Here is a 144,179-nt window from a genome sequence, read left to right as displayed (position 1 = left end):
TTTACATGTCAAACAATTCATGTGGAATTTAGAATTTTGATAAACTAATCTGTAAACAGTCAAGTTTAGCAAGATATTTGTTAATATATTGTAACTGTAGATTTGTACACTCGCAGTTCATATTCACGAAACGTTGCAAATGACAGCTCAATCGGAAAGCTCCTTTAAATATCAAGCAAGCTGTAACAAAAATCTAACGCGGATATGATTGAATCCCGGCCTTACAATCACATATGTGACATGGTGGGAGAAAGTAAGCAAATGCTTGATGTTAATCTAAGTGTCTATGTATTGTAACACAATGGCTTAAGTCATTCCTTATTGTTGCTTTCTGTTACAGTGATAGGCATTGACCATCAACCAAGGTATATCAAACCTACCAAATGAAAATGAAATACTACTACTTGATTTATCAATGTCCACATTGTTGAGACAGGAAATACAAATATTTGTATTCTTCCCTTAGTGAGACTCAGGATACGGATCAAACATACAGTCTAATCTCAGTTGTACCAGGTACAATATATTAGTTCATATTTTGACATTGCAAATTTTGCATCACATAATGTTCATTTTCTTAAGTTATTTAAGTACTAAGTTATACTGCATGTTTTCTGTCTTTGATTTTCATATGCTGGATGTTCTAGTCGCAGCTGGTGTAATGTAAGTTTCTCTTCGTTTGCAATCCCGCTCGTACATTTCCTTCAGTATCAGGGACATGGATGAGGATTATTGTTGATATTTCTCTAATTACATATTTACAGTTAGGAGTATGAAGTTCATTTTCTGTTTCTGTAGCTCTCCAACTGATCCTACAGGAAATGAGGCACTGCACAGTGAAATAACTAGAGGTGGGAACTAAAAAAGAAACAAGTAGAATAGAATACGTAACATGTACTGTCTGATGGGTTACAAAGGTAGGTTCACGTCATACCTATTTTCATCTGTTGTCTGTTATACTGACGTAGAGGCAGCCCTGAGCATCCCACGTAACCAGATACTACACAGGTTGATGAATGTTTAGCCACATACACACAGAGACCAACAGGCCTGCAGACAGAGGAAGGCAATGCGAGCAAAGACTCATAACACAACTCAAAGTCCCACAAAACTCAAACTACAGTGCACTGAGTTAGCTATATTTATATAAAGATACATTTGACTGTAGCGATTTGGTTTCCCACAGACACTTCATTCTCAGAACACTCAGTTAACTTTCTCTACATTCAGTATCCAGCATGATTGACTAAATCTAGCAACCTCTCCCCTCAGTGAAAAGACCAGAACAGCAGGGTGAAACTGCCATCTATGCCAAAGTGACCAAAACAAAGAGGGAGAAAGAAAAACAGGACCCCGTGTACAGTCTGCTGAACAGAGAGGACACCATGATACTGTAGTAGTGCTATACTGTTGTGCTATATAGTAGTGCTATACAGTAGGGTTATTGTCACGCCCTGACCTTGGATATCTCTGTTTTCTTGATATTTTGGTTAGATCAGGGTGTGACTAGGGTGGGTACAGTAGTTTTTGTATTGTCTAGGGTTTTTTGTATGTCTAGGGTTGTTGTAGGTCTAGGGGTTTTTGTATCTCTAAGTTGGCCTGATATGGTTCTCAAACAGAGACAGCTGTTTATCGTTGTCTCTGATTGGGGATCAGCCATTTCCCCTTTGTGTTTTGTGGGATCTTGTCTATGTGTAGTTGCCTGTCAGCACTCGTTTGTATAGCTTCACATTTCGTTGTTATTTTGTTATTTTGTTAGTTTGTTCAGTGTTCATTCTTTAAATAAATAAGAATGTACACATACCACGCTGCGCCTTGGTCTGATCCTTATAATGAATGTGACAGCTATATAGTAGTGCTATACAGTAGGTCTATACAGTAGGGCTATACAGTAAATCAAATCAAATCAAATGCTTGTGTTTCTAGTTCCGACAATGCAGTAATAACCAACGAGTAATCTAGCTAACAAATCCAAAACTACTACCTTATAAACACAAGTGTAAAGGGATAGAGAATATGTACATAAAAATATATGAATGAGTGATGGTACAGAGCGGCATAGGCAAGATGCAGTAGATGGTATGGAGTACAGTATATACATATGAGATGAGTATGTAGACAAAGTTGCATAGTTCAAAGTGGCTAGTGGTACATGTATTACATAAAGATGCAGTAGATGATATAGAGTACAGTATATACGTATACATATGAGATAAATAATGTAGGGTATGTAAACATTATATTAAGTAGCATTGTTTAAATTGGCTAGTGATATATTTTACATCAGTTCCCATGATTAAAGTGGCTGGAGTTGAGTCAGTGTGTTGGCAGCAGCCACTCAATGTTAGTGGTGGCTGTTTAACAGTCTGATGGCCTTGAGATAGTAGCTGTTTTACAGTCTCTCGGTCCCAGCTTTGATGCACCTGTACTGACCTCGCCTTCTAGATGATAGCGGGGTGAACAGGCAGTGGTTCGGGTGGTTGTTGTCCTTGATGATCTTTATGGCCTTCCTGTGACATCGGTTGGTGTAGGTGTCCTGGAGGGCAGGTAGTTTGCCCCTGGTGATGCGTTGTGCAGACCTCACTACCCTCTGGAGAGCCTTACGGTTGTGGGCGGAGCAGTTGCCGTACCAGGCGGTGATACAGCCCGACAGGATGCTCTCGATTGTGCATCTGTAGAAGTTTGTGAGTGCTTTTGGTGACAAGCCGAATTTCTTCAGCCTCCTGAGGTTGAAGAGGCGCTGCTGCGCCTTCTTCACGATGCTGTCTGTGTGGGTGGACCAATTCAGTTTGTCTGTGATGTGTACGCCGAGGAACTTAAAACTTACTACCCTCTCCACTACTGTTCCATCGATGTGGATAGGGAGGTGTTCCCTCTGCTGTTTCCTGAAGTCCACAATCATCTCCTTAGTTTTGTTGACGTTGAGTGTGAGGTTATTTTCCTGACACCACACTCCGAGGGCCCTCACCTCCTCCCTGTAGGCCGTCTCGTCGTTGTTGGTACAAGCATACCACTGTTGTGTCGTCTCCAAACTTGATGATTGAGTTGGAGGCGTGCGTGGCCACGCAGTCGTGGGTGAACAGGGAGTACAGGAGAGGGCTCAGAACGCACCCTTGTGGGGGCCCAGTGTTGAGGATCAGCGGGGTGGAGATGTTGTTACCTACCCTCACCACCTGTGGGCGGCCCGTCAGGAAGTCCAGTACCCAGTTGCACAGGGCTGGGTCGAGACCCAGGGTCTCGAGCTTGATGACGAGTTTGGAGGGTACCATGGTGTTAATTGCTGAGCTGTAGTCGATGATCAGCATTCTCACATAGGTATTCCTCTTGTCCAGATGGGTTAGGGCAGTGTGCAGTGTGGTTGAGATTGCATCGTCTGTGGACCTATTTGGGCGGTAAGCAAATTGGGGTGGGTCTAGGGTGTCAGGTAGGGTGGAGGTGATATGGTCCTTGACTAGTTTCTCAAAGCACTTCATGATGACGGAGGTGAGTGCTACGGGGCGGTAGTCGTTCAGTTACCTTAGCTTTCTTGGGAACAGGAACAATGGTGGCCTTCTTGAAGCATGTGGGAACAGCAGACTGGGATAGGGATCGATTGAATATGTCCGTAAACATACCAGCCAGCTGGTCTGTGCATGCTCTGAGGGCGCAGCTGGGGATGCCGTCTGGGCCTGCAGCCTTGCGAGGGTTAACACATTTAAATGTTTTACTCACCTCGGCTGCAGTGAAGGAGAGTCCGCATGTTTTGGTTGCGGGCCGTGTCAGTGGCACTGTATTGTCCTCAAAGCGGGCAATAGTAGTGCTATACAGTAGGGCTATATAGTAGGGCTATATAGTAGTGCCTTACAGTAGTTCCTTATAGTAGTGCCTTATAGTTGTGCTATATAGTAGTGCTATACAGTAGTGCTATACAGTAATGCTGTACAGTAGTGCTATACAGTAGTGCTATACTGTAGTGGTATACTGTAGTGCCTTATAGTTGTGCTATACAGTAGTGCTATACTGTAATGCTATACTGTAGTATATGACATGTGAATAGAGTCTGAGGATATTAATACTGTACACCTAGGCATATGCCAATATGTGTTTTTTAAATACTGATTTGGTTTTGAACTTCATTTGATGCAGTCTGCAGTCTGGGTGCTATATCTTTGAGGCTAGCAAAGATGTAGATGACATTATTCGACCTTTTATTCAATAAAAACAAACCAAGCTTGAATAAGCTATATTAAAGCTATATTAATTCAAACAAAGTGTTAGCCAATTATTTCCACTGGTTTGTTATGCCAACATGAAAATATGAACTAAGACAAGAGAAAGAGAGCAAAGAAGGAGAATATGTGGCAGGCTAATGTGGTTACAGTGTTTCTAAAAAACACTTTAGAAAGCTCAGTCTAATGGAAGATGGAGACAGAGCTTAGTAATAGACAAGCCGCCATCATCATGTCTCCCAGCAGAGGGGGAGAGGGGAGGAGGAGGGGAGAGGAGGGAAAGAGTGGTAGGCTGGCTGCACCATACAGTATTAACACTTCTCCACACACACCATGACCCATGGGCTAGGCAGAAGAGGTTTTTTCCTTCCAGCATTTTCCATTTGCTGTCACTCTCACAAGGCGTAATCATCATAGACCCGTGTTTCACACTAGATGGCGTCACTCCTACACAATGCTCGTCCCTCAACCCATCAGTGCAGACGGCTGTCAAATATATGATGTGAGACAATACATTATAGACATGATGGAGTTATGTGACTCACAGACATGCATACACACACACACACACACACACACACACACACACACACACACACACACACACACACACACACACACACACACACACACACACACACACACACACACACACACACACACACACACACACACACACACACACACACACACACACACACACACACACACACAAAATAACATCTCAAAATCTGAATATTCTCTTCCCACAGGTACTCCAGCTACTGTAGTATCAGGGGTATGGATGCTGTTTATTAGAGAAGCTGTCAACACACACATACAGATACACACATGCTCCTCCATCCCTATTAACCCTGCCATTAAACCTGAAGCAACAGCCTTAAGTTACCTTAGTTAGACGTATGGCGGAGGCAGACTCGCTGCTAGCCACTGTCTGTGTGGAGAGAAAAAGAGAGAACAACATCAGTGTGCTGGATCTATATAGGTAGAGCTGCTAGGGCAGGGCTTGCAGTGTAGACACTTGGCTGTGGATAGGCTACAGGCTGCAGGCAGTGTGCTGCTGGGGAAGATACCTGATAGTGATTAGTGATCAGACTCTTCTGGGAGAGAGAGGGGGGCTGGCTTTCTGGAGGAGGTTGAGGAGGAGGAGGAGGCGAAGGAGGAGAGAGAGGAGAGAAAGGGGGGCTGGTTTTCTGGAGGAGGTTGAGGAGGAGGAAAAGGAGGAGAGAGAGCGTGCTACCGTTCATTTAGAGGCAGCAGCAAGAGACTGAAGCATCGTCTGTCTGAGCTGAGGCAGTGCTGCATGGAATGGAGGAAAACTAGAGAGCAGCGCTGCTTGTCTGTCTGCCGACACACTGTCTGGACTCTCACGCTGCATCCCGGATAGATTGTGTGTTGAGTGGATGATAGGAATAGAGGATGCAGGTCTGATATGCACAGTATGTCTGTTTGTGATCATATGTGAATGGGTTTGTGTGTGTTCACTACATCCAAGCAGGTGAGTGTAATGGGTTCGCATGTACACTGTTGTGCATGTGTGTATTTGTGAAATGTGTAAGATGAAATGTGTGTGTTTGCAAATGTGCAAATTAGTTTCCATGTGTATGCAGTGCGTACCTGTATCCATGTTTGTGTGTACATGTAAGGTATCTAAACGGATGCATACATATCCCATAACTTCCTCTGTTTGTGCACTGTGTTGTGCTGTGTTTTCCTAGACTCTAGTTGTGTTGTAGTCATGGCTACCTGAGGGACTGCTCCCTGGCTGTGTGGATCTGGAGCCCCCTCTGATATCATGCTGAGAGTTGGGCCAGCGGCCACCACTCTACTCCTGCTGCTGTCATACTGCTGCTGCCACCTGTGTCACTCTCTGGGTAAGTTCTCCTCACAGTACCACGGTGGAGGACATGGAAGACACTCTCAGAGTGATGGGCCATCAGAGATGTTATCAGACTGAGAGATACCTACTCTGCACAACTAGGATCATCTACTGGGAACAGGATGATAAGGAGATGAGTGGCAGGGCAGGTGGAAAGTCTGGGGTTGGGAGATAGTGAAGAGGCAACGCCAGCTGAGACTAATACTAAATTAAAAGAGGAACTGATGAGGGATGGTCATTAACAGATGGGCTGAGTAATGTCAGTATGAGCACTCAATATATTCAAACCTAATTTCCCTTTTAAGTAGATTTCTAATCAAAGTGTATGGTCTCAGAGACTTTGCCAACCTTTGTTATGAAAGTGAGTGATTTGGTTTCCTGTTCTCAGTTAATTCAGTATATATGATACGCAGCCCTGTCTGGTTTAGTGCAGTCATTTCCTGTGGTTGGTGACCTTCTGTTCAGCTGGGAGAGGTGATGAGCTGAATAAGGGACGAAATATCTCTATTAACGACTTGGGGAAAGAACCTCAGAGTTCTAATAACTCTGTCCAGTCAATATCAGAAATATAAGCTGGCCAGCCCAGATAGATGGCAAGCCCAGATAGCTCCACACGGCTGCCTCCTCCATGCCAACCTGTGCAGAAACAGGATTGATTCTCGTTTGACGCTCACTGTAATTTGTTTTGAATAAGAGCGTGAGCGTCTGCTAAATAACTCAAATGGAAACATGTAATGGAGCTCCTCTTATGAAATTCTGTCCTTCGTTAGCGGACTGGGTTAAATAACATGGTCTGTGTAGACAGCAGAAGAGGGTTAGGAGATGTGTAAGGTCACAGATTTTATTCTGTCATCACTTGGGGTGTTTTTGTAAACCCAACATTTTCGAGGTGACTCATAAAATATTCATATCTTTCATCAGTACAGTACACAGCCAGGGATCCTCTGGAGAGATAGACTGGCCTAATGCCTCACTGGCCACAAAATCAGGTTACACTAATTGTAGATACTACCGTTCAAACGGTCTCTAACCAAAATAGAAAGAGGAGTGGGAGGCCCCGGTGCAAAACTGAGCAAGAGGACAAGTATATTAGAGTGTCTAGTTTGAAAAACAGACGACTCATAAGTCCTCAACTGGCAGCTTCATTAAATAGTACCCGCAAAACACCAGTCTCAAAGTCAACAGTGAAGAGGTGACTCTGGGATGCTGACCTTCCAGGCAGAGTTCCTCTGTCCAGTGTCTGTGTTCTTTTGCCCATCTTAATCTTTTCTTTTTATTGGCCAGTCTGAAATGTGGCTTTTTCTTTGCAACTCTGCCTAGAAGGCCAGCAGAAGAAAGGTCTTTGTTTCTGGCCATTCTGAGCCGGTAACCGAACCCACAAATTCTGATGCTCCAGATACTCAACTAGACTAAAGAAGGACAGTTTTATTGCTTCTTTAATCAGAACATCAGTTTTCAGCTGTGCTAACATAATTGCAAAATGGTTTTCTAATGATCAATTAGAACGCCTATGTAGATATCCCATTAAACATTTGTATTTATTTTATTTCACCTTTATTTAACCAGGTAGGCTAGTTGAGAACAAGTTCTCATTTACAACTGCGACCTGGCCAAGATAAAGCAAAGCAGTTCGACACAAACAACAACACAGTTAAACATGAATTGAACAAACATACAGTCAATAATACAGTAGAAAAGTATATATACAGTGTGTGCATATGAGGTAAGATAAGGGAGGTAAGGCAATAAATGGGCCATTGTGGCGAAGTAATTACAATATAGCAATTAAACACTGGAATGGTAGATGTGCAGAAGATGAATGTGCAAGTAGAGATAATGGGGTGCAAAGGAGCAAGATAAATAAATAAATACAGTATGGGGATGAGGTAGTTGGATGGGCTATTTACAGATGGGCTATGTACAGGTGCAGTGATCTGTGAGCTGCTCTGACAGCTGGTGCTTAAAGCTAGTGAGGGAGATATGGGTCTCCAGCTTCAGTGATTTTTGCAGTTTGTTCCAGTCATTGGCAGCAGAGAACTGTAAGGAAAGGCAGCCAAAGAGGAATTGGCTTTGGGGGTGACCAGATATACCTGCTGGAGTGCGTGCTACGAGTGGGTGCTGCTATGGTGACTAAAATCTTCCATTTCCAGCTACAATATTCATTTACAACATTAACAATGTCAACACTGTATTTCTGATCAATTTGATGTTATTTTAATGGAAAAAAATGTGCTTTTCTTTCAAAAACAAGGAAATGTCTAAGTGACCCCAAACTTTTGAACAGTAGTGTAAGACTGAGCATTTATAACACAATCTATACACTGGATTAGATATATTGTAAAGGGTTGGGAAGTGGTCTTTAGATTGTGTTTATCATTCTATCATGACAATGCATGCCGAATTGTTGCTCCACTACAGAAATCAAAGGAAGCAACTATAATGTAGTCCATGTATGTAATGCCCTTGCTCTGTGAGGATTTCCCAGTTGTGCAGACTCTTCCCCTCTGATTTGATATAGATGTCTTTGCTCAGTTTAAATTAATAGTGTCCCGTGGTTCTCAGCATACTTGCTTAGTCTAGTGAAGGACAACAGAGTCAGCTGCAGAAGAGATTGAGCACAAGTTGTCTTTACCCACTTAAATGATTTGTATTTCATATAAATCTTATATAAAAAGTATTACTTAGCTCATTACTAAGTTATTACTTGTAATGACATACAATAGATGATGGTTGTACTGTAGGTGTTATATGAAACATTGTTGGATCATATTTATATTGTTTTTCACAAAGGGTAGTGTTCAGAATCTTCCAAAGAAGCCAGACATGAAGCAGGATTTTCTGCAGGAAGCTGTGCTGAGAGACAGAACGTGTAAAGATGATGAATCTGCTCATCCCAGTGATATTGACTGAGGAGGTCTAAGAATGCTGCTATTGATCCTGAGCCTGAGGATGACACAGGGGTGTTAACTGTAGTCGGCCCCGCATTGGGCCTGTCATCCTCAGGTAAATTTACAGCCATATTGAACGCACATAAAATAAGCCCATAAGCACGTGGGGAATGATTTAAGAGCATTGTGTCCCCCAAGAATTGAATCAATACTTCTTCATTTTCTCTGAGCTGGAGAGCTGTTTCCAGTGATAATACAGCAACGTTACATCCTTCGTTTGAACTAAAGTGCTGAATATAATAATTGAATCCTGAGATTTGCTTGTGCTTAATTCTGCATTTACAGAGGCTAACTCTAGATTTCCCTCCCAGTTGTATGTGGACTAGAGTGACGGCTGATGTCTTTAATATGAAAGGTGCACCTTCGGTCTCTCTCTGTCTAAAAACCCAGCTAGTCCTTAGGGGGCACAAAGACCTCACTGTGTCCTTCACACATAAAACGCTTCCTCTATCTAAAGCTCCACCCTCTAGCCTTTCTCTCCATCATCAACCCCCCTAGGGCCTACACCACCAGGCTGTCATGGATACCAGCATGCCACAGAGGCCAGCTGATGCACTGATACAATGAGGTATCCATCAACCACAGTCACAACATCAGATCCATCTGTAATGAAGTTATGGAGAGTGAAACTCATTGGGGCTTCCTTCCTCATGATCCAGATAGAAAACACACGGAGACAAATTAAATTAGACCAGAGCGGGGGATGACTGACTGAGGATTTACAGAGAGAGACACTAAATAGAACAGAGCTGATAGGAAGAAACACATTAGTGTTGGATGATGGTAGGAGGCTGACTAGGCAGCCCACACTATTGAAACCTTCCCACCTGACACTAGTGGTGGCATCACACACATGGAACAATGGAGTCATGTTTAATCTCTCCATGTATATGCAGCCAGGGAACAGTGAGTCATCAATTACGGAGGAAATTGGTGCACAAATGCAACTATCTTTAGTTTATACTGTGCCAAACCTTCATTAGTGTTTAAAGGTTTGGACAGCCTTTTATTGCCTGAACCCCAGCCAAGTGACTCTTACCTTTAATCACTGTTAGATTATTTATAGGCCTACTTCCACGGTGAAGAACTGGGGATGAAGCACCACTCTGTATTGGTAGCAGAGGAGTCTTGTCCAGGGAGGAAGAGGATGATTAATTTGATGGAAAAAACAATAAAACATATTATTCAAAAATCCTCCCTGTAAATAACATTACACCTCTGTTATACACAACAACACATCTGATCAAACATACTAGTTTGCAGAGAATTCTAACAGGAAGGACACATTTGACCTTTGTCTCCTTCCATGAGGAGTGGAAAACACCAAATCATGAATAAAAGGTATTGACGAAGTTGCCATGACAAAGTGACAGTTAGATTTCTTCCTCTCTAGATAGCGAATGTTTGGTCCTGGTCTGAGGGTAAACAGGGACCAGAGATGTGATTGCCATGATGCTGAGAGCCCTGGGGTGATTTCCTGCACGTTATTGACAAAGTGTCAGGTGCCAGGGACTATGAATCATTGTCAATGTGCTTTAGCTGGGCTGAACAATAGCCATGAGCTGTTACCAGGATAATTCCCCCTGTTAACACGTCGCTGACATGATGCAGGCTAATGTGGTGTTTCCCTGCCTCTATAGGAATCCCTAAACTGTCCTCCTATGCCAAGACAGAGGACAAACTGTTCAAGAACCTCTTCAGAAACTACCAGAAATGGGTGAGGCCTGTGGAATACCTCAACGGCACAGTACGGGTCAGATTTGGACTGGCCATCTCCCAGCTAGTGGATGTGGTGAGAAAAATAGGATTATTATGGGATATTGTGGTTTGTGTATTCCTGATGATTATTTTTGATGTTTATCAATCCAAGCTGAACTTTCAAGGCAAAGAATCAGTGGAGGAAAAAATACTCAATTGTCATACTTGATTACAAGTAAAAATACCTTAATAGAAAATGACTCAAGTAAAAGTGAAAGTCACCCAGTAAAATACTACTTGAGTAAAAGTCTGAAAGTATTTGGATTTAAAATATACTTAAGTATCAAAAGTATAAACCATTTAAAATTCTTTAAATTAAGCAAACCAGACGGCACCATTTTCTTGTTTTATTTATTTATTTATCAGTAGCACACTCCAACACTCAGACATTCCTTACAAATGAAGAATGTGTGTTTAGTGAGGCCGCCAGATCAATGGCAGTAGGGATGACCAGCGATGTTGTCATGTTCATCATAACAAGGAGACGAAGGCGTGATAAGAATACGTTCTTCTTTTAACAAAATTACCGTGACGCTACACTAACAAGTGCTGACAGGCAACTACACATAGACAATAACCCACCAAACCAAAATTGCAAATGGCAACCTAAATAGGATCCCCAATCAGAGACAACAATAAATAATATAATAATAATAATAATAATATATGCCATTTAGCAGACGCTTTTATCCAAAGCGACTTACAGTCATGTGTGCATAAATTCTACGTATGGGTGGTCCCGGGGATCGAACCCACTACCCTGGCGTTACAAGCGCCATGCTCTACCAACTGAGCTACCAACTGAGCTACAGAAGGACAAACAGCTGTCTATGATTGGGAACCAATTCAGGCCACCATAGACCTATAATAAACCTAGACTGACAAACACCCCTAGAAAAACAAAAAACCTTAGACAGGACAAACAAGCATACCACTCCTCGTCACACCCTGACCTGACCAAAATAATACATAAAACATAGAAAAGGTCAGGGCGTGACAGATGTTTTCATCTAAGTGTGTGCATTGGACCATTTTCCTGTCCTGCTAAGCATTCAAAATGTAATGAGTACTTTTGGGTGTCAGGGAAAATGTATTTTGTAAAAAGTACATTATTGTCTTCAGGAATGTAGTGAAGTAAAAGTAAACGTTATCAAAAATATAAACAGCAAACTACTTGAGTAGTTTAAAGTATGTTTTACTTAAGTACATTACATCACTGCAAAGAATATATCACTATAAATACATTTAGACTCATTTACATTCTGTTTTTTAACACATTTACAAACATACTGACTGTATAACAACACAAAGGTACAGATAAAACCTTTACAGTATGCCCTCTCCATTACAGGACGAGAAGAACCAGTTGATGACAACCAATGTGTGGATGAAACAGGCAAGATCTTAAACATATTTGGGGGGGGCATAGTATAATTAAGTGATATTTCCTGAGAAGCCGGTGTTTGGAGGATAAATAAGCACGGGGATTGTTAGGCCCGAGACGAAGTCGAGTGCTGGCAAAACATGCCAATATGTCCTCCAATCACCGTCTTTGAGGGCATTGTCACCTTTATACAATGGGTTACCAACATATTTAAATTATGATTAGCATATTTTAATTAAAAAGTTATTTTGAGGAATTTATTCATACTATTTCATCGTTCCACAAGATATAGTCCTGACACAAATCTAGGTGTTTCTACCCAAGCCTTCATTCTATTGTTCATTCTATCGGTTTGGTTCTCAGAGACGTGACCCAATTGTTAAGTATTTTTGTTCTGTATCTATGGACGCGACCCAGTCGTTCGTTTAAGCTGTTTTCTAGTGACATTCATTTGGATACATCCATAACAATGATGATGCGCGATTTCACCTGCCATAGAAACTGTGCTCGCTCGTCAGAACACTGTTGTTCAGAGGAGTTAGCCAACAACAAAGCTAACACAATCACCTCAAACTGAAGCTGGAAAGACTGTTGTTCAGAGGAGCTAGCCAACAACAAAGCTAACACAATCACCTCAAACTGAAGCTGGAAAGACTGTTGTTCAGAGGAGCTAGCCAACAACAAAGCTAACACAATCACCTCAAACTGAAGCTGGAAAGACTGTTGTTCAGAGGAGTTAGCCAACAACAAAGCTAACACAATCACCTCAAACTGAAGCTGGAAAGACTGTTGTTCAGAGGAGCTAGCCAACAACAAAGCTAACACAATCACTTCAAACTGAAGCTGGAAAGACTGTTGTTCAGAGGAGCTAGCCAACAACAAAGCTAACACAATCACTTCAAACTGAAGCTGGAAAGACTGTTGTTCAGAGGAGTTAGCCAACAACAAAGCTAACACAATCACTTCAAACTGAAGCTGGAAAGACTGTTGTTCAGAGGAGCTAGCCAACAACAAAGCTAACACAATCACTTCAAACTGAAGCTGGAAAGACTGTTGTTCAGAGGAGCTAGCCAACAACAAAGCTAACACAATCACCTCAAACTGAAGCTGGAAAGACTGTTGTTCAGAGGAGTTAGCCAACAACAAAGCTAACACAATCACCTCAAACTGAAGCTGGAAAGACTGTTGTTCAGAGGAGCTAGCCAACAACAAAGCTAACACAATCACTTCAAACTGAAGCTGGAAAGACTGTTGTTCAGAGGAGTTAGCCAACAACAAAGCTAACACAATCACTTCAAACTGAAGCTGGAAAGACTGTTGTTCCGAGGAGCTAGCCAACAACAAAGCTAACACAATCACTTCAAACTGAAGCTGGAAAGACTGTTGTTCAGAGGAGTTAGCCAACAACAAAGCTAACACAATCACTTCAAACTGAAGCTGGAAAGACCGCAAACTAGCTGCACTTCATTTATTTTACCTGTTTCTAATGACATTTCTTTGTATATATCCCCCCAAAAATTGACTGGCTGAGAAAAGCTGCCTGCTTGTCTGTCTTGTCCCTACTTCCGGCCCCTACAAGTTCATTACTATGGGACAGCTGGAGATCAAATTTCAAAATTAAACAATGGTACAAATGTCAGAGAGACAGACAGCAAGGTTTATACAAATATCCACTATTGAAAACCAAATGCTAGTCTAAAAGAAATGGGAGACAATGTCGAGGTGCTTTTTACATTGGAGGTCATGTTTATAAATTGTCTGGCTGGGCTGATGAGACAGTGGATTGCACAGTGAGATTGAACAGTGCAAATAGGCATTTCTACGTCACAGCTTTAGCCAGTGGTAACTTGTGGAATAGACACCGACTGGAATGCGGTTTTAACCAATCAGCGTCCAGGATTAGACCCACCCATTGTATAATTCACAACACTCTACAGCAGTGGTTCCCAACCAGGGGTACTAGGACCCCCGGGGGTACTTGGCCTATCCTGAGGGGGTAATTGAAAAGACTCATAAGTCCACAGGGTTACATGCACATAAGCGGGTACTTCAGGGGTACTCCAGGCAAAGCAAAATTCAGTTGGGAGTACAATAACCAAAAAAGGTTGGGAACCACTGCTCTATAGCAGCGTCAACTAGACATACAAAGGCGACATGGCATTTAGAGTAACAATCAACCTCCCTTCCCCCTGCATGTCCCCTTGTTCTGGTGGCATTTCACGAAAAGCTCACATCTTCATTTCTCCCCACCCTCCTCCACCTTCCCTTGTGCCCACACGAGCCACCCACTTTGCAACTCCCGCCCCCCGGCATCCTGCCTTGCCACCCAGCCCTCTTGGCAGCTTAATTGATATCCTCTGACTGCACCGGCTCTCTGCAGCCAGGGAATCATCACTCCAGACCAGGGTCTGCAGGTCAGCCTCTCCCAAGTCTGCCACAATGACAAACAACTCCATGCAAATCAGAGGACAGAGGGCAATAGCTAACATGGCCACAGTGGTGGAAAAAGTACTAAATACTCATACTTGAGTAAAAGTAAAGATACCTTAATAGAAAAAGACTCAAGTAAAAGTGAGTCACCCAATAAAATTCTACTTCAGTAAAAGTCTAAAAGTATTTGGTTTTAAATATTCTTAAGTTTCAAAAGTAAATGTAATTGCTAAAATATACTTGTGTCGAAAGTAAAAGTATGAATAATTTAAAATTCCTTCTATTAAGCAAACCAGATGGCACAGTTTATTTTACAGATAGCCAGGGTCACACTCCAACACTCAGACATTGTTTACAAAAAAGCATTTGTGTTTAGTGAGTCCGCCAGATCAGAGGCAGTAGGGATGACCAGGGATGTTCTCTTGATAATTGTGCGAATTGGACCATTTTCTGCCCTGCTAAGCATATAACGTGTACTTTTGGGTGTCAGGGAAAATGTATGGAGTAAAAAGTACATCATTTTCTTTAGGAATGTAGTGAAGTAAAAGTAAAAGTTCAGATACACCCCAAAAATACTTAAGTAGTACTTTAAAGTATTTTTTACTTAAGTACTTTACAACACTGCATGGCCACATCTATTTGTCAGCGGTGAATGAGGACATAAGGTTGAAGATATTGCTCTGTCCACGTCAGTGCTTCTCTCCTAACTACTTGATTTGTTTCTTTAACCTGTCTCCTCCCCTTCATCTACACTGATTGAAGTGGATTTAACAAGTGACATCAACAAGGGATCATAGTTTTCACCTGGATTCACCTGGTCAGTCTATGTCTTGGAAAGAGCAGGTGTTCTTAATGTTTTGTACACTCAGTATATAGTGTAGTGCAATCAAATGTCTCTCATGAGGAGAAAAGTCATTCATGGCGAGCTCCAGCAAAAGTCTTGTCAAATGGATCCGCTTGTAAAAAGAGATGACTCATCCCTCTCTCTCTCTCTCTCCTGTTTAGGAATGGTTGGACATGAAGCTACGCTGGGACCCTAATGACTACCTGGGCATCACTAACATCAGAGTCCCCTCAGACTCCATCTGGATCCCAGACATTGTGCTCTATGACAAGTAAGTACTATGCCCGACAGACTGCCAACAGTAGAACAAAAGATGGCACTGATATTGAACTAACACTTTCGGTTCAATATAATCTCCACATTAGGGTTGCAAAGGGAGGGTATATTACCAGTGCCTGACTTGGGCCGTAGCTGTCCGGAACGCCGTACTAACACAACGTACAGCTCCTCTTTAAAAACAAAGTTGCCTTTCGCTGGCCCAGATTCACACACCGAGACAATTTTTAAAAATAAAATCTGAATGAAGTTTCAGCTTTGTTCAAGTTTATTTGTCGCTAGTCTCTGAATCTGTGAGTGCCAATATATGCTGTTCGAGATAGCGCAGATTGGAAAAGTGCTCGGCTGAATGGCATGAATCCTGCTCCAAACTGTCAAATTAGGGTTTGTAAGGTAATGGAAATTAGTTGAATAATTGTTTCGAATGTAATTCAAAAAAGCACACTTAAATATGGTCAATCAATAAAAATAACTACATATCAGCCATTATCGGAATGACCCTTTAGTGCATGTCTGTGGTGTTGCGTGTGTGTCAGTGTGGTGTTGCGTGTGTACCAGTGTGGGGTTGCGTGTGTGTCAGTGTGGGGTTGCGTGTGTGTCAGTGTGGTGTTGCGTGTGTACCAGTGTGGGGTTGCGTGTGTGTCAGTGTGGGGTTGCGTGTGTGTCAGTGTGGTGTTGCGTGTGTACCAGTGTGGTGTTGCGTGTGTACCAGTGTGGGGTTGCGTGTGTGTCAGTGTGGGGTTGCGTGTGTGTCAGTGTGGGGTTGCGTGTGTACCAGTGTGGGGTTGCGTGTGTACCAGTGTGGGGTTGCGTGTGTGTCAGTGTGGGGTTGCGTGTGTGTCAGTGTGGGGTTGCGTGTGTGTCAGTGTGGGGTTGCGTGTGTGTCAGTGTGGGGTTGCGTGTGTGTCAGTGTGGGGTTGCGTGTGTCAGTGTCAGTGGTGTTGCGTGTGTGTCAGTGTGGTGTTGCGTGTGTGTCATTGTGGTGTTGCGTGTGTGTCAGTGTGGTGTTGCGTGTGTGTCAGTGTGGTGTTGCGTGTGTGTCAGTGTGGTGTTGCGTGTGTGTCAGTGTGGTGTTGCGTGTGTGTCAGTGTGGTGTTGCGTGTGTGTCAGTGTGGTGTTGCGTGTGTGTCAGTGTGGTGTTGCGTGTGTGTCAGTGTGGTGTTGCGTGTGTGTCAGTGTGGTGTTGCGTGTGTGGTGTTGCGTGTGTGTCAGTGTGGTGTTGCGTGTGTGTCAGTGTGGGGTTGCGTGTGTGTCAGTGTGGGGTTGCGTGTGTGCCAGTGTGGGGTTGCGTGTGTGCCAGTGTGGGGTTGCGTGTGTGCCAGTGTGGGGTTGCGTGTGTGCCAGTGTGGGGTTGCGTGTGTGCCAGTGTGGGGTTGCGTGTGTGCCAGTGTGGTGTTGCGTGTGTGCCAGTGTGGTGTTGCGTGTGTGCCAGTGTGGTGTTGCGTGTGTGCCAGTGTGGTGTTGAGTGTGTGTCAGTGTGGTGTTGCGTGTGTGCCAGTGTGGTGTTGCGTGTGTGCCAGTGTGGTGTTGCGTGTGTGCCAGTGTGGTGTTGCGTGTATGCCAGTGTGGTGTTGCGTGTGTGCCAGTGTGGTGTTGCGTGTGTGCCAGTGTGGTGTTGCGTGTGTGTCAGTGTGGTGTTGCGTGTGTGTCAGTGTGGTGTTGCGTGTATGCCAGTGTGGTGTTGCGTGTGTGCCAGTGTGGTGTTGCGTGCATGCCAGTGTGGTGTTGCGTGTATGCCAGTGTGGTGTTGCGTGTGTGCCAGTGTGGTGTTGCGTGTGTGCCAGTGTGGTGTTGCGTGTGTGCCAGTGTGGTGTTGTGTGTGTGCCAGTGTGGTGTTGCGTGTGTGCCAGTGTGGTGTTGCGTGTATGCCAGTGTGGTGTTGCGTGTATGCCAGTGTGGTGTTGCGTGTATGCCAGTGTGGTGTTGCGTGTATGCCAGTGTGGGGTTGCGTGTGTGTCAGTGTGGGGTTGCGTGTATGCCAGTGTGGGGTTGCGTGTATGCCAGTGTGGGGTTGCGTGTGTGCCAGTGTGGGGTTGCGTGTGTGCCAGTGTGGGGTTGCGTGTGTGCCAGTGTGGGGTTGCCAGAGGAGAGAGCGCGACATTCCAGCAGCAGGTATTCCATAATGACAGACAGTTATCTCGCTAGTTAAATAACGTATAGCTAACTAAGCATTCATTTTGTTGTTGCCTTTCCACCGGCACTGTAGAGCCTATCTGCAATGTTAAACAACTGGGATTCCCCCCTATTAAACAGTAGACATGTAATTGGGACAACGTAAAAATATTCTAAGAAATTGACAAATACATTTTTTGTGCATAGATCTCCCTCAAAACATAAATATTTCTGCCTTATATATAAACAGGTCTAGTTAATACCTTGCTTTGAAAAAGCCTACCTTTTCCATTTGTCGAATGAGAGAATCATTTTTATGGAGACAAAAGTATTTGGTTGTAATGTTGAAAAAGCCAAGCCTGCACACCCTGCTCTCCAGATAGAGGTGACAAACAGTCCATCTCTATCTGGGGGGCTAAGTGCCTTGATCAAGGGCACAACAGCAGGAGAAAGACGTGGTAGGTCTACATGGAATCAGACACGTCATCTTTCCAGTGTCAATAATTACTTACTATAATTACATTACTTTTTCATGTAGGCTCTAATAATAGTCATGAATTCTTTTTAGTTAAAGGTCATATAGAAGTAATGGAAAATGAGTTTAATCCACTAACAGTGAATAATCAGAGGTCTCTAAAACATCATCTCTAATGTACCGACTTGGAATAATACAGCTCCTACACTACTTCCATCCCAAGTCAAGCACTGCATAATACTGGAAACTTTCTAAGTTTACCAGTAAACTACCAGAATTTTGGTACGTTTCATGGATTTTATGTAATCTATTACAAGACATCTAGTGTCCCTTTTGGGTACTTCAGATTATCACAGGTGTCTGTAACAATCTCTGGCCCTCTGTGGCTGTTTTTGATCTGATTGTTCAAAAGACCAATTCATTAAAACAATTTGAATTGTGTAAATGCAGTCTTCGTGGCCTCATCACAGAAAATATCTGAAATAATTGAATAAGATGATTAAAAAAATTCATAAAATAGAATGAAAAAGCTGTAAAACATTAACCTAAATATAAACCATCAACTTAGTGAATACCATTGGTGTTTAATATGAGGGTTTCAACATTTTTTACTATGTCAGTATGTGTTTGTTGTCAGTGTTTTGGCGTCAAACTGGTGGCAGTTGTGTTGCAGAGTTAATTGAAAAGAATGCTTTTGTTGATTAAATGCTTTTTAAATTAATGAGGTTATTTTCTCTTGAACCGTATGGTCTATCTATTAGAAACTCCTGGACAATATGGACACAGATATAATACATTAATACTATATATTCATTATTTTTAAATACGTTTTTCAAGTATAAATTATGAAAGTTACGATAGATTGCCATAGATGGTCTGTTAAATACCAAAATTGAAGATTCCAGAAACTTTGGGAAATTACCGGTAGCTTTGCAACCCTACACAGCATGGACTATATTTTGAACAGCACAAATTCAATTAATCCAACACGTAAAGAAAAGCCCGATTCAACCCCGTAGAAGATAAACAGATGTTAACCCTTTCCTCTAACAGTGCCGATGGACGTTTTGAAGGCTCTGTCACCAAGGCGGTTGTCAAGTATGATGGCACCATCATCTGGACACAGCCCGCTAACTACAAGTCAGCCTGCATCATCGATGTCACCTTCTTCCCCTTTGACCTGCAGAACTGCTCCATGAAGTTTGGCTCCTGGACCTATGATGGCTCACAGGTTGTAGCCTACACAGCGTTGTGAAACAGTCTACAGTATAGTAATGACCATACAGTCTTTAATTGATGTCAGAAGAAATGTGTTAATCTCTTGTTTATACTTTGGGGAGTTGAAGGGAAGATACGTCTGTTGATGTTTCATCTTTTCTAACCTTGTATTCATTCAATAGGTTGACATCCTCCTGGAGGACTTCCATGTAGATAAGAGGGACTACTTTGACAATGGTGAATGGGAGATAGTGAAAGCGACAGGCAGCCGTGGTCTGAGGATGGACGGTCTCTGCCACTTCCCCTTCATCACCTACTCCTTCATCATCCGTAGACTGCCGCTCTTCTACACCCTCTTCCTCATTATCCCCTGTATCGGCCTTTCCTTCCTCACCATCCTGGTCTTCTACCTGCCCTCCAACGGCGGGGAGAAGATCTCCCTGTGCACCTCTGTGCTGGTGTCCCTCACAGTCTTCCTCCTCGTGATCGAGGAGATAATTCCGTCCTCCTCCAAGGTCATCCCTCTTATCGGGGAGTACCTGGTGTTCACCATGATCTTTGTCACGCTCTCAATTGTCATCACCGTCTTCGCTATCAACATCCACCACCGCTCCTCATCCACGCACCAAGGCATGGCGCCCTGGGTGCGTCGTATCTTCCTGCACAGGCTGCCTAAGCTGCTGTGTATGCGCAGCCACGTGGACCGCTATGCTACCCCAGGCGGGGCCAGGGAAGGACTGACAGGGAGAGAGTGGGCAGGACTGGCAAGAAGAGAAGGGGTAGTAGGGGCCATTATGAAGGGTTCTTCACCAGAGTCCACCTCTCATCTCTCCTCTAGGAATAACCTGCAGGCTGCTTTGGACTCTATCCGCTACATCACCATGCATGTGGTCAAGGAGAACGAGGTCAGAGAGGTAAGATCCCATTGAGTTACAGAGAATCAGTCTGCCCCTCAGTATCAATGACAAAGTTGGCATGAGAGAATATTGTGTTTGTTTGTTATGACTTGAACACCATTCAAAATCAATTCTATAGTACTGAATTTAGGTTTTTGAAGTCTTACTGTAATTCTCTCTATATATTCATCATCTCCATACTGTATATTTGTCTCTATCCTCTGATTGTCACATGCAACTGCACCACTGAGTGCAAAGCCCTCCCAGCCTGTGTCAACGAGGTCATGTGTTGGTGTCTGAAGGGCGTTTTGGTCTCTCTCTCCAGGTGGTGCAGGACTGGAAGTTTGTGGCTCAAGTTCTGGATCGTGTGTTCCTGTGGACCTTTCTCCTGGTCTCGGTACTGGGCTCTGCTCTGCTCTTCATCCCTGTCATCTACAAATGGGCAAACATCATCGTCCCCAAGCACGCAGGCAGCAGCGGATAAGACTAAACTGAGACTAAGTGCGCTGAGCACAATAATTTCAGAGACACTACAGTCAGTGCAGATAAAGAGACTTACTCACGTGGGTGTGGGAGACCAGTTATAATTGCAATGGATTCTAGTTCCATCAAGATTTTTGATTTGTGTAAATGAATGAGGGATTATTGTCTCTATGTTGCTGTATCTGTTTATAGATTAAATTAACAATCAATTGTTTTATATTCTGAAAGGAGGATACCTCCCTATAGGCATATCTCACAAAGTAAAGTATAACAATGAATACAATTCTCCAGGTTACTGTCTTTCTTGCCTCTGAAAAACAGGCTTCTCACAGTTAAGGAGACATGATTATGGAAGGCTGGCCACATGAGACTAGCTAATAGTTAACAGGTGTTAATTCATAACTTTTAATCCACCCCTTTGTTAATAAGTGTACAATATCCTTTACCATTAACATTTATATATATGACCCATTAATGACCTTTTATGTTTAAGTCAACATTAACCTTGTAACGGCTTTCCTCCTCTTCGTCTGAGGAGGAGTAGCAAGGATCGGACCAATACTGTCATGCAGGTGAAAGAGGACCCAAAAGCGACTTAACAGAAACAGAGTTTATTCAAGTCCAAACAGAAAACGACAAATCCTGAATCCTTAACAGGAAATGTCCAAACAGGGAATAACAGAAATCCTCTAGTCTGTAGAGGGGAATAACAGGAGAAGCGGCCACAGACTGCAGGTCGCTTCGGGTAGGCGCAGGCCGTAGCTGACAGAGACACCTGCTCACACGCAGCATCTGATGAAGGCAAAAACACGACAGGACAGGGCGATACACAATCACAGCACGGTGAATTCTAAACAAGGAACCGACAGGACAGGAACGGAACACAAAGGAAGAAATAGGGACTCTAATCAGGGGAAAGGATCGGGAACAGGTGTGGGAAGACTAAATGATGATTAGGGGAATAGGAACAGCTGGGAGCAGGAACGGAACGATAGAGAGAAGAGAGAGCGAGAGAGTGAGAGAGGGAGGGGAGAGAGAGGGATAGAAAGAGGGAACGAACCTAATAAGACCAGCAGAGGGAAACGAATAGAATGGGGAGCACAGGGACAAGACATGATAATAAATGACAAACATGACAGTACCCCCCACTCACCGAGCGCCTCCTGGCGCACTCGAGGAGGAATCCTGGCGGCAACGGAGGAAATCATCGATGAGTGAACGGTCCAGCACGTCCCGAGACGGAACCCAACTCCTCTCCTCAGGACCGTAACCCTCCCAATCCACTAAGTATTGGTGACCCCGTCCCCGAGAACGCATGTCCATGATCTTATGTACCTTGTAAATAGGTGCGCTCTCGACAAGGACGGGAGGGGGGAGGGAAGACGAACGGGGGTGCGAAGAAAGGGCTTAACACAGGAGACATGGAAGACAGGATGGACGCGACGAAGATGTCGCGGAAGAAGCAGTCGCACAGCGACAGGATTGACGACCTGGGAGACACGGAACGGACCAATGAACCGCGGAGTCAACTTACGAGAAGCTGTCGTAAGAGGAAGGTTGCGAGTGGAAAGCCACACTCTCTGGCCGCAACAATACCTTGGACTCTTAATCCTGCGTTTATTGGCGGCTCTCACCGTCTGTGCCCTGTAACGGCAAAGTGCAGACCTCACCCTCCTCCAGGTGCGCTCACAACGTTGGACAAACGCTTGAGCGGAGGGAACGCTGGACTCGGCAAGCTGGGATGAGAACAGAGGAGGCTGGTAACCCAGACTACTCTGAAACGGAGATAACCCGGTAGCAGACGAAGGAAGCGAATTGTGAGCGTATTCTGCCCAGGGGAGCTGTTCTGCCCAAGACGCAGGGTTTCTGAAAGAAAGGCTGCGTAGTATGCGACCAATCGTCTGATTGGCCCTCTCTGCTTGACCGTTAGACTGGGGATGAAACCCGGAAGAGAGACTGACGGACGCACCAATCAAACGACAGAACTCCCTCCAAAACTGTGACGTGAATTGCGGACCTCTGTCTGAAACGGCGTCTAACGGGAGGCCATGAATTCTGAATACATTCTCAATAATGATTTGTGCCGTCTCCTTAGCGGAAGGAAGTTTAGCGAGGGAATGAAATGTGCCGCCTTAGAGAACCTATCGACAACCGTAAGAATCACAGTCTTCCCCGCAGACAAAGGCAGACCGGTAATGAAGTCTAAGGCGATGTGAGACCATGGTCGAGAAGGAATGGGGAGCGGTCTGAGACGACCGGCAGGAGGAGAGTTACCCGACTTAGTCTGCGCGCAGTCCGAACAAGCAGCCACGAAACGGCGCGTGTCACGCTCCTGAGTCGGCCACCAAAAGCGCTGGCGAATAGACGCAAGAGTGCCTCGAACACCGGGATGACCAGCTAACTTGGCAGAGTGAGCCCACTGAAGAACAGCCAGACGTGTGGAAACAGGAACGAAAAGGAGGTTACTAGGACAAGCGCGCGGCGACGCAGTGTGCGTGAGTGCTTGCTTAACCTGTCTTTCAATTCCCCAGACTGTTAACCCGACAACACGCCCATAAGGAAGAATCCCCTCGGGATCAGTAGAAGCCACAGAAGAACTAAACAGACGGGATAAGGCATCAGGCTTGGTGTTCTTGCTACCCGGACGGTAAGAAATCACAAACTCGAAACGAGCGAAAAACAACGCCCAACGAGCTTGACGGGCATTAAGTCGTTTGGCAGAACGGATGTACTCAAGGTTCTTATGGTCTGTCCAAACGACAAAAGGAACGGTCGCCCCCTCCAACCACTGTCGCCATTCGCCTAGGGCTAAGCGGATGGCGAGCAGTTCACGGTTACCCACATCATAGTTGCGCTCAGATGGCGACAGGCGATGAGAAAAATAAGTGCAAGGATGAACCTTATCGTCAGACTGGAAGCGCTGGGATAGAATGGCTCCCATGCCTACCTCTGAAGCGTCAACCTCGACAATGAATTGTCTAGTGACGTCAGGAGTAACGAGGATAGGAGCGGACGTAAAACGTTCTTTTAGAAGATCAAAAGCTCCCTGGGCGGAACCGGACCACTTAAAACACGTCTTGACAGAAGTAAGAGCTGTGAGAGGGGCAGCAACTTGACCGAAATTACGAATGAAACGCCGATAGAAATTAGCGAAACCTAAAAGCGCTGCAACTCGACACGTGACCTTGGAACGGGCCAATCACTGACAGCTTGGACCTTAGCGGAATCCATCTGAATGCCTTCAGCGGAAATAACGGAACCGAGAAAAGTAACGGAGGAGACATGAAAAGAGCACTTCTCAGCCTTTACGTAGAGACAATTCTCTAAAAGGCGCTGTAGAACACGTCGAACGTGCTGAACATGAATCTCGAGTGACGGAGAAAAAATCAGGATATCGTCAAGATAGACAAAAACAAAGATGTTCAGCATGTCTCTCAGAACATCATTAACTAATGCCTGAAAAACAGCTGGCGCATTGGCGAGACCGAACGGCAGAACCCGGTACTCAAAATGCCCTAACGGAGTGTTAAACGCCGTTTTCCACTCGTCCCCCTCTCTGATGCGCACGAGATGGTAAGCGTTACGAAGGTCCAACTTAGTAAAGCACCTGGCTCCCTGCAGAATCTCGAAGGCTGATGACATAAGGGGAAGCGGATAACGATTCTTAACCGTTATGTCATTCAGCCCTCGATAATCCACGCAGGGGCGCAGAGTACCGTCCTTCTTCTTAACAAAAAAGAACCCCGCCCCGGCCGGAGAGGAAGAAGGCACTATGGTACCGGCGTCAAGAGACACAGACAAATAATCCTCGAGAGCCTTACGTTCGGGAGCCGACAGAGAGTATAGTCTACCTCGAGGAGGAGTGGTCCCCGGAAGGAGATCAATACTACAATCATACGACCGGTGAGGAGGAAGGGAGTTGGCTCGGGACCGACTGAAGATCGTGCGCAGATCATGATATTCCTCCGGCACTCCTGTCAAATCGCCAGGTTCCTCCTGAGAAGTAGGGACAGAAGAAACGGGAGGGATGGCAGACATTAAACACTTCACATGACAAGAAACGTTCCAGGATAGGATAGAATTACTAGACCAATTAATAGAAGGATTATGACATACTAGCCAGGGATGACCCAAAACAACAGGTGTAAACGGTGAACGGAAAATCAAAAAAGAAATAGTCTCACTGTGGTTACCAGATACTGTGAGGGTTAAAGGTAGTGTCTCAAATCTGATACTGGGAAGATGACTACCATCTAAGGCGAACATGGGCGTAGGCTTCTCTAACTCTCTGAAAGGAATGTCATGTTTCCGAACCCATGCTTCGTCCATGAAACAACCCTCAGCCCCAGAGTCTATCAAGGCACTACATGTAGCACCCGAACCGGTCCAGCGTAGATGGACCGACAAAGTAGTACAGGATTTTGATGGAGAGACTTGAGTAGTTGCGCTCACCTGTAGCCCTCCGCTTACAGATGAGCTCTGGCTTTTACTGGACATGAATTAACAAAATGTCCAGCAACTCCGCAATAGAGGCACAGGCGGTTGGTGATCCTCCGTTCCCTCTCCTTAGTCGAGATGCGAATCCCTCCCAGCTGCATGGGCTCAGTCTCAAAGCCAGAGGAGGGAGATGGTTGCGATGCGGAGCAGGGAAACACCGTTGATGCGAGCTCTCTTCCACGAGCCCGGTGACGAAGATCTACCCGTCGTTCTATGCGGATGGCGAGAGCAATCAAAGAGTCCACATCTGAAGGAACCTCCCGGGAGAGAATCTCATCCTTAACCACTGCGTGGAGTCCCTCCAGAAAACGAGCGAGCAGCGCCGGCTCGTTCCACTCACTAGAGGCAGCAAGAGTGCGAAACTCAATAGAATAATCCGTTATGGACCGTTCACCTTGGCATAAGGAAGCCAGGGCCCTAGAAGCCTCCCCACCAAAAACTGAACGGTCAAAAACCCGAATCATCTCCTCTTTAAAGTTCTGGAACTTGTTAGAGCAATCAGCCCTTGCCTCCCAGATAGCTGTGCCCCATTCTCGAGCCCGGCCAGTAAGGAGTGAAATGACGTAAGCAACCCGAGCTCTCTCTCTAGAGTATGTGTTGGGTTGGAGAGAGAACACAATCTCACACTGCGTGAGAAAGGAGCGGCACTCAGTGGGCTGCCCGGAGTAGCAAGGTGGGTTATTAACCCTAGGTTCTGGAGGCTCGGCAGGCCAGGAAGTAACAGGTGGCACGAGACGTAGACTCTGGAACTGTCCAGAGAGGTCGGAAACCTGAGCGGCCAGGTTCTCCACGGCATGGCGAGCAGCAGACAATTCCTGCTCGTGTCTGCCGAGCATGGCTCCTTGGATCTCGACGGCAGTGTAACGAGCGTCTGAAGTCGCTGGGTCCATTCCTTGGTCGGTTCCTTCTGTCATGCAGGTGAAAGAGGACCCAAAAGCGACTTAACAGAAACAGAGTTTATTCAAGTCCAAACAGAAAACGACAAATCCTGAATCCTTAACAGGAAATGTCCAAACAGGGAATAACAGAAATCCTCTAGTCTGTAGAGGGGAATAACAGGAGAAGCGGCCACAGACTGCAGGTCGCTTCGGGTAGGCGCAGGCCGTAGCTGACAGAGACACCTGCTCACACGCAGCATCTGATGAAGGCAAAAACACGACAGGACAGGGCGATACACAATCACAGCACGGTGAATTCTAAACAAGGAACCGACAGGACAGGAACGGAACACAAAGGAAGAAATAGGGACTCTAATCAGGGGAAAGGATCGGGAACAGGTGTGGGAAGACTAAATGATGATTAGGGGAATAGGAACAGCTGGGAGCAGGAACGGAACGATAGAGAGAAGAGAGAGCGAGAGAGTGAGAGAGGGAGGGGGAGAGAGAGGGATAGAAAGAGGGAAAGAACCTAATAAGACCAGCAGAGGGAAACGAATAGAATGGGGAGCACAGGGACAAGACATGATAATAAATGACAAACATGACAAATACGTAGCGTGGTAAGTGTCCATGCCTTTTTAATATTCACTGAACACGACAAAATACAAAAATAACAAAGTGAATGAAAACGGAAACAACAAAACAGGAAACAATCACCCACGAAACACAGGTGGGAAAAGGCTGCCTAAGTATGGTTCTCAATAAGAGACAACCAACGACACCTGCCTCTGATTGTGAACCATACCAGGCCAAACACAAAAACACAACATAGAAAAACAAACATAGACAACCCACCCAACTCATGCCCTGACCATACTAAAACAAAGACATAACAAAAGAACTAAGGTCAGAACGTGACAAACCTTGTATACCCTTTTATATACACTACCCTTACATTACACTTTTCTATTTTATTAACTCTAGGTTGGTAAAATACAAAATAAACATTTTTAACAGTGGCTACATTCTCAGAAAAGCAGTGTTACACAACAAGATCAAGAAAGAGTTGAATTATAATCCACTTGAACAAGCTTCGCTGAAGAATTCAGCTGTGAGTGCTCTTGTATGAGCAAAAACTACTGTTTTAATGTAACTACCATCTCTTTGCATTACAGAGGTGTCTTGAGATGAGATTTGAAGTCTGTGAGTCTGTTAGAAACTGGGGGACATAGTTGGGGACTTAAGTCAGTCAGAGTCCACCTGATACAACAACAAGACTTGTGTTGTTTTGCATCCTGTTCATCCCGCCTTCTGATTTCACCTCTCTTTCAGATGAAAGATGGCAAGCCATAATGGAAGCATAAACTCATACCTTCTCATATCTTTACTGGTTGTTTCTTGGAGAACCTACGATGGTGGGAAAATTCTACTATTTCCCTAAGAAGGTAGCCACTGGTTGAACATGAACAATCCGATCGAGGCTCTTCACTCTCAGGGACACACCGTCACAGTGGTACGGACAGCTACAGTTGGTATATTAAAGAAGGGTCTCTACATTACAGTTTTATTACAGTACCTGTCACTGATGAGGTGGAATATGAGGAATTTGTAAAGCCAATCGTGAAGAAAGTAATTGATATAGAGAGAGGAAAGACCTCTGTATTAAACTTTATACATTTTCAAATCGAGATGTTCTCTGCAATGTCTAAGGTTCATGGACTGGAATGTGACACGGCAACTGCTGTATTGAAGGACAAGGATTTAATGAAGACCCTAAAGGAGAGCCAGTATGACCTGGTGTTTACTGACCCAGCATGGGGGACTGGTATTTTGGTGGCTTACTATCTTCAGGAACCTCTAGTCTACAATGTGCGGTGGGTAAACAGTGGAGAGGGACGTTAAGGGCCATTGCACCATCCCCCATGTCTTCTATTCCAATGACTGGATCAGGGCTCTCACACAAAATTATCTTCACAGAGAGAGTAAAGAATGTGCTTTTCCATTTGCTCTGGGAAGCTCACGACAGATTTTTTATTCAGCCACATTACCAGGCTGTTTGTAATGGGTTCTTCCAACCAGGTGTGGACTTCTATGAGTTATTACAGGGAGCTGGTCATTGGCTCATGAGAGTTGACTTTGTGTTCGAGTTCCCTCGTCCCGTCATGCCTAATTTTATCTATAGAGGGTTCCAATTTATGGGAGGGATCCAATTCTCCCTATCGTGTGGGGTAGAAAAAACATGAGGTAGTTCTATATGGGTAACTCTGAGGGCTTCCTTAAAATGTTTGGACGAGAACATATTGTTGTTTGACATTGTGAAATGTGTCTGCAATGTTAAACAGTATTTAAATGTGTCATTTTATGCATCCAAATTATAATCGTGTTCACTCACTGAGTTTTGAGTAACCATCACTGTGACTTTAAGAAGTGGAAAGGAAATCATAAACGCAGTACTTTGACCTTAACTTAACCCTTATAAACCAACGTGCCACACAAAAGCCAAAGTTAACTGCACATTTTACACGTGGCTTCCATACACATAATATGAAGATCATCTGGTAAGCAATATTGCACTGCATCTTTCCTCCAGACTGAATAAGCTAATAATAATTATGTTAAGTTAATGTTCATCAACAAGGATGAAATGTATTGTGAGATATTGTACACATACTGAATCAAATGTGAATCTAAATGAAGAATAAAGTTTCATATTCATTGTCTCAAACTCTCAAAACCCTAATGGGTATTAATATGGCACTATTGAGAACAGCTTTCATGGTCTTTCATGATCTGTATCAAATCAAATTGTATTAATTGGTCGCATATGGATATTGAGCAGATATTATCGCAGGTGTAGCAAAATGCTTGTACAAATGAGAATATTTGCTTAAACGTCAGCTTATTTTTCCCGCAAACACATGCTTGTGAATATTTCCTGAAATCTTTCCCGGACTTGCTGTCTTGGTTTTCTGATTACTTGAAATTGTATAATGTTGAATTGATGCCAACATAATAAAATGCTTATGTATATATATATAATCAGCTTACTGACAATATGTCAAAATCCATTCAATGTGTTAATCAAACTGAATATGATTTCCTATCTCTGTTTGTTTTATATTTCAGATAAATGATGACAAACCAATTTTTTTATTTATTTAACCTTTATTTAACCAGGCAAGTCAGTTAATTAAGAACAAATTCTTATTTTCAATGATAGCCTAGGAACAGTGGGTTAACTGCCTGCTCAGGGGCAGAACGACAGATTTGTACCTTGTCAGCTCGGGGGTTTGAACTTGCAACCTTTCGGTTACTAGTCCAACTCTCTAACCACTAGGCTACCCTGCCAACCCCTGGTGCTTACTGACCCAGCATGGGGAGGAGGTCTATCTTCAGCTACCTCTAGTCTACAATGTACGGTGGGCAATCAGTGGAGAGGGACATTTAACTATTGCACCATCACCAATGTCATACATTTCAATGACTTTATCAGGGCAATCAGACAACATGACTTTCACAGAGAGAGTAAAGAATATGCTTTTATATTTGCTATCTGCTGTTCGGGACAGGTTGACTGTCTGGCCAGAAGGTAATCTGGAGACACAAAGGAGACAGGCCAGCTTCTCTGGGCAACAACACCTTACTAGTTGACTGGATGCCTCAGAATGATCAGAATATCTGTTAGGACACCCTAAGACAAGGCTGTTTGTAGCTCATGGAGGAACAAATGGGGTTCAAGAGGCTATCTACCATGGAATTCCTGTTGTGGGTATACCTCTGTTTAATGATCAATATGACAACCTCCTTCGTCTGAAAGAGAGAGGAGGAGCAAAGCTTTTATCCATGGCAACAGTAGACAAGAACAATAACTTCCTAGAGGCCTTACAGGAAGTCCGGATGAGCCGTCCTACAGGATGAACATGCAGAGACTCTCCAGGCTGTTTTTTCAATGGTTATTCTTCTTCTTGTTGCAATAGTCAGATATTTATGCATTAGAAAATGCTTGAAAAGAAAGATTAAAAGTGAATGAGCAGATCCAGAGTCCCTGAATCTCTGGACCTGTTTGTTGTCCCTCCCTGTCTGGACCTGTTTGTTGTCCCTCCCTGTCTGGACCTGTTTGTTGTCCCTCCCTCTCTGGACCTGTTTGTTGTCCCTCCCTGTCTGGACCTGTTTGTTGTCCCTCCCTCTCTGGACCTGTTTGTTGTCCCTCCCTCTCTGGACCTGTTTGTTGTCCCTCCCTGTCTGGACCTGTTTGTTGTCCCTCCCTGTCTGGACCTGTTTGTTGTCCCTCCCTCTCTGGACCTGTTTGTTGTCCCTCCCTCTCTGGACCTGTTTGTTGTCCCTCCCTCTCTGGACCTGTTTGTTGTCCCTGCCTGTCTGGACCTGTTTGTTGTCCCTCCCTCTCTGGACCTGTTTGTTGTCCCTGCCTCTCTGGACCTGTTTGTTGTCCCTGCCTGTCTGGATCTGTTTGTTGTCCCTCCCTCTCTGGACCTGTTTGTTGTCCCTGCCTGTCTGGATCTGTTTGTTGTCCCTCCCTCTCTGGACCTGTTTGTTGTCCCTGCCTCTCTGGACCTGTTTGTTGTCCCTCCCTCTCTGGACCTGTTTGTTGTCCCTGCCTGTCTGGACCTGTTTGTTGTCCCTCCCTCTCTGGACCTGTTTGTTGTCCCTCCCTGTCTGGATCTGTTTGTTGTCCCTGCCTGTCTGGACCTGTTTGTTGTCCCTCCCTCTCTGGATCTGTTTGTTGTCCCTCCCTCTCTGGACCTGTTTGTTGTCCCTCCCTGTCTGGATCTGTTTGTTGTCCCTGCCTGTCTGGAACTGTTTGATGTCCCTCCCTCTCTGGACCTGTTTGTTTTCCCTCCCTCTCTGGACCTGTTTGTTGTCCCTCCCTGTCTGGATCTGTTTGTTGTCCCTCCCTGTCTGGATCTGTTTGTTGTCCCTGCCTGTCTGGACCTGTTTGTTGTCCCTCCCTCTCTGGACCTGTTTGTTGTCCCTCCCTCTCTGGACCTGTTTGTTTTCCCTCCCTCTCTGGACCTGTTTGTTGTCCCTCCCTGTCTGGACCTGTTTGTTGTCCCTGCCTGTCTGGACCTGTTTGTTGTCCCTCCCTCTCTGGACCTGTTTGTTGTCCCTCCCTCTCTGGACCTGTTTGTTGTCCCTCCCTGTCTGGATCTGTTTGTTGTCCCTGCCTGTCTGGACCTGTTTGTTGTCCCTCCCTCTCTGGACCTGTTTGTTGTCCCTCCCTCTCTGGACCTGCTTGTTGTCCCTCCCTCTCTGGACCAGTTTGTTGTCCCTCCCTCTCTGGACCTGTTTGTTGTCCCTGCCTCTCTGGACCTGTTTGTTGTCCCTGCCTCTCTGGACCTGTTTGTTGTCCCTGCCTGTCTGGATCTGTCTGTTGTCCCTGCCTCTCTGGACCTGTTTGTTGTCCCTCCCTCTCTGGACCTGTTTGTTGTCCCTCCCTGTCTGGACCTGTTTGTTGTCCCTGCCTCTCTGGACCTGTTTGTTGTCCCTCCCTCTCTGGACCTGTTTGTTGTCCCTCCCTCTCTGGACCTGTTTGTTGTCCCTCCCTCTCTGGACCTGTTTGTTGTCCCTCCCTCTCTGGACCTGTTTGTTGTCCCTCCCTCTCTGGACCTGTTTGTTGTCCCTCCCTCTCTGGACCTGTTTGTTGTCCCTCCCTCTCTGGACCTGTTTGTTGTCCCTCCCTGTCTGGATCTGTTTGTTGTCCCTCCCTCTCTGGACCTGTTTGTTGTCCCTCCCTGTCTGGACCTGTTTGTTGTCCCTCCCTCTCTGGACCTGTTTGTTGTCCCTCCCTCTCTGGACCTGTTTGTTGTCCCTCCCTGTCTGGATCTGTTTGTTGTCCCTCCCTCTCTGGACCTGTTTGTTGTCCCTCCCTGTCTGGACCTGTTTGTTGTCCCTCCCTCTCTGGACCTGTTTGTTGTCCCTGCCTCTCTGGACCTGTTTGTTGTCCCTCCCTGTCTGGACCTGTTTGTTGTCCCTCCCTGTCTGGACCTGTTTGTTGTCCCTGCCTGTCTGGACCTGTTTGTTGTCCCTCCCTCTCTGGACCTGTTTGTTGTCCCTGCCTGTCTGGATCTGTTTGTTGCCCCTCCCTCTCTGGACCTGTTTGTTGTCCCTCCCTCTCTGGACCTGTTTGTTGTCCCTGCCTGTCTGGACCTGTTTGTTGTCCCTCCCTCTCTGGACCTGTTTGTTGTCCCTGCCTGTCTGGATCTGTTTGTTGCCCCTCCCTCTCTGGACCTGTTTGTTGTCCCTCCCTCTCTGGACCTGTTTGTTGTCCCTGCCTGTCTGGATCTGTTTGTTGCCCCTGCCTGTCTGGATCCGTTTCTTGTTCCTCTTTCTCTGGGCATGCTTGCTCTCTCTCACTTATACTGCTCGCATGTTGATCCCTGCCTTGCATAGAAGCCTCTCTTTCTGCATGACCCTTTAAAATATCATGAACATCATTCAGTTATGCCTAACAAAAGTAAGACATATGCTGTCATATGCTGTATAAATGTAACTGAAAGCTTAAACATCTACTCGCTTATTTTATCACTAACCTTCATCAGACATGCTTCCTCAGCCCTGTCAGCCTCCAGATTATTTTCCTCATTCTTGTCTGCTGTGTTTTGACATGCATTGTTATTAAACTCATATTTACTATAACTCATATTTACTATAACTCCAGGCTCAATATGTGATTAATCAGTTGAAGTTGTCATTTGTTTGAACTGGTCAAATCTTCATTTCTCCCTGAATTGGCCTTCGGCATAGCTGCTGGCCCTGCCTCTCTTGAAGAATTTCCCTATATCCATGTAACTTTAGTCCTTAGCTAGCCTATAGTTTAGACATGAAGGATAATACAATGCCATTGTGATCAACACGATGTCACATTTTCTACACACGACCAACTGAATTGAGTATGATTGAGTATTGAGTATGACAATATATATATACATGATGTTACGTAATCTGTCTCATTTTCGCATGGCACAGATAGCAAAACTACATTAAATACAACGTTAATTAGATATCATATTAGATACCATATAATTTATGTCGAATTTAAAAGACACCGTTAACGTTACTGTCTGGTACACTGTAATTTACAGACAGCCTCACATAAAAACGTATTGGTTAACAAAGCCTTGATTATGACCAAAGTCAATAATGGTCTAGCGACGTCCCTGTTTTGTATATACCCACTGTTTGCATGAATCGCGCAAAGTTGCCTGTTTTAGCCATGTCTTTGGTCACGTTTGAGTGGGTCAAACAAAAACACTCCAATGATGGTTGATGAGCCTCGCACAATGGAGGAGATGCCTGCAGGATGAGATTGGTGAAGAGCAACTGCAGAAACTTGCAGTCAAAACGTGTTATCCCTGTAACGCAATAAACCGGTGACCGATTTGACAAAAGTGATCTGCTCGAACGCGTCCATTCTGTATTATGACAAGTGACCTGTCTTGAAAAACCGGAGCGTTTGAAAATTGCGGGTGGGGCAACACGGATGTAAAGAGACTATACTATACTGACTTCGCCTTTCCGCTCTGGTTTCCGAGATTATTACAAATATCGACGAATTTATTTACAGCCATAATAGGCTTTGAAATAGTCTTCACTAACAACTCTTTGGATGAAAACCGGAACGTAAGCCTACAGTTAAATTCGTTTCGAATGTATGGATTCTATCGTGACTTTGGTTGTTTACACTGTCAAGACATATCGTTTCTTTCTGAGCTGCTGTAAGATATAGTAATGTTAACGTGTACCCTAACATTATGATGTAAAATATGTTTCTCATCGGAAAAATCTACAGAATTTGACAATTTCCTATGGTTGAAGACATTTATATCGGAGAAAAAAATTATTTATCTCAAGAATGAAATGTTATACAGTATTACGTAATCAACCTTTTCGCATAACTTGTCTTAACGTTAAAGTAGGCCAATCAGGACTGTTTTCATTATTCTCATGTCAAAACATGATTTGATTTATTTTACCTTATTTTTCTATATTTCAGGTAAAATTAATGCATGTGTGAAGCAGCTAGTGATGATGTGCCTTCCTGGTATCTTCATTGTTACCCTGTTGACCCTCTCAATTCCTGCTGTCCATGGTGGGAAAGTCCTGGTGTTTCCTCAAGACGGCAGCCACTGGATCAACATGAAGGTCATTATTGAAGCGCTGCATTCAAGAGGTCACAGTGTGTCAGTAGTACGGCCATCAGACAGCTGGTACATCAAGGAAAACTCCCCTCACTACAGTTCAATCACAATTGATATTCCAGGTGGAGCTGATGAGGAATTCTTTAGCTCATTTGTGTCAAGACAAATACAGATACAGAGAGAGGGAAAGTCTGCTTGGACTCGTTTTAGTTTGGACATGGAGTTGAAGGACAGATTTTCTGAAATGCACCGCAAAGTGTGTGAGATGGTGATCCAAATGTTAGAGAATGAGCCGTTGATGCAGTCTATTAGAGAAACCAAGTATGACTTGGTTCTGACAGACCCAGCCAATGGGGGAGGTGTTGTGCTGGCGCACTATTTAAATGTGCCCCTTGTTTTCAATGTTAGATGGACTATACATGGTGAGGCTCATTTTGCTATTGCTCCCTCTCCACTATCGTATGTTCCATTTCCTGTTGCAGAGTTAACAGACAATATGAGTTTTTTTCAGAGGGTCCGTAACTTCCTAGTTTATGTCATCAGGCTGCATCTGTACAAACAGACAGTGGGGCCTCATTATTCCGCTTTGGTTAGTCGTTACTTTGGTCCTGAGGTCGACTACTTCTCATTATTTCAAGCTGCTGATTTATGGCTCATGAGAGTTGACTTTGTGTTTGAGTTCCCTCGTCCCACCATGCCTAATGTTATCTATATGGGAGGGTTCCAGTGTAAACCTGCCAAGCCTCTTCCCCAAGACCTGGAGGAGTTTGCTCAGAGTTCTGGAGAGCATGGAATCATTCTCATGTCATTGGGGACTTTAATTGGACAACTGCCCCATGATATAGCTGATGAGATAGCTGCTGCTTTTGCCCACCTGCCTCAGAAGGTAATCTGGAGGTATAAAGGAGACAGGCCAGCTACTCTGGGCAACAACACCTTACTAGTTGACTGGATGCCTCAGAATGATCTGTTAGGACACCCTAAGACAAGGCTGTTTGTAGCTCATGGAGGAACAAATGGGATTTTCGAGGCTATCTACCACAGTGTTCCAATAGTAGGCCTTCCTCTGGTGTTCGACCAACCTGACAATCTTTCTAGAATGAAAGTGAAGGGTGTAGCAAAGGTTGTGGATTTAGCAACTCTAGATAGAAACATTTTCACCCGAGCCTTACAGGAAGTTCTGGATGAGCCGTCCTACAGGATGAACATGCAGAGACTCTCCAGGCTACACCGGGACGTGCCAATGGAACCCCTGGACACTGCCCTCTTCTGGATTGAGTTTGTCATGAGACACAAAGGTGCTGCTCACCTGCGTACAGAGTCCTACAGAATGCCCTGGTACTCCTACCACTCTGTAGATGTAATGGTGTTTTTACTGGCTGTTGTGTTTTTTACTCTGCTGGCTTTCATTGGCATTATCAGATGTTTCTGTTGCAGGGCATGTTTGAAAATAAAAATGAAAGAGGAATGATTATGGATTTCATCTGTAGAGAGAGTGGTACATACAGTATATGTACAAAGTGTGGTACATACTATCTGTACAGAGTGTGGTACATACTTGTTTTGTCACTAATTTTACTTTTTGTTCACTTGACAAATACAGTTGAAATTGGAAGTTTACATACACCTAAGTCAAGTACATTTAAACTCAGTTTTTCACAATTCCTGACATTTAATCCTAGTAAAAATTCCCTGTCTTAGGTCAGTTAGGATCACTACTTTATTTCAAGAATTTGAAATGACAGAATAATAATAGAGAGAATTGTTAATTTCAGCTTTTACTTCATCACATTCCCAGTCGGTCAGAAGTTTACATGTATTTGGTAGCATTGCCTTTAAATTGTTCAACTTGGGTCAAACGTTTCAGGTAGCCTTCCACAAGCCCATTCCTCCTGACAGAGCTGGTGTAACTGAGTCAGGTTTGTAGGCCTCCTTGCTTGCACATGCTTTTTGAGTTCTGCCCACAAATCTTCTATAGGATTGAGGTCGGGGCTTTGTGATGGCCACTCCAATACCTTGACTTTGTTGTCCTTAAGCCATTTTGTCACAACTTTGGAAGTATGCTTGGGGTCATTGTCCATTTGGAAGACCCATTTGTGACCAAGCTTTAACTTCCTGACTGATGTCTTGAGATGTTGCTTCAATATATCCACATAATTTTGCTTCCTCATGATGCCATCTATGTTGTGAAATGCACCAGTCCTTCCTGCAGCAAAGCACCCCCACAACATGATGCTGCCACCCCCGTCAGTTGGGATGGTTTTCTTCGGCTTGCAAGCATCCCCCTTTTTCCTCCAAACATAACGATGGTCATTATGGCCAAATAGTTCTATTTTTGTACGATCTTTGTCCTCATGTGCAGTTGCAAACCGTAGTCTGGCTTTTTTTAATGGCAGTTTTGGAGCAGTGGCATCTTCCTTGCTGAGCGGCCTTTCGGGTCTCTCGGCCTTTCGGGTCGATATAGGACTCGCTTTACTGTGGATATAGATACTTTTGTACCCATTTCCTCCGGCATCTTCACAAGGTCCTTTGCTGTTGTTCTGGGATTGATTTGCACTTTTTGCACCAAAGCACGTTCATCTCTATGCGTCTCCTTCCTGAGAGGTATGACGGTTGCGTGGTCCCATGGTGTTTATACTTGCATACTATTGTTTGTATAGATGAGCATGGTACCTTCAGGCGTTTGGAAATTGCTCCCAAAGATGAACCAGTCTTGTGGAGGTCTACCATTTTTATTCTGAGGTCTTGACTGATTTCTTTTGATTTTCCCATGATGTCAAGCAAAGAGTCACTGAGTTTGAAGGCAAAACATCCACAGGTACACCTCCAAATGATGTCAATTAGCCAATCAGAAGCTTTTAAAGCCATGACATCATTTTCTGGAATTTTCCAAGCTGTTTAAACGCACAGTCAACTTAGTGTATGTAAACGTCTGACCCACTGGAATTGTGATACAGTGAATTATAAGTGAAATAATCTGTCTATAAACAATTGCTGGAAAAATGACTTGTGTCATGCACAAAGTAGATGTCCTAACCGACTTGCCAAAACTATAGTTTGATAAGAAGAAATTTGTGGAGTGGTTGAAAAACAAGTTTTAATGACAACCTAAGTTTATGTAAACTTCCATTTTCAACTGTATATGTGTCATTTATGTAGATATACGGTATTGTTGACAGGTGTTTTATCTATTTGCTTTTTGAAGATTTTGCTAAATAAACAACTGCACATTAACTGTTCAGCCCATTTAAGGAAAGTCCAAATGTGCATTTTAAAATGTATGCTGTTATACTTGTGTGTAGCTGCTTTCTTTGTGTGTAATCGTTAAACTGATGTCGATGTTTATTCTCCAGAAGACCGTTAAGGAGCTCTAACCTTTAATAAAGTTATGCATCTTAGATGTTTGGCAAAAACACTTTGTCCCTCATTGGTTTCTCTATTGTGGAGGTCATTTCAAAAGAACAAACAACTTTCAATCTGTCATTATCCAGACTAACGACAACATCATTCTTCAGTAATTCAAGAAGCGTTGATAATTCAGAGGTAATATGATCCTGTGAGCTCTGAGGAGGAATGTGAAGGGCTTTTCACACTGGTGCTTATAAAATTACAGCATTGAACTACAATACAAAAGCCAACCAAGGCGGTCTGCATAGAGCAGAAAGAAGTCTGACTTTTCTCTACAGGACTCTGGTTGGAAGCCTCACTTTTTTTTGTTGCTTCACTTAGAAATACACAGAGTATATTCCCCCCCCCCCCTTTGCCCTCAGAACATCCTCAATTCTTTGGAGCATGGAATCTACAAGGTGTCGAAAGCATTTGACAGGGATGCTGGCCCATGTTGACACCAATGCTTCCCACAGTTGTGTCAAGTTGGCTGGATGTCCTTAGAGTGGTGGACCATTCTTGATACATGAGAAACTGTTGATTGTGAAAAACCCAGAAGCGTTGCAGTTTTTGACACAAACCGGCGTGCCTGCCACCTACTACCATACCTGTATGGTAACAGATGTTCATAATGTTTTGTGCACTCAGTGTATTATAGGACCTTAGGATAATTGTTTAGTTGATGCATGCCAGCAAAGGCACTACACAACACTAAACAATACATTAATTGCAATATAACGGTGACAAACGATGCCCACAAGCTGTTTAGCCCTACATAAAGCTGTCCCAACAGAAGAGCTATCTGTTCAGCACAATGGAGTGAATCCTTACCACTGCTACTCCTGGCTATCAGCAGAGCCTTGTCTGGCAGCAAAACAGTCCATTCAGGCTCATTTACTGCCTACTAAAAAAACAGCTGATTGAGATGTACAAACTATGGCACAAGGGAACGACGAGCGGATAAGAGGCCTTCTGTAATTTTGATTATGACAATTTCGATTAGTCAATATAACTATTTGTTCAGCACTTTTGAAATGTACAGAGACAGAATTCAGAACATGGGCCATTTTTACAGTATTCTCCCTGTACACCAAGTCAGAACTGTAGGATAAATAAAGGGGGCATATAAGCAGACAATGAAAGCTCTTACAATATTCAATGATTACCTTTCTCTAAAACAGGCTATAAGCTACATGTGCACCACCAAGTAAGAACAGTAGGCTAAGTTATGAGGGGGAAAGGGACCAAATTATTAGGGTGAGGCACATGAGCTACTAACAGCTTACTACATAACTGTCACGACTCCCGCCAAAGTTGTCTCCCCTGCCTGTTCGGGCGGTGCTCGGCGGTCGTCATCACCAGTCTACTAGCCGCCACCGATCCCTTCTTCCCTTTCTGTTAGTTTAGTCTTATTAGTTGCACCTGTCCCTATTTGTGTTTTCTTGATTTTCTAGCCTATTTAAGCTTGTTAGGCTCTAGTTTGTGCGGGATTATTTTGTGTTCATGTTTAGTGTTGAATGTGGTTTTGTGCTCCGGACCGTTTTACCCTGTGTTTTGGGTTGGTCAGTGTTTTCCGCCCTGTGTTTGGGTATGACCGTTTGTGCCAGAATAAAGTGCCTATTTTTCTCGTACCCTCTGCTCTCTGCACCTTACTCCTACCTTCCACTCCTATTCATCCGTGACAACAACATACACTTAGTATTACTTTCTTAGCTGGCATATTACATAATTTATGCAACAGCATACAATACATTTTTGGAATCACCTTGTTGTTCTGTGGTCACTTGAACAGGACGGTGGTGCGGCAGTCCTTATTTTGGCCAAATTTTGTCATCCAACTTTGTCATCAAAGTCTGGCATTCTCTGGATTTATGGTGCTTTCAATATAACTAGGAACTCTGGAAAAAAAAGAAGGTTGAATCATGATGTCAGTAATATTCAGGTCGGAGCTCTAGAAAGTGGCCAGAGTTCCCGAGTTGGAATTCCGAGTTGGATGAGCATTCAAAACCAATTTTCCCAGTCTGAGCTCTTTTTTCCCCCCCAGAGTTCCCAGTTGTCTTGAACTCACTAAAGTCTGAGATTTACCAGTTCAGAGTTTCCAGTTGCTTTGAACGTGGCAGAAATCATGCTGGATTGACAGTATGGCCAATGTATTCAACCTTTTCTGGCCCATGTTACATGTGAATGCTTTCTTTTAAAGCTTGGAAAAGAGACTCTTAAACTCATACTTGGACCACACACCCACTCCACTGAATAGCAGGCTAATGATTGCTTTGCAATGCTTTCAGTTACCCACAGATTCCTTCCAAACCATCATTGTTGAAATTGCGTTGTCCAACTTGTGTAAAGTTTATGTCCAAAGGCCGATGAGCACAGATACATTACATCTATAATTTTTCTTCATATGACAATGATTGAAAAGGATTTGCCAAGGGATTGATGACTGCTTGTCTAGCTTGCTAGCTAAGATTTTGAAGGTATGATGTTGACATGATGAGTCCAATCAAAGCTACGGTAACGTCATTTGATATAATTTTATCTGTGGCCAATGACCTTGAACCTTCTTGGATGGGCACTTCTAATGTAAATCTATGGCAGCACCTAAGGCGCTTGCATTTTTCGATCTGTCCCCAGTAGATTTTGCAGTGATTTAGTGTCCCCATGACTGACAGAACACTGAGCCAATCAGGCGGTTGGACCCAATAATCTCAAATTTGGACTCATCAGACCAAGGACAGATTTTCACCGGTTTAATGTCCATTGCTTGTGTTTCTTGGCCCAAGCAAGTCTCTTCTTCTTATTGGTGTCCTTTAGTCGTGATTTATTTTCAGCAATTCAACCATGAAGGCCTGATTCACACAGTTGATGTTGAGATGTGTCTGTTACTTGAACTCTGTAAATCATTTATTTGGGCTGCAATTTCTGATGCTGATAACTCTAATGAACTTATCCTCTGCAGCAGAGGTAACTCTGGTTCTTCCTTTCCTGTGGCGGTCCTCATAAGAGCCAGTTTTATCATAGCGCTTGATGGTTTTTGAAACTGCACTTGAAGAAAACTTCAAAGTTCTTGACATTTTCCAGATTGACTGACCTTCATGTCTTAAAGTAATGATGGACTGTCCTTTCTCTTTGCTTATTGGAGCTGTTATTGTCATAATATGGACATGGTCTTTTACCAAATAGGGCTATCTTCTGTATACCACCTCTACCTTGTCACAACACAACTGTTTGGCTCAAATGTATTAAGGAAAGAAATTCCACAAATGAACTTTTAACAAGGCACACCTGTTAATTGAAATGCATTCCAGGTGACTACCTCATGAAGCTGGTTGAGAGAATGCCACGATTGTGTGAAGCTGTCATCAAGGCAAAGGGTGGCAACATTGAAGAATCTCAAATAAAAAATATTTGGTTACTACATGATTCCAAATGTGTTATTTCATAGTTTTGAGGTCTTCACTATTATTCTACATAATAAATTAATAAAAACCCTGGAATGAGTAGATGTGTCCAAACTTTTCACTGGTGCTGTATTTATTTTTTTGTTAGCAAAAACAGTTGGGGCTCTGTCCCACCTGCCCTGAATGACAGGTCGCCACTGAGTAATGCATAATTCAAATCATTAAAATCCTCCTCAGACATAGCATAACTTATCTGACTAAGTTTCATTCAAGTTTACCATGTAATTGATATCCCAGCCTTTACCCTCTTTTGTATTTGTCATACACGGGTGTGTGCAGTTTACTGCCCAGCCAAAGTAACTTGACCAGACACATTTTTCTAATGGCTTTTGTGCTACTCCATTATCTTTACAAGATGAAGTATGCAGTAAAGAAATGAGGTTTTAGTGTGTACAAGTGTGAAAGTCCAACCCATGAATATGTTAGAAACATGAACTGCCATAAAATGACTACAGTATGCTCTCATGTTCTCTGTCAGAGTAAACAGTACATCAGAGCATGGTATATACTTAGGGAAATATCAACTTGACAGATTGTATAAAAGCAATGAAGGGTAATATAGTTGAAGTCGGAAGTTTACATATATCTTAGCCAAATACATTTAAACTCAGTTTTTCACAATTCCTGACATTTAATCCTCGTAAAAAATTCCCTGTCTTAGGATCACTATTTTATTTTAATAATATATGCCATTTTAAGAATGTGAAATGTCAGAATAATAGTATAGAATGATTTATTTCAGCTTTTATTTCTTTCATCACATTCCCAGTGGGTCAGAAGTTTACATACACTCAATTAGTATTTGGTAAATTTGCCTTTAAATTGTGTAACTTGGGTCAAACGCATCAGGTAGCCTTCTACAAGCTTCCCAAAATAAGTTGGGTGAACTTTGGCCTGTTCCTCCTGACACAGCTGGTGTAACTGAGTCTGGTTTGTAAGGCCTCCTCCTTGCTTGCACACACTTTTTCACTTCTGCCCACAAATTTCTATAGGATTGAGGTCAGGGATTTGTGATGGCCACTCCAATACCTTGACTTTGTTTTCCTTAAGCCATTTTGCAACAACTTTGGAAGTATGCTTGGGGTCATTGTCCATTTGGAAGACCCATTTGCGACCAAGCTTTATCTTCCTGACTGATGTCTTGAGATGTTTCAATATATCCACATACTTTTGCTTCCTCATGATGCCATCTATTTTGTGAAGTGCACCAGTCCCTCCTGTGTAACCGATATGAAATGGCTAGCTAGTTAGAGGTGGTGCGCGCTAATAGCATTTCAATCGGTGACGTCACTTGCTCTGAGACCTTGAAGTAGTTGTTCCCCTTGCTTTGCAAGGGCCGCGGCTTTTGTTGAGCAAGGGGTTACGATGCTTCGAGGGTGACTGTTGTCAGTGTACAGAGTGTCCCTGGTTCGAGCCCAGATAGGGGCGAGGAGAGGAATGGAAGCAATACTTTTACACCTGCAGCAAAGCACACCCACAACATGATGCTGCCACTCCCGTGCTTCACGGTTGGGATGTTGTTCTTCAGCTTAGAAACCTCCCCCTTTCTCCTCCAAACATAACAATGGTCATTATGGCCAAACAGTTCTATTTTTGTTTTATCAGACCAGAGGACATTTCTCCAAAAAGTACAATCTTTGTCCCCATGTGTAGTTGCAAACCGTAGTCTGGCTTTTTTATGGCGGTTTTGGAGCAGTAGCTTCTTTCTTGCTGAGCGGCCTTTCAGGTTATGTCGATATTTACTGTGGATATAGATACTTTTGTACCCATTTCCTACAGCATCTTCACAAGGTCCTTTGCTGTTGTTCTGGGATTGATTTGCACTTTTCGCACCAAAGTAAGTTCATCTCTAGGAGACAGAATGCATCTCCATCCTGAGCGGTATGACGGCCGCGTGGTCCCATGGTGTTTATACTTGCATACTATTGATTATACAGATGAACGTGGTACCTTCAGGCGTTTGGAAATTGCTCCCAAGGATGAACCAGACTTGTGGAGGTCTACAATTTTTTTCTGAGGTCTTGGCTGATTTCTTTTGATTTTCCCATGATGTCAAGCAAAGAGTCACTGAGTTTGAAGGTAGGCCTTGAAATACATCCACAGGTACTCCTCCAATTGACTCAAATTATGTCAATTAGCCTATCAGAAGCTTCTAAAGCCATGACATCATTTTCTGGATTTTTCCAAGCTGTTTACAGGCACAGTCAACTTAGTGTATGCCAACTTCTGACCCACTGGAATTGTGATACAGTGAATTATAAGTGAAATAATCTGTCACAAATTAATTGTGTCATGCACAAAGTAGATGTCCTAACCGACTTTCCAAAACTATAGTTTGTTAACAAGACATTTGTGGAGTGGTTAGAGTTTTAATGACTCCAACCTAAGTGTATGTAAACTTCCAACTTCAACTGTATGTACTGTATAAACCATCTGAGCCTTTACATTTGGATGTATGCCAAACCACTTTAGGGTTGTGAATGAACTAAATGGATTATTATTAGTGTGTTCATTGATTGATCAAAATCTGTACCTTGGATTTCCCTTCATGAGGATGTGACATTGTATAGTGAAGGTGTCATGTGGTGTAGTAAATGATATACTCATAAATCCGTCTGTGGGCTATAAATCTAAGTTATACGGTTTCCTCCTTGGTGTAGGAGGGGGAAGGCTTTATTCAGACTTCTGTGTTTCTCTTTTGCCGATTGACATTGACTGTTCTACTGAGTGGACATTTGTGGAGACGATAACTATTCTGGATGTGGATTTATACATCTTTGCGACCTGGAAGTTGAAACACTGATTATCAAGGTAAATCTACAGTATTGATAAACTAGAAAGAGCAACAACAAGCTAATTACCTTGGTAAATGTATTCACCTTTTATGCTACTGTACTACTACTGAGGTCAAATGATTAAAACTGCCTTGAAATAGTTCCATTCTACTGTATAACTTACTATACATACCAGTACCTACATATAGTGCCTTCACTTTTTCCACATTTTGTTGTGTTACAGCCTGAATTATTTAAATATACTGTTTTTGTCACTGGCCTACACACAATACCCCATAATGTCAAAATGGAATTATGTTTTAAATTTTTTCCCAAATTAATTACAAATTAAAACCTGAAATGCCTTGAGTCAATAAATATTCAACCCCTTTGTTATGGCAAGCCTAAATAAGTTCAGAAACTGTGGTTAACAAGTTACATAAGTTGCATGGACTCACTCTGTGTGCAATAATAGTGTTTAACATGACTTTTTTATGACTAATCTCTGTACCTCACACATACAATTATCTGTAAGGTCCCTCAGTCGAGCAGTAAATTCCAAACACAGATTCAACGACAAAGACCAGGGAGGTTTTCCAATACCTCGTAAAGAAAGACACCTATTGGTTGATGGGTACAAATAAAAAAAGCTGACATTGAATATCCCTTTGAGCATGGTGAAGTTATCAATTACACTTTGGATGGTGTATCAATAGTAGAAAGTCACTAGAAAGATACAGGCGTCCTTCCTACTCAGTTGCCGGAGAGGAAGGAAACCGCTCAGGGCTTGATGGCGGTGATAGGAGAAAACTGAGGATAGATCAACAACATTGTAGTTACTCCACAATACTAACCTAATTGACAGAGTGAAAATACAAACACATGATTGAGTACCACTCTCTCTATTTTCAAGCATAGTGGTGGTTGGTATCGTTAAGGACTGGGGAGTTTTTCAGGATAAAAAAATAAACCGAATGGAGTTCTCATGTAAATGACATTTTCTGTATAGATTTTTTAAAATACATTTCTAAAAACATGTCTTCACTTTGACATTATGGGGTATTGTGTGTAGATGGGTGAGAGAAAAAATATATTTAATCAATTTTGAATTTAGGCTGTAACACAACAAAATGTGGAATAAGTCAAGAGGTGTGAATACTTTCAGAAGTCACCATTAGTATTTGTTTAATTCTTCAAGCTCTGTCATGTTGATTGTTGATCATTACTAGTCAGCCATTTTCAAATCTTGCTATAGTTTTTCAAGCCTATTTAAGTCAAAACTGTAACTAGACCACTCAGGAATATTCAATGTCGTCTTGTCATTCTAATTTAAAAAATATATGACATCTTTCCCAGGTCTTCTGAAAGGATACGAGATGCATCAGTTTATATTAGTCTTAATCACACTCCTGGTCTTATGGCCAACTACTGTTCATGGTGGGAAGGTCCTGGTGTTTCCAGTGGAAGGCAGCCATTGGATCAACATGAATGTCATTATTGAAGCGCTGCATTCAAGAGGTCACAGTGTGTCAGTAGTACGGCCATCAGACAGCTGGTACATCAAGGAAACCTCCCCTCACTACAGTTCAATCCCAATTGATATTCCAGGTGGATTTGATGAGGACTTTGCCACAGTGTTTGTGGGTAGACTTCTGGAGATCCAGAGAGAGGGAAAGGGTGCATGGGCTCGTTTTAAACTGGAAATGGAGCTCACGGTAAAAGCCGGAGAGATGCATGAAAAGATTTGTGAAATGCTTACATACATATTTGAGAATAAAGAGCTGATCAAATCTCTCCAGGATGCAAAGTACGACTTGGTTCTGACTGATCCTGCTATGGCAGGGGGAGTTATACTGGCACACTACCTTAGTTTACCCGTTGTTTTTAATGTCAGATGGACCATTCACGGTGAAGGTCATTTTGCTATAGCTCCCTCTCCTCTTTCATATGTTCCTATGGTAGGGGCAGAGTTAACGGACAAAATGACTTTTCTTGAGAAAGTAAAAAATGTACTGATTTATGGAATGAGCTCTGCTCAGATTTCACATGCTATTAGTCCACAATACACTGCCTTAGTTAGTCAGTACTTTGGTCCTGAGGTCGACTACTTCTCATTGTTTCAAGCTGCTGATTTATGGCTCATGAGAGTTGACTTTGTTTTTGAGTTCCCTCGTCCCACCATGCCTAATGTTATCTATATGGGAGGGTTCCAGTGTAAACCTGCCAAGCCTCTTCCCCAAGACCTGGAGGAGTTTGTGCATAGTTCAGGGGAACATGGAGTCATTATCATGTCTTTGGGAACCTTAGTTGCACAGCTTCCTCGTGATTTAACTGATGAATTGGCTGCTGCTTTTTCCCAACTGCCTCAGAAGGTAATCTGGAGACACAAAGGAGACAGGCCAGCTACTCTGGGCAACAACACCTTACTAGTTGACTGGATGCCTCAGAATGATCTGTTAGGACACCCTAAGACAAGGCTGTTTGTAGCTCATGGAGGAACAAATGGGGTTCAAGAGGCTATCTACCACGGTGTTCCAATAGTAGGCTTACCACTGATTTTTGATCAACCTGACAATCTTCACAAAATGAAAGCCAGAGGAGCAGCGAAGATCCTGGATATTTTTACAATAAGCAGAGATATCTTCCTCCAGGCCTTACAGGAAGTTCTGAATGAGCCGTCCTACAGGATGAACATGCAGAGACTCTCCAGGCTACACCGGGACGTGCCAATGGAACCCCTGGACACTGCCCTCTTCTGGATTGAGTTTGTCATGAGACACAAAGGTGCTGCTCACCTGCGTACAGAGTCCTACAGAATGCCCTGGTACTCCTACCACTCTGTAGATGTAATGGTGTTTTTACTGGCTGTTGTGCTACTTATTATGCTGACTACTGTTGCAATCATCAGGTGTTTATGCTTCAGGATGTGTAGTAGACTAAAAATTAAACAAGAATGAAGTCATTTGAGAAGGCCATTGTGTATTGGCTTGAATAGCAAAACACCAATGACAAATACAGTACATGTTTCATTGAGAAAGCAAAAATGTAAATACATTATTTACTGGCAAGAGAGATTGATACCACATGTTAGCATAATGGATAGTTGCCTACTTGACAGTGATGGATATTAGCGTTGTTTTATTACCTCTGCAGCCAAAAACATTTCATATGTACTATATTTCATCATATAAATGATGGCATAACTTCTGTTTTGATAGTCAAGTAAAGCAATAATATTGTATTCTGTACGTGTTACATCACTGTACAAAAGCCTGGGCTTTTTTTTCATTAAATAAATCATTTATTTAATAAAAAATGCATTGTACAGAGAGACTGTGAGTATGAGCAGTTGTTACATTTGAATTTGTCCCTGGTTAAACCTAATATCCAGTTTTACACATGAGACGACACATAACATTACTCCCTTTCGACAGTGCTACATGTGCATATTCTGCTTAGTATGAGATATATCTTTTTTCTCTGAATAATGTCAACTATTGTATGTATTTTAGCTGGGCCTAGGATTGGGCCTGGGAGTCAGTGGTCTGGGAGTGATGGGATGGGCCTCACAATAGAATGAGAAGGCCAGTCAAGAGAGGTACTCCTCCCAGACAGGGTAAAGACCAATCCTTTATTGCATACCTACAGATGGCCACAATGGGAACCATAGGTATTGAAGTGCACCCTAGCCCAGCCCAGCCCAGCCCAGCTCAGATACTGGGCCAGTCAAAAGTTTAGACACACTTACTCATTATTATTATTATTTTTAAAACTATTTTCTACATTGTAGAATAATAGTGAAGACATCAAAACTATGAAATAACACATATCGAATCATGTCGTTACCAGAAAGTGTTAAACATGTTTTTTTTATATATATATATATACTGTATATATACAGTATATATATATATATATACAGTATATATACAGTATATATACAGTATATATATACAGTATATATATATATATATATATATATATATGGAATGCTGGAATGCTTTTCCAACAGTCTTGAAGGAGTTCCCACATATGATAAGCACTTGTTGGCTGCTTTTCAACTCATCCCAAACCATCTTAAATGGTTTGAGGTCGGGTGATTGTGGATGCCAGGTCATCTGATGCAGCACTCCATCACTCTTCTTCTTGGTCAAATAGCCTTTACACAGCCTGAAGGTGTGTTGGGTCATTGTCCTGTTGAAAAACAAATGATAGTCCCACTAAGCGCAAACAAGATGGGATGGCGTATCGCTGTAGAATGCTGTGATAGCCATAATGGTTAAGTGTGCCTTCAATTCTAAATAAATCAGAGACAGTGTCACCAGCAAAGCACCATCACACTTCTTCCTCCATGCCTTACGGTGTGAACCACACATGTGGAGATCATCCATTCACCTACTCTGCGTCTCACAAAGACATGGTGGTTGGAACCAAGAATCTAAAATTTGGACTCATCAGACCAAAGGACAGATTTCCAACATCAACAGTTGATGTTGAGATGTGTCTGTTACTTGAACTCTGTGAAGAATTTTTGGGGGCTGCAATTTCTGATGCTGGTAAGTCTAATGAACTTATCCTCTGCAGCAGAGGTAACACTCTGGGTCTTCCTTTCCTGTGACAGTCCTCATGAGAGCCAGTTTTATCGTAGCGCTTGATGATTTTTGCGACTGCACTTGAAGAAACGTTCAAAGCTCTTGAGATGTTCCTGATTGACTGACATTCATGTCTTAAAGTAATGATGGACTGTCCTTTCTATTTGCCTTTTTGAGCTGTTCTTGCCGTAATATGGTCTTGATCTTTTACCAAATAGGGCTATCTGCTGTATACCACCCCTAACTTGTCACAACACAACTGATTGGCTCAAACGCATTAAGGAAAGAAATTCCACAAATGAACTTTTAACAAGGCACACCTGTTCATTGAAATGTATTTCAGGTGACTACCTCATGATGCTGGTTGAGAGAATGCAAGATTGTGCAAAGCTGTCATCAAGGCAAAGGGTCTCTACTTTGAAGAATCTCAAATTGAATATATATATATATATATATATATATATATATATATATATATAAATATGTTTAACACTTTCTGGTAACGACATGATTCCATGTGTTACTTCATAGTTTTGATATCTTCACTATTATTTTACAATGTAGAAAATAGTAAAATTAAGAAAAACCCTGGAATGAGTAGGTGTGTCCAAACTTTTGACTGGTACTATACATACTATATGACCTAGAACTGTGTCTGAAATGAGTCAAAATATATGTCTATGTCGGAAATATACATGAGGTACTGACATCATGAAGCAACAAATTAAAACTGGCTCAACCAGTTAGAATCAGATTGTCTACATGACTGTATAAACATATATTTCATGGAAGGCAGGTCATGAGAGTGTGTAGTGGTATGAAGTCCCAAATTTTCCCACTGTTGCTGGGCCAAATGCGGTTGATGATAATGAAAGAAAAGTCTGCACATGGTAAAGACGTATATTCATGGTATACACATGTACATTCCATGGGTGCAGCATGCAACCTTGTATGGGCTTTTCTTTCATTAGTTTCATGAAATGAAATCACTCTCTGAATGATAGTGCCATTGAAAATGCAAAAAGGTAAATCCAAAAAACGGTAAAAGAAATCACCCCCAAAATCCTTATTTACAAATAGAAAGAGTAATTTCAAACGTGGGGGGCTGTCCTCTCACGTCGTCCTGGTTCTCAGAGAGCTCATCCTGAGCACGGTGAGCTCTGCTACGTCTGCATCCTGCCTCTCAGACTCCTGCGGGCAGCTCTCTCTGATCACATACACTATGAGTCCCACACAGATGATTATGAGAAGAAATATACCTAGAACCTGATACATTAGGGGGCAGAAATAAAGATTGAACAAGGTGAATAACATCCTAAATGTGACTGCAATGCATAGACCATCACCCCACATAAGTAGAGGGCTTTGTAACAGGTAAGAGCTGTGCAGTAACATGAAGAGTAACATGAAGAGCTAGGGGCCATATGTATCAAGTGTTTCCGAGTAGGAGTGCTGACTTAGGATCAGTTTAGCCTTTTTGATCTTAATGAATAAGATTACATGGACGAGGGGACCTGATTCTAGATCAGCACTCCCTCACTGAATCGCTTGATACATATGGCCCCTAGCTCCTCATTCCACCTCATATAATGAAACATATGCATGTAACAATGTAGTGATATGCATGAAATGAGACTCACCTGAGACACAACAAATAGCTGCTGCGAGCGGAGCATTAGTTCTTGCGGTGTGACATCTCCCTCACTAGTTGGCTCACACCATTTCTGCGGTGCTGCTTTATCAACTATGACAAATCTGCCCTTCCAGTCTGTCATTGCACAAGCAAAGTACTGACCATCGAGGAACAACAAGATCAGCCACACGATTGCAGGAACAAAACTGGAAAAAGACACAGTCTTCTGGCACCACGTATCGCACCTGCATCCTTGAATGATCAGCATCAACGTGAAGGCCATGACAGCAGGAATGATGAAGAAGGCAGATGAAAACACTCCGTTCCATTTAGGATTGCAAGGACACTCAAACTCCAGCTCCACCAGCTTCTCTAGTCCCATGAGGATAAATCCAAAAGCCACATTTGAGACCAGAGGACTGTTGCTAAGTTCATTTTTCAGTCTGGTAAGCCATTGTTGTCTACTTTCCATACTAAATAGACCAAGAAATGAGAGTAGTAGAGGTAAAAATCCCAACAGAGGGTGTACCGTTGTGAACACATTGGCAACAGTTAAGTGATGCGTGATTAACAGTTCTAGGGGTACGTTTTTCCCTCTGACAAAATGCCACACTTCTACTCTCATTGGTTTTGAACAAAGGAGGGTGTGTCATCGTCACTGACCTTTCCCCAGCTGATTGGCTGGCGGGGCGTTTCAGGTGGGGTTAGATTTTAAATGTACTCTTCCACAGATAAACTAGAGGGAGGAGAGTAAAGTGGAGGGAAGTCCAGTTTGTTCTGCTATTGGGTGAGAAGACCAGCCATTTACAATACTTCCTCTAGCACACACATACTCACAGTGCAATGGCCGGTGGATACTGTAGTGGGGTAGCAGTTGGTAGCAACTTTGGAATCAATTTCTCAGATACATTTAGCCACAGAATCAGTATATGGACAGTACTACTTAAACAGTGCCCCTCAAATGGATATTGCATGTGTACTGTATACACACTGACTGAATGGGTTGCCATAGTCTGGCCTTTCATTTAGTATAGTGTGTTTCCCACTCGTTTCCAAAAAACATGAATATTTACCCATTACGTATATTGATATCCCCACTGCTAATGTTCACACAACACAATTTACCCAGTATGATTCAGTTGAATTCTGGCTTCTATAATGAACCACCAGATGTCGCCCATGTAACACCACTGCACAGATCTAGAATACAGGGATTAATGGGAGGCCATGTTAGTTAGGGTCAGTCTGATTGATACACAGTCCAGTAACCTGGAGTTACTGTATCCCGGGTTATGTCTTCCAGTGAAATGAGCTGATACGTGTGGTTCATGGCAGGGTTGTTACCACCCAGTGACCTGTTTCCTATGTATTTACAGTATTATGACGGGGCATGGCATTTGCGAAGATTAAACCACAGCCTATAATTACTTACCCTCAGGCAGGTGGCGGATTGATGATTTACCTGAATTCCTTGCAATTATAGCAATTATCAGTGTCTCTATAATTGTCATTGGTCAAGAGGTCTACTTTGAGATAAACCACCTGAAGTGGCCAATTTCTTTCTCTCTGTGTGCGCGTTTGTTTGCGCGCGAGCGTTTTTGGTTGCCCGCGTTTGTGGATGTGCATCTTGGATCAAGCTTTCCTGCGCCACGTTTCGATGTTAATAATCCACATCACTGTCTGTCAATAAAGGCGATTGACTTAATAAATGTGCAATGGAAATCAAATTGATGTAGGCAATAATTCATGCATATTCGGAATGATTGTTTGTACAAATGTACACCTTTATGTTGGGCACTAAAGGTCATCGTTTCTATGAGCGCCAGTGCGCATCGGTCTGCGCATCTCTGATCCTTCAGAACTACAACCGTGGACGCTCTCACTGACATCGAAAGACCTCTTCCGCAATCCGATGAAGGAGGCTCCGTTTATGGCCCTACTACATCGGCATCCCTGACGGAGCTATCGGCCTGTCCTGGACCATTCCTTGCTGCCTTCATTTCGTTATTTTCCGGAGGACTTTACCTTTATAGCCTTCGTAGATCATTCTAAAGAACTCCGCATCCCCTCTGCTATGCACCTTTAGACCAGATCTCTAATTCCCGCGATCAATATCTCATCTCCCACAATCGCCTTATCTCGTCCCTGCCTGGTCCTCTCATCGAACCCCAAGAATGCAGCCCAATGCAGTAATGTTGGCTGTGGTCCTTTTTGGAAACTTGATGCTGCATTACGTCTCGGCTCAAAACGGTAAGAATGAAGATGTGCCCATGCACGGGATTGTACACAATCGCAGTCAGACACAGTGTCTTGCTAATTGTTCCAATGAGGAGTCTACTGTGACTCGAATATGTTTTTGATTAAGATTTGATGAAGGGGGCGTCTGTCATTTGACATAATGTCAAATATGAGGGCCATGGGCGCATTTACGCATCGCAATATTACATTACATTACATTTAAGTCATTTAGCAGACGCTCTTATCCAGAGCGACTTACAAATTGGTGCATTCACCTTATGACATCCAATATAGTGTTTATTTGGAACAAACTCGTTTACATAACTCTGTTCACAGTATTTAGGGTGCTCATTTTTTTACGACCATTTCCCTACGCACACGGTTCTCAATTTTATAGTGTATGGAAATGGATTGAAACTAGATAAATATGCTATTGCAAACCAGAGCATAAATATCTTACAGCAAACCAGAGCATAGTTGTGTTTGGAATTTCCTAATATAAGCCCTATTAGATATTTCGTTCTGTTTGGAGTTAGTGTTATATTATTATTATTTGATGGATACATTGGCATTTCTTAGTCTCCAGGAATGATTTGTCTTCATTGATAAATAGATTACTGAATGCACAGATTGTTGACATGCTTTGATTGTAGCATATTTAGTATTTGGGATGTAGGTATTGTTTGTTATGTTGTGAAGAAGAGCAGCGTAATGCATTGTAATGGAGATAGATGACTGTTGAAGAACCTGCCAAACAGTCTGCACGACACAGGACTGTTAAGCCCATAGTCTCTCTCTGGCTAAAACACAACAAACAAATCATTGGGCTTTCATAATTAAAGTCAATGTTACACTTTATATGAATGTGTGTGTGTGTGTGTGTGTGTGTGTGTGTGTGTGTGTGTGTGTGTGTGTGTGTGTGTGTGTGTGTGTGTGTGTGTGTGTGTGTGTGTGTGTGTGTGTGTGTGTGTCATTTCTACATCTCATGTGAATTAACAGGCAGGCAATGTCATTGATATCATTCTTAGTGACAGTGTTGATATTTGGAAAGGACATGACAAGTTTTCTGCCCCCCAAATACAATCGGCATTATAGTAAACAGCATCTTTGGTTTCCTGGAAATATTAGGCCCATTAGTGTGTGTTAGTGGAGTTGAGATTCTATTACATAATCACTGTTGGCTCAAAGCAGAGTGTTGATAACCTCAACACATATACACAACTTCCAACAAAACACATTTAGATTATCTGTCTGTAGCCTACATGTTTGAAGGTTATAATATCTTATTCCGCAATATGATGAATAACCTTTCAAATGATTATCACCAATGACTTTCCACATTTGATTGATTTCAATTGTCTCTCCATGGGCCATCCAAGTTTATTTCTTTCGGTCTTTGATGAACACACAGTCATTCACAAGGGGCAGCATTGAGGGAAGCATCATTTGCTTGGCATGAAGGATGCCTGAGCCTTCTCATTGTTGCGTGTTAAGGGTTGCTTTCCCTGACATGACCCTGATGGATGGCCAATCCCAGTGAATCACTTCTGTCACCCAGAGGGGGCACACCAATCAGAGGCAGTTTCTACACAAAACACAACCTCATGCATGTTCTCAGAGCTGAGCTACTACCAGCTATTGGTACATTTTATGACAAAAATTGTTTAAATAACGAAAGTTGCCATTTTGGATTGTGTTATAGGCCTATAGAAAACAAATAAAAATGCACCAGTCTATTACTGCTAGAACTGACTTTGCTGATATCTACTTTGTTGAGGGAAAATCTACTTGCTACTATTGTAATATGAAGTTGTTTCACCTAACTATTGTAAGTCGCTCTGGATAAGAGCGTCTGCTAAATGACTGTTAGCACTGTAAACACCGAAAGATTGTAATATGAAGTTGTACAGCAATAGTCACTCAAAGCAGAATAGAGAAATCAATCATTGGCTAAACTATTCTCACTAGAAGAAAAATAAACGCACACCTATTTAGGCGAGGTGCTGGCTAGCGGAGTAGAAAACTTGAAAATAAAAGAGAGCTGCACACTCTAGGAGCTCAGATGCAAAAATGTAATTACCAACGTTTCGACAGCCAAGCTGTCAGGGTACCCTATACCCTGATGAAGACAGCTTGGCTGTCGAAACGTTGGTAATTACATTTTTGCATCTGAGCTCCTAGAGTGTGCGGCTCTCTTTTATTTTCAAGTTTTCTACTATTCTCACTACCAGGGTTGATGTCAATTCAATTCAATTTAAATTCAGTCAATTTAGGAAGTAAACTGAAATTCCAATTCTACTTTATGATTCTCTATGAGAAAAACATTTGCATTTCAGTTTGATTCTTGAATGGAATTGCCACCAACCCTGCTTACTGCTAGTGTACAATGAGTGTACAAAACATTAGGAATGCCTTCCTAATATGAAGTTGCACCCCTTTTTGCCCTCAATTCGTCAGGACATGGACTCTACAAGGTGTCCAAAGTGTTCTACAGGGATGCTGGCCCTTGTTGACACCAAGCATTGTTGACTCCAATGCTTCCCACAGTTGTGTCAAGTTGGCTGGATGCCCTTTGGGTGGTGGACCATTCTTGATACACACAATAAATGATTGAGCGTAAAAATCCTAGTAGCGTTGCAGTTATTGGACAGTCAAACCAGTGCAGCTGGCACCTACTACCATACCCCGATCAAAGGCACTTAAATATCCTCTGAATGGCACACATACACAATCCATGTCTCAAATGTCTCAAGGCTAAAAAATCCTTCTTTTACCTCTTTTCTTCCCTTCATCTACACTGATTGAAGTGGATAGATATAACCATTCACCTGGTCAGTCTATGTCATGGAAAGAGCAGGTGTTTCTAATGTTTTGTACACTCCGTGTACATTCATTAATTGATCTGGTGGATGAATTATGTCTCTATGAGGACAAGCTTTGATGGTCCCCATCCACAAAGTCAGATCTACGCCCTCTATTGTTTGGTAAAGCCCAAGTGAAGGCATTCCAGTCTTTTCCCAGTGTTAGTGCCCTCTCCCTGGGTCCCATAGCAACACACAGGGCTCCCTCCACCATGGGCTCTGCTGCTCTGCTGAGACTCCCGGGGGGCTGGTTTAGACAGACTGGTGCTACCTTGTCACTCTGTCTGTCTGAGCATCACTGTAACTGGTGAGGACTGATACACCTCCTTTCTTTATTAGCCTACTGATTTATTACTGTTTATTAACGTGATGTTGGGGCTTTAGACACTAGTGAGATACAGTTCTGTAGCTAGATACTGTAAAACACATTTATGAGGCTGTTATATAAATACAGTAATACAGTCATATTTTAATGAATGGTTTACTGATGCTATTTGGTCGCGCAAATATGGGTACATCCTCCAAATAAATGAATGCATATTTCACAGTCTGGATTTAGTGTGAGTGATGTAACGTGGCAGGTTTCACTATGTCACGTTTGATTTCCTCAGAAATATTTCCGATTCGGGGCAATGGCGTGTAAAGAAGTGTAATTATAAGGGCAGGGGATTTAATCACAGTACAGTATGTGTGAAGCAGAGGAGGGAGCTGAGCTGAGGCCATTATACCTCTATATGCTTGGGGAGCCTGACCAACCATAGATGGCTGAGATTCAGGAGGACTGTAAATAGCATTGGTCCATTCTGCTGCCAGTCGCTATTTATAGAGTGGAGACACAGCACCCTGAGCACAGAGAACTGTGGCTTTAACGTCCTTTTGTGAAAGTGAGTCCATTAACTCTTAATGGGTAGCAGCATCCCTGTGCACAGCTGTTTGGCTCTCTGAAGACTCACTAGATGCATGTGAAACGTTTAAGCTCTTAAAGGGCCTCGTTCTTTTATGCATGAGAAATATGAAGAGGGGTTCTCTCCTGTCTCTAACCTTAAGATGCTGCTTATGGCAATGCACCATGGATAATCTCCCCCTATGAACAATTGAACAGCCATAACAGCTGTTCAATTGTTCAGGATATTTGTGTGTAGAATATCCTCTTTTTGAGTTGACATAGAATACAGACCACAATGTGAATTCCTTTGATGTGAGTTACCAATAGAATCGTGAACCAAGTCAAGCATCAACTCAATGCTGCTCTAAATGCGTCTGTTATCTTACTATAAGACGGAAAGCGACGACCTCTCATTATTTCTTCATGTAGTACAGTATTAGTAGGTTTGTGTGGCTCAAAGCCACAGACAGTTTATCGACACAGTCCCAGCTTGTATCACGAAACACATTTCATGATCAAATTCCCTGAACCAGGGCCAGGCAACATTTTAAAAGGATACCTAAAATGGCATCTCGCTTACAATTAATAAGGGATTCAATTGACCTAACTGTACGGTACAGAGTAGCTTGGTAACTGTAAGTCCATGCTGTATCACTGCCCATGTTCTGAGTAGCAGAGGACACATCTGTGAGACCGGAAAATGTGCTGTGGGACGTAAGCCAGTTCTTCCACTAAATCACACTAGCCCACTGTGAAACATGATACATACTGCACCGATGGCAACAGCATCAGGCACCCCACAGCCTCCAACACAGTACACACCAGACATACTGCAGCTACTGAGGATGACACCCACATGGAAGACGCTAGACGGAATTTGAAACAAAATGGAGACTTAATGTTGTTATGTGGTTGTGTAGAATATTCGTTCTGCGAGATTTGTTTCGTGGTTACAATGTGTGTTGTCACAGTGTGTCCACTAAAGAAAACCCCTCATTTGATAGTTATTGTCACAAACTGTTATGGTGACATGGATGAGTGTCAGCTAGTCCTGTGGTATCTTAACCATGCTAGCTTTGCACAGTGACAGAGGGCCCGGGTTGTCTGTCATCTTGACCCCTGAAAGGGTTAATCGGGGAGCAATGTTTGCTGGTTGAGGGGGATAAGCCCATTTCAGCCGGGGATGGGGGGGGGGGTTAACTCTGATGAAAGCGGTGGCTCCCCTCTATGACCCGAATGGCTGTCCCTGAATAGTCACAGTAAGATGGCAGAAGTCACCTCCTCCCTCTCATCTCAGCTGCTGTTGCTAACTGCCATTTATCCACAACACCACTCTAATTCATGCAGGCATCAAGGTTTATTGTTGATTTGTTCAAACGAATTAGGAAATCTATAGCCACCCACCCATTGATGTGTTAAGAGCAGCTCAGGAACAGATACATCATCCTTCAACCCACAGCAGTGACTCATTTACAACTGTCAGAGCAGGAGGCTTTGTGAAATCTTGGGCAATCGGCCAAGTGTAACACCTCTTAACCAGATGCTGGAAGCCAGCTAAGTTGGCTCTCCTACAAAAGTCAGATATACTGGCTAAGACAATGGAGCATCACACCACAGTACACTGATACTACCGCTAGATCTGTAATGCCCGTGATTTCAATATCAAATTCCAACATTCATTATATACTCCACTTTGAGTTTGTTTGTATTTATCCAACTATAGATATGCTCATATCTCCCTGCCCGCACAAAAATAAATCCCCTGCACGTAGCCAGTGCAGTGGCCCTTGGGGTTATCTAGCTGAGGTCTGTCTGTGTTGTGGGACTGGGAGGCAGGTTACAAGTGGTTGACTCAAAGCCACTGCATGCCTGCCTGGTGATGTGTGCTCTGCTTTCAGTCCTCATGGGAGAGAGCTCCCCAACTCACTCACTAGGCCGGGCACATGTGTGATGGGCCACCACACATACTCAGAGGGGATCTATTCACCACAGTATACTCTATATGATGCTGTATGACATAATGAAGTGCCTCGCAGAATAAACAGAGATTAATGGATGCTTGTGATTCAGTCTGTGCTGTATATGAATCCATCCTCATTATGGAATCATTTCATTCACATCACCTATGTAATTGTGGTAGTATACCTTTAATGACATTACAGGCTACTCTCTTCTATGAAAACCTCCTGGTTCTCTTCACTTTCTGTTGCCCTCCAAGAGTGGAGGATGTGAGGCCGGTCCAGTTTTTTTATTTCAGTGGATGCTTTAGTTCGGAGGCAGCCTGAGCAGAGACGATGGGCGTCCAGGATGGGCTTTACCCTCTGTGATGATGGGGGATGATTTGTTTCAGGAGAAACAAACAAACACTAATGACTCTGTATGTATCTGGGCATCAGGCAAGATGGCACAAGGTCTGTGTAGGCTGTGGTCTGTGTTGGCTGTGGTCTGTGTTGGCTGTGGTCTGTGTAGGCTGTGGTCTGTGTAGGCTGTGGTCTGTGTAGGCTGTGGTCTGTGTAGGCCCTGGTCTGTGTAGGCTCTGGTCTGTGTAGGTTCTGGTATGTGTAGGCTGTGGTCTGTGTAGGCTGTGGTCTGTGTGGGCTGTGGTCTGTGTAGGCTGTGGTCTGTGTAGGCTCTGGTCTGTGTAGGCTGTGGTCTGTGTAGGCTCTGGTCTGTGCAGGCTCTGGTATGTGTAGGCTGTGGTCTGTGTAGGCTCTGGTCTGTGTAGGTTCTGGTCTGTGTAGGTTCTGGTATGTGTAGGTTCTGGTATGTGTAGGCTGTGGTCTGTGTAGGCTGTGGTCTGTGTAGGCTCTGGTCTGTGCAGGCTCTGGTATGTGTAGGCTGTGGTCTGTGTAGGCTCTGGTCTGTGTAGGTTCTGGTCTGTGTAGGTTCTGGTATGTGTAGGCTGTGGTATGTGTAGGCTGTGGTCTGTGTAGGCTGTGGTCTGTGTAGGCTGTGGTATGTGTAGGCTGTGGTATGTGTAGGTTCTGGTATGTGTAGGCTGTGGTCTGTGTAGGCTGTGGTCTGTGTAGGCCCTGGTCTGTGTAGGCTCTGGTCTGTGTAGGCTCTGGTCTGTCTAGGCTCTGGTCTGTGTAGGTTCTGGTATGTGTAGGCTATGGTCTGTGTAGGCTGTGGTCTGTGTAGGCTCTGGTCTGTGTAGGCTCTGGTCTGTGTAGGTTCTGGTATGTGTAGGTTCTGGTATGTGTAGGTTCTGGTCTGTGTAGGCTGTGGTCTGTGTAGGCTGTGGTCTGTGTAGGCTGTGGTCTGTGTAGGCTGTGGTATGTGTAGGCTGTGGTCTGTGTAGGCTCTGGTATGTGTAGGTTCTGGTATGTGTAGGTTCTGGTATGTGTAGGTTCTGGTATGTGTAGGTTCTGGTATGTGTAGGCTGTGGTCTGTGTAGGCTGTGGTCTGTGTAGGCTGTGGCCACAGTGTCTCCTGACCCCTCCTGTCTCAGCCTCCAGTATTTATGCTGCAGTAGTTTATGTGTCGGGGGGCTAGGGTCAGTTTGTTTATCTGGAGTACTTCTCCTGTCCTATTCGGTGTCCTGTGTAAATCTAAGTGTGCGTTCTCTAATTCTCTCCTTCTCTCTTTCTTTCTCTCTCTCGGAGGACCTGAGCCCTAGAACCATGCCCCAGGACTACCTGACATGATGACTCTGCTGTCCCCAGTCCACCTGGCCATGCTGCTGCTCCAGTTTCAACTGGCCTGGGCCCTAGGACCATGTCCCAGGACTACCTGACATGAGGACTCCTTGCTGTCCCCAGTCCACCTGGCCATGCTCCTGCTCCAGTTTCAACTGTTCTGCCTTACTATTATTCAACCATGCTGGTCATTTATGAACATTTGAACATCTTGGCCACGTTCTGTTATAATCTCCACCTGGCACAGCCAGAAGAGGACTGGCCACCCCACATATGCTCTCTCTAATTCTCTCTTTCTTTCTCTCTCTCGGAGGACCTGAGCCCTAGGACCGTGCCCCAGGACTACCTGACATGATGGCTCCTTGCTGTCCCCAGTCCATCTGACTGTGCTGCTGCTCCAGTTTCAACTGTTCTGCCTTATTATTATTTGACCATGCTGGTCATTTATGAACATTTGAACATCTTGGTCATGTTCTGTTATAATCTCTACCCGGCACAGCCAGAAGAGGACTGGCCACCCCACATAGCCCGGTTCCTCTCTAGGTTTCTTCCTAGGTTTTGGCCTTTCTAGGGAGTTTTTCCTAGCCACCGTGCTTTTACACCTGCATTGTTTGCTGTTTGGGGTTTTAGGCTGGGTTTCTGTACAGCACTTTGAGATATCAGCTGATGTACGAAGGGCTATATAAATAAATTTGATTTGATTTGATTTGATTTGATTTGATTTGGTCTGTGTAGGTTCTGGTATGTGTAGGCTCTGGTCTGTATAAATCAGGCCGGGCTAGTCTGGATAATTTCCAAATCATTTACCCTTTTCCTATTGCCTTATTATTTAGAGCTGCCTGTCACTCACTTCTAACTGTTGCTGCCAGGGTATGGTATGATCCTCACCTATATATTGTTCAGTCTCTGGAACATCTTGCTCCGGGTTGACCAGACTAAAGATTGTTTGGCTTCAGTTGTGTACAGAACATACTGTCTCTAGCTGTGGAAACACAGTGGCTGCATAGGCTAGAAGTGTTTGACCTAAAATGGAAAAGTATAGCCTACAGTATAAACACAGTCTCCTGGTTACAAACTGATACAGAACAGCATATTATTTGCCCAACCAAAACGCTAAGTATCTAGGTTATATTGCAATAATGAAATGTTAGGCACAGCTCATTTTAACACAGTACTGATAGCTATGCGTAGGCGTCCAGTAACCTCCCCCCACTAGGTGCCTAGTAACCTTACCCACTAGGCAGCTAGTAACCTCCCCCACTAGTAACCTCCCCCACTAGGCAGCTAGTAACCCCCCCCACTAGGCAGCTAGTAATCTCACTCCACTAGTAACCTCCCCCACTAGTAACCTCCCCCACTAGTAACCTCCTCCCACTAAGCAGCTAGTAAACTCCCCTCACTAGGCAGCTAGTAACCTCCCCAGACTAGGCGGCTAGTAACCTCCCCAGACTAGGCAGCTAGTAACCTCCCCAGACTAGGCAGCTAGTAACCTCCCCCACTAGGCAGCTAGTAACCTCCCCCACTAGGCAGCTAGTAACCTCCCCACTAGGCAACTAGTAACCTCCCCCACTAGGCAGCTAGTAACCTCCCCCACTAGGCAGCTAGTAACCTCCCCCACTAGGCAGCTAGTAACCTCCCCCACTAGGCAGCTAGTAACCTCCCCCACTAGGCAGCTAGTAACCTCCTCCCACTAGGCAGCTAGTAACCTCCCCCACTAGGCAGCTAGTAGTCTCCCCCACTAGGCAGCTAGTAACCTCCCCCACTAGGCAGCTAGTAGTCTTCCCCCACTAGTAACCTCCCCCACTAAGCAGCTAGTTATCTCCCCCCCACTAGGCAGCTAGCAACCTCCCCCCACTAGGCAGCTAGTAACCTCCCCACTAGGCAGCTCGTAACCTCCCCACTAGGCAGCTAGTAACCTCCCCCACTAGGCAGCTAGTAACCTCCCCCACTAGGCAGCTAGTAATCTTCCCCACTAGGCAGCTAGTAATCTTCCCCACTAGGCAGCTAGTAACCTCCCCCACTAGGCAGCTAGTTATCTCCCCCACTAGGCAGCTAGTTATCTCCCCCACTAGGCAGCTAGTTATCTCCCCCACTAGGCAGCTAGTAACCTCCCCCACTAGGCAGCTAGTAATCTTCCCCACTAGGCAGCTAGTAATCTTCCCCACTAGGCAGCTAGTAACCTCCCCCACTAGGCAGCTAGTTATCTCCCCCACTAGGCAGCTAGTTATCTCCCCCACTAGGCAGCTAGTTATCTCCCCCACTAGGCAGCTAGTAACCTCCCCTCACTAGGCAGCTAGTAACCTCCCCCACTAGGCAGCTAGTAACCTCCCCCACTAGGCAGCTAGTAACCTCTCCCCACTAGGCAGCTTATCTGCTCATGTGTTGATTATACAGTACATTACTGTTGAGCAGGTTGGGCTGTTCTGTGAGGACCTGTAATCTGTTGTAGTAAGACACACGACTATAGCGCCACAGAGAGACTGCCTGCTCTGCTATCTCTTCCTGTCTCTCTCATCTTCAGCATAGTCAGAGTTAGCGTGTGGCGGCCTTTTCTGTGATTCATCCGTGGACACGGCGAGGACATGGCTTTGAACAGGCAGTCAACGGAGTTCTTGCAACCCTAAGTCACAGCCCAGGTGATTTGGCTTCAGATAGATGAGTGCATTGGGTCTGTGCTAGAATGGCCTTGCAACAGGAACCCTAAGGCACAGCCCAGATGATGAGTGCATTGGGTCTGTGCTAGAATGGCCTTGCAACAGGAACCCTAAGGCACAGCCCAGTGATGAGTGCATTAGGTCTGTGCTAGAATGGCTTTGCAACAGGAACCCTAAGGCACAGCCCAGGTGATGAGTGCATTGGGTCTGTGCTAGAATGGCCTTGCAACAGGAACCCTAAGGCACAGCCCAGGTGATGAGTGCATTGGGTCTGTGCTAGAATGGCCTTGCAACAGGAACCCTAAGGCACAGCCCAGTGATGAGTGCATTGGGTCTGTGCTAGAATGGCCTTGCAACAGGAACCCTAAGGCACAGCCCAGGTGATGAGTGCATTGGGTCTGTGCTAGAATGGCCTTGCAACAGGAACCCTAAGGCACAGCCCAGGTGATGAGTGCATTGGGTCTGTGCTAGAATGCTGGCATATGGTTGTAGGGGCTGAACTCTGCTGTGAAGCGGTAGTATGATTCATGTAATGAGAATGGCACACACACACACACACACACACACACACACACACACACACACACACACACACACACACACCACACACACACACACACACACACACACACACACACACACACACACACACACACACACACACACACACACACAGTGATGATGATTCTGTGACATTTAAGTCCAGCTGATAGGGAATCACAGGATGGATGACCTCATTTCTAAAGTTGCCAATGCCATCATATACGTACAGACAATCAGATTGAAAACAAACAGAATGTATGTCTTGCTGTAGAAGAATACATTACTACAGTACTAGTCATCAAAGCACATGCAATGTCTGCTGTTTCAGCTTCAATGCATTTCTACACCTTTTTGATTCCTGACTGGGTCAGTTATGTTCCAAACCAGATTGGCTGTTATAGCAGTTTCCTATTTCAGTTCTCAATTGACCAGAATAAAGAAAGTTCTGTACATAAGGTCCTCATCATGGTTCATAGGGCTTGATGGAAATTATACTCAGCCAGTGTTACAAGTAGTCACATGACTTTCCATCTGCTTTGCCCTTTGACATAAATGTCACATCACACAACATGAGTTTCCTTAATGTGGCAAATGAACGAAACACTTCTGTAAACAGAGAGCTTTATAGTCAGTTGTCATTTCAATCTAACATCAAAGAGATACAAGAAAGCAAAGGCTTCCTTTTATGCAATATCTGTTCAGAAACTCACAGGGTTATTTCTGTGTGTTTCAGTGACTGTCAGATATAACATTAAATCTATTTATGTGGTTTTATGGGGCAGGAATGTAATCTCTGCATGCCATGTAAAGGTTGACAGGTAGGAGGAAAATATAACTTAGATGAGATGAAGAAACATGTTTTGACTAAGTTGTCCATATGTGAAACATGATTTACTTGTAGTTCTACTGCATGTTAGTTTCCTATGTTGTTCCATGTTAGTAGTGTCAAATCTTTATACATTTCACAATGGTGTGATTAGGCAACATAAGTTGTAAAGTAAATCCATTTTATTTGTTTGTTTACACAGAAAATATACAACCCACTTTAAGCGTTGTAGCTTTGCTTTTCTTTCTTCATTTGCCTTTAATCATCCTCTTCTTTTGTTTCCAACTGATCCCTGTTTGATTTGCTCCTATCCCCATCCCCTGGTCTCTCCATCCCCTCCCTCTTCCACTCTAACCCCTCTTCCACCCCCCTCCCCTCCTCCCCAATACACTTTTCCTCTCCAGCTGGGTTTGTGAAGTCGCCAATGTCTGAGACTAAGCTCACACTGGACACCTTTGAGCTGTACTGCGACGTGATTGGTAACCCCACCCCCGAGATCCAGTGGTGGTACGCCGAGATCAACCGCGCCGACTCCTTCAAGCAGCTGTGGGACGGCGCCCGCAAGCGCCGCGTGTCCATCAACACGGCCTACGGCAACAACGGGGTGAGCGTGCTGGGCATCACGCGCCTCACGCTGGAGGACTCCGGGACCTACGAGTGCCGGGCCAGCAACAACCCGCGGCGCAACGACCTGCGCCAAAACCCCGCCATCACCTGGATCCGAGCCCAGGCCACCATTTCGGTGCTGCAGAGTGAGTGGTCTATGTCCTGTAGTACCTAGCTGGTGAACAAACTAACAATCCCCTGCCTGTCCCACCACCACACCACATTTAAAAAAAAACTGAGTTCACACCTCCACCACAGCTGTCCCTGGCAACGACAAATAAAACAAAACACCAACCACCACCTTGTTATTTGTTCATTTCAAAAACTTGTCTTTGTTTTATTTTTCTGTGTTAGAAATGGGAAGGCATTGTGTTTTATTTCCTCCTATAAGTACTGCCCTTTTGTGTTTTTGTTTCTATTATGTTGATAGCTCCTATGTGTTTCCTCCTCGCTATGCAGAATTTGAGGATTCTCAGAATTCCGTAGATTTCCTGCCTCCCCAAAACCCTGAGCGTTTTGTTGTAGATCACCACAAACCCAGAAACCTCCCCTGTATGTGTCCACCTACCCCCTCTTTCCTCCCACACCAACCTCTCCTTCCCCACATACAGCCCATCCTGGCCGTTCTGGCCCTCTCCTCTGTCTCATGTGTCCTTCGACAGTTGTCCCGTTTCTTTCCTTATTCTCAAAAGAAATAATCAAAATTTCATCCATTTATTTCTGGATTTCTTTTGTGATTTGTGTTTTTCTCTTGCGTTGAGTGGGTTGTTTTATTCACTTCAAAGCCCGGTGAAATTCTTCCCTGTCTGCACCATGTACTCTAGGCATCGCTGCGCTTTGAAGTTGTGCCACTTATTTTAGAGGGGAAGGGGTAGATGGGACGTAAGAAGACAAGGAGGGAGCTGTCCAGGTGTAAAGCGTGCCCTTGTTTTAAACTCATGACTCACCCTAATCCAATAAAGGACAGAACCCAGTGTGGTTCTTAAATTTATTTTTTCCTTTCTAGATTTGAGAGAGCTGGTTTCATTGCTGCAGCAGACAGTCTCTCTCTGGAGTCGCCTGTGTACTGTATGACCTTGTACCTTCTTAGCCAGTATTAAGTGTTTGAGCATGAATCAGTAATGACATTATATCCTCTCCCCTCTCTGCTGTATTGCATACAAACATTCAAACACACTGAATCTCAACTGGACCCTTTAAATGCGTGCACGCTCCATTGAGTGCCCAGCCCATTGGAGCACAGCGAGATATGGAATGTTGTTAGTCACAGCCATGCAGCCAGAAACTCTCAGAGGTTTACTACAGGAGTCAGCTCCTTCATCTCCTGAGCATTACCTACTGATCTGTCTGTCGTACACAGTGTTTACAATTTAATCAACAGTGTACTTAATTGCACTAAACTAACTCATCTATACAGGCCTATACGGGGGGGGGGGTGTTGGCTCAACATACCAATCAAGTGGGCAAACATCCTCCCTCTGTCAGCAAGAAATAGCCATTACTGGCACCATCCTCTAGGACTGTATGCAGGTCATAATGGAATAAAATGTACTACACTGTTATGAGTGGGTAACAGTATCAATGTAATGATGCTTTTACAATCCTAGACAGAGGTGGCCACGTGGGTCAGTGCCTGTGTGCTGTGCATGACATCACAGATTCATTCTCTTTTTGAGCGGGTGTTCTACAAATGACCTTCTTTTGAGCTGAGAAAACCTCCCATGGAAAACTATGTGCCTTTAATGCCTAATTGCAAATTTCTTGAATGAACTTTTTCTGTGTAGTCTGTGTATATTCCCAGGATGCCACACTATGTGGGCTGAGAGGCCTGTATAGGGGTTCTGAAGGGGAGACAGAGAGAGACAGAGAGATAGAGAGCGAGAGGGAGGGGGAGAGAGCCATAGAGTGAGAGGGGGCGAGAGAGAGAGGGAGGGGGAGGGAGAGGGCAATATAGAGGAGAAAGAGTGAGAGAGAGGGGGAAAAAGAAAGAGAAGGAGAGCAATAGCGAGAGATTTCCCTCTAGCTATTGGGTATATAGAACTGCAGGAGTAGGTGCCATGAATGCTAATATAAGTCACTAGCCAGGACCCAGAGACTTTCCCCTCCCATCCTCTACTAGGAGGTTTGTAGTAGCAGCCAATAGTAAGATTATTATGCTCCTCTCCCTGGGGTTGTGTGGTTGCCATGGCTGGCTGCCGTGGAGGAGGGAGGGAGGGAGTGAGAGGAGCTTCCTCACTACCCAAGACTGCCTGCCTGCTTGTGCTCTCTGATGACACATCCTGCTTGAGCCTCCCTCTATGTCCTTGAGAAATGGACCCTTGGGTTGCTCTGTTAACAAATACATTAAATTATTATACGCGTAAAGAGCTAATGGTTGTTATAGTGTAGTGGAGCAGTAGTCAAGCTGATGTTCACCTCATTTTTGTCTGCCACGATTATACACTTTGTCCTCTTCTGTTTAGCTATTGGTTCTACTTCCACCCAATAGGTTTGCTAAAGATGATACCTTATTCACTTCCTGGTTTTGGTTTGAATGACATGACAGCAGTTATTTGGAAGATAGTCATTGGACTGAAAACATGTATGTTGTTCAAATTTCCCTCATACATTCAACCTCATATTTGTATAATCTCCCGATAATATCAAGGTTACATCACTCTTTTCGTATCCAAGTGCCTTCCTGAATCAATTTAGACTGTTTAAAAGATATAGTAAACCAAACCTTGTTGCTGTCAATATCAAATTGAGTTCTACTGTATGAATTAGGCATAATGATAATACAGTCAGGTTCAGGAAGTTATCAAGTGCCAGTGGTTCCAAACCAAAGATGCTTTGGTGCTGGTCATCACCTTAAAGCTCATTACTTCCTAGACTCCAGGTAGCCTAGCGGGTAAACGTGTTGGGCCACTAACCAAAAGGTTGCTGGTTAAAATCCCTATAACGACTAGTTAAAAAAAATCTGCCGATGTGACCTATATGCACCTGTAAGTTGCTCTGGATAAGAGTGTCTACTCAACCGTAAATGTAGTGTCCATATGATTATCATCTCAAAATGGGAGCGGGAACAACAGAGCTACTGTAGGTCTGTAAGGAGACTAATCATCATTTTTTGCAGACTTCATTTTGTGAGGATATTTTACGTTTTATTTTATTTTTAAGTCCATCTTTTGTACGGTAACAACAGAACCAAAGACAGATACAGGGTTTAGTGTTGCATGTATTCTCCTGCCGCTCCATGTTGTGTTTCTTTATGTATTTGTGTTTTTGTTGTCTTCTGTTCCAGCCCCAACTCCCACCCAGTCTGTGTGTGGGGAATAGTCAGTACAGTTACAGTTCTGCTATCGTGTTGAGCCCCAACTCCCACCCAGTCTGTGTGTGGGGAATAGTCAGTACAGTTACAGTTCTGCTATCGTGTTGAGCCCCAACTCCCACCCAGTCTGTGTGTGGAGAATAGTCAGTACAGTTACAGTTCTGCTATCGTGTTGAGCCCCAACTCCCACCCAGTCTGTGTGTGGAGAATAGTCAGTACAGTTACAGTTCTGCTATCGTGTTGAGCCCCAACTCCCACCCAGTCTGTGTGTGGGGAATAGTCAGTACAGTTACAGTTCTGCTATAGTGTTGAGCCCCAACTCCCACCCAGTCTGTGTGTGGGGAACAGTCAGTACAGTTACAGTTCTGCTATAGTGTTGAGCCCCAACTCCCACCCAGTCTGTGTGTGGGGAACAGTCAGTACAGTTACAGTTCTGCTATAGTGTTGAGCCCCAACTCCCACCCAGTCTGTGTGTGGGGAACAGTCAGTACAGTTACAGTTCTGCTATAGTGTTGAGCCCCAGTTCAATGATAAGGGGTTGCTGTCTCTCTGTGTGTTTCAAGAGCCCAAGATCAATGCGTCAGATCAGATCATCCTGCCATCGGAGACCAAAGGGCCCCCTGTCACCCTGCAGTGTAACCTGACCAACGCCCACGAAGGCCAACAAGAGAGCTTCTGGATGAAGAACGGAGTGGAGATCGCAGACACAAGGAATGAGCAGAAGAACACAGAGTACATGTGAGTCCTTACTTATTCTGTAGTTCTCTTACTAGAGCATTCAACAAAGCCTTTCTAATTGTCACACAGACTATCAACACTAAGACCAATCACCCTGAGATGGAAATAAGAACCATGTTGCCAAGTCCTTTAGTGAAAACAGTTGTTGGGCAGCCCCATCCCTCGCAGGGCATAGCCATCAGAGCAGCCTCTGAGCTTAGAGCAGAGCAACCAGCCCCTGTACTGCACAACACCCCCATAGACATCTTCCAGACTCTCCCAGCCAGGCGCGGACAGCTACATGAGGAGACCGCTGGGCAGCTCCTTTCCTGTCACATTACATCTCAGTACTCTACTAATGACTGACCCCAGAACAGACAACCCCGTGCTAACCTCTCCTCTCTCCTGACTGCCTAACACACAGCACAGTGCTAACAATGAACACTAAGGACTTCTACACAACATGCATCATTGGGTGATGTATCATTCATTGGGTGATGTATCATTGGGTGATGCATCATTGGGTGATGCATCATTGGGTGATGTATCATTGGGTGATGCATCATTGAGTGATGCATCATTGGGTGATGCATCATTGGGTGATGCATCATTGGGTGATGCAGCATTGGGTGATGTAGCATTGGGTGATGTATCATTGGGTGATGTATCATTGGGTGATGTATCATTGGGTGATGTACAATGATAGACAACAAAATTAGATAAAATTAGTATTGTCTTTGCATACATGTTATTTTTGACTGAGCTAAAGTTAAGAAAGAAACTGATATTTTGTGATTTGTTGCAGAATCAAGAAACCAAGGTCAGACGACGCAGGGGAGTACATGTGTGTTTACACGTTTGAAACGGCTCCCAACGCCAACGCTACTATTGAGGTAAAAGGTAAGACTCTTTCGACCACCAGATCTCACTCATGGTATAAACAAATGACAGATACACTGTTGATTTTTATAATTAACCTCCACTTTAATCAATACTGTCACTTGACCCTCTGCCTTAACTAAGAGAGAGATAAAGTTATCCTATGAGGGATCTGATGGATAACACAATCTCGAGCTACTTCCTGTGAACAGATCCCCTTCCAGTAACAGACATTGAGATGTTGGTCTGGTGATGTGTTGTGGTGTTGACAGGCTGGCCTCTGGAGGCTGCTGTCACTTCCTAAGAGGACAGGGCAGGACAGGCCAGCTGAAGGGAGGGACAGAGTCCTATCTTCTCTGCTCTCTCTGGGAAGTCGATTCACACAGACACGCCTTCCTTCAGGCTAGTGTCTTCTCTGTACATACTGGTCTAACAGTGACTTACTTTATTTATTTTTATTAGCCAGATTCTTATTAAGATTATCAGTCATTTTGCACCAGTTACCACATATACAATGGGGCAAAAAAGTATTTAGTCAGCCACCAATTGTGCAAGTTCTCCCACTTAAAATAAAAAGATGAGAGAGGCCTGTCATTTTCATCATAGGCACACTTCAACTATGACAGACAAAATGAAATCAACTGTGGGAGTAATTATTAGGAAATGGGAGACATACAAGACCACTGATAATCTCCCTCGATCACCTACAAACAAGCTAGATTTCTGGCTCTCACAGACCTGTAACTTTTTCTTTAAGAGGCTCCTCTGTCCTCTACTCGTTACCTGTATTAATGGCACCTGTTTGAACTTGTTATCAGTATAAAAGACACCTGTGCACAACCTCAAACAGTCACACTCCAAACTCCACTATGGCCAAGACCAAAGAGCTGGCAAAAGACACCAGAAACAAAATTGTAGACCTGCACCAGGCTGGGAAGACTGAATCTGCAATAGGTAAGCAGCTTGGTTTGAAGAAATCAACTGTGGGAGCAATTATTAGGAAATGGAAGACATACAAGACCACAGATAATCTCCCTCGATCTGGGGCTGGTATTTTGGCCCATTCCTCCATGCAGATCTCCTCTAGAGCAGTGATGTTTTGGGGCTGTTGCTGGGCAACACAGACTTTCAACTCCCTCCAAAGATTTTCTATGGGGTTGAGATCTGGAGACTGGCTAGGCCACTCCAGGATCTTGAAATGCTTCTTACGAAGCCACTCCTTCGTTGCCCGGGTGGTGTGTTTGGGATCATTGTCATGCTGAAAGACCCAGCCACGTTTCATCTTCAATGCCCTTGCTGATGGAAGGAGGTTTTCACTCAAAATCTCACGATACATGGCCCCATTCATTCTTTCCTTTACACGGAGCAGTCGTCCTGGTCCCTTTGCAGAAAAACAGCCCCAAAGAATGATGTTTCCACCCCCATGCTTCACAGTAGGTATGGTGTTCTTTGGATACAACTCAGCATTCTTTGTCCTCCAAACACAACGAGTTGAGTTTTTACCAAAATGTTATATTATGGTTTCATCTGACCATATGACATTCTCCCAATTTTCTTCTGGATCATCCAAATGCTCTCTAGCAAACTTCAGGCGGGCCTGGACATGTACTGGCTTAAGCAGGGGGACACGTCTGGCACTGCAGGATTTGAGTCCCTGGCGGCGTAGTGTGTTACTGATGGTAGGCTTTGTTACTTTGGTACCAGCTCTCTGCAGGTCATTCACTAGGTCCCCCTGTGTGGTTCTGGGATTTTTGCTCACCGTTCTTGTGATCATTTTGACCCCACGGGGTGAGATCTTGCGTGGACCCCCAGATCGAGGGAGATTATCAGTGGTCTTGTATGTCTCCCATTTCCTAATAATTGCTCCCACAGTTGATTTCTTCAAACCAAGCTGCTTACCTAATGCAGATTCAGTCTTCCCAGCCTGGTGCAGGTCTACAATTTTGTTTCTGGTGTCTTTTGCCAGCTCTTTGGACTTGGCCATAGTGGAGTTTGGAGTGTGACTGTTTGAGGTTGTGCACAGGTGTCTTTTATACTGATAACAAGTTCAAACAGGTGCCATTAATACAGGTAACGAGTGGAGGACAGAGGAGCCTCTTAAAGAAGAAGTTACAGGTCTGTGAGAGCCAGAAATCTAGCTTGTTTGTATGTGACCAAATACTTATTTTCCACCATAATTTGCAAATAAAAATCGTACAATGTGATTTTCTGGATTTTTTTTTCTAATTTTGTCTGTCATAGTTGAAGTGTACATATGATGAAAATGACAGGCCTCTCATCTTTTTAAGTGGGAGAACATGCACAATTGGTGACTGACTAAATACTTTTTTTGCCCCACTGTAATTGGCGGAGGACCAAGGGTATCGTATTTGTGTCGTATTTGTTCTATTTTTAAGGGTAGCCATGGTGATAATTAGTGATAATGTGTCAATTAATGTGGCTTATTCTGTACTGTAGATGTTGGATAACATTGTTTCACATTTGAATGCACATATTAAACTATTAGGATCATTAATTGACGTGAAAGACACTTTTAGAAAAACGGACACCCTAGCGAGATAAACTCAGCAAAAAAAGAAATGTACTCACTGTCAACAGCGTTTATTTTCAGCAAACTTAAGATGTGTAAATATTTGTATGAACATAACGAGATTCAGCAACTGAGACATAAGCTGAAGAAGTTCCACAGACATGTGACTAACAGAATTGGAATAATGTGTCCCTGAACAAAAAGGGGGGGGGTTAAAATCAAAAGTAACAATCAGTATCTGGTGTGGCCACCAGCTGCATTAAGTATCGCAGTGCATCTCCTCCTCATGGACTGCACCAGATTTGTTAGATCTTGTGGTGAGATGTTACCCCACCCTTCCACCAGGGCACCTGCAAGTTCCCGGACATTTCTAGGGGGAATGGCCCTAGCCCTCACCCTCCAATCCAACAGGTCCCAGACGTACTCAATGGGATTGAGATCCGGGCTCTTCGCTGGCCAGAACACAGACATTCCTGTCTTGCAGGAAATCACGCACAGAACGAGCAGTATGGCTAGTGGCATTGTCATGCTGGAGTGTCATGTCAGGATGAGCCTGCAGGTAGGGTACCACATGGGGGAGGAGGATGTCTTCCCTGTAACGCACAACGTTGAGATTGCCTGCAATGACAATTAGCGCAGTTGTCATTGATGATGTGACACACCTCCCCAGACCATGACGGACCCTCCACCTCCAAATCGATCCCGCTCCAGAGTACAGGCCTCTGTGTAACGCTCATCCCTTCGACAATAAACACAAATCCGACCATCACCCCTGGTGAGACAAAACCCTAACTCGTCAGTGAAGAGCACTTTTTGCCAGTCCTGTCTGGTCCAGCCACGGTGGGTTTGTGCACATAGGCAACGTTGTTTCCTGTGATGTCTGGTGAGGACCTGCCTTTCAACAGGCCTACAAGCCCTCAGTCCAGCCTCTCTCAGCCTATTGCGGACAGTCTGAGCACTGATGGAGGGATTGTGCATTCCTGGTGTAACTGGGGCAGTTGTTGTTGCCATTCTGTACCTGTCCCACAGGTGTGATGTTCGGATGTACCGATCCTGTGCAGGTGTTGTTACACGTGGTCTGCCACTGCGAGGACGATCAGCTGTCCATCCTGTCTCCCTGTAGCGCTGTCTTAGGCGTCTCACAGTATGAACATTGCAATTTATTTCCCTGGCCACATCTGCGGTCCTCATGCCTCTTTGCAGCAAGCCTAAGGCACGTTCACACAGATGAGCAGGGACCCTGGGCATCTTTCTTTTGGTATTTTTTAGAGTCTGTAGAAAGACCTCTTTAGTGTCATAAGTTTTCATAACTGGGACCTTAATTTCCTACCGTCTTAACGACCGTTCCACAGGTGCATGTTCATTAATTGTTTATGGTTCATTGAACAAGCATGAGAAACCGTGTTTAAACCCTTTACAATGAAGCTCTGTGAAGTTATTTTGATTTTTACAAATTTTCTTTGAAAGACAGGGTCCTGAACAAGGGACGTTTCTTTTTTTGCAGTTTAAAAGTTAACAGCTCACCTTTGAAGTGGAATAAGGGATTTTCCTCTGGGTGAGAAAGGACTTGCAAAACCCTGTTCTAGAGAAGCTTGTCTACATGTACAGTGCTTAAGCCAATTTGTTGTGACATTGCTATGATTATGCATACTGAGCTTGCCATTGATTGTTATGCCTGCTGTGGCTGTATTAAGCGCTAGCTTCCTGCGAGGTTGGTTGGTTGCGTAACGCGGGTGATGACCGTGTATGCTCTGCAGCTTCCTTCCAGCCTGAGAGATGACAGGCCTCATCTCCAATCAAACCTCAGCGTCCTGACCCTAGGGACGTGTGAAGGGAGGGAGGCAGGCAGGGAGGCTTGCTGCTCCTGGCTGTTAGAGCCTGCACAACACACTGTTTCCTGGACATACAAACACCATGACAGCACTGCCTTTCAACATTATTGTTTACTGTCTGGAAGTATTGACTGAATTGTTGACAGACCCTGTTAGTCGTATTTGGGATGCTGAGGTCTTGGTTTGGAGGAAGCATGGACATGACAATTGTTTTTGAGATAGATTTAGATACCTTTGCAGGCTTTCCTGTTAATTGTTACAGTTATGGACCGATTGAGGAATAGACTCAATAAAAACTACAGAGAATGATCATTCTAAGCAGAAATACATGATAGTTCTGACCAATTGCATCCAATTAGTCTTGCCCTGCCTTATACAATGGCACTGAGTCCCATACCATTAAACCCATACTCGGTCGTACCACCAGGTCCCATACATTAAGCATGGTAGAGGGGCCGAGCCTGTGTGCTCTCTGCTCCTGGCAGCTGAGCTCTGAGCTCCCCCCAGCTCCCCCTGGCTGCAGTGTCCTTGGCGCTCCCATCTCTCCAGCTCTCAGCTCAGAGCAGGCAACAGATGGAGGCTTGTGTGATGGTGGTGTGGGATTAAGGTTCAGAATCCGCTCCCAGTCATTTGTAATGGCAGGACTTTGTTATCTACGATGATACAATAAGCTGCTGTCCTGAGCATGCATATTTTGCGCATCCCAATTATCTTTTGTATTTTTTGCTTTGCTACCCATGCATTTTTTAAAGAGATAATGCCACATGCCCTGTTGATTTAATCAAATCAATGATGCATTTTACAGAGCTAAAAAATGTTTTTTATCAACTTCACGGTACAGGCCTACAGGATAATGTGTCATTTAATTATTTATACCATGGCATTGTTGAATACTTGTTTCTGAATGGCTTGAAGGGCATTCTAGAGCGTGCATTATTTGTCTATAAAGTACAATATATCAGCAGAGTAGAATTCAATGGCTATAGTACTTACATGTTCTATGTTTGAGCTGCTTTTGAAAGCAAAAGTCGAATTGAAAACATTATTGGCATTGTTTAATTCAATTTTCATAATAGCAAGCTAGGACTGATGGTTTGGTTAGTAAACTTGCTAGCTGTTTCAGTGGATGTTGAACAAATTTCTTCCTGAAAATTAACACATTTCTAGTAGTAAATGTGTTAAATTATAACCATGGTATGCAAGGGATAATCAACTCGGGGCTCTATGCGTCACATGGAAAATAATGCAACTTCGTGGAAGGTTAGTTCCACTCCACACGATCATCAACTTTGAGCTCAAATGCTTTTTAAATTCAGTGGAGAGATGGGAGGTATCAAAAACAGTCAATAGAAATGGGACCTAATCGCCTCTTCCAGATAGGCCACCAGAAGTTGCCTCTTTTCGACATATTTCTGACACACAGGCAGACAGACACATCCACACAGCAGCACTGTAGCTCAATAATCTGCTGCTGGGGGTGTGAAATGGAAGATTTCTGCCTGTTTTGGCGCCACTCAGAGGGCATTCAGTCTCCATGCTGTCAGTCCGTCACAGTGGAAGTGAGCTGGGGATAACGAAGACGGAGATAAACGTGGCCCCTCCCCCACTAGCCAGAGAGCACGTGTTCACCATAGTTACAGTAGGAAGGATGATGTCACTTTGAGCTCAAGCCACTGCTGCTCAATCATCCTCCACGACAACGGCTACCGCGTGCTGCAGAAAACGCTGCAGCACCAGGCCAGCTTCTCCACTGATCCTGCTTAATTGCATGGAAGGAATTACCGTAATTTCAAGGATTAGCAAAAGGCTGTGGCAGTTGTCTCCCGGCTCCAGAGCCGAGTTAAACAGACGATTCTGTCTGAAGACCCAGGGTGTTGCTGGGTTGGAGAATTTCACCTTTGAGAAAATCTCTGTCATTCGTTGACTGGCGTCTATGAACTGAAACTCTGCACGATATGTAGGCCTACACCTCCAAAAGGCAGACTTGGAAGTAAGCCACAGCAAACCATGAGCTCTACCTTTTAAAGAAACTTGGCAATTGAATAAAACAGCTAAATGTGTCCCTGCCTCAATCACTGTGGTGATAAAGCACTGATTCCAGTGTAGGTCCATCTTCAGGGAAGTCAGTGCCTCACAGCTAAATCACGGAACAATTACCCAAATCCTTTCTTAATTTACCATCACTTTCATGTACATCCTAATGTTAGTTACCATAATCAAAATAGGTCCCGACAGATTTAACTATATTCTGACGTCTTGTTATTTAGAGAAGCCGATGAAGAACACCTTTGACACAAACATGGAACGTCTTGCATAAAATTTTGAATTTTTATTCAAATGCATTTCACTCCCTTTTCCCCTTGTTTTAGCGGCACCTGAGATCACGGGCCACAAGCGCAGTGACAATAAGAACGAGGGGCAGAGTGCTCTGTTGTACTGTAAGTCTGTGGGCTACCCCTTTCCCATCTGGACATGGCGTAAACTGGATGGCTCAAACTACATGGTACGTGTCCTCTTCCTTGGCTCTATATAATGCTAGATCAGGGGTTCCCAAACTTTCTTAGCCCACGACCCCATTTTGATATCTGAACATTATCAAATATCAAAGCCAATTGTTTACTTTTTTATTTGGGGCTATGGCTGTCAATTGAAAATGATTCTGGCATAAAGTATCTTATCTCACCGCCACTAATGAAATGGGTGTGCTTGATGAATGTCGTGGCGGAGCTTCTCAAAGTCATGGGGCGTGGTCGACAGTGCGCACCTCATCTCTGCTGTCACATCCAACCTGGATCAATATTTGGTTATAATGCAGACGAGAGCACTGACGGTGCTTTCAAATCGACTGGGAACTCTGAAAAATATGAGGTCATATAAAGGTCAAATCATGACGTCAGTGATGTTCCGGTTGGAAAGTCAGAGCTCAAGAAAGAGGCCCGAGTTGCCGAGTTCGAATTCCCAGTTGAATGACCGTTCAAAATGATTTTCCCCAGTCGGAGCTCATTTTTTCCAGAGTTCCCAGTTGTTTTGAACGCGGCATTAATGCTCAGAGGGAGACGGCAGGGTATTATTCCCTTTGAGTTGGAAACCAAAACTCCTCCGTAGTGACCGTGAATGCATTTGGTCACAAGACCGTTCAATCAGCTGTTCCATTTCACACCGGCATGTCAACTGAGCCAGGATCACAGTCAAAACGGATTAGGAAGTAGGTCGCAAAGTGCTCTTCCAAGCTTTGGAGGTGAGCAGTCATCACTCATGTGGGACACTTACTGATGCTGTTTTCTGTTAGAAACATGCACAGCGAAGGGAAGGGGGCATGGTTTGCTTTTGAAAGGCTCTCTCTCCAATAAGAATTCTTTCCTCTGAATCCACTGATTCGGTCACTCATCTGTAGAAGGATTTTGTATTTCCCCTGCATGCTTGTGTTCAGTTTGGTCAGTTTCCAAAATACGTCTGTTACATATGCAAGGAGACAGATTTTTATTTTCATTACACATAAAGTCAACCATGTCATTTGTTTTGTTGTGAATGACAACCTCTCAATGCAAAAACTCTTTCTAACCACCAAGCCTCGGGGTGAAATAGAACCCTGTCAGGCTCTGATCCCATATCTCCACATGGTGGATGTGGTTTGATGTATACTGAACAAAAATATAAACACAACATGTAAAGTGTTGGTCCGATGTTTATGAGCTGAAATAAAAGACCCCAGAAAGTGTCCATATGCACAAAAAGCGTATTTCTCTCAAATGCCAAGATAATCCATCTACCTGACAGGTGAGGCATATCAATAAATTGATTAAACAACATGATAATTACAAAGGTGCACCTTGTGCTGGGGACAATAAAAGGCCACTCTTAAATGTGCAGTTTTGCCACAGTTGTCTTGTGTTTTGAGAGAGCATACAATTGGCATACTGACTGCATGAATGTCTACCAGAGCTGCTGCCAGATAATGTTAATTTCTCTACCAAAAACCACCTCCAACATCATTTTAGAGAATTTGGTAGTACGCTCAACCGGCCTCACAACTGCAGACCGCATGCAACCACGCCAGCCCAGGACCTCCACATCTAGCTTCTTCACCTGCGGGATCATCTGAGACCAGCCACCCAGACAGCTGATGAAACTGAGGAGTATTTTTGTCTGTAATAAAGCCCTTTAGTGTGAAAAAACGTATTCTGATTGCCTATGCCCTCCCAGGCCCACCCATGGCTGCACCACTGCCCAGTCATGTAAAATCCATAGATTCAATTGACTGATTTCCTTATATGAACTGTAACTCAGTAAAATACTTGAAATTGTTGTTATGTTTATATTTTTGTTCAGTATTGTTTACAATCAGTTACCTGCTGCAGTATACAGTATCTCCGAGTTCTGCGTTCAGCTCTTTTGTAATCAGTTGCTCTCGGTGTATAATACAATGCGTCCATATGGCAGAGGGAGACACATTCATAACTAGAGGGCAGAGGCCTGTCTGTTTTTCGTTGATATAGCTACGCAGCACACTGAACATCCCCTGTCCCGTTTCATGCTCGGGAATCGTGAGGCAGAACAATATGTCCTCGTGAATAGCATCCCCTGACATGTATAGCCAACAAAACTCATCCATGGGCATCTCGGCCGTCACAGCTAGCGTCCATTTAGAGAGCATTAGCTGGGAAGTTTTAGAGTTGTACAGTCAGTTTTCTCTTGATTACTAGCAAAAGCATAACATCTTTAGCAGTGTTATCTGACAAAGGTATTGATGTGAGTTTCTGTGCCTCTGCCTCCCCACACATTGTTTTCACCATATCAATTGTAGCCGATAATATCAGAGTCTCTGCAATAGTGTGTGGTTTCATAGCGTAGCGAGCCTAGTCATTCACCGTGGGAATGATTCAAGTGCAACAGTCAAGTGCAGCCCTTTCCCATGATCTAAGGGGGCTCTCTGGTTGAATTTTAGAATTCAATCATTTTCATTTAGATTAAGGTTAACCACATCAAAAAATGATTTGGGGATACAAAGATGATATTATAATATCCATATTTTTTTGGTACATGCATCCCCCCCCCCCCAGGATTTAAAAAAAGTCTCCCATGTCCCCATTTTCATATCAGGTGACCCCGCATGGACTCTAGTTTGCGAACCGGTGTGCTAAACTACTGTGATAACTGTCTGGAATGTGATCATAAAATTGTCTGTAACATATAAATCATTGACATGCTAATTTACCCTCCTCTAGGAAATCGATAACTCCTCTGGCCGCTTCTTCATCACCAACAAAGACAACTACACAGAGCTGAACATCGTCAACCTGAACCGCACCTCGGACCCTGGTGAATACCAGTGCAATGCTACCAACCACATTGGCACCAAGTCCATGTCGTCCATCCTGAGGGTGCGCAGCCACCTGGCACCCCTCTGGCCCTTCCTGGGGGTGCTAGCGGAGATCATCATCCTGGTGGTCATCATCGTAGTGTATGAAAAACGCAAGAGGCCAGACGATGTGTTGGACGGTAAGACAACGTTAAATATAGTATTATATTGTATCTCTTTGGGGAGACGGACAACCTCGCCATGTTGTCATCGTCAGGCCTGTTTGATTATTATACTGGTCAGCGTTACTGGATGCTGTCATTGAAATGACTGTACAGTACGTTACCTTAACAGGAAAAGGGGTTATCGATCTCAACTTAAAGAGAGCAACATGCTAGCAGCGGCAGGGAGTATGTACTGATTCAAGCAGTACTTGTGGCCATCGGGTAAAATCAGGGAGGAAGAGGGAATTAGGCTGCTGTTCCTGGAACAATACAAAGACATTCTCACTCCAGTTAAACAATGATTCAAATATCTGATTATGGGGCTGCACTCGGCTAAAAGTTCAACAGCCATTAGGAACCAATTCAAACAGGGTTCCTCTACCATCAGCACACACATGAATTACACTGTTACCAAGTGAACATGTTGCGGAGGCTATAAACACGGTGCTGAATATTCATGACGCTGACTCCGCTGTGTTAGCAGTAGCAGCGGAGACCCACTGTGAATAATTGACCTCTGTCGGGGGACACGCTCCCTGGATGCTCCGTCAGTACTGAGAAGGGAGACAGAGACACCGCTGGCTGTCACACAGCGCAGCGCCACACATTAGCTGCATAATAATATGACCTTTAGAGATGCTCCACATTAGTAAACCAGGAGGGGGTCCACAGCTAACCTTTTAAATGAAAGAGTTGAAGTGCCGTTGCGCTCTCGCTAATGATGATAACCAGGGACCATTTTATCACCCGTCTGGAGAACTGATCAATTCATTTCATTGACAATAATTTGAGACAGGAAATCAGGGGAAGTTTGATGTGTTATTTTGGCTTTGTCCTACAAGTTCTGCCTATGGCTGAGGGCTTAAAGTAGAGAATCAAAAATCCCTTTTCCCTACTCCAATCAAAGCACGTCACACCCACAGGTAAATTATTCTCAAAGTAGCCTCCGCTGGTAACTACTTACTACTTTTACAGAGTAATATCTGTCCTAATAACAAAACCACTTGATAACATACAATAATATAAACAGTCAAACAAAGGTTTAAGCATTTGAGTGTAGACTCAAAGCCAAAAAGGCCGTTGTGGCTTCACCCGCCTATGGTTCTATCAACTTTATTCAGGATATCAGGAAGATATGAATTCATTGGTTAATATGACTTCTTTCCCCCTCTCTCCAAATGGCATCATTATCTAAACGGTTGGTAAGTGAGAGATCTTGCATGTTTTCAGAGAATGATTTTTTGATTTGATCCGTTTCTACTACAGTCCATCCAGACGACCATGTCAACACCCGTCTATCAGATTATTTGACTACAAGTTGTTTGGCGTCTTTGCATAGACAATATATATGTTGAAATGATGTATATATTCCATTCGTAGTCATCTCCATTTAGAGGGGTCAACGCAGTTTGACATGTTTTCTCCTGTATAGGTGGTGGTCTCTGATGTTTAAAACATACATTGCTAACAGCCTACTGAAATGCACTGCTAGGTCTTGTTTATAGCTGTGTACATTTTATACAAGTCTTTTTCACTTGTCTTATATAGGAGTGGTCAATCACTCAAACCGCCCCACACAAATGATGATGCACTCTAGGTTCCCCAAGGCAATGATAGCATCTACAGTATATCAGAAAAAAGAAAACATGTTACATTAAAAAGATAAATTATGCATACTTCTATTTCTGAAGTCTGAATTGCACTGTATAATCCTTCCAGCGTTAAATATGTTAAAAATGTGTGTTAAAAATACACTGCAGTACACGATTAAACGGAAATTATGCAAAGTCACCAATAAAGTAAGCATTGGCTTTGTGCACAGTGTGAAGACAGTGTAGTGCTTTGAGAAATACCAACCAATCTCCTGCACCTGTAGCAGGCAAGGCCTCTAGTTTGGCAAGGGCTTATGTACAGAAGGGGGAGAGAGAGAGAACGTGCTTTGGTGTAGAACAGAGGTTGATACTTTTTGGGCCCCCCAACGAGTAGATGAAGGTAGATTATCTGCCATGGTCATATCAACCGAATCAGAGATGCACACTGCATCACTTATGCTACTAGCCAGCTCTGAAATCTCCTTTTGGTATCCTCTATACCTCAAGACCTTTGTTAGAAACTCAGTTATGAAAACTTAGGACACTAAAGAGGCCTTTCTAATGACTCTGAAAAACACCAAAAGAAAGATGCCCAGGGTCCCTGCTCATCTGCGTGAACGTGCCTTAGGCATGCTGCAAGGAGGCATGAGGACTGCAGATGTGGCCAGGGAAATAAATTGCAATGTTCGTATTGTGAGACGCCTGAGACAGCGCTACAGGGAGACAGAGCGGACAGCTGATCGTCCTCGCAGTGGCAGACCACGTGTAACAACACCTGCACAGGATCGGTACATCTGAACATCACACCTGCGGGACAGGTACAGGATGGCAACAACAACTGCCTCAGTTACACCAGGAATGCACATTCCTTCCTACAATCCCTCCCTCCTAAGACTGTCTGCAATAGGCTGCGAGAGACTGGACTGAGGGTTTGTAAGCCTGTTGTAAGGCAGGTCATCACCAGACATCACCGGCAACAACGTCGCCTATGGGCACAAACCCACCATTGCTGGACCAGACAGGACTGGCAAAAAGTGCTCTTCACTGACGAGTTGCGGTTTTGTATCACCGGGGGTGATGGTCGGATTTGCGTTTATCGTCGAAGGAATGAGCGTTACACCGAGGCGTGCACTCTATAGCGGGATCAATTTGGAGGTGGAGGGTCCGTCATGGTCTGGGGCGGTGTGTCACATCATCAATGACAACTGCGCTAGTTTTCATTGCAGGCAATCTCAACACTGTGCGTTACAGGGAAGACATCCTCCTCCCTCATGTGGTACCCTTCCTGCAAGCTCATCCTGACATGACCCTCCAGCATGACAATGCCACCAGCCATACTGCTCCTTCTGTGCGTGATTTCCTGCAAGACAGGAATGTCAGTGTTCTAGCCAGTGAAGAGCCCGGATCTCAATCCCATTGAGCACGTCTGGGACCTGTTGAATCGGAGGGTGAGGGCTTGGGCCATTCCCCCAAGAAATGTCCGGGAACTTGCAGGTGCCTTGGTGGAAGAGGGGAGTAACATCTCACAGCAAGAACTGGCAAATCTGGTGCAGTCCATGAGGAGGAGATGCACTGCAGTACTTAATGCAGCTGGTGGTCACACCAGATACGGACTGTTACTTTTGATTTTGACCCCCCCCCGCCGAATCCGTGTGGATGAGGCAAGGTAGACCAACAAGACGTGACTGGTCTGGGCCATATCGGATCTTGTGAAGGCTACTGGACATGCACATGGGTTAATCATACATAGACAACACCGGCCTGCACTTGTGAAGACCTTTGGACAGGAACATTAGCTAATCAGTTATAAGCACCAGTAGGAGTGGGCATGTCATGCAACCAATAGAATTTATGCGTCAATGTCTGAGCCAATAAGAGAATGGAAACTCAGCAAGACAACAAGATTCATAAAGTGGAGTGACAATGTTATGGGTAAGTATGGGTAAGACTGTATAAAAGCCAATTACTAAGAATGAAGAGTCAGTTCTTCCATGGAATTGCTCGGCTTTGTTACTGTTTGTAATAGTCTATTTGAATTCACAAGCTCCGGGTATCTGAGAAGTATTTGATTCAACATTTCCACGACAGTATCAGCACTGATAATACACTGCCAAGTGATCCAAAGCAAAGGTTGACATTTTTTAAAGAGCAAAAACATTTTTAAATAACTGTGTAGAGGGTTCCACTTTCTTTTACTGTGTGGGATCATTAGGAAACAACCAGGAAAAATTATGACATTATGCAAAATGTAGGATGGCGGGTCGCCTAACGGTTAAGAGCGTTGAGCCAGTAACCAAAAGGTCGCTGGTTCGAATCCCTGAGCTGACTAGGTGAAAAGTCTCTGAATTAACGCATCTTCTAAATGACTAAACTGTAAAAATGTAATGCAGAGCATATCAACCCATTGGCATACAATAATAACTTGCTGAATACATTGATATTACCCTGGCTATACTCTTAATATTCTCCACACTGTAAAAGTCAGTGTTTTTTGTTTGTTTGCAATTTCATAACTTGAATCACATATTCTAAACATTATCTGGATATCTCTGCACCCAGGGGCTAGTTGTGAGTGAACTCAGATGGTAGTGTAAGGGTGGAAAAAGGTGGGGATTGGGAACGCACAAACAGATTAGCCCCCTCACATGCAGCCATTCTGTCCCGTCTCACATTGTGACCACCATACCCCCATTTAACTGCCAATGGCATGCTGCTGCTCTCTGGGCCGTATTCATAAATCATCTCAATAGTTTAGTGCTGATCTAGGATCAATTCCCCCCCTCTCTATATAACCTTACAGATTGTGATCTAAATCTAAAAAGCAAACTGATCCTACATCCGCACTTCTACTCTGAAATGGTAAATGAATACGTGCCCCAGATCTCTGGTTGCATGCTACTGAACACACTTTCACACTCCATGTTTACTATACTGACCTACTGACCCATTCTTTCTCGTGTGTATGGTCAAAGACATGTACTAACTAGCTAATCACTCTAATGTGCAATGCCCACTCACACTGCATGCTGCTGTGCAATTCAACTCTACACCAAAAACGCTATTCCAATAAAACATGTCCACGTAAAGCCTGCTGAGTCTTTTATTGTCAGACTCAGTCAAATTAAAAATGCACACCTAGATACCTTAAATAGTCAACTTTATTACGAGAACTTCGTTATTCTGTAATGACAAATGGAACTTGGGAACAACCCATGCAAAATACCCATACCGTGGGATCCACAAGGGAACTCGAAGAATGTTAACATCAGTTGCAAATGTGTAATACGTCACACTGACGTGATGTGACGTGACTGCATTTTAAACTGCTAGTCATGCAACAATCATGTAATTGAATCCATTTGTTATTTAATTACAGTTAAGATGTCAACAACATTTGAAAGAAAATATGGGAGCAGTGTGTTGGACACTTCTGAGGGACGACCATGTTGTCTAATATGCCATTGTTTTTGTGCTCTTTCCCTTCTTCTCTCCCCTCGTGACGAAGATGATGAGCCAGTCGCACCAACGTAAGTATGATAAATATTCTGTTCTCTCTACAATAAAAAAATATATAATATACTGTGCATTCGGAAAGTATTCAGACCCTTTGGCTTTATCCACATTTTGTTACGTTACAGCCTTATTTTAATTTAAATTTTATTCTTATCTATCTACACACAATACCCCATAATGACAAAGCAAAAACAGGTTTGTATACATTTTGCAAATGTATAAAAAGAAAACAACTGATATCACATTTACATAAGTATTCAGACCCTTTACTCAGTAAGCATCCTTGGCAGAGATTACAGCCTCGAGTGTTCTTGGGTATGTCGCTACAGTGGTTGCTCCTTTAAAAGTTGTGTCATACTGCGGCACACCTTGCGGGCTACCGCAGCATTCTGTGGCACGTCATTTAATTGTCAGACATTTTTTGTGTTAATGCTAGTTTTTAAGTTAGTGCTAGTTTGACCACCAGAGGGCATCTGGTGGGAGACCAGGGTTCAATTCCCCAACCGGGAGGAAGGAGTAGGCTGTCCTTGTAATTAATCATTTGTTCTCAACTGATTCCATATGTGTTATTTCATATTTGTGATGTCTTCACTATTATTCTACAATGTAGAAAATAGTAAAAACATAGAAAAATCCTGTAATGAGTAGGTGTGTCCAAACTTTTGACTGGTACTTTCTTAATTAATTTGATTAATATTATGGTGTTTCTATTCCATGAAAAACGAAAAACCCTCTGGGTAAATTCAGACTGTTTCGCTCTTGACACGCACGGGACGTTCGGGCCGAGGAGTAGGGTTGATTTGAGCATTCTGGCCTTACAACGGCAGTCAAGCACCCAAGCTAAAGTTGGTTAGCTTGCTAGCTACTTCCAGACACAAATGAGACCACTCTGACCATTTTACTCGCCCTAGCAGAGCTGTTTAAGCAGTTTTCGTGTTAACCAGGGCGTTGGTGACTAACTGTGCTGCTAGAAAAAATTTAACGGATGTTGAGCGCTCGTAAATTAATTATTCTGCGCTCTGGTACACTCAGATGAGAGTGCTCTGAAAACGGAGTAGATCGCCAGAGCGAATTTACGAAAGCACCGAATGTCCATTGAGAACACAGAGACTATACCATTTAGCTAAGCTAAGAATGACAGGAACAATCAAGTCAATAAACTTTGGATTGTTAGTATATTAACTATAGGCTATCTGTCAAGTTTGATGTATAAGTGAGTAAGACCTTTAAACAGGTCAACATACACAAGGCTGCGGGGCCAGACGGATTACCAGGACTTGTGCTCCAGGCATGTGCTGACCAGCTGGCAGATGTCTTCACTGACATTTTCAACATGTCTCTGATTGAGTCTGTAATACCAACATGTTTCAAGCAGACCACCATAGTCCCTGTGCCCAAGATCACAAAGGCAACCTGCCTAAATAACTACAGACCCATAGCACTCACGTCTGTAGCCATGAAGTGCTTTGAAAGGTTGGTAATGGCTCACATCAACCATTATCCCAGAAACCCTAGACCCACTCCAATTTGCATACCGCCCAAACAGATCCACAGATGATGAAATCTCTATTGCACTCCACACTGCTCTTTCCCACCTGGACAAAAGGAACACTTATGTGAGAATGCTATTCACTGACTACAGCTCAGCGTTCAACACCATAGTACCCTCAAAGCTCATCACTAAGCTGGGACTAAACACCTCCCTCTGCAACTGGAACCTGGACTTCCTGATAGGCTGCCCCCAGGTGGTGAGGGTAGGTAGCAACACATCTGCGTGCTTGCGCAGTCCCCTCCTGTACTCCCTGTTCACCCACGACTGCATGGCCAGGCACGACTCCAACACCATCGTTAAGTTTGCAGACGACACAACAGTGCCTGATCACAGGCAACGATGAGACAGTCTATAGGGAGAAGTTCAGAGACGTGGCTGGGTGGTGCCAGAATAACAACCTATCCCTCAACGTAACCAAGACTAAGGAGATGATTGTGGACTACAGGAAAAGGAGGACCGAGCACGCCCCCATTCTCATTGACAGGGCTGTAGTGGAGCATTTTGAGAGCTTCAAGTTCCTTGGTGTCCACATCAATAACAAACTAGAATGGTCCAAACACATCCAAGACAGTCGTGAAGAGGGCACAACAAAGCCTATTCCCCATCAGGAAACTAAAAAGATTTGGCATGGGTCCAGAGATCCTCAAAAAGTTCAACAGCTGCAACATCGAGAGCATGGTTGCATCACTGTCTGGTACGGCAATTGCTCAGCCTCAAGACTGCAAGGCACTACAGAGGGTAGTGCGTACGGCCCAGTACATCACTGGGACTAAGCTGCATGTCATCCAGGACCTCTACACCAGGCGGTGTCAGAGGAAGGCCCTAAATTTGTCAAAGACCCCAGCCACCTCAGTCATAGACTATTCTCTCTACTACCGCATGGCAACAGTTTTTATCCCCAAGACTCCTGAACAGGTAATCAAATGGCTACCCAGACTATTTGCATTGTGTACCTCCCCAACCCCCCACCCAACCACTCTTTTTACGCTGCTGCTACTCTCTGTTTATCAGAGATGCATAGTCACTTTAACTATACAGTCATGGCCAAAAGTTTTGAGAATGACACAAATATGAATTTACACAAAGTTAGCTGCTTCAGAGTCTTTAGATATTTTTGTCAGATGTTACTGTGGAATACTGGAGTATAATTACAAACAGTTAATAAGTGTCAAAGTCTTTTATTGACAATTACATGAAGTTGATACAAGAGTCAATATTTGCAGTGTTGACCCTTCTTTTTCAAGACCACTGCAATCCGCCCTGGCATGCTGTCAATTAACTTCTGGGCCTCATCCTGTCTGATGGCAGCCCATTCTTGCATAATCAATGCTTGGAGTTTGTCAGAATTTGTGGGTTTTTGTTTGTCCACCCACCTCATGAGGATTGACCACAAGTTCTCAATGGGATTAAGGTCTGGGAAGTTTCCTGGCCATGGACCCAAAATATCAATGTTTTGTTCCCTGAGCCACTTAGTTATCACTTTTGCCTCATGGCAAGTGCTCCATCATGCTGGAAAAGGCATTGTTCGTCATCAAACTGTTCCTGGATGGTTGGGAGAAGTTGCTCTCGGAGGATGTGTTGGTTCCATTCTTTATTCATGGCTGTGTTCTTTGGCAAAATTGTGAGTGAGCCCACTCCCTTGTCTGAGAAGCAACCCCACACATGAATGGTCTCAGGATGCTTTACTGTTGGCATGACACAGGACTGATGGTAGCGATCACCTTGTCTTCTCCAGACAAGCTTTTTTACGGATGCCCCAAACAATCGGAAAGGGGATTCATCAGAGAAAATGACTTAACCCCAGTCCTCAGCATTCCAATCCCTGTGCCCTTTGCAGAATATCAGTCTGTCCCTGATGTTTTTCCTTGAGAGAAGTGGCTTCTTTGCTGCCCTTCTTGACACCAGGCCATCCTCCCAAAAGTCTTCGCCTCACTGTGCGTGCAGATGCACTCACACCTGCCTGCTGACATTCCTGAGCAAGCTCTGTACTGGTGGTGCCCGATCCTGCAGCTGAATCAAGTTTAGGAGACGGTCCTGGCGCTTTCTGGACTTTCTTTGGCGCCCTGAAGCCTTCTTCACAACAATTGAACCACTCTCCTTGAAGCTCTTGATGAACCGATAAATGGTTGATTTAGGTGCAGTCTTAATGGCAGCAATATCATTGCCTGTGAAGCCCTTTTTGTGCAAAGCAATGGTGACGGCATGTGTTTCCTTGTAGGTAACCATGGTTGACAAAGGAAGAACAATGATTCCAAGCACCACCCTCCTTTTGAAGCTTCCAGTCTGTTATTCTAACTCAATCAGCATGACAGAGTGATCTCCAGCCTTGTCCTTGTCAACACTCACACCTGTGTTAATGAGAGAATCACTGACATGACGTCAGCTGGTCCTTTTGTGGCAGGGATGAAATGCAGTGGAAATGTTTGGGGGTTGGGGATTCCGTTCATTTGCATGGCAAAGAGGGACTGCAATTAATTGCAATTCATCTGATCACTCTTCATAACATTCTGGAGTATATGCAAATTGCCATCATACAAACTGAGGCAGCAGACTTTGTGAAAATTAATATTTGTGTCATTCTCAAAACTTTTGGCCACGACTGTACATTCATGTACATACTACCTCAATTGGGAAGACCAACCAGTGCTCCCGCACATTGGCTAACCAGGCTATCTGCAACGTGTCCCGCCACCCACCAACCCCTCTTTTACGCTACTGCTACACTCTGTTCATCATATATGCATAGTCACTTTAACCAGGTCTACATGTACATACTACCTCAATCCGCCTGACTAACCGGTGTCTGTATGTAGCCTTGCTACTTTTATAGCCTCGCTACTGTATATAGCCTCTCTTTTTACTGTTGTTTTATTTCTTTACTTACCTATTGTTCACCTAATAACTTTTTTTGCACTATTGGTTAGAGCCTGTAAGTATTCGGTGCACGTGACAAATAAACTTTGTTTTGATTTATAAATACTAAGGTTATGTAGATAGCTAACATACCGGTAGATACTGCTGTAATGCTATGCTATGTGGTTTGTAAGGACAGAGTAGATAACAAATTGTCAGTGAACATAACGTGTAAGGTCATGTATTTGACGAGTATTCACTTTATTACATTGAGTAGCAAGCTACCGCGAGGACGCGCTCTATCGACACTGCGGCTTGAGCATGCTTTTTGTGCAGTCGATAGCGGGCTGGACTTCGGGCAAGAAGGTTTAGGGTTCGAAACCTGCTTCCTGCTCATTTCATTTGAAGTCGTGCACAATTATAAGTTTATTATTTGGTTTATATTTCCCATTCATTGTCAGTTAGAGACACAGTAGTGCATTGGGACCCAAAAGCATAATCAGTGCCCAAAATCCCCCTTGGTCATTAGGGCAAAACTTTTTTTTTGTTTTTTTACACCTTGCTTAGCTATTAGACAATTATTTAGTAAAAGTTTAATAGTCTATTGTTCAGCTATTAGCCCCCCTCCCCAACTTGCAACAAATTGTTGTTACTCCCATCTCGTTCCTCGCCCTCTTCCACGCATCATTCTCTGCCTGAGTGGCTCGCTTGTGGGCGTGCATGCAGGATATGGCAGCATCTTCAGTTGTGCGTCAAGAATTCTGCATTGCAAGTTTGTATGAAGGTCTGGTTATTCACAAGCAAATTGATATATGCTATGGAGGTACATTTGTCTATTTTTGTCGAGAGCAAAACATTATTTTCAATCAAAAATAATTGTTCTGAAAGCAACTTTAAAATTTTCAATCAAAAATAATTGTTCTGAAAGCAAAAGAGGCTTCAAAGTAAAAAAACAAATCTGCAATAAAATATTTTGTATTAGAGCGCAAAACATATTCGAGAACAAAACCTGTATTTGAAAACAATTTAATTTCGCTATCAACCCCCTCCATTTTGGCTATTTTTTGAGTGTCAGTTTGGCTTCAACCAATACTGTTCAGCCTTTCTTTCCGACACAAAGGAAGTCATAGCGGACACCTACGAAGGACTGTGATGATGGCATCTCAGGTAAGCAGCGCTGGGCGTTCTTCTGTCCAACTTCTATATAGCTAGTAGTTAGCTCCTACGATTCAGTGTCGGTTCATAACATTCTACTATATTACATAGATACAAACATTCCATAGAATAATAAATCATGCAATTATTATTATCAAGCTAACCAAAAGCATTTAGCTATGTATGCCTGTTCTCGCCATTTTCAGTTTAATTCATCTAACTTTCTTTCATGGCAACTCATTAGCAGGCCCTGTCCTATTTGTTTCATAGTCGATATATAATCATATTTCATGACAGTGTAACTTTTTTTACAAAGGATGAAAGAACACAATATGTCTGCCAGGGAATGCTACTCTGATATGTCAGATGAAATGTTAGACCAGAAAGTCAGCGCCATTAAGGCAAGGATGCCCCTTGCAGGCTTTAGAATGGTCAAAGGAAGTCTCCCAAGCAATGGGCCATCGCGTACAATGGTGAGGAGTTAGGGTGTCTTTGCAGCGTGTAGATTGTGCAGGTATCATTGCCATAACGATCCAGCTTCGTTGCATTGCTCGGCAAAAATACTCTGTTCCTGCTCCCCTGTCTCTCGTCCACATTGATACAAATCATAAATTGACCATCAAATCTAAGAAGTTATTTGAACTTTTTTATTCTTACTTAGTCGTAGACAAATGTTCAATGATGTATGCAATTGGAGTTGTTCTTCATCAACTGGTAATACATGAATAATGAAGCAGGTTCATAGGTTAAACAACTCACTTTTAATTCCAATGCTTTTTTTCAAGATACAACATTGTCATCTTTGGCAGTATAGATGGATTTTCAAGGAAGGTAAGTATATTATTTTGTATGCATATTGCATATTTCCCATCACCTTATGAACAACCACAATACCAGTCTGGTGTTCAGCTTTCTGTGCTGTATTGACGTCTCCTGAAAATGACACCTGCTGCTTTAGATTGAACAGTCATACCTCAGTTATTGTTTTCATATCTACAAAAAAAATAAGCTATTTTCTTTACTTTCAGAGTGCGAACTGATCAAAGGGTCGAAAATGTAGATATTGACAGATGTATGTTCACTGTCCGAGGAACAGGCAGTGGGAACTTTATTCCTGGCACAAGTGTCCATAACCAGAGGTAATTAACCTCTTCTGTGTTATTTTTCTCTCTTCCTCTCTGCCTGTCTTGTTGAACATGGAACCTGTCTCACATGCATTAATTTAAAAACCCTTAAGATGTCAGCTGCTAATTTTCAGATTTACACCACATTAACACTCAGCCATTTTCACTGGACTATCAAGCCCGTTGCTGCCAAGTCCTGATTTCCCTGGGGGTTAGCCTTGCAATAACCAAGTGGTGAGACACATAGCCCTCTATATTTAAATGTTTAAGGTACACTCAGACAGGTGTCTGCGTCACAAAACAGTCAGTAACCACTCACAGAGGCTCACACAACTTGCATTTCTATAACCTCTGCCCCACCTCAGTGTTCACTATTCATGGAGGAAGACCACAGGTCCACAGAGATTAGGTTTCTCCCCCACACAAAACCTTTTCTTTCTCTCTGTTAGAGTGGAACACTTACGGAGTGTTTGGAGTGCTGTGATATGTCAGTACTACAACTTGCTGCACAGTTGTGATATGTCAGTACTACAACTTGCTGCACAGTTTGGAGGAAGAATGCTACCTTGACCTGTCAAATTATATCCACCTCTTCTGTGTGGGATATGTGTTCCTACCTCGTCTGCGGGCAGATCTGCACCATTTCACAGAGAGTTGGAATAATCACCCTTTAAGTCCATAGGTGAACCTGACACCTCACCAGCTGTTGCCTTAGTACTACACAACGGATTCAAATGATCAAGTCATCCTCAAGCGTAAAAGTGGTATTTATGTATTCATTTGTGATCTGGTAATGTAAAAGTCTAATAATGACATTATCTTCTATTTTTTGTCCTCATGTGTCTGCTTTTCAGCATAAAGAACTCAGAGTTAATGATCCAAGGTCAGTTTTGCATTTCACCTCCTGATGATTATGATGACTGACCGTGTTAGAATAAAAAAAACAAAGCTTAATCATGCTCTCTTTCTATCCATCGGTCTCTCGTCTGCAGGTATGTTTTGATGTGAGAGAGGAAGCCAGTCCCGTCATCGCCACCTCACCCGCTCTTAAGATAACCTTTGGGCCGACTGGAAGCCCAAGGCTGCTGGTTAGGAGATACCACTAGAGACACGATGTAATTGTGATGAACTGAGAGAATATTAGGGTAGCACTGTAATTAATTAATCATATGCTGTCTTCCCTGCTCCTCTGTTTCACCTCTCTCCCCACCTCCTCTTGGTTCCTCTTTTTTTAAATACACACAATTCGTGCATTGAAGTACAGATTTAACTTGTATTTGTAATATATTACAATTATAATATTTATAATGCATGTATTATGTATTTATAACACCTGGATAATGAACTTTCAATAAAGCGTTTCACATTCTCCACTGTTTGAAATGAAGTATCTCATTGAAATACTACACCTATCCAGTGTCCTCAGATTAATGCAGATGAAGGGAGTTAGATATTCATAGGAAGCATAGTGTACTGTTTTTTTCTCGCTATATGAATTACAAATCAGCCTTTTCTTAAATCATGTTTCTAGTCTATTGCATAGTTACAATGTGTAATCATTGATGTCCCAGGAGCAGTAAACACTGTTGAAGTGTATAATTGTAATACATACATGCAGACACAGCATCATTCAAAGAATGGAGTTTGATACACCTAGTATTGGATATGACTGAAAAAGAATGTCCATAAGAGATTTTATTTGCCAAGGAATTGTACATGATCAGTGAATATGTTCAATGTACAGGCTACAATGTGGGGATCTCATGCATGGTAATAACAGTACATGTATATAGGACTTGCATCCTTGGCACAATAAAGTTATTATATTCTACTCAATCCATAGGCTTCATTAATGCCATTCAGACTTGAAGTTGATACAACAACTATGATAGCCGAGGTTCATTGGTATGAATATTAGTTCAGAACCTAACGTTTTAAGGGTCCATACACAGATCGGCTACATACTGTAGCTAGCTACACATTCATAGGAATAGTTATTTTTATCTTCCACTACACAATAAGCAAATAAATAGTTAGCTAGCTATGTTACTTCAGCTGCATTGCATGGCAAATATAAGCAAGGCAAGCTAACACAATTGTACATTCAATTTGCAGTAAATGCTTTAGCTAGCTAGATTCTTTACATCCACTGTTTCACAAGACGACAGTCTGGCTTGCAGGTTCTCTCAGGAGTCCCTAAAACATTAAACGCGAATTGCATTTTCATACACCTGTCATAACACTAGCTAGCTGGCTAATGTTAGCTAGTCCGCTAACTTGCTAAATAGCAGTTTTTGTACAAAAACATATGCACAATCGTTTGTCTCTACATTAACTAACATATTCCTCTTAATTGTAAATGTTTTGCTTGATTTGTTATGATGTTATAATTAATTACATTTGCTACCACCGTAATGTTTTCTCAGCCATCTTTGCTGAAGAAAGTCACCAGGGACGGGTGGCTCGTGTCAAATTTGTCATTGGAACCACTCGATATGATTGGTCATATAAAAACCTTGGGACCCAAATGCATAATGAGTGCTCTAACTCCCCCTTGCGGTGGTCTGGAGCCATGAAGCCGTGCCGCTGAGTACCTCTAGGTCCTGCAGTGTAAGCTCGCAAATTTTAAAGGAGGAACCCCTGTACAGCTTGGCACATCAGTATTTGGGGAGTTTCTCCCATTCTTCTCTGCAGATCCTCTCAAGCTGTCAGGTTGAATGGGGAGCGTTGCTGCACAGCTATGTTCAGGTCTCTCCAGAGATGTTTGATTGGGTTCAAGTCTGGGCTCTGGCTGGGCCACTCAAGGACATTCAGAGACTTGTCCCGAAGCCACTCCTGCATTGTCTTGGCTGTGTACTTAGGGTCGTTGTCCTGTTGGAAGGTGAACCTTCTCCCCCGTCTGAGGTCTTGAGCGCTCTGGAGCAGGTTTTCATCAGGGATCTCTCTGTACTTTGCTCTGTTCATCTTTCCCTCGATCCTGACTAGTCTCCCAGTCCCTGCTGCTGAAAAACATGCCCACAGCACGACGATGCTATCACCACGCTTCACTGTAGGGATGGTGCCAGGTTTCCTCCAGACGTGACCCTTGGCATTCAGGCCAAAGAGTTCAATCTAACATCAGTCCAGAGAATCTTGTTTCTCATGGTCAGAGTCCTTTAGGTGCCTCTTGGAAAACTCCAAGCGGCCTGTCGTGCATTTTACTGAGGAGTGGCTTCGGTCTGGCCACTCTACCATAAAGGCCTGATTGGTGGAGTGCTGCAAAGATGGTTGTCCTTCTGGAAGGTTCTCCCATGTCCACAGAGGAACTCAGGAGCTCTGTCAGAGTGACCATCGGTTCTTGGTTCCCTCCCTGACCAAGGCCCTTCTCACCTGCGGCCAGCTGTAGGAACATTCTTGGTGATTCTAAACTTCTTCCATTTAAGAATGAAGGAGGCCACTGTGTTGTTGGGGACCTTCAATGTTTTTTTAATACTTTGTTTTATACCTTCCCCAAATCTGTGTCTGTGCTCTACAGACAATTCCTTTGACCTCATGGCTTGGTTTTTGCTCTGACATGCACTGTCAACTGTGGGATCTTATAGACCGGTGTGTGCAAATCGAAATCATGTCCCAATCAATTGAATTTACTACAGGTGGACTCCAATCAAGTTGTAGAAACATCTCAAGGACGATCAATGGAAACAGAATGCACCTGAGCTCAATTTTGAGACTCATAGCAAAGGGTTTGAATACTTATGTAAATAAGGTATTTGTTTTACAAAAAAATGTAAAAACCTGTTTTTGCTTTGGCATTATAGGACATTGTGTGTAGATTGATGAGGGGGGGAAATGATGTAATCAATTTGACAATAAGGCTGTAAAGTAACAAAATGTGGAAAAGTCAATGGGTCTGAATACTTTCCGAATGCACTGTATATATACATATAATAATTTCCCCCTGGAATTGGTATTTCTCTTGGTATTTCTTCACTAGGAAAACAAATTCGACAAACAACCACAAAGACAAAAATGTGCGCCAGAGGAATACAAAATGAGAAGCTACGCGTTGCAGTAAGTATTCTGGCCTTTATAAAAATGAGAAGCTACTCGTCATGAGTATTCCGCCGTTTATAAAATGAGAAGCTAGTCGTCGTAATGAGTATTCCGGACTTTATAAAATGAGAAGCTACTCCTCATAGTGAGTATTCCGGCCTTTATAAAATGAGAAGCTACTCCTCATAGTGAGTATTCCGGCCTTTATAAAATGAGAAGCTACTCCTCATAGTGAGTATTCCGGCCTTTATAAAATGAGAAGCTACTCCTCGTAGTGAGTATTCCGGCCTTTATAAAATGAAAAGCTACTCGTTGTAGTGAGTATTCCGGCCTTCATAAAATGAGAAGCTACTCGTTGTAGTGAGTATTCCGGCCTTCATAAAATGAGAAGCTACTCATTGCCAATGAGTATTCTGGCCTTTAGAAAAAGGAATCTGAGGCATATGGAAGTCAACTAAGTGATATACTGTAGGAATGTGATAATGTGCACAGGTTATACTAATTCCTTCCTCCCCCGATTTTCATTAACAGAAGACTAAACTGCATATCTTGACCATATGAAGGTATCTGAGGAGGGAGCTCCAGGCAATTTTTAATGAAGCATATCTCATCTCTCTCTTGTGAGAAAAAACAATAACAGCGTAACACTGGCAGAAAAGAAGATGGCTGTCTTAAGCATGACTTATTCAGTCTTACGTGAACAGTCCTGGACGGAGAGATGACTAATTCCATCACGAAAGGTGTGCACATCTTTTTTTGTGTGCTGTTTGATGTCTCTTTTATTCATTTTGTCATGTCCTCCAACCAGAGGTGATCCTTTTTGTATTACATATCATGTAAAACGCATGCAAATTATTACGCAATAGGATGCCCAGAATAGACTTTGTTGTTTTCCCTCATGTCTGTATGGCTATTTTGCGTCCAAAGGAATTATGTTTTTTTATGAAATTGTCCTGAACTGAAAAATACTGTTATATTCTTAAATAACTTTGTACAGCTGATTCAATGTCATTAAACTATGTTTGATTTAGTGAAAGGAAAGTCCACTCTTAACAGCCATTATAGTGAAAATGTGATGCAAGGGATTTGATGTCTGGCAGTATTTACTTGAAAATGATTATATGAAAATTGCTACTATATCTATCTAGTTATAAATAAAATTAGTGTTTATTTTTATTTTTCAGAGTAACTTAGGATGTCTTGTATATGTTGAGGTACGAGTGTTCAAACAATAGCAAATACTGTATGTAAAGAAAAAAATACATTTTATATTTCCCAACTTAATTCATTCATTTTTATTTTTCTGAAATTGTACAGCATGGCTATTATCCTATGCAATATGTATTCATATATAGATATATTGGGGGCAGTTTGTTTTTCTCAGTGAAGCTTTAATATTGTGGGATCACTTGGAAGCTGGTATAGCAAAATGCACTGCTGTAGCTGCATGACTCCTGTCCTATAAATACACCATGTATCCATGTGTATTGCAGTGCAAATGGACCTACATTAGGGTGGGAATGGAAGGAGCTACGGTATCTCTAGCCACGATAAAACATCAGACCAATAACATACGAGACTAATACATTTTTGAAAATAAAAGGCTCCAAAATACATTTATTTTTTTTGCCTGGAAAATCCTTTCTAGAAACCACAACATTTGTCCTGCTACAAATATCCTCATACAACACAATGGTCACTATGTTCCAGCACACATTTACACAATCAGCAGCATGAAGAACAACACTAGAGGTCGACCGATTATGATTCTTCAATGCCGATACCGATTATTGGAGGACCAAAAAGGGCCGATTCCAATTAAATCGGCTGATTTAAAAAATATATATGTTTGTAATAATGACAATTACAACTATACTGAATGAACACTTATTTTAACTTAATTTAATACATCAATAAAATCAATTTAGCCTCAAATAAATAATGAAACATGTTCAATTTGATTTAAATAGTGCAAAAACAAAGTGTTGGAGAAGAAAGTAAAAGTGCAATATGTGCCATGTAAGAAAGCTATATGAAAGCTGGTGGTTCCTTTTAAGATGAGTCTTCAATATTCCCAAGTAAGAAGTTTTAGGTTGTAGTTATTGTAGGAATTATAGGACTATTTCTCTCTATACCATTTGTATTTCATTAACCTTTGACTATTGGAAGTTCTTATAGGCACTTTAGTATTGCCAGTGTAACAGTATAGCTTCCGTCCCTCTCCTCGCCCCTACCTGGGCTCGAACCAGGAACACAACAACAGCCACCCTTGAAGCAGCGTTACCCATGCAGAGCAAGGGGAACAACCACTCAGTCTCAGAGCAAGTGACGTTTGAAACGCTATTAGCGCGCACCCCGCTAACTAGCTAGCCATTTCACATCAGTTACCAGCCTAATCTCGGGAGTTGATAGGCTTGAAGTCATAAACTGCGCTGTGCTTGCGAAGAGCTGCTGGCAAAACGCACAAAAGTGCTGTTTGAATGAATGCTTACGAGCCTGCTGCTGCCTACCATCGCTCAGTCAGACTGCTCTATCAAATCATAGACTTAGTTATAACATGATAACACACAGAAATACGAGCCGTAGGTCATTAATATGGCCGAATCCGGAAACTATCATCTCGAAAACAAAATGTTTATTCTTTCAGTGAAATACGGAACCGTTCTGTATTTTATCTAATGGGTGGCATCCATAAGTCTAAATAATCCTGTTACATTGCACAACCTTCAATGTTAAGTCATAATTACATAAAATTCTGGCAAATTAGGCGGCCCAAACTGTTGCATATACACTGACTCTGCGTGCAATGAACGCAAGAGAAGTGACACAATTTCACCTGGTTAATATTGCCTGCTAACCTGGATTTATTTTAGCTAAATATGCAGGTTTAAAAATATATACTTCTGTGTATTGATTTTAAGAAAGGCATTGATGTTTATGGTTAGGTACACATTGGAGCAACGATACGCATCGATTATATGCAACGCAGGACACACTAGATAAACTAGTAATATCATCAACCATGTGTAGTTAACTAGTGATTATGATTGATTGATTGTTTTTTATAAGATAAGATAAGATAAAAATCTGTTGTTCTGCCCCTGAACGAGGCAGTTAACCCACTGTTCCTAGGCCGTCATTGAAAATAAGAATGTGTTCTTAACTGACTTGCCTAGTTAAATAAATATTAAATAAAGCTGTACATTTCTTTTAAAAATAAAATAGGCCAAATCGGTGTCCAAAAATACCGATTTCTGATTGTTATGAAAACTTGAAATCAGCCCTAATTAATCGGCCATTCCGATTAATCGGTCGACCTCTAAACAACACATCCCCCAACTCTTCCACAACCCACCTCCCACCCACATGTGTACTGTGTGTAGTGAGTTGACCTGTCTCCCTCTGGCTGTTCGTGTTGATGTGCTTCAGCTCCTCAGTCCTGGAGCACTCTCTTCAGCTCCCCTTCCACCTCCTCCACCAAGGCAGGGAAGCTGGGGTCCAAGAGACACAGTCGGAGGAAGGGCTCCAGCTCCCCACAGAACAGAGCACTGTGGCACCAGGGGCAAGGACAGACCATGCTCGCCCAGGAAGTGCTGAGGAAAAATAAAGATAGACCAGGGATCTGATCATTTGTTTGTATAGACTTAAAGCCATGATATCGACTAACTATAATCTCCTAAGTCAATTAAGTGTTAATTATTCCATTGGCCTACTCTACACTTCAGTAGTGGCGGGGAATAACTACAACCCCATGAAGTGTATGTTACATTCAAGCTAAGTGGGTGAGAGCAGTAACTCCTGAATGTTAAATAACTGCTACTTATTCAGTTTGCGCGATTGTCAAACTCCATCAAGTGAATCATTACCCTCAGCATTCATCAGTCATCTATCTAATCACTGTGTTGTGTCAGTACCAACCTAGCTGGGTAAGACGTTTGATGGATAAAGAGCCCTGGACCACCTTAGGTTCAGTAGCCATAGCCTCCCCAGCACTCGCCTGATGACAAGGTTAAAAGAAATAATACTAATGCCACAGGACTTTATAGGGCAACACACCAAGGGAGGTTAGAGCTGCATCATAGCTGCATCCTTTATCGAATGATTTCCCTCAGTCATCATAGCTCTTTCATCCTCACTGAGAGCTTTTTCAAATGTGTGTGTTGCTTTAATTTCTCCCCCTTCTGTGTGGGGAGGTTAAGGATTGACATATCGCACATTGTCATTGATTCATACATAAAATCCATATTAACCTAGTTGGTTCCAGGGCTGTTCCGTATTAAACTAGCTATATTGTTTTCATGCTTGTAAATAGCCCCATCTAGTGGGTGATTCTTACTGTAACAACAGCAACTTTAGTACCTCATTAAACTATAGTTTGCCTCATACATTGTGAAGAATGACATTCTTAAAATAAGAACAGCAACACAGGTGAAAAAAAAAGATACAATGCACTCATTTCAGTTAGTTAATGTATTGCAGGAGCTGTTACATCAGATGTTCCAAAATACACTTTCATGATGCAATACGTAGCTACATGTTTTCTGTGTGAATGTGTTGTTGAGTACCTGTTGATCCTGTGCAGTGGTCTTGGTAGGGGGCTGATTGGATGTTGGGGTGCAGCTGAGTGGTGGTGGTGGCCCCCCCTGTGTGGTGACAGGCAGGTACTCCTTCACACTGAGTACTGCACATGAGCAGCCAAAGCACTGCTCGCAGCCAGCTAGCTGTGCCAAGACTGTTAAAATGCATCGTGTCAGGCCTCAGATCCCCTTAATTCAGGCCATTTAATGACCAATTACACTGTTGTCTCAGCACAGCCACCCCTGCCAAACATTAGCTCTGCCACGCTCATGTCAATGTAAAATCTGGCTATAGTAAATAAAGCTGCCACTATACAAATTACCTTGTGTAAAATTCCGGTGTTGCCTTGTAGTTAACATTAGCCTACGTTTCATTTAAAACTAGGTGAAAGAATAATAATAAAAGTTGTTATGTATACTGTTGTACACTGTACGACTGTAGCTTCTATTTAAAAATAGTGTTGTTCCTAAAAGCAAATAAAGGCTCCAAGAAAATCACTTTCGCAACCCACCTTAACAGTCAGACGGAAAAGTAGGGTATCTGATTTCTGCTGAACTTTGAGGAAGCTTGGAGCATCAAGCAAGGAAAACCCATCCTGAAAAATGCAAGTAACACAACATTCAGACAGACTAACAATGGTAAACAAACAACAGTCAAAAGTCACAGTAGTAAAACCAAAGTCATATTGGATAGGGCGCACAGCTAATCCTCATGTCTTCAATGAGACATACAAGTCCATTTAATAGTATCAGACGGAGCATGAAGCAATCACAGCTCTACTTTTGGTTAGCAGGAGCAATCTCAAATTATCTGAAATGACATAAGCGCGCCTGCAGGGGGCTCTATTGACTCAGAAACCCATCCAGACAGACCCTGTGACCAGCAGCATGCCATCAGTATGTATGTACTGTATTTGGAAAGATAACTTCCATATCCATCTCGAACAACCAGCTGTTGGAGGCTGAATGTTGTTGTACTAAATATCATCTTTGAGAGTCATAAGCTGTGCTCGAATTCTCATACTAACCACCATACTAACCACACTAACCATACTATTTGAGACGTGATTTGAGTACATGGTATGCTTATTGGTCATAGTATGGATATAGTTAACATTTTTCCACATTTAGTATGACAAAGTACACATGCAGTGGGCACTATTTCTGTGCTTTTAGGGCCCATAATGCAATTCTTCCAGAAATGGGCGTGGCTTCACAACATTTTCAGATTTGTAGAAAATGGCGGCCGAAGTCTGACAAAAGTGGATACAAATTATTCATTGGTTTAACTAATCATGAAACATTAAGAAAATGTTGAGTAATATGTAATAAATTATTGCCTTTTCAAATAGGTTTGTTGTGACAATTTGTTAGCTATGTTATCCTTATGAACAGCATAGCATTACAGCAGTAGGTATGTTAGCTAGCTACCTAACGTTAGCTGGCTACTAATAATACATTGAACTTGCCAGGCAGTATTATTAACAATCTGCTATCTAACTAACTACCCAACGTTTATTGACTTGATTATTCACATAATTCTTAGCTAAGTGCTATGGACATTGTTCATTCTGAATATCTACTCTGATTTCAGAGCAGTCTCCGCAGAATAACTGATGACTTTATATTCAACACCCGTTGAATATGGCCGGTGTCAGTAAACGTCGGCAAAAAAAGCGTAAATAAATTGTTGTCAGCAGGACAGTTACAGCATAACCAGCTCTACTAGGGCAAGCAAAATTGTGTTCTCTCAGTCTCATTTGTGTCTGGAAGTAGCTAGCCAACGTTAGCTTGGGTGCTTGACTGCCGTTGAATGCTCGGATCAACCCTACTTCTCAGCCAGAGCGTCAGTGTGCGCTCTGAACGCTCAGAATTTATGAACGGACAATCTGACAACGCTCTGGATTTACGAACGCCCAGAGCGCACTCTGGCACTCCAGATTGAATTTATGAACAGAATCAAAATCGTGAAATGTTTAGCTAGTTATTTGTTATGCCAGTGGTTCCCAAACTTTTTATAGTCCCGTACCCCTTCAAACATTCAACATCCAGCTGTGTTCCCCCTCTAGCACCAGGGTCAGCACACTCTCAAATGTTGTTTTTTGCCATCATTGTAAGCCTGCCACACACACGCTATACGATACATTAATTAAATAGAAGAATGAGTGTGAGTTTTTGTCACAACCTGGGTCGTGGGAAGCGACAAAGAGCTCTTATAGGACCAGGGCACAAATAATATAATAATAATACATAATCTTGCTCTTTATTTAACCATCTTACATATAAAACCTTATTTGTTCATCAAAAATTGTGAATAACTCAACACAGGTTAATGAGAAAAGTGTGCTTGAAGGATGCACATAACTTGGGTTGTATTGGAGAGAGTCTCCTTAAATAATTTTCCACACACAGCCTGTGCCTGTATTTAGTTTTCATGCTAGTGAGGGCCGAGAATCCACTCTCACATAGGTGCGCGGTTGCATCAGTGTCATCAGGACATCAGTGTCTTAACAGCGCAGTTGTGAAGTCAGAAGCTTACACCTTAGCCAAATACATTTAAACTCAGTTTTTCACAATTCCTGACATTTAATCCTAGTAAGAATTCCCCATCTTAGGTCAGTTAGGATCACCACTTTACTTTAAGAATGTGAAATGTCAGAATAATAGTAGAGAGAATTATTTATTTCAGCTTTTATTTATTTCATCATATTCCCAGTGGGTCAGAAGTTTACATACATACACTCAATTAGTATTTGGTAGCATTGTCTTTACATTGTTTAACTTGGGTCAAACGTTTCAGGTTTCCACAAGCTTCCCACAATAAGTTTGGAGAATCTTGGCCCATTCCTCCTGACAGAGCTGGTGTAATTGAGTCAGCTTTGTAGGCCTTCCTTGCTTGCATACACTTTTTTCAGTTCTGCCCACACATGTTATATGGGATTGAGGTCAGGCCTTTGTGATGGCCACTCCAATACCTTGACTTTGTTGTCCTTAAGCCATTTTGCCACAACTCTGGAAGAATGCTCGGGATCATTGTCCATTTGGAAGACCGATTTGCGACCAAGCTTTAACTTCCTGACTGATGTCTTGAGATGTTGCTTCAATTTATCCACATAATTTTCCTCCCTCATGATGCCATCTGTTTTGTGAAGTGCACCAGGCCCTCCTGCAGCAAAGCACCCCCACAACATGATGCTGCCACCCCCGTGCTTCACGGTTGGGAGGGTGTCTTTGGCTTGCAAGCCTCCCCCTTTTTCCTCCAAACACAACGATCGTCATTATGGCCAAACAGTTCTATTTTTATTTCATCAGACCAAAGTAAGATCTTTGTCCCCTTGTGCAGTTGCAAACCGTAGTCTGGCTTTTTTATGGCAGTTTTGGAGCAGTGGCTTCTTCCTTGATGAGCGACCTTTCAGGTTATGTCGATGTAGGACTCGCTTTAATGTGGAAATAGATCATTTTGTACCTGTTCCCTTCAGCATCTTAACAAGGTCGTTTGCTGTTGTTCTGGGATTGGTTTGCACTTTTCACACCAAAGTACGTTCATCTCTAGGAGACAGAACACGTCTCCTTTCTGAGTGGAATGACGGCTGAGTGGTCCCATGGTGCCTATACTTGCGTACTATTTCTGTTTGTACAGATGAACGTAGTACCTTCAGGCGTTTGGAAATTGCTCCCAAGGATGAACCAGACTTGTGGAGGATTACAATGTTTTTTCTGAGGTCTTGGTTGATTTCTTTTGATTTTCCCATGAGGTCAAGCAAAGAGGCACTGAGTTTGAAGGTAGGTCTTGAAATACATCCATAGGTACACCTCCAATTGACTATCAGAAGCTTCTAAAGCCATGACATCTTTTTCTGGAATTTTCCAAGCTGTTTAAAGGCAGTCAACTGAGTGTATGTAAACTTCTGACCCACTGGAATTGTGATACAGTGTATGTAAACTTCTGACTTCAACTGTATGCATGTATATATGTATATATACATATAAAGTGTAATGTTTTATGTAACAGAGCTGGATAGACTATCCATCCCTCCATTGTGCTGAAGTCCAATTGAAATGGAGAAACATAACTTGCAGTATCTACAGTGGCAAAAAAAGTATGTGAACCCTTTGGAATTACCTGGATTTCTGCATAAATTGGTCATGAAATTTGATCTAATCTTCATCTAAGTCACAACAATAGACAAACATAGTGTGCTTAAACTAATAACACATAAATGATTGTATTTGTATTGTCTCTATTGAATACATCATTTAAACATTCACAGTGTAGGTTGGGGAAAGTATGTGAAACCCTAGGCTAATGACTTCTCCAAAAGCTAATTGGAGTCAGGAGTCAGCTAACCTGGAGTCAAATCAATGAGACGAGATTGGAGATGTTGGTTAGAGCTGCCTTGCCCTATAAAAAATACTCACAAAATTTGAGCTATTCACAAGAAGCATTGCCTGATGTGAGCCATGCCTCGAACAAAGGAGATCTCAGAAGACCTAAGATTATGAGTTGTTGACTTGCATAAAGCTGGAAAGGGTTACAAAAGTATCTCTAAAAGCCTTAATGTTCATCAGTCCACAGTAAGACAAATTGTCTATAAATGGAGAAAGTTCAGCACTGTTGCTACTCTCCATAGGAGTGGCCATCCTGCAAAGATGACTGCAAGAGCACAACGCAGAATGCTCAATGAGGTTAAGAAGAATCCTAGAGTGTCAGCTAAAGAAATCTCTGGAACATGCTAACATCTCTGTTGACGAGTCTACGATACATAAAACACTAAACAAGAATGGTGTTCATGGCAGGGCACCACGGAAGAAGCCACTGCTGTCCAAAAAAAAAAAAACATTTCTGCAAGTCTGAAATTTGCAAAGGTGCACCTGGATGTTCCACAGCGCTACTGGCAAAATATTCTGTGGACAGATGAAACTACAGTTTAGTTGTTTGGCAGGAACACACAACACTATGTGTAGAGAAAAAAAGCACAGAACAGCACAGCACACAAACATCAAAACCTCATCCCAACTGTAAAGTATGGTGGTGGGAGCATCATGGTTTGGGGCTGCTTTGCTGCCTCAGGGCCTGGACAGCTTGCTATCATCGCCGGAAAAAACAATTCCCAAGTTTATCAAGACATTTTGCAGGAGAATGTTAGGCTATCTGTCCGCCAATTGAAGTTCAACAGAAGTTGGGTGATGCAACAGGACAATGACCCAAAACACAGAAGTAAATTAACAACAGAATGGCTTCAACAGAAGAAAATATGCCTTCTGGAGTGGCCCAGTCAGAATCCTGACCTCAATCCGATTTGAGATGCTGAGGCATGTCCTCAAGAGAGCAGTTCACACCAGACATCCCAAGAATATTGCTGAACTGAAACAGTTTTGTAAAGAAGAATGATCCAAAATTCCTCCTGACCATTGTGCAGGTCTGATCCGCAACTACAGAAAACATTTGGTTGATGTTATGGCTGCCAAAGGAGGGTCAACCAGTTATTAAATCCAAGGGTTCACATTCGTTTTCCACCCTGCACTGTGAATGTTTGCACGGTGTGTTCAATAAAGACATGAAAACGTATAATTGGTTGTGTGTTATTAGTTTAAGCAGACTATGCGTGTTTATTGTTGTGACCTAGATGAAGATCAGATCAAATTTTATGACCAATTTATGCAGAAATCCAGGTATTTCCAAAGGGTTCATATGTATTTTTTTTGCCACTGTAGATACTGCAAGTTATGTTTCTCCATTTCAAATAGATTTCAACACAATGGAGGGATGAATAGTCTACTCAGCTCTGTTACATAAAACATTACACTTCAGTTCCGTACTTCCAGATTCAAAACAGATTTCAATTTTCCTACTCCGCTGAGATGTTCTGAAGGGATTAGATCAAATTTGTATTTTTAGTTGAAAATTATCATATCAGGGAGTAATCACATTACATAATTTCAACAAGACTTGTCTTCGAGTCATTCTGTGAGGCATAGCCAGTCGTTTTCCAAGAGAAAGCCCCCATTGCACTATATCTTAGAATCAGGAGTAATCTGGATGATGATTACACACAATAACCTCTCTCTCCTCCAGCATGGTGCATCCTAATATGGCATCCTCATTCATTTGGGACTCCCCTGGAATCAGCCACCGTGTACTACTGTAAACTCTCTTCATTGAAAGATACTCAAGAGCATTAAGATTAAGGGCGCCGATCTATCAATGACCGCTATCCACTTTGGTCAGAGAGCACTTTGTGTCCTGACATGAATTAGCATGTAGCCTTGCCTGGCACCCTGGCTCAGCAAGATAGCTGTAGCCACATTCCATCCAGCACACTCGATGTGGCATAGTGCAGCTATGGCCATTGTGTTTCTACAGCCACTCTACAAGGTATTGAAAGCATTCCACAGGGATGCTGGCCTATGTTGATGCCAATGCTTCCCACAGTTGTGTCCAATTTGCTGGTTATCCTTTGGGTGGTGGACTAATCTTGATACACATGGGAAACTATTGAGTGTGAAAAACGCTGCAGCATTGCAGTTCTTGACACACTCAAACTGGTGCACCTGGCACTTACCACCATACCCTGTTCAAAGATACTGCAATCTTTTGTCGTGCCCATTCACCCTCAGAATGGCCCACATACATAATCAATGTCTCAAGGCTTAAAAATCCTTCTTTAACCTGTCTCTTCCCCTTTATCTACACTGATTGAAGTGGATTTAACAAGTGGCATCAGTACGTGTTTATAGCTTTCAACTGGATTCACATGGTCCATATGTCATGGAATGAGCAGGTGTTCCTAATGTTTTGTACAGTCAGTGTAATTTAGGCCAACAATGAGTGCAGGTTGGACAACAGCTATTATATGTCTATTGAGTGTACATTTGGCAGTAACTTGGTATATAATAATCAATTATTGAATATATTGGGGGATATTTTATTTTAATTTTATCATATTTGGATACATTGTTACTTGGCCTAGAGATGTGCATGCATGAAATGTGCCAGTCCAGATAAAATACAGTAAAAACTAGATCCAGATCCATCCAAGAATGATTTGACTTTAGGACATCAAAGGGCATATAAAGTCTAGTAGCTAGACCTCAACTCACTTATCAGAAGATCGTGACCTTGGGACACCAACATATGACCGGATTCCACAATGGTGAGCCCCAATTCACCCGCGCTTTCACTGGGCTCAAACATCTAGAGAAGTTTCAAGACACATTTTTCAACATCACATCTGAGGCAAAATCCATAATGTAAAGTGTAGACCTATAACTCTTTGATTTGCTAATGTAGTAAACTCACCTATATTTGTAAACTATGTTTGGTTAGCCTAGCTAGCAAGTGGAATTAAGTACCTAACTTTGGCTAGCGTTATCTCATATAAAGACAGACGTTGTTGGACAAAACTCACGACTAGACTTCATGTCACCTTCCATGGATTACCGTCGTCTTCTTTGGTCCCAGGCAAAAAACGTCCAAAAAAGTTTCAGCCTCCATATAGATGTATATAACGTTAATAAAATATTTAAGAATATAAGATATATATTTATAAGAAGAGCTAACGCTAGCTAGTTAGCCACGTTTGTTTTGCTTGATGAGCGCGGGAATATCAGAAATTCGCGAAGTCATGAGTCACGTATATTGTGTTTCTGTGTGCGCGCATGCGCTGGGTTCTGGCTGGAGATGCAAGAAGTGCGTTTTTTTGTGTCTGCCCAGCACATTAGTTGCACCTACTCAACTCTAACCTAATCCCCAAACTCAATTGCTCCATTTTTTGATTTACTGAGTGATGTGTTGGTGGTGCTAGATTAGAATAGTGACCACATTTAAGTGCGCAAGGTATTCATAGCTCACATACAGCGTAAAGTCTTGAATAAAGTGTTTACATGCACCTTTGATATCACGCTCACGAGTATCCCTATATTTATGAATAAACAGAATATTCCTCATTTAAATTTATATGGAATAGTAACTGAAATATGGACACTGTCTGTAGGCAAATAACCTCTCGCAAATATAATATTAACTCTGCAGAATTATGCATTTCTTGCAGTAAAATGATACAACAAATGTTAATTTTGTCTCAGGAACAGAAGTGGAGAAATATTATGTATTTCTTTCAATCTTTCTTGAGAAAATGTGAATGAGCATGTCATATAATGTGTAATGTGTTATGCAAGCAGTATTTCACCAGTGGTGGTTGCTGATGTTTAAGATGAGGGAGGATGATACTTTTTTTAATGAGCATGGCCTTATTTCTATTACAGCATATTGGATGACTAAAATTCATATTCCATTCATCCAGCGCAATGTAACATCGATAGGTTTAGGCTACTACATGATCCTCAAATTTTCCCAATACCCATCATGAGGTTGCTAAAACCTAACCTATAAATAAAAGTTTGCAACGTAGGTGCACAGGTCGAGAGAAAAATGTGAGTAATCGAGGTGACAGTGACCGCCTTGCACACTCTTGCCTGCATCTAGCTGATATAGGCTGTAATCATTAGTCCACCAGTTGGAAACGAGAGTTTCTATTGGACAAATTCAGGTATGTTTATCCCTGCTTCGTTCTGTTTGCTTTTGTTTAAGAAAGTTGTTCAATAGAATCGGGAGAATGAATACCCCCTTGATCAAGTGCAAACACAGTTCACTTTCATAGCAGCCACATACAAACAACATGAACATTTTGATCGTTGTATCTACATGCTCTCCTCCTCCCACCTTTTTTCGCTTGTGGATTTCAGTGCACAACACATCAGCTGTCTGTGACCAGGTGAAAAAATATTTCCAAATCTTCCTATCATAACTGCTGACCGCTATACACATCCTACATTTTTGTCACCATATTATCTAACAACGTTAATAATGGCATAGTCAATATAGCTACTAGAACTAACACATTAATAAATCCGCTACAATCATGGAGTACAGTGAACAGTCAGCAAGCAGTTACACCCAGTAGAAATCATTTAATAAAACCAAAAGCTTATCTTTGCTTGGAAGAGTTCCAGTGTTGGATAGCCATAGCCAGCTAGCTAACATAGCATCACTCTGTTTGGTGCCTGGTGTTTTAGTAGGCTAAACTAGCTAGCTAAATGACAGTGATTTTTTTAAAATTATAGTTCTCTCTCTCGCTCTCTCTTGATTTTCCTTCATTGTTAAAGAAATTGATTTGTTCAAAACTGTTCAACTATTGTCTTTCTCTCTTTGAGTCAACTACTCACCACACACTGCAGTGCTAGCTAACTTATGCTTTTAGTACTAGATTAATTCTCTGATCCTTTGATTGGGTGGACAACACTGCAGTTCATGCTGCAACAACTCTGATAAGTTGGAGGACGTCCTCCAGAAGTTGTCATAATTGCTGTGTAAGTCTATGGAAGGGGTGAGAACCATGAGCCTCCTTGGCTTTGTATTGAAGTCAATGTACCTAGAGGAGGATGGAAACGGGTGGTGCTAATCTACAGAATGCTGTTGAGGCTACTGTAGACCTTCATTGCAAAACAGTTTGTTTTAATCAATTATTTGGTGATGTGAATATATTTTGTATAGGCCTAGTTTTATCTAAGAAGGGTGAACTTTTTAAATGTTTCACTATTTTTATTTTTATGAAATTCACTGAGGATGGTCCTCCCGTTCCTCTGAGGAGCCTCCACTGATTTTCAACCACGTAAAATATGCACCAAAGATGAACTGAAGTCTTATCAGAAACTTGTTTCATTGTTTTCTCAGCTTTTCATTTCTTTAAAACCGGTCAACTGATGACATTTGGACATTTTGCACAGGACCTGTTATGCAGGTGAATGAGGACCCAAAAGCGACTTGGCGAAAACAGAGTTTTTAATCCAGTAAGAAACTTTACAAAACAAAAGCATAATACTACTCGTAAAGACGAGAACAGACAGGAGACTTGATCGAGAACTGCAGGTTGCCTCGGGAAGGCACTTGAACCTAGCAGACTCAGACACCTGCTCACCACGCAGCATCTGAGGGAAACACGACACGACAGGGCAAAACATAGACACAGCACGGTGAATATAGATGAGGATCCGACAGGGCAGGTACGGCAAACAAGGAGAGAAATAGGGACTCTAATCAGGGAAAAGGATCGGGAACAGGTGTGGGAAGACTAAATGATGATTAGGGGAATAGGAACAGCTGGGAGCAGGAACGGAACGATAGACAGAAGAGAGAGCGAGAGAGTGAGAGAGGGAGGGGGAGAGAGAGGGATAGAAAGAGGGAAAGAACCTAATAAGACCAGCAGAGGGAAACGAATAAAAGGGGAAGCACAGGGACAAGACATGATAATTAATGACAAAACATGACAGTACCCCCCACTCACCGAGCGCCTCCTGGCGCACTCGAGGAGGAATCCTCGGCAACGGAGGAAATCATCAATGAGTGAACGGTCCAGCACGTTTCGAGACGGAACCCAACTCCTCTCCTCAGGACCGTAACCCTCCCAATCCACTAAGTATTGGTGACCCCGTCCCCGAGAACGCATGTCCATGATCTTATGTACCTTGTAAATAGGTGCGCTCTCGACAAGGACGGGAGGGGGAGGGAAGACAACGGGGTGCGAAGAAAGGGCTTGACACAGGAGACATGGAAGACAGGATGGACGCGACGAAGATGTCGCGGAAGAAAAATACACAGCGACAGGATTGACGACCTGGGAGACACGGAACGGACCAATGAACCGCGGAGTCAACTTACGAGAAGCTGTCGTAAGAGGAAGGTTGCGAGTGGAAAGCCACACTCTCTGGCCGCAACAATACCTTGGACTCTTAATCCTGCGTTTATTGGCGGCTCTCACAGTCTGTGCCCTGTAGCGGCAAAGTGCAGACCTCACCCTCCTCCAGGTGCGCTCACAACGTTGGACAAACGCTTGAGCGGAGGGAACGCTGGACTCGGCAAGCTGGGATGAGAACAGAGGAGGCTGGTAACCCAGACTACTCTGAAACGGAGATAACCCGGTAGAAGACGAAGGAAGCGAAAATGAGCGTATTCTGCCCAGGGGAGCTGTTCTGCCCAAGACGCAGGGTTTCTGAAAGAAAGGCTGCGTTTGCTTATTTGCACCAATCGTCTGATTGGCCCTCTCTGCTTGACCGTTAGACTGGGGATGAAACCCGGAAGAGAGACTGACGGACGGCACCAATCAAACGACAGAACTCCCTCCAAAACTGTGACGTGAATTGCGGGCCTCTGTCTGAAACTAATGAATTCTGAACACATTCTCGATAATGATTTGTGCCGTCTCCTTAGCGGAAGGAAGTTTAGCGAGGGGAATGAAATGTGCCGCCTTAGAGAACCTATCGACAACCGTAAGAATCACAGTCTTCCCCGCAGACAAAGGCAGACCGGTAATGAAGTCTAGGGCGATGTGAGACCATGGTCGAGAAGGAATGGGGAGCGGTCTGAGACGACCGGCAGGAGGAGAGTTACCCGACTTAGTCAAATGCAGCCACGAAACGGCGCGTGTCACGCTCCTGAGTCGGCCACCAAAAGCGCTGGCGAATAGACGCAAGAGTGCCTCGAACACCGGGATGACCAGCTAACTTGGCAGAGTGAGCCCACTGAAGAACAGCCAGACGAGTGGAAACAGGAACGAAAAAGGAGGTTACTAGGACAATGTCTTATTCGCAGTGTGCGTGAGTGCTTGCTTAACCTGTCTTTCAATTCCCCAGACTGTCAACCCGAAACACGCCCATAAGGAAGAATCCCCTCGGGATCAGTAGAAGCCACAGAAGAACTAAACAGACGGGATAAGGCATCAGGCTTGGTGTTCTTGCTGGACGGTAAGAAATCACAAACTCGAGCGAAAAACAACGCCCAACGAGCTTGACGGGCATTAAGTCGCCTTGGCAGAACGGATGTACTCAAGGTTCTTATGGTCTGTCCAAACGACAAAAGGAACGGTCGCCCCCTCCAACCACTGTCGCCATTCGCCTAGGCTATTAATGGCGAGCAGTTCACGGTTACCCACATCATAGTTGCGCTCAGATGGCGACAGGCGATGAGAAAATAAGCGCAAGGATGAACCTTATCGTCAGACTGGAAGCGCTGGGATAGAATGGCTCCCACGCCTACCTCTGAAGCGTCAACCTCGACAATGAATTGTCTAGTGACGTCAGGAGTAACGAGGATAGGAGCGGACGTAAAACGTTCTTTTAGAAGATCAAAAGCTCCCTGGGCGGAACCGGACCACTTAAAACACGTCTTGACAGAAGTAAGAGCTGTGAGAGGGGCAGCAACTTGACCGAAATTACGAATGAAACGCTCGATAGAAATTAGCGAAACCTAAAAGCGCTGCAACTCGACACGTGACCTTGGAACGGGCCAATCACTGACAGCTTGGACCTTAGCGGAATCCATCTGAATGCCTTCAGCGGAAATAACGGAACCGAAAAAGTAACGGAGGAGACATGAAAAGAGCACTTCTCAGCCTTTACGTAGAGACAATTCTCTAAAAGGCGCTGTAGAACACGTCGAACGTGCTGAACATGAATCTCGAGTGACGGTGAAAAAATCAGGATATCGTCAAGATAGACAAAAACAAAGATGTTCAGCATGTCTCTCAGAACATCATTAACTAATGCCTGAAAAACAGCTGGCGCATTGGCGAGACCAAACGGCAGAACCCGGTACTCAAAATGCCCTAACGGAGTGTTAAACGCTTTTCCACTCAAACCTCTCTGATGCGCACGAGATGGTAAGCGTTACGAAGGTCCAACTTAGTAAAGCACCTGGCTCCCTGCAGAATCTCGAAGGCTGATGACATAAGGGGAAGCGGATAACGATTCTTAACCGTTATGTCATTCAGCCCTCGATAATCCACGCAGGGGCGCAGAGTACCGTCCTTCTTCTTAACAAAAATTAACCCCGCCCCGGCCGGAGAGGAAGAAGGCACTATGGTACCGCTCAAGAGACACAGATAAATAATCCTCGAGAGCCTTACGTTTTGGGAGCCGACAGAGAGTATAGTCTACCCCGAGGAGGAGTGGTCCCCGGAAGGAGATCAATACTAAATCATACGACCGGTGAGGAGGAAGGGAGTTGGCTCCGACTGAAGACCGTGCGCAGATCATGATATTCCTCCGGCACTCCTGTCAAATCGCCAGGTTCCTCCTGAGAAGTGGGGACAGAAGAAATGGGAGGGATGGCAGACATTAAGCACTTCACATGACAAGATACGTTCCAGGATAGGATAGAATTACAAGACCAATGTCAAAGAAACAAAGAAATTAATAGAAGGATTATGACATACTAGCCAGGGATGACCCAAAACAACAGGTGTGAAAGGTGAACGAAAAATCAAAAAGAAATAGTCTCACTGTGGTTACCAGATACTGTGAGAGTTAAAGGTAGTGTCTCAAATCTGATACTGGGAAGATGACTACCATCTAAGGCAAACATGGGCGTAGGCTTGTCTAACTGTCTGAAAGGAATGTTATGTTTCCGAACCCATGCTTCGTCCATGAAACAACCCTCAGCCCCAGAGTCAATCAAGGCACTGCATGTAGCACCCGAACCGGTCCAGCGTAGATGGACCGACATAGTAGTACAGGATCTAGATGAAGAGACCTGAGTAGTAGCGCTCACCAGTAGCCCTCCGCTTACTGATGGGCTCTGGCCTCTTACTGGACATGAATTAACAAAATGTCCATCAAATCCGCAATAGAGGCACAGGCGGTTGGTGATCCTCCGTTCCCTCTCCTTAGTCGAGATGCGAATCCCTCCCAGCTGCATGGGCTCAGTCTCAGAGCCAGAGGAGGGAGATGGTTGCGATGCGGAGCAGGGAAACACCGTTGATGCGAACTCTCTTCCACGAGCCTGGTGACGAAGATCTACCCGTCGTTCTATGCGGATGGCGAGCGGCCAGGTTCTCCACGGCATGGCGAGCAGCAGACAATTCCTGCTCGTGTCTGCCGAGCATGGCTCCTTGGATCTCGACGGCAGTGTTACGAGCCTCTGTAGTCGCTGGGTCCATTCCTTGGTCGGATCCTTCTGTTATGCAGGTGAATGAGGACCCAAAAGCGACTTGGCGAAAACAGAGTTTTTAATCCAGTAAGAAACTTTACAAAACAAAAGCATAATACTACTCGTAAAGACGAGAACAGACAGGAGACTTGATCGAGAACTGCAGGTTGCCTCGGGAAGGCACTTGAACCTAGCAGACTCAGACACCTGCTCACCACGCAGCATCTGAGGGAAACACGACACGACAGGGCAAAACATAGATTCATCACAGCACGGTGAATATAGATGAGGATCCGACAGGGCAGGTACGGCAAACAAGGAGAGAAATAGGGACTCTAATCAGGGAAAAGGATCGGGAACAGGTGTGGGAAGACTAAATGATGATTAGGGGAATAGGAACAGCTGGGAGCAGGAACGGAACGATAGAGAGAAGAGAGAGCGAGAGAGTGAGAGAGGGAGGGGGAGAGAGAGGGATAGAAAGAGGGAAAGAACCTAATAAGACCAGCAGAGGGAAACGAATAAAAGGGGAAGCACAGGGACAAGACATGATAATTAATGACAAAACATGACAGGACCAATCTTTCCACTTTTTTTTAGTTATTGCGTTTTCTTCCCGGTCCCTAAACAAAGCAGACAACTTTACCATTGTTACCTAGATTTCTAATGCATTCATTCTATCAATGTAAGACATTATTCTGCTAAGCACCACTTTATTTAGTCTTTTGGGGCAAAAAGTTATGACAGAAGAGAAGCTGCATGTATCTTAACTATAGTTGACATATAAATGGCCTACCAAATGTCCAACAAAAGGTCTGAAATTATAATATGGCCTACCAAATGTCTGAAATTATAATATGGCCTACCAAATGTCTGAAATTATAATATGGCCTACCAAATGTCTGAAATTATAATATGGCCTACCAAATGTCTGAAATTATAATATGGCCTACCAAATGTCTGAAATTATAATATGGCCTACCAAATGTCTGAAATTATAATATGGCCTACCAAATGTCTGAAATTATAATATGGCCTACCAAATGTCTGAAATTATAATATGGCCTACCAAATGTTGGGAATTATGAGCAGAAACATGTCTAAATTAGGGGTGAAAGTAGCCAGTAGGCTATAAGGTCCAGAACAGAGTATCAGCAAAATAAATAAATACATTTTTCATAAGAGAAAATCAAGTCTGAAATTTCAATGTGGAAATGACAAACTTCATAAGCCTTTTTAAACCTCGAATGCACTATAAGTTTTACATTTCCTGCTTTGCATCATTAGGCTATATCATCAGGCTTTAGGCTAACAGACAGTATAATGGACCTGCACTGAAACATATGTTGCATTTTTAGGTTTATCTATTATTTTTACTGCATCAGGGATAGCATACACAGATGATTCCGCTTGCAGTCTTCTTCAGTGTGTCGGTAAAAAAAAATACATTCAAAACAGCATTTGTAGGGAAACACCGATGAGCAGCAGGTACTTCTAATCAGGGTTACAAAACATCTGCCAATCAGGGATGTGGCTTTTCTGATCTACCTGTATAACACAAATACATCCAGAATTATTGGGTATGGGAGTGGGCACAAAGGGCATTTGAGGGCATCTTGAGTTAACCATTCATGAATCAATTGGCTTAGGTGTCTGCTCACTTGGATACATTATATTAATTCATGAGATAGCTTACTATATCATTTTTGAACATAATATTATTGATTTTTATTTGCATAGTTAATTTGCATTATGTAGGCATTGTTAAGGTTGAGCAAAATATACAAAAAAAATAATCCCGAGGGGACATAACTTAAAAGGACCTGATAGCTATTGAAGAAATGGGGAGCGCTTTGCTTATTTGCAGTTCTCGCTTCTACAGACTGGTCTCATAGACTAGACATATTAGTATGATATGTTACATTTGGCATGGTTACATAAGATAGAAGGTTACTTAAGGCAAAAATGAAAGGAGTGGGGTTGGTCGAGGTTGATGTATAACGTGAACAGTGTGTTCGAATCCCATTATGGAAACTTTAGCATTTTGGCTAATTAGCAACTTTGCAACTACTCACTACTTTTGAACTACTTTGCAACTGCTTAGCATGTTAGCTAACAGTGCTTGGCTTGGACTGAAATAGATGTTGTGCCGGTGTTTTGCCGAAAAGCTCCCCCCCCCCTTAGCGTGAACGCGCACGCACTCAATTCTATATTGCTGCGACTTGTTTGCTAGTTGAGATTACTGATCACGTTAGGCTGCGTTTCATTTTATGTCGGTTTGATCTTGGGGGAGACACTAGTAATGTCTGTAATTTTCAGTTTGGCTATTTGTTTCAAGTGTATTAGTCTATAAATAAATCTCTTTGCCAAAATTTGTCATCTCTCCAATGTCTTATTCGATTAGTAGTTGTTCTGAAATATTTATTGCTTGCCTACATTTGAATACCCTCCTATATGTTTAATATAACACACATACGTGAATTATTACCTTCGGTTGCCTATCCTGACGTGTAGTGTGTTCTATAGAAAGTATTTGACTCTGATGTGTGCCACGGAGAGTATTTAACTCTAGCCACAAAATTAAGGAAATTAGAAGGGGTGGGGGGTTCGGTAAGGCCATTTTCTTGCCTGATGAAATGTCCCCCCCCCCCCCCCTTCTATCTATTTATACCCTGGCGAAAAAGGAAGTTATAAGGCAACATGAGTGCATATACATAATCACAGTAAACTGTTATATTAATAGAAACAAATATTACAAAAATAAATACATGTATAATAATATAAAACAAAACTATGACTGAATGTGCCTCCATGAAGAATCCCCTCCCGAATAGCAACACCTGCAACATCCCCATCAACCTCCCCCACCCCTCAACCACAAAACACAATAATGATAATAATAGAAAAAAGTACATATACATATTCATAGGACACTCAACTTATCTCTTTTCATACATCAGATATGCAGGTTACATTTCCACCTGGATGACAGCACATAATCAGCAAGACGGAGATGCTCTTCATCCGAGGGAATGCCTGCCCATTCTCAGATGTTAGATAACCCGAGATGATCTCGTCATTTACATTCCAGCCCTTGTCAGCTCCAGATTGGACTCCTTCAACTCACACCCTGCTGGAATCCCTGCATTCTCAGATTCAACCCCCTTTCTAATTTCCTTAATTTTGTGGCTAGTCAAATACTTTCTGTGGCACACATCAGAGTCAAATACTTTCTATAGAAAGTATGTCAGGTATAGGCAACCGAAATTAATCATTAATGTATGTGTATTGTATTAAACATAGAGGAGGGAGTAAAATGTAGGCAAGCAATAAACATTTCAGAACAACTACTCGTCGAATAAGACATGGGAGAGATGACGAATTTTGGCAAAGAGATTTATTTTTAGACGAATACAATTGAAACAAATAGCCAAACCGAAAACTGCAGACATTACTTGTGCCTCCCCGCGATCAAACCAACATATAAAATCAAATGAAACGCAGCCTAACGTGATCAGAAATCTCAACGAGCAAGCAAGTCGCAGCAATGAAGACCTGAGTGCGTGCGCGTTCACGCGAAGGGGGGGTTCTGGCAGGGGGGAGCTTTTCAGCACAACACCTGTACTGTTTATATTAAGGTGCAAGAGCTCCACAATACTTTTGAGCTAATATTCTAGAAAATGAACATTAGCTCAAGCAGTAGAACATTTAAGGTACCGGTAGCTCCAGTGAGCTACTGCCCAAGTCAAGGACTGTAGCTAACCCTTCCCCTAACCTTAATCCTTTTAGCTAACCCTAACATTAACTCCTAACCTTAACCCCTAATGCTAGCTAGCTAACATTAGCCACAACAAATTGGAATTCGTAACATATACCTTTTGCAAATTCGTAACATATTATACGATATCGTAACATATCATAGTAATTTGTAACACATCATACAAAATGGATGATGGACATCACAAATTAATACATACCATGTGAAAGGTAATATATCATACTAAGTGGAGTGTCTCGGATTTATGTCGACTACAGAGTAACAAAGAAATGCTCTGAGACCACGTTGGCTCCTATGGCAACACATCAGCATGAATATTCATGTTACCAGAATGCTTGGGATAGATGTCAGCGGGTCCGTGGATGCTGCTGCTGATGTAGCCTATGGTGCGTGATTGCATTGCATTGTTTATTATTGAGAGGCAGCTGACACAAATCTGGAGGAAAAGAGCATCCCTCCTCACGCTGTTCATGACCTCCTCGTCTCCTCTCTGTCAGTCGGTCATGCTAAAGTGGCTTCTTCCAGAACCCCCCCCAGCCCCACTTGGTCCGCACACGGTTGGAGCGTACGTGCCTACCGGGAGTGTTATGGTGAAGCGGACTGTCAAAGCAGCGAGAGAAGGCATATCTAAACTGCCAGGTAATGATCGAGAGAGGAGCCTCTTCCTGTATTTGCACCAGAAGAGCCACAGCCGCCCGTGTCATGTGTATCAGTGTAATGCTTTCAGGGTTTGAGATTAGCTCCAGACTGGTCGCTCTCACTCACAGATAGGGAGCTGTGTGGTTCGTGGCAATACTTCTCAACAGTAACCATCCTATTCTGGATATCTATTGCATTTGAATTTGTTCGTTCCTTTTCAATGTCATAATGGACAGGTTGCACTCCTCCATGCGTAAAAGGCTCTACAGTTTGCCACAGCATATTGGACAGAAAGCTTCTATTATGGGCGAAGGAGAAGACGGCGACAAGGACACCCGGAGGAAGAGTATTAGGATGAAACCCTTGCCGTCACCAACCTCCAGAGGAAGCTTCAAAGGCATCGGGGAGACCAGAAGTGGGGACACAGTGATCATGGAGACGGACATTGGGAGACCAACGAAGACCAGTTTAAACGGAGATTGTCGGAGATTTCGTGGCAGTCTCTCCTCCATCACCAGTCGGCATGTGCACGACTCAGACTCGGCGGAGGAGAGGCACCTCATCACAGAGGGGGACGTCACCCCGAGCGAGGAGAGCCCTCCCGGAGCTATTGGCGGTGGGGCGGACCAAGGTGCGCAAGGCGCCAGTGGTGGTGGTGCTGGTGGTGCCCAACATGCTTCTCTTGACCAGGAATCAGGGTTCATAAAGTTGGATGGCATTGATCAAATTTCCCCGGACGACGAGAGATTGTACCAGGCAGGATTCATACACAGGCAGTTTGGGGCAATGCTGCAACCGGGGGTCAACAAGTTCTCCCTGAGGATGTTTGGGAGCGAAAAGGCAGTGGAACGGGAACAGGAGCGGGTTAAATCCGCCGGATTTTGGATAATTCATCCTTACAGTGATTTCAGGTAACTAACTCCATTGCGCTCTGGCGAGACGTCAGAGCGTCATGCGCTGATGAAGTGTGGGCAGGATGCGTCCATACACACTCACCTAGCCTACAAGGCAAATGAAATGGGTACTTTCTCTTCAACTAATAATTTCACTAGCTCACTATCAGGCACAATGGCAAATGCATTAGTGATAGGGTATTTAGTGATGGCATCAGAAAATGCAGTCATCTCGGATATAAAAGGATACATTTGGTTTAGGCCTAATTCGGTGCGTAAATGTGTGTGGAATAATTTGTTTAATGAATTGAAAACGAATCAAAAATCATTTACACGTCGGAGGATGACATAATCCCATGATTACTTACTCTTCATTTTAATTGTATTTATTAGACATCAGCTATAATATAGCTATAACTTATTCAACATTGGAAATACAATTATAAAGTCAAATAAATGTAATATAGGCTAATATATCCGTGGTGTCAGAATAATGTGTGCAGGAACAGGCCGCACATCACACACATAGATGGTTCTCAAAGGTGTCTGTTCAGTTTCTTCTAGGATAAATCACCTTTTAAAACAGAATTAATCGAAGTGCACCAATGTTCCATGTTCTCTCTTTTTCATTAAATCCAAATTATACTCAGGGAATTGATTTATCACTAATCAATGTACAGCAACTCTATTGGCTTGATGAGAGGTGATGTGCTAATGACTGAATAATTAGTCCCCCGCCACCACACACACACACACACACACACACACACACACACACACACACACACACACACACACACACACACACACACACACACACACACACACACACACACACACACACACACACACTACTTATATTTAAGGTATCATGTGTTCAACATTATCATAACCAGTTCTACCTATAAATTGCCAGTATCATTCTTCAAGTTTTCATATAAGAGGTATAAATGGAAGTGCAGCCTTGCTGCCCTTGACTGTGACATTGGCTATACAGTACAGTGGATGCATCTGATGCATGGCTTCAAAGGTAAAGCACATGATTGCTCAGCATTATGGACATTGTCCATTATTGATGCTATACCTCAAGGGCCTACTGGCCATATGTCCAAAAACATACAGTGAATTCTGAAGAATATCCAGAGAACGGGTGAAACATTATGGTGAAACAGGGCTACAGAGAGTATGATGTACAGCACAAACCAATATGACTGTAGCCTGCATTTATAAAGCCTTTTCACACATTTTCAAAATAAGCAGTGATCTTTATAATCCCAATAATGTAATTAAGTTAATAACAACCTCTTACACAGGTTTAATTTATTCAGTGGATTGTAATCATTCAGCTCATGCATATAATATAGGATGGATTAGGAGTGAATATTGTATTAAGGAATAATGTTTTTACGCCAAAAGTTGAATACAGTATTGCAGCAACCAGATACAAAGTTTGATATTACAATTGTAATATTTGTTTTGCATAATTCAAATAGTAAATATATATTGTACAATATCATACCATACTATATTAAACTATACTACAATTGAACACAATTTTATCTGATCCCATGAAACAAATTATAGTAATATACATGAATGCTTATTGTTCTTTCATGTAGGAGTTCAACCAAATTATCTCAAATGCATAAACATTTTTGAGAGGTGATCACCCTAGTCGTCATGCTTTCCAGTATTCTGATACATTCAAAAATATTTCGGTCATTGATACATTTATTGTCTGGCTACCCTACTGGGGATCTGTATCAGCGTTTCAAGGACAGTGAAATGGCACATGAAAACCTTTTACACTGTTGGCCTCTGGCCTCATGCTTACCTTGTTGTTTTGAGGTGAAACTGAATTGTCAACTGGACTTACAAAATCTCTAATCGTACGGTTAAAATAAAAGCCTCCAACTATTGACATTACATGCTGGCTAATGCCTGTATTGTTACCAGAAGAACTAACTGCTAACGCTAAGTGCAAAAATGTATCATAGTGTTGTGAAAGACAATAGCAGAAGCCTAATTGCCGACAGATCTTCCCCTGTCCTTGGCATTGAATCTGATCCAGCCAGTTTGTCTTTGGTTCATCTACTGTACACTGATATAATGATATACAGTAATGCCTTAACCAACCCCATCACCTGTCACACAAGCAGAAGGTGTGTCATAACAGTAGTGCTTCAAGAACAAGACCAGGTTTGTCTCGCTTGCGAGAGACAAGTGTCCGTGACGAGTGTGTACAGGCATTCTAGGCTGGTGGCCAGAGGGGGAGAGAGGGAGCAGGCAGGCAGCAGTGTCAGGCAGGCAGACACAGCCCAGGGCTGTGGATAGAGAGAGAAGGCTCAGGGAAAGGAAGGCACTCTATGGAAAACAGACTGATTTATCTGCTTGTTTCCCCATTGGTCTTGTGAATCTACACAGACATTCTGCTGCCTTCACATCACAGGATGGTGCACAATTCTCAAATGCCTGGATTACTCAGCTCAGGCTGCCAAGAAAAGAAAAGGGATGCTATTTGCTTTGCTTTTGCAAAAAGTGTGTGTGTGTGTGTGTGTGTGTGTGTGTGTGTGTGTGTGTGTGTGTGTGTGTGTGTGTGTGTGTGTGTGTGTGTGTGTGTGTGTGTGTGTGTGTGTGTGTGTGTGTGTGTGTGTGTGTGTGTGTGTGTGTGTGTGTGTGTGTGTTTATGCACTGTGCAAGTGACAGTATATACATTAGTAGTAGACATGCATATCTGAGTAAGTTACCCAGACTATTTTCATTGCTCCCCCTTTTACACTTCTGCTACTCTCTGTTATTATCTATGCATTGTCACTTTAATAACTCTACCTACAGTACATGTACATAGTACCTCAATTATCTCAACTAACCGGTGCCCCCGCACATTGACTCTGTACCGGTATCCCCTGTGTGTAGCCTCACTATTGTGATTTTACTGCTGATTATTTGTTACTTTTATTTCTTATTCTTGATTTTTTGAAGGTATTTTTTTTATTTCTATCATTTATTTAACTGCATTGTTGGTTAGGGCTTGGAAGTAAGCATTTCACTGTAAGGTCTAAACCTGTTGTATTTGGTGCATGTGACAAATACAATTGGATTTGTTTTGAAGTTGGGAGTAGAATCATATGATTTATTGTACCACCATATGTGTTTGTTTCATCCAGGGGTATGTTCCAACAGTGTTGCCTAACCTTCATAGTACACTCTATTCAGTAAAAGGAACACTGCTTTCCTTTTGTCTTATTGTCAGTATTCTGATTATGTTTATGCATTTCATACCAAGGTTATAGGATGATTTCTTTCTCAGTGGGGAGTATTGGTATTCAGCGAGGGCTAGATCACAGATGCTGCAATCAATTATCTGACTGTTACCCCTCTCTCCCACCACAAGGGCCATCGTCTCCTTTCCCAATGTCACCCCTCCCACCTGTACCACTACAGTTAGCACCTCCTACACCAAAGTCACTCCTCTGTCTCCCACACCTGCAATTGCCTCCCATTCTTGCTATAATTACCTACACCCCCTACTCCCCTCTTTCCCCGTCTAAAGTATTGAGACGAGAGTTACTCTATAGACAGGAGTCTGCCACTTCTATTATGCCCCCTCCCTCTGTAGTTACAGTCTCTGACTCCCCCTGCCATCCAACACATCATAATGTCCAGTGGCCATGCCTGCCAAGTGGCATGAGAATCAGGTCAATCACTTGCCCTGCTCAGTGTGTGTGGGAGGGTATTACTGTATATCGGCATAATTATATTTGAAACATTTCGGCTAGCTGACAGCAGGTTACACGCTATAAAATCAGTTGACTGTGATTATATGGGACGTTCCTCTCACTTGTGCAGTCCTGACTCATTGTTAAATGGTCTGCTATCGTTATAATTTACTCATCCAGTTGATGCCTTTACCCTTAACATAGGTCACAATGAACATTCTGTGCTTCAGCATGCTTAAGTGTCCCCATTGAAGTACAATACTCTGCTAATGAGTAGTCTTGAACACCCGACGCTAGGCAACAGTGACTAGGGTCTGGTTTCAATGATGGAAACTTTTGGCATAGAGGTACTGTCACTGCCTACGTTGCTACTTTATCAGCTTAAATAAACTACAAAATAGTTGCTAGCAAGATGGAGATCACAGAGGATATTTTTAATGAGTGCGTTTCCCAAGAGGCTCGTTTGCACTGGTTTTAGTTAAGGCAGTTGATGCAAAGGTTTTGACGTTCTGGCATGTCTGCCTCGTAATTTGTTGGGAGTGTCCTCAGATTTTGTCTCGTCCCTTATTGAAGTAGGCAGTGACGTAGTTCCTCTATGCCAAAAGAGTTCATTATTGAAGCCAGACCCTGGTCACTGTGTTGCCTAGGGTCGGGTTTTTGGTACTAGCTAATGAGTGCAGCTGTCTAAATGTATATGAGATGAGCAAGCTAACTTGTTTCTTTGCAGTGTGTCATCCCACTAAGCATCCTTAGCTGTAGCCTGTAACCTTTCTCCCTCCACTAACAGGTTGTATTGTCACATATATACTTGTGTGAGAGATTGGATTAATTCTTCTTTGCACAGTACAGTAGGTTGTGTAAGATGTTTCCTGTTTCTTCTAGTTGTAATTATGAAGGAATGGGAACAGGTTGAATGCTTGAGGAGAAGACAAATAAGGTTATGTCAGACCATGGGGGGGAAGCTGAGTAAGAAAGGGCCCACCCCTCAGTCCATGCAGTCAACAGTAGATGTGTCTCTGTTGAGATTTTGTGTGAATTCACATTCAAATCTTTATATTATCCAGCCAGGCTTTTGGTCAGATAGTATATATGAAGGTAGCCTTTTTATTTGTAGAGCCTTTCAAACCTACTTGGTAATGTGATGTTAAAGGTGCAATGTGCAGAAATCTTTCTGCTATTTCCTGGTTGCTAAGATTCTAATAGTTCGCCTGATTTCAGTTTATGTGACAAAACAAGCGGCCATTGTGTAGAGAATCATTGTTTCTGTCAAAACAGCTGTGAAATATATTTTCCATAACCAAAAATATAGTATTTTCAGCTGTTTGAAGCTGGTGTACAAAACTGAAAGTAAAACATGTAGAAACAAAACTTCAGAACTGGAAGCATATAAAATAGCACACATAGAACAGATCTACTGTTTCCTAGACTTGCTTTCAATGATAATTACATATCTATAACTCACATTTCTATGTGAAATTGGTCGGGTCGCCCAAAAAGTTGCATATTGCAGCTTTAAAGGAGGAGGGTTATGATAATGAGTAAGTGTTTGTTTCTGTGTTGTTGCCATGGAATAAACACAAAAGTATAGTGCCCCTGACAGGCGTATTGACTACAATCAGAGACAGAAATAACACATGACTGAAATTAAAGTATAGAAGGAGATGAAGGAGGATCTTATAATGGGCATGGTTGGAGAAGTCAAAACTCTGTGAGTTTCAATTTCCCTGGCTGCACCAAAGCCTTTGCTATTTAATATTGTCATAATAAGCACAAATTAAAGTGTCACTGGGAGTCACATACAGTCATGACTAAAGAAATGCAGCAATATTTTCTCTTGTCAACTATTGTATAACGTTGAGAGGGAGGGGAGGAGCACAGCACATCTTCTGAGGGGAAAAGACGGCTTAAAAATGGCATCGTAATCCAATCTAAAGGCTCATTTCCAGAGCCAAAGCTGTACAGCCTCATTTCTGCTCATTGCTGAATATGCATCTTCTTCCTTCCTGCGGGGAAGTGATGTAGCCAGCCAGCCAGCCAGCCAACCAGCCTGCAGCATAGGTGATTGATTAGTGATTTTGTATGGGGTGAATCAGTGAGAGATTTGTCAAGGTAAATGACGGAGGATGTGGCAGTAAAACGTCGTTCTGTCACGACTTCCACCGAAGTCGGTTCCTCTCCTTGTTCTGACGGCGTTCGGCGGTCGACGTCACCGGCCTTCTAGCCATCGCCGCTCCATTTTTCATTGTTCCATTTGTTTTGTCTTGGTCCCCGCACACCTGGTTTACGTTCCATAATCACATTGTATATCTATATATATATATATATATATATATATATATATATATATATATATATATATATATATATATATATATATATATATATTCCTCTGTTCCCCCCCATGTCCATGTTCCGTGTTCATTTCACAAAGTTTGTGTATTTGGTAAACTCCAGCTTTTGTGACTGTTTTCGCACTTTTCACCTTTGCCATTTTTGCTGGAGGTTTTGATGCGGTTGCGTCCGTCTGCTGTTTGCTCCTGTCTAAATAAAGTGTGCGCCTGTTCACAACTCTCTGCTCTCCTGCACCTGACTTCGCTACCAGTACGCACACCCGTGACATGTTCTCCAATCTTCAAGTACCTTTTAATAACCTTGTAATTCAGCAGCACCCTTAACAATACATCATCAGTAGTAGTTTACTGTTTAATACTGCCATATCCCCATGGAGTTGGAAAAAGACAAGACTTTTAACATGAAAGCTTATTTTGGTTTTTAAGACTCTATTAAGCTTTAAAACAGTGCTGCCAACCCAATCAGAAGAGGAGGTTAACCTGGCCTGCTGTGTCTGTCAATCAGTCGATTCCCTCCCTCTGCTTAACCTTCCGCCTAACCCTCTGCCAGGAGATTCCCTGTTCAAACCTTCAAAACCCACTTCTCACCAGGCTTTTTATTCATCCTGCATAACCATTGCCATCTCCCCAAAGAGATTTCACCCGGCAGTAAGGCCTCTAAAAAGACATCTAGTTCCTCCTCTTCCTGTTACCTTTCCAAAGGAATACATTAAAGAGAAGTAGAGCAGATTTAGAAGACAGAATGTACATTACTGTAGGTTGAATGCATTTCAAGGGCCAAGAAACACCTTTATATCCAAATGTGCATGAGCTAGAAATACTTCCTTCTGAATGCATTTGGTAACACCCATTAGTTCAGCTTGCTTTAACTTCCCATGACAGGGTTATTATCCTGTTTGTAAAATACATCTCTGTTTTGAAATCTATTGTAGCGATCAGTAAAACTGGGATAAGAGTTGTGCTTGTCATAATGAAACTAAAGGGGAACGCTTGCTTCTGAATCAAAGCTCTTGCTCTGGAAATACAAATGTTTCAGCAGCTCAAAAGTAAATATATGAAATGTCTCTTGTATTCCAGCCTGGACAAGTCTTCTGTGTGTATAAAGGCTTCCGTTTGAATCCCCTTTTGGTTCATCAAAACAATAATGGCATCCCAATTCAATATGAGGTCTTATAACTAACTCTACCATTTCTATTTCAGTACATAAATGAAGATTGCACATTGAATGAAAGCAGAACTGTGTTTGTATGGGGACTGGTCATATTGATCTTGTGACAGTGCTTTGTAAATGTGTCTGTTGGAAGCACAACAAACAGCTTGTCATACAGAAATACATCTTTGCCAGTTCAATCATTGATTGTTTCATAGGTAGAGAAAACTATAGGCTATATCAATGTACGGCAGACTGTTTCTAATAAACTATAGTGACAGGGTACTAAAACCTCTTGGAAAAATGGCATTTTGAATGACAAATGACACAGGTGTAATACACGGCTGCAATGCTTTAGTACTATTCCTCCTGCTTGCTGACATGCTCGCACACACACACGCTCGCACACACACACGCGCTCGCACGCACACACGCTCTCACACGCACGCACGCACACACACACACGCAAACGCACACACTTTATCTCTCACTCTCTCTCTCTTCACTAGCTCTTAGCTCAGGTAGAAAGGGAGGGGGTGGGATCAGCTGACAGTGTTGTCTACGTTCAGCCAGGTTGATTACAGTTGATTTGAGGGTGCGTTTTCATATTGATTTGTTTGGGTCTTGCGGGACCTCTAGCTTGTCATTGGGTGATTTATAGAAAATGAGCTGGGAGGAAATAATCCAGGCTCTCCACCCTGCATGGTAGCCTCATGCAGCCGTAGGCTCGGACTGGCTGCTCAAACCCTATTGGTGGGTGTTGGGAGTGAGTGTCGCTCCCGGGCCCCGGCCCCCAGCCAGCCCTCATGGAGCATGTCTCTCCTCTGCACGGCACACCACAGTACAGTGCTAATAACCTATGGAGTAGGGGATGCCATAGTGGGGAAACGGTTGCGGCGGGTGGAGTCATTGCACCCTTTTTTCATTTAGTGAAGGTAAAGCACAGGATTAGCGTGAGCTCTGGGTTTGGCCGAGCCTGAGAGTGGGGTAATCAAAAGAGGCTGCTGCCGTGTCCATCCACCAATATTAGGAGCACACATCACATCACGGGAGATTATTACAACACAATTTATTTAATGGAGGGAGGATGGGATAGAGAGGCTGAGGGTGGTCCGTGCCGTGGGGGAGGGCTGCCGGTCAACGTGGCACGGCGGAGGAGTGATTGAAACGTACCGTATGACCTCAGTACACTTGTGGGAGCGTGACACACAAAGCAAACACGCCTCATTTGAGAATATATGTATGTTTATGTATGTCAATGTATTTTTTTTGTTCCTATTACGTCATTTAATTAGAAAGTAACCATGGTGATGGTAATCTGCTAGGGTGAGATTATATTGATTGATATACATTTTCTAAAAGGATGTTATCCTTCATCCTCCAAGTATTTCTTCTGTATTTTTGTCACCTGGCAAATGCGTGTTGGTTTGTTGTGTGTCCTTCCCGTTGTCCTGTCCTCTGCAACATCAATTTATAATCTCACCAGGTGGATTCACAACCCCAGACAGCCCAGATACATTCACAAGTTTTTCTTCTTTTAACACTTTTCACTATCAAATGTGTTTTTCTTGCCGCTAGACGTCTGTGATTATTGTTCCACGGACCAGTGGTACATATGTCAGTTTCAGTTATCTCAACATTTCAGGGGCAGTGTTGTGTGATGTGAAAAAGTTATTTTTCTCTCTATTCATCACCCTACAGTGAAGGAGAAAGTCTCAAGCCGTGTGTGTGTGTGTGTGTGTGTGTGTGTGTGTGTGTGTGTGTGTGTGTGTGTGTGTGTGTGTGTGTGTGTGTGTGTGTGTGTGTGTGTGTGTGTGTGTGTGTGTGTGTGTGTGTGTGTGTGTGTGTGTGTGTGTGTGTGTGTGTGTGTGTGTGTGTGTGTGTGTGTGTGTGTGTGTGTGTATGCACATGCGCGCACTGTTGGTGTACCATCTAGGTGACCTAGAGCTCTGCAGACCTATCTATTCCCAGGCCATTTGGATAAAAGACCTGTGATAGGGGAATATAGAATGAACCAGCATTCCCACATGAGATAAGTGGAGGAAAAGGGAGAGTCTAGATTTTCTGACTAAAATCTATGTGGATTACAGTCTGATATCATTGTGGTGATGTTTCTTAATCTGGGGACATGATGGCAGCCATGTGAAATGAACAGAAGACTTTGATTTGAAAGCTTGATTTGTAATCATCATGGCCAGCTGAAGCAGTAGTTACCATTGCTGCAGGTTCCAGTAACACATTACTGAACACATTACTGTGTGTATCAGTGACGTGAGGTGAGGTCGGTGGCTGGTGAGGCACTAGCTATTATCAAAGCCAGATTTACTCACAAATATACCTTGCTGAAGCCCAAGTTCACCATACAATAGATAGCTCCAACAACCAGAGGGACATAGGCTATTAACCGAAATTGACAAAAATATTCCCCAGTAGGCATAAATACCAAAGTAGCCAAGATACACAAGCGATAGCCTCCGATGGCCGTATATTTCATATCATCCGACACTGCTCAACTCAGCCCCACCATTTCATAGACCAACGTAGCCAATCACAATTACAAACGACAGGTGGCATTAAAATACCAGTATATGGACACAATTCCACCAATGCACCGCACATGCAAACATGCACACACACACACATAATAATATTATTAAGAGAAATATTATTACGCACACATACAATGAACAATATTGCTAATGGTCCAATGCAGCCATTTGTATCTCAATATCAAATCATATCTGGGTAACAATTACGTACCTTTCTGTGATTGTTTTTCAAAGAAAATGGTCAAAAAGAAACAAAAATATATTGTTTTTAAATAATAATAGCTTCTTAGCAAAAAGCTATTTCTCAATAAATAATTTTGCTAGTACTGCCTGGGAGTGGTCTGAGAGAGGGGCCTCATTGGATGAGCCTAATAGGAGGGATGTGTAACCTGAACTAGCTGGCAGAGAGAAGGGCAAACTCGCTTTGTTAGTGGTCTATGAACTTATATCGCCTGGGCCTTCCCAAGTAGAGCAGCGGTCTAAGGCACTGCATCCCAGTGCTAGAGGCGTCACTACAAATCCGGGTTTGATCCCGGGACGTGTCGCAGCCGTCCGCAACAGGGAGACCCATGAGGAGGTGCACAATTGGCCCAGTTTCATCCATGTTAGGGGAGGGTTTGGCCTGCTGGGATGTCCTTGTCCTCTCGCGCTCTATTGACTCCTTGTGGCGGCCCGGCTCAGCTGTACGGTGTTTCCTCCTTGGTGTTTCCTCCTTGTGTGCGGCTGTCTTCCGGGTTAATCGAGCAATGTGTCAAGAAGCAGTGTGGCTTGACGGGGTCATGTTTCGGAGGACGCATGGCTCTCGACCATTGTGACAAGAATGTAACTACCAATTGGATATCACGAAAAAAGGGGTAAAAAAGTATACCTTTTTAGACAAAAAAAAAGAAAAAAAGCCAGACAAGCTGAAATTTCAGGCGCTCTTTTCAAACAGCTCTTACACTCAAAGTGCATTATCATAATCTTCACAATTTCACAGTATTATTCCAACCCCATAATGTGGAAATAAACTGTATATAAAACACAGAAAAATCTAGTTTCTGACTGCACTGCCCTTTTAAAGGTACAAACGAAATGTCCATATCAACAATCGAAATTACTGAAATATGTCTAGTCAAAATGAAATTATAGCTTGATAAATCAATTGTCGACATGGAAAACAAAGAAATGGGCACACTCGAAACAGGCTGACCAGCAAACACACTCGAAACAGGCTGACCAGCAAACACAGGCTGACCAGCAAACACACTCGAAACAGGCTGACCAGCAAACACAGGCTGACCAGCAAACACACTCTAAACAGGCTGACCAGCAAACACACTCTAAACAGGCTGACCAGCAAATACACTCTAAACAGGCTGACCAGCAAACACACTCTAAACAGGCTGACCAGCAAACAAACAGGCTGACCAGCAAACACACTCTAAACAGGCTGACCAGCAAACACACTCTAAACAGGCTGACCAGCAAACACACTCTAAACAGGCTGACCAGCAAATACACTCTAAACAGGCTGACCAGCAAATACACCGTTTTGGATTGGAGATGTTTAATGTGAGTCTGGAAGGAGAGTTTACATTCTAACCAGACACCTAGGTATTTGTAGTTGTCCACATATTCTAAGTCAGAGCCATCCAGAGTAGTGATGGACGGGCGGGCAGGTGCGGGCAGTGATCGGTTGAAGAGCATGCATTTAGTTTTACTTGCATTTAAGAGCAGTTGGAGGCCATGGAAGGAGAGTTGTATGGCATTGAATCTCACCTGGAGGTTAGTTAACACAGTGTCCAACGAAGGGCCAGAGGTATACAGAATGGTGTCGTCTGCGTAGAGATGGATCAAAGAATCACCAGCAGCGAGAGCGACATCATTGATGTATACAGAGAAGAGAGTCGGCCTGAGAATTGAACCCTGTGGCACCCCAATAGAGACTACCAGAGGTTCGGACAACAGGCCCTCTGATTTGACATACTGAACTCTATCGGAGAAGTAGTTGGTGAACCAAGCAAGGCAATCATTTGAGAACCAAGGCTGTTGAGTCTGCCAATAAGAATGTTGTGATTGACAGAGTCGAAAGCCTTAGCCAGGTCGATGAATACGGCTGCACAGTAATGTCTCTTATCGATGGCGGTATGATATCGTTTAGGACCTTGAGCGTGGCTGAGGTGCACCCATGACCAGCTCTGAAACCAGGGGATACTTTTGGATTTTAGCAATGAGTTAGATAAACTCATCAGATGAACTCGTGGATACCATTTTTATGTCTCTGTGTCCAGTGTGAAGGAAGTTTGAGGTAGTTTTGCGAGCCAAAGCTAAGTAGCCTAAGTGCAATGACTGGAAGTGTATTGGTATCTGCTAGCATGCCAAAATCCCAAAGTATCCCTTTAAGTTTAGTCATTCATTTTGAGTGGTTAAGGGTTAAGGTTTGGGAAAGGCTTAAAAATAAAAAAAATAAAAACGAGTGCCAAGCACTGAGATTGTACACATGACCCTCAGAGCCAGAATCTGCAGCTTAAACGGCCAACCACCATCCCCATCCAAAACGCCCTAGCAAGCCGCAAGCCTATTAGAAGGTAATAGGCGCTCACATTGCCCCTAGTGGACGGTATAGCTTCAACAGGTCCAAACGTAATCTGGTACCTACAGAATCGGCACGTCCTGGAGTATCCCGTAACAATGAGCTGGTACAATGATGAAAATGAGCTTCAGAAGAAAGTATTTTATAGGGTAGCTGAGGCCATGGCCAGGATTAAGGTGGTTAACTGTGGTGCTCAATGGACAGCACCTATATCTAGCTATCTATAATTCTTACCGTTTGTGGACAGGCAAGTAGACGGTTTGTGGGCACACTTAGTTTCACACGCATTGGTTACGTTTTACAAGTTGGAAAAGGCTAATTAACAATTATTCTCATGTTCATTCAACAGTAGCCTAACCCGCAAATTGGAAACGAAAATGCATTAGGTGTACCTATAATTGTAAATTAAGTCTCTTCATCTGTCCATACATCACTGATTGCTTAAATCAAACCATTCTGTATTCTTCTGTTTGATGTAGGCCTACCAAAAAACACAGTGGAACTCTTCAAGTGTCTGGGCTCATCATTACCCCGAAAGCATGTTGCTTTCATAAGGCCCTTCTTTTCCTTTAGGCTACCTTCCCACTGGGCACACATGTCAATTCAACGTCTATTCACATTGATTCAACGTCATTTCATTGTAATGACGTGGAAACAACATTCAACCAATGAGTGCCTAATGAGTGCCCAGTGGGTCAGCATTGTGCATGGTCACGTGTTGTTTTTGCTGCTCATTTAACGCCAGATCGATCCGTGTGTTCCCCAAAGTTTTTATGGTGATCTGGTGTTGTGCAATGCCGATTTTTCATGTTTGATGAGGGCATCAGGTTGTTGATGTCACAGTAGCAGCCTTTTGTTGTCCCCGGTTTGTGTTTGTATTTGTATGTTATTAGGGATCCCCATTACCTGCTGCCAATGCAGCAGCTGCTCTTTCTGGGGTCCAAACACACCAAGACACCTACATTACACATGAAACAAAATATTAAACAGTTGGGGTATGGGGACTGGTGGCATGTCTTGTGGGGTATGCATGGGTCTCCGAGCTGTGTGCTCATAGTTTAAACAGACAGCTCGGTGCATTCAGCTTGTCAACACTTTTTACAAAAACAAGTAGTGATGAAGTCAGTCTCTCCTCCACTTTGAGCCATGAGTGATTGACATATCATTAATGTTAGCTCTCTGTGTTCATTTAAGGGCCAGCCGTGCTGCCCTATTCTGAGCCATTTGTAAAGTTTCTTGTGACCACACGACTGAATAGATGTCCAGGTGCGACAAAACTAGGGCCTGTAGGGCCTGCCTTGTTGATAGTGTTGATAAGAAGGCAGAGCATGGACAGACTTCTCCCCATCTTAGCTACTGTTGTATCAACATGTTTTTACCATTTCAGTTTAAAATCCAAGGTTATGCTAAGCAGTTTTGTCACCTCAACTTTCTCAACTTACACATTATTCATACAATATTTAGTTGAGGTTTAAGGTTTAGTGAATGATTTGTCCAAAATACAATGCTTTAGTTTTTGAAATATTTAGGACAATCTTATTCCTTGCCATCCATTCTGAAACTAACTACAGCTCTTTGTTAAGTGTTGCAGTCATTTCAGTCGCTGTAGTAGCTTACATATAGGGTTGAGTCTTTACTCAAAGCCAGTGGCATGTCGTTAGTAAAGATTGAAAAAAGTAAGGGGCCTAGACAGCTGTCCTGGAGAATTCCTGATTCTACCTGGATTATGTTTGAGAGGCTTCCATTAAATAACATAATCTGTGTTCTCTTAGACAGGCAACTCTTTATCCACAATATATCAGGGGGTGTAAAGCCATAACACATATGTTTTTTCCAGCAGCAGACTATGATTGATAATGTCAAAAGCCGCACTGAAGTCTAACAAAACAGCCACACAATCTTTTTTATCATCAATTTGTTTCAGCCAATCATCATATCAGGCTTAAAGGTAAGACCCAGGTGCAGACAGTGCAGAAGTAACAAAAGTTGAATAAATCGAACAAGGTACAGGTAGGCAGGCAGGCTCAGGGTCAGGTCAGGCAGAGGTCGGTAATGCAGGGTAGTGGGGCAAAGGTGCAGGATGGCAGGCTGGCTCAGGGTCAGGACAGGCAGGAAGGTCAAAACCAGGAAAACTAGAAAAACAGGAACTGTAGACAAGACAGGAGCAAGGGGAACACTGCTGGTAGGTTTGATGAACAAAACGAACAGGCAACAGACAAACAGAGAACACAGGTATAAATACACAGGGGATAATGGGGAAGATCGGTGACACCTGGAGGGGGGGGGGGTCGAGACAATCACAAAGACAGGTGAACAGATCAGGGTGTGACACATCAGTCATTTGTGTAAGTGCTGTGCTTGTTGAATGTCCTTCCCTATACATGTGCTGAAAGTATGTTGTCAATTTGTTTACTGTAAAACAGGAATAAGCAATTTCATAAATGTGTCAGGTGCAGCATCTGGTTGCTTCTCATTACACACAACAAACCAACAAATATTCTTTACATCAACAACATAGGAATTACTACAAAACGTATTGTATGACCTCTTATACGCAATATTAGGCTCAGCATTAGTAAAGATGTGATCAATATACAGTATGGCGAGGATTTAATTCCTGTGCTGTTTGTAACTACCCTGGTAGGTTGATTTATAACCTGAACCAGGTTGCAGGCACTGGTTACAGTTTGAAGCTTTTTCTTGAGTGGGCAGCTTGATGAAAGCCAGTCATTATTTAAATCACCCAGAAAATATCTCTCTGTTGATATGACATACATTATCAAGCATTTCCCACATGTTATCCAGATATGGACTGTTTGCACTTGGTCTATAGCAGCTTCCAACAAGAATGGGCTTTAGGTGAGGCAGATGAGATCCTCTCGAAGCTTTACAGGAATGTGGTTCTAAATATAAACAGCAACACTTCCACCATTGGCATTTCTGTCTTTTCTGTAGATGTTATAAGCATGTATTGCTACCACTGTATCATCAAAGGTAAGTGAGTTTCAGAGTCTTTTTGTTCATACCACTCCTGTTTAAACAATCTGATGATTTTCCGTCCCTTCTTCTGATGAAGGTCAGGAAGCCAGCTGTTTTTAAATGTATTTACCCTGTATTTAACTAGGCATGCCAGTTAAGAACAAATTCTTATTTACAATGACGGCCTAACCCGGCCAAACTCTCCCCTATCCCGGACAATGCTGGGCCAATTGTGCGCCACCATATGGGACTCCCGATCACGGCCGATTGTGATACAGCCCGTGATCGAACCCAGGTCTGTAGTGACGCCTCCAGCACTGTGATGCAGTGCATTAGACCGCTGTGTCACTCAGGTACCTCAAAAGACGCTGTATAGTGTCCATTTTGTCAGGTTGTTTTTACGCGCTATCTAGCTTCCTTACTCAGTTCACGAGATGAGTGCCAAGTTATGTAGACACGCCCAAATAATAGTGCTTTTCCCACACAGCTTGTTTAAGCCTTAAAGGCAAAACGCAAAATATGAAATCCGCTCAATGCAACGAATGGAGCAGCAAGGCTTATACCTACCCTGTCCATCAACTGTGACTGCAGTCAGGAACATGTCAACGATTTGAATGGATGGGAAGGTAGGCACAGATCGACAAGAGCATTTGATGCAGTTTTATCACATTTGGGGATTTCGAGCATAAAAATCACCAAACTCATTGAGAAAAAAACATTACATAACAAACAATAATGCAATTTTGTATATAATATATATTTTTTTTATTAGATCATAACAGGACAGGGCCTGACTGCACGTCACTGGTGTGGATGTCTCTCTCCGGCAGCGCCCCATTCTACACGTACCCACACACTTTCTCTCTCTCTCCTGCTAAAGAAGAGCATGCATAAAAGAGAGACAATATTTTGAGTCCTATATTTGTTTTAATCATCTACCATAAGCGAGCTATTAATAGTGAGTGTCTGTAGAGAGTGAGTGTCTATACACTGAGAGTACAAAACATTAGGAACACCTTTTCTTTCCATGACATAGACTGACCAGATGCATCTAGGTGAAAGCTATGATCCCTTTTTGATGTCACTTGTTAAACACACTTCAATCAGTGTCGACGAAGGGGAGGAGACAGGTTAAAGAAATATTTTTAAGCCTTCAGACAATTGAGAGATTGTGTATGTGTGGATTCAGAGGATGAATGGGCAAGACAAAATATATAAGTGCCTTTGAACTGGGTATGCTAGTAGGTGCCAGGTGCACCGGTTTGAGTGTGTCAAGAACTGCAATGCTGCTGGGATTTTCACACTCAACAGTTTCCTGTGTGAATCAAGAATGGTCCACCACCCAAAGGACATCCAGCCAACTTGACACAAATGTGGGAAGCATTGGAGTCAACAGGCCAGCATCCCTGTGGAAACATTTTGACACCTTGTAGAGTCCATGCCCTGGGTTGCACCTCAACATTACGAAGGTGTTCATAATTTTTTGTACACTCAGTGTAGTTAATGAGTGTATGTAGAGAGTGAGTGTCTGTAGAGAGAGAGTGTCTGTAGAGAGAGAGTGTCTATAGATAGTGAGTGTCTATAGATAGTGAGTGTCTATAGATAGTGAGTGTATATGAATAGTGTCCACTATCAGTGGTTGACCAGATGAATCTAGGTGAAAGCTATGATCCCTTATTGATGTCACTTGTTAAACCCACTTCAATCAGTGTCGATGAAGGGGAGGAGACAGGTTAACAAAGGATTTTTAAGCCTTGAGACACTTGATAGATTATGTATGTGTGAATTCAGAGGGTGAATGGGCAAGACAAAAGATTTAAGTGCCTTTGAACAGGGTATGGTAGTAGATTCCAGGCGCACCGGTTTGAGTGTGTCAAGAACTGCAATGCTGCTGGGATTTTCACACTCAACAGTTTCCTGTGTGAATCAAGAATGATCCACCACCCAAAGGACATCCAGCCAACTTGACACAACTGTGGGAAGCATTGGAGTCAACATAGGCCAGCATCCCTGTGGAACACCTTTGACACCTTGTAGAGTCCATGTCCCGAGTTGCAACTCAATATTAGGAAGCTATTCCTAATTTTTTGTACACTCAGTGTAGTTAATGAGTGTCTATATATAGTGAGTGTCTGTAGAGAGTGATTTTCTATATATAGTGAGTGTCTGTAGAGAGTGAGTTTCTATATATAGTGAGTGTCTGTAGAGAGTGAGTTTCTATATATAGTGAGTGTCTGTAGAGAGTGAGTTTCTATATATAGTGAGTGTCTGTAGATAGTGAGTGTATGTAGAAAGTGTGTCTATGGGTAGTGTCCATAGAGAGTGACTGTCTATAGAGAGTGACTGTCTATAGAGAGTGAATGTCTGTAGAGAGTGAGTGTCTATATATAGTGAGTGTCTATATATTGTGACTGTCTGTAGATAGTGTCTGTAGAGAGTGACTGTCTATAGAGAGTGACTGTCTGTAGAGAGTGAGTGTCTATATATAGTGAGTGTCTATATATAGTGAGTGTCTATATATAGTGAGTGTCTGTAGATAGTGAGTGTCTGTGTCATGTTTTGTCATTGATTATCATGTCTTGTCCCTGTGCTTCCCCTTCTATTCGTTTCCCTCTGCTGGTCTTATTAGGTTCTTTCCCTCTTTCTATCCCTCTCTCTCCCCCTCCCTCTCTCACTCTCTCGCTCTCTCTTCTCTCTATCGTTCCGTTCCTGCTCCCAGCTGTTCCTATTCCCCTAATCAATCATTTAGTCTTCCCACACCTGTTCCCGATCCTTTTCCCTGATTAGAGTCCCTATTTCTCTCCCTGTTTTCCGTTCCTGCCCTGTCGGATCCTTGTCTATTATTCACCGTGCTGTGTCTATGTATTGCCCTGTCGTGTCGTGTTTCCCTCAGATGCTGCGTGGTGAGCAGGTGTCTGAGTCTGCTACGTTCAAGTGCCTTCCCGAGGCAACCTGCAGTTCTTGATCAAGTCTCCAGTCTGTTCTCGTCATTACGAGTAGTATTATGCCTTTTGTTTGTAAAGTAACTTTACTGGATTAAAAACTCTGTTTTCGCCAAGTCGCTTTTGGGTCCTCATTCACCTGCATAACAGAAGGATCCGACCAAAGAATGGACCCAGCGACTACAGATGCTCGTAACACTGCCGTCGAGATCCAAGGAGCCATGCTCGGCAGACACGAGCAGGAATTGTCTGCTGCTCGCCATGCCGTGGAGAACCTGGCCGCTCAGGTTTCCGACCTCTCTGGACAGTTCCAGAGTCTTCGTCTCGTGCCACCTGTTACTTCCTGGCCTGCCGAGCCTCCGGAACCTAGGGTTAATAACCCACCTTGCTACTCCGGGCAGCCCACGGAGTGCCGCTCCTTTCTCACCCAGTGTGATATTGTGTTCTCTCTCCAACCCAACACATACTCTAGCGAGAGAGCTCGGGTTGCTTACGTCATTTCACTCCTTACTGGCCGGGCTCGAGAGTGGGGCACAGCTATCTGGGAGGCAAGGGCTGATTGTTCTAACAATTACCAGAACTTTAAAGAGGAGATGATTCGGGTTTTTGACCGTTCAGTTTTTGGTAGGGAGGCTTCTAGGGCCCTGGCTTCCCTATGCCAAGGTGATCGATCCATAACGGATTACTCTATAGAGTTTCGCACTCTTGCTGCCTCTAGTGACTGGAACGAGCCGGCGCTGCTCGCTCGTTTTCTGGAGGGACTCCACGCAGTGGTCAAAGATGAGATTCTCTCTCGGGAGGTTCCTTCCAGTGTGGACTCTTTGATTGCTCTCGCCATCCGCATAGAACGACGGGTAGATCTTCGTCACCAAGCTCGTGGAAGAGAGCTCGCGTCAACGGTGTTTCCCTGCTCTGCATCGCAACCATTTCCCTCCTCTGGCTCAGAGACTGAGCCCATGCAGCTGGGAGGTATTCGCATCTCGACCAAGGAGAGGGAACGGAGGATCACCAACCGCCTGTGCCTCTATTGCGGATTTGATGGACATTTTGTCAATTCATGTCCAGTAAGAGGCCAGAGCTCATCAGTAAGCGGAGGGCTACTGGTGAGCGCTACTACTCAGGTCTCTTCATCTAGATCCTGTACTACTATGTCGGTCCATCTACGCTGGACCGGTTCGGGTGCTACATGCAGTGCCTTGATTGACTCTGGGGCTGAGGGTTGTTTCATGGACGAAGCATGGGCTCGGAAACATGACATTCCTTTCAGACAGTTAGACAAGCCTACGCCCATGTTTGCCTTAGATGGTAGTCATCTTCCCAGTATCAGATTTGAGACACTACCTTTAACTCTCACAGTATCTGGTAACCACAGTGAGACTATTTCTTTTTGATTTTTCGTTCACCTTTTACACCTGTTGTTTTGGGTCATCCCTGGCTAGTATGTCATAATCCTTCTATTAATTGGTCTAGTAATTCTATCCTATCCTGGAACGTTTCTTGTCATGTGAAGTGTTTAATGTCTGCCATTCCTCCCATTTCTTCTGTCCCCACTTCTCAGGAGGAACCTGGCGATTTGACAGGAGTGCCGGAGGAATATCATGATCTGCGCACGGTCTTCAGTCGGTCCGAGCCAACTCCCTTCCTCCTCACCGGTCGTATGATTGTAGTATTGATCTCCTTCCGGGGACCACTCCTCCTCGGGGTAGACTATACTCTCTGTCGGCTCCCGAACGTAAGGCTCTCGAGGATTATTTATCTGTGTCTCTTGACGCCGGTACCATAGTGCCTTCTTCCTCTCCGGCCGGGGCGGGGTTCTTTTTGTTAAGAAGAAGGACGGTACTCTGCGCCCTGCGTGGATTATCGAGGGCTGAATGACATAACGGTTAAGAATCGTTATCCGCTTCCCCTTATGTCATCAGCCTTCGAGATTCTGCAGGGAGCCAGGTGCTTTACTAAGTTGGACCTTCGTAACGCTTACCATCTCGTGCGCATCAGAGAGGGGGACGAGTGGAAAACGGCGTTTAACACTCCGTTAGGGCATTTTGAGTACCGGGTTCTGCCGTTTGGTCTCGCCAATGCGCCAGCTGTTTTTCAGGCATTAGTTAATGATGTTCTGAGAGACATGCTGAACATCTTTGTTTTTGTCTATCTTGACGATATCCTGATTTTTTCACCGTCACTCGAGATTCATGTTCAGCACGTTCGACGTGTTCTACAGCGCCTTTTAGAGAATTGTCTCTACGTGAAGGCTGAGAAGTGCTCTTTTCATGTCTCCTCCGTTACTTTTCTCGGTTCCGTTATTTCCGCTGAAGGCATTCAGATGGATTCCGCTAAGGTCCAAGCTGTCAGTGATTGGCCCGTTCCAAGGTCACGTGTCGAGTTGCAGCGCTTTTTAGGTTTCGCTAATTTCTATCGGCGTTTCATTCGTAATTTCGGTCAAGTTGCTGCCCCTCTCACAGCTCTTACTTCTGTCAAGACGTGTTTTAAGTGGTCCGGTTCCGCCCAGGGAGCTTTTGATCTTCTAAAAGAACGTTTTACGTCCGCTCCTATCCTCGTTACTCCTGACGTCACTAGACAATTCATTGTCGAGGTTGACGCTTCAGAGGTAGGCGTGGGAGCCATTCTATCCCAGCGCTTCCAGTCTGACGATAAGGTTCATCCTTGCGCTTATTTTTCTCATCGCCTGTCGCCATCTGAGCGCAACTATGATGTGGGTAACCGCGAACTGCTCGCCATCCGCTTAGCCCTAGGCGAATGGCGACAGTGGTTGGAGGGGGCGACCGTTCCTTTTGTCGTTTGGACAGACCATAAGAACCTTGAGTACATCCGTTCTGCCAAACGACTTAATGCCCGTCAAGCTCGTTGGGCGTTGTTTTTCGCTCGTTTCGAGTTTGTGATTTCTTACCGTCCGGGTAGCAAAAACACCAAGCCTGATGCCTTATCCCGTCTGTTTAGTTCTTCTGTGGCTTCTACTGATCCCGAGGGGATTCTTCCTTATGGGCGTGTTGTCGGGTTGACAGTCTGGGGAATTGAAAGACAGGTTAAGCAAGCACTCACGCACACTGCGTCGCCGCGCGCTTGTCCTAGTAACCTCCTTTTCGTTCCTGTTTCCACACGTCTGGCTGTTCTTCAGTGGGCTCACTCTGCCAAGTTAGCTGGTCATCCCGGTGTTCGAGGCACTCTTGCGTCTATTCGCCAGCGCTTTTGGTGGCCGACTCAGGAGCGTGACACGCGCCGTTTCGTGGCTGCTTGTTCGGACTGCGCGCAGACTAAGTCGGGTAACTCTCCTCCTGCCGGTCGTCTCAGACCGCTCCCATTCCTTCTCGACCATGGTCTCACATCGCCCTAGACTTCATTACCGGTCTGCCTTTGTCTGCGGGGAAGACTGTGATTCTTACGGTTGTCGATAGGTTCTCTAAGGCGGCACATTTCATTCCCCTCGCTAAACTTCCTTCCGCTAAGGAGACGGCACAAATCATCATCGAGAATGTGTTCAGAATTCATGGCCTCCCGTTAGACGCCGTTTCAGACAGAGGCCCGCAATTCACGTCACAGTTTTGGAGGGAGTTCTGTCGTTTGATTGGTGCGTCCGTCAGTCTCTCTTCCGGGTTTCATCCCCAGTCTAACGGTCAAGCAGAGAGGGCCAATCAGACGATTGGTCGCATACTACGCAGCCTTTCTTTCAGAAACCCTGCGTCTTGGGCAGAACAGCTCCCCTGGGCAGAATACGCTCACAACTCGCTTCCTTCGTCTGCTACCGGGTTATCTCCGTTTCAGAGTAGTCTGGGTTACCAGCCTCCTCTGTTCTCATCCCAGCTTGCCGAGTCCAGCGTTCCCTCCGCTCAAGCGTTTGTCCAACGTTGTGAGCGCACCTGGAGGAGGGTGAGGTCTGCACTTTGCCGTTACAGGGCACAGACTGTGAGAGCCGCCAATAAACGCAGGATTAAGAGTCCTAGGTATTGTTGCGGCCAGAGAGTGTGGCTTTCCACTCGCAACCTTCCTCTTACGACAGCTTCTCGTAAGTTGACTCCGCGGTTCATTGGTCCGTTCCGTGTCTCCCAGGTCGTCAATCCTGTCGCTGTGCGACTGCTTCTTCCGCGACATCTTCGTCGCGTCCATCCTGTCTTCCATGTCTCCTGTGTCAAGCCCTTTCTGCGCACCCCCATTCGTCTTCCCTCCCCCCCTCCCGTCCTTGTCGAGAGCGCACCCATTTACAAGGTACGTAGGATCATGGACATGCGTTCTCGGGGACGGGGTCACCAATACTTAGTGGATTGGGAGGGTTACGGTCCTGAGGAGAGGAGTTGGGTTCCGTCTCGGGACGTGCTGGACCGTTCGCTTATTGATGATTTCCTCCGTTGCCGCCAGGGTTCCTCCTCGAGTGCGCCAGGAGGCGCTCGGTGAGTGGGGGGGTACTGTCATGTTTTGTCATTGATTATCATGTCTTGTCCCTGTGCTTCCCCTTCTATTCGTTTCCCTCTGCTGGTCTTATTAGGTTCTTTCCCTCTTTCTATCCCTCTCTCCCCCCTCCCTCTCTCACTCTCTCGCTCTCTCTTCTCTCTATCGTTCCGTTCCTGCTCCCAGCTGTTCCTATTCCCCTAATCAATCATTTAGTCTTCCCACACCTGTTCCCGATCCTTTTCCCTGATTAGAGTCCCTATTTCTCTCCCTGTTTTCCATTCCTGCCCTGTCGGATCCTTGTCTATTATTCACCGTGCTGTGTCTATGTATTGCCCTGTCGTGTCGTGTTTCCCTCAGATGCTGCGTGGTGAGCAGGTGTCTGAGTCTGCTACGTTCAAGTGCCTTCCCGAGGCAACCTGCAGTTCTTGATCAAGTCTCCAGTCTGTTCTCGTCATTACGAGTAGTATTATGCCTTTTGTTTGTAAAGTAACTTTACTGGATTAAAAACTCTGTTTTCGCCAAGTCGCTTTTGGGTCCTCATTCACCTGCATAACAGTCTGTAGATAGTGAGTGTCTGAAGATAGTGAGTGTCTATAGATAGTGAGTGTCTGTAGATAGTGAGTGTCTATAGAGAGTGACTGTCTGTAGAGAGTGAGTGTCTATATATAGTGAGTGTCTATATATAGTGAGTGTCTATAGAGAGTGACTGTCTGTAGAGAGTGAGTGTCTATATATAGTGAGTGTCTATATATAGTGAGTGTCTATATATAGTGAGTGTCTATAGAGAGTGACTGTCTGTAGAGAGTGAGTGTCTATATATAGTGAGTGTCTATATATAGTGAGTGTCTATAGAGAGTGACTGTCTGTAGAGAGTGAGTGTCTATATATAGTGAGTGTCTATATATAGTGAGTGTCTATATATAGTGAGTGTCTGTAGATAGTGAGTGTCTGTAGATAGTGAGTGTCTGTAGATAGTGAGTGTCTATAGATAGTGAGTGTCTATAGATAGTGAGTGTCTATAGATAGTGTCCACTATCAGTGGTTGTCTGATAGAAGAACCCTCTTGCAAAATGTTTGTTATCTTGCCTTTTCTCAGACCAGTCATGTTTGAGAAACAGACTTGGCCTCTATTCACCAGGCCATTGGCAGCAGTAGCATTGCTGCCTGCTAGAGTACTACTAAACCATAAGGAACCAGTGGGGCTCCTACTCAGTGCAACAACCTCTCCACTTATGGAGGGCCTGAGTGGAGTCTAGCAGAATAAAGAGCCCTGTCTGTGTAGTTGCCATGATTCACAGGAAATACTTCCCCGTTCCCCGGCCGCAATGTGTTTCGCCTCCTCCCGCCCTCACGCTACGCTTGCCGTCTGACTAGAAGACTCAGAAAGATTGCTGGATTAAGAGACATGCAGTGTTGATGTGACTCTCGCATTTCTCTTCCCCGTCTCCAAAGACATCTTTTCCCCCTGTTATTTGTAAATCAGTTAGATTATTTTCCCGGGCCGTTATTAGCACCCGCCAGGGAAGACTGAATAGGGAAGATGGTGGCAGGGAAATATGTTTAAATCAAATGCATTTGCACTATTTAGCACATACACTCAAGAAATGACAGAAATAACAAATAAACAAGATAAATCCGCTCCTATTTGGTTTAACAGTCAGATAAGCCTCTGCTTTTGCCTTCTCACGCAGACCAGATCAACTCTGCATCGCGTCCCACATTTTTATTTCATTTTATGCTTAAAATGACTTCTTAGTAAGGGTTTTCCATAAACTGCTGGGTTTTAAGCTGCATTAATTTTGGCTATATTTTTCCCTCTTATACCCATATCTTTTTTGGGGGGAGGGTGGGACAAAATGTGCTAAAATGTGCTTACAATTTCTGTGGAGTTTCGAGCAACAGGGCTCAGTATATGAAAAGAGGAGAGATTATGTGCTCCTTTATCCACTGAGCAGAATATAAGGAGATGAATTATTCCTCCCTCATTCTCTCCTCAACCTTTCTCTCCCACTCATTTGTTTCGCACCATCTTGTTTTCACTCTCGGTTCCCTCTCTCTCTCCGTGTTCCACATTTTTTCTCACCGTTTCTCTCGCTCTCATTCTGACCGTGGATCAACATCTCTGAGATGGATAGAAAGGCTTTCATTTCTGCTGCTCCATGTGCTGATTACATCACCTGGTTGGGAAAGATAATTGACAGGGTCTTGGCTAGGGGAGTGAGGTGGCTGGGGCTTGAGCTAGGCTAGGGCTGAGTAGTGAGGGGGGCTCTGGGGCCGAGGCATTCTATATACCTTCGGCCCGTCATTGGACACTGTGCTTTCTAACCTCCAAACGAGCTTCAATGCCATACAGCACTCCTTCTGTGGCCTCCAACTGCTCTTAAACGCGAGTAAAACCAAATGCATGCTTTTCAACCGATCGCTGCCTGCACCCGCATGACCGACTAGCATCACCACCCTGGATGGTTCCGACCTTGAATATGTGGACATCTATA

General features: G+C 43.4%; 6 protein-coding genes, 1 long non-coding RNA gene and 1 pseudogene across 12 annotated transcripts in view; 6 read left to right on the top strand and 2 right to left on the bottom strand.

Moving 5' to 3' along the window:
• Positions 1-5,406: 5,406 nt before the first annotated feature.
• LOC124033131 (neuronal acetylcholine receptor subunit alpha-5-like) lies at positions 5,407-21,194 on the top strand. The gene is made up of 8 exons (XM_046345071.1): positions 5,407-5,706; positions 5,927-6,082; positions 10,676-10,827; positions 12,145-12,189; positions 15,613-15,722; positions 19,368-19,545; positions 19,715-20,446; positions 20,754-21,194. The coding sequence occupies exons 2-8, from the start codon at positions 6,004-6,006 to the stop codon at positions 20,910-20,912; spliced, it is 1,455 nt and encodes a 484-aa protein (XP_046201027.1). The 5' UTR covers positions 5,407-5,706; positions 5,927-6,003; the 3' UTR covers positions 20,913-21,194.
• Positions 21,195-27,682: 6,488 nt separating this feature from the next.
• LOC124033490 lies at positions 27,683-28,529 on the top strand (annotated as a pseudogene).
• A 251-nt stretch (positions 28,530-28,780) lies between these two features.
• Positions 28,781-36,176, top strand: LOC124033802 (UDP-glucuronosyltransferase 2C1-like). Of its 3 annotated transcripts, none has more exons than XM_046346133.1 (2): positions 28,781-28,844; positions 34,298-36,176. In XM_046346133.1, exon 2 carries the CDS (start codon positions 34,330-34,332, stop codon positions 35,911-35,913), a length of 1,584 nt encoding a protein of 527 aa, XP_046202089.1. In that variant the 5' UTR covers positions 28,781-28,844; positions 34,298-34,329; the 3' UTR covers positions 35,914-36,176. The 3 variants fall into 3 exon arrangements, with proteins under 3 accessions (XP_046202089.1, XP_046202086.1, XP_046202088.1); XM_046346130.1 differs by lacking the exon at positions 28,781-28,844 and adding an exon at positions 33,547-34,019; XM_046346132.1 differs by lacking the exon at positions 28,781-28,844 and adding an exon at positions 33,550-33,953.
• A 7,772-nt stretch (positions 36,177-43,948) lies between these two features.
• Positions 43,949-47,395, top strand: LOC124033803 (UDP-glucuronosyltransferase 2C1-like). Its single transcript, XM_046346134.1, has 2 exons — positions 43,949-44,101; positions 45,421-47,395. The coding sequence occupies exon 2, from the start codon at positions 45,441-45,443 to the stop codon at positions 47,019-47,021; it is 1,581 nt and encodes a 526-aa protein (XP_046202090.1). The 5' UTR covers positions 43,949-44,101; positions 45,421-45,440; the 3' UTR covers positions 47,022-47,395.
• A 1,829-nt stretch (positions 47,396-49,224) lies between these two features.
• LOC124033130 lies at positions 49,225-50,938 on the bottom strand. Its single transcript, XM_046345070.1, has 2 exons — positions 50,297-50,938; positions 49,225-49,922 (listed from the first exon to the last, which is right to left on the bottom strand). The coding sequence occupies exons 1-2, from the start codon at positions 50,912-50,914 to the stop codon at positions 49,770-49,772; spliced, it is 771 nt and encodes a 256-aa protein (XP_046201026.1). The 5' UTR covers positions 50,915-50,938; the 3' UTR covers positions 49,225-49,769.
• Positions 50,939-51,920: 982 nt separating this feature from the next.
• LOC124033800 (neuroplastin-like) lies at positions 51,921-96,769 on the top strand. 4 transcript variants are annotated; one of them, XM_046346128.1, is made up of 11 exons: positions 51,926-52,539; positions 64,340-64,687; positions 68,415-68,589; positions 69,374-69,468; positions 76,179-76,312; positions 79,035-79,308; positions 84,430-84,451; positions 90,783-90,828; positions 91,026-91,136; positions 91,976-92,004; positions 92,114-92,358. In XM_046346128.1, the coding sequence occupies exons 1-9, from the start codon at positions 52,464-52,466 to the stop codon at positions 91,035-91,037; spliced, it is 1,182 nt and encodes a 393-aa protein (XP_046202084.1). In that variant the 5' UTR covers positions 51,926-52,463; the 3' UTR covers positions 91,038-91,136; positions 91,976-92,004; positions 92,114-92,358. The 4 variants fall into 4 exon arrangements, with proteins under 4 accessions (XP_046202081.1, XP_046202084.1, XP_046202085.1 ...); XM_046346125.1 differs by having other exon boundaries at positions 51,921-52,539; positions 90,783-91,136; XM_046346129.1 differs by lacking the exons at positions 90,783-90,828; positions 91,026-91,136; positions 91,976-92,004; positions 92,114-92,358 and adding exons at positions 95,095-95,171; positions 95,685-96,769 and having other exon boundaries at positions 51,930-52,539; positions 84,442-84,451.
• Positions 96,770-98,358: 1,589 nt separating this feature from the next.
• LOC124033129 lies at positions 98,359-107,354 on the bottom strand. The gene is made up of 5 exons (XR_006838319.1): positions 107,140-107,354; positions 106,832-106,925; positions 100,243-100,326; positions 99,719-99,885; positions 98,359-98,746 (listed from the first exon to the last, which is right to left on the bottom strand). It is a non-coding gene; the product is annotated as an uncharacterized LOC124033129 (long non-coding RNA).
• Positions 107,355-118,112: 10,758 nt separating this feature from the next.
• Positions 118,113-144,179, top strand: part of LOC124033799 (potassium/sodium hyperpolarization-activated cyclic nucleotide-gated channel 4-like) — a 116,645-nt gene continuing 90,578 nt past the window's right edge. The window contains exon 1 of the mRNA XM_046346124.1: positions 118,113-119,036. Within this exon, the coding sequence (XP_046202080.1) occupies positions 118,354-119,036 (683 nt within the window). The 5' untranslated portion in view covers positions 118,113-118,353. The remainder of the gene's footprint in view (positions 119,037-144,179) is intronic.

Source organism: Oncorhynchus gorbuscha, linkage group LG04, assembly GCF_021184085.1.
Source record: "Oncorhynchus gorbuscha isolate QuinsamMale2020 ecotype Even-year linkage group LG04, OgorEven_v1.0, whole genome shotgun sequence".
NCBI lineage: Eukaryota > Metazoa > Chordata > Actinopteri > Salmoniformes > Salmonidae > Oncorhynchus > Oncorhynchus gorbuscha.
The sequence above is the reverse complement of the archived record's forward strand: the minus strand, read 5'-3'. Positions and strand labels throughout refer to the sequence as shown.

Coding starts and splice junctions, on each gene's coding strand:
- LOC124033800 (XM_046346125.1), top strand. CDS start 52,464: ATGCAGCCCAATGCAGTAATGTTGGCTGTGGTCCTTTTTGGAAACTTG. Junction 64,688..68,414: donor CACCATTTCGGTGCTGCAGA/GTGAGTGGTCTA, acceptor GTGTGTTTCAAG/AGCCCAAGATCAATGCGTCA. Junction 68,590..69,373: donor CAGAAGAACACAGAGTACAT/GTGAGTCCTTAC, acceptor GATTTGTTGCAG/AATCAAGAAACCAAGGTCAG.
- LOC124033131 (XM_046345071.1), top strand. CDS start 6,004: ATGCTGAGAGTTGGGCCAGCGGCCACCACTCTACTCCTGCTGCTGTCA. Junction 6,083..10,675: donor CCACCTGTGTCACTCTCTGG/GTAAGTTCTCCT, acceptor CTGCCTCTATAG/GAATCCCTAAACTGTCCTCC. Junction 12,190..15,612: donor CCAATGTGTGGATGAAACAG/GCAAGATCTTAA, acceptor TCTCCTGTTTAG/GAATGGTTGGACATGAAGCT.
- LOC124033130 (XM_046345070.1), bottom strand. CDS start 50,914: ATGAGAGTAGAAGTGTGGCATTTTGTCAGAGGGAAAAACGTACCCCTA. Junction 49,923..50,296: donor AGCTATTTGTTGTGTCTCAG/GTGAGTCTCATT, acceptor CTAATGTATCAG/GTTCTAGGTATATTTCTTCT.
- LOC124033802 (XM_046346130.1), top strand. CDS start 33,956: ATGGATTCTATCGTGACTTTGGTTGTTTACACTGTCAAGACATATCGT. Junction 34,020..34,297: donor TCGTTTCTTTCTGAGCTGCT/GTAAGATATAGT, acceptor TCTATATTTCAG/GTAAAATTAATGCATGTGTG.
- LOC124033803 (XM_046346134.1), top strand. CDS start 45,441: ATGCATCAGTTTATATTAGTCTTAATCACACTCCTGGTCTTATGGCCA.